This window comes from Trachypithecus francoisi, unplaced genomic scaffold (genome assembly GCF_009764315.1).
Source record: "Trachypithecus francoisi isolate TF-2019V2 unplaced genomic scaffold, Tfra_2.0 Lachesis_group11, whole genome shotgun sequence".
Lineage (NCBI taxonomy): Eukaryota > Metazoa > Chordata > Mammalia > Primates > Cercopithecidae > Trachypithecus > Trachypithecus francoisi.
The window spans coordinates 103,290,004-103,434,182 of NW_022681456.1; the positions used below are offsets into that span (position 1 = coordinate 103,290,004).

General features: G+C 39.6%; 1 protein-coding gene and 1 long non-coding RNA gene across 3 annotated transcripts; one reads left to right on the top strand and one right to left on the bottom strand.

The window, feature by feature from the left end:
• Nucleotides 1–21,919: 21,919 nt before the first annotated feature.
• PTHLH (parathyroid hormone like hormone) lies at nt 21,920–34,562 on the top strand. 2 transcript variants are annotated; one of them, XM_033222562.1, is made up of 4 exons: nt 21,920–22,257; nt 22,766–22,888; nt 28,869–29,291; nt 34,081–34,562. In XM_033222562.1, the coding sequence occupies exons 2-4, from the start codon at nt 22,788–22,790 to the stop codon at nt 34,088–34,090; spliced, it is 534 nt and encodes a 177-aa protein (XP_033078453.1). In that variant the 5' UTR covers nt 21,920–22,257; nt 22,766–22,787; the 3' UTR covers nt 34,091–34,562. The 2 variants fall into 2 exon arrangements, with proteins under 2 accessions (XP_033078453.1, XP_033078454.1); XM_033222563.1 differs by having other exon boundaries at nt 22,235–22,598.
• LOC117090347 lies at nt 33,967–94,485 on the bottom strand. The gene is made up of 3 exons (XR_004439978.1): nt 94,391–94,485; nt 52,231–52,328; nt 33,967–34,130 (listed from the first exon to the last, which is right to left on the bottom strand). It is a non-coding gene; the product is annotated as an uncharacterized LOC117090347 (long non-coding RNA).
• Between the last annotated feature and the right edge of the window lie 49,694 nt (nt 94,486–144,179).

The following is a 144,179-nucleotide window of genomic DNA, read 5'->3' on the forward strand; positions in this document are numbered from 1 at the left end:
GCTACTCAAGAGTCTGAAGCCAGAGGATCACTTGAACCCAGGAGTTTGAGGCTTCAGTGAGCTCTGATTGTGCCACTGCACTACAGCCTGGGTGACAGAGTGAAATCCCATATCAAAAAAAAAAAAATTGAAAATAAAGAGATCCTTATTTCAATTCTTTTGCATATATACCCAGAAATGGAATTCCTGGATCACATGGTAGTCCTATTCATAATTTTTTCAAGGAAACTGTATACAGTTTTCCACTGAGGCTGAACCCATTTTACATTCCCATCAATATTGCACAAGAGTTCCAATTTCTCCACGTCTTCACCAACATTTGTTATCTTTTTTATTTTTATAATAGTTATCCTAACAAGTGTGAGGTGGTACCTCACTGGTTTTGATTTGCATTTACCTGATGATCGGTGATGCTGAGTGCCCTGACTTATATTTCTTGGCCACTTGTATGTCTTCTGCGGAGAAATGTCTGTTCAAATCCACTGCCCATTATCAACATGAGATTATTTGTAGTTGGCTATTGAATTGTAGAAGGTCTTATATGTTAGGGATATTAACCCCTATCAGATATATAGTTTGCAAATATTTTTCTCCCATTCTGTAGGTTGCCTTTTCACTCTGTTGATTGTTTCCTTTGCAATGCAGATTATTTTTAGCTTGATATAGTGCCATTTGTCTGTTTTTGCTTTTGTTGCTTGTGCTTTTTGGTGTCATACCAAAGAAATATTGCTGAACCCAATGTCATGAAGCTTTTCTCCTCCATTTTCTTCTAGGAGTTATTCAGTAGTTTTAGGTATCACACTTAAATATTTAATTCCATTTTAATTGATTTTTGTATATGGTGTTTTTTGTGTGTTGTATAAGGGACCAATTTCATTCTTTTGCACATGGATATCCAGTTTTCCCAACAACATTTATTGAAGATACTATCCTTTCTGCATCATGTATTCTTGGAACCCTTGTCAAAGATCAGTTGACTGTGTATGCATGGGTTTATTTCTGAGCTCCCTAATCTGTTTGACTGGCATACATATCTGTCTTTATGCTGATACCATAATGTTTTAATTACCATAGCTTTTTGATATGTTTTACAATCAGGAATTGTGATCCCTCCAGCTTTGTTCGCCTTTCTTAAGATTGCTTTGGCTACTCAGGCTCTTTTGTGGTTTTATATGAAATTCAGGGTTGTTTTTCTATTTCTGTAAAAAGGTATTCTGGGATGTTGATAGGGATTGTATTAAATCTGTAGATCACTTTGGATATGAATATTTTAACTACATTAAGCCTTCCAATTCATGTATATGAGATGTCTTTCCATTTATTTGTGTTTGATGTCTTTCATCAGTTTAATTTCTTTCATCAAGAGGCTTTTAACCTCCTTGGTTAAGTTTATTGCTAAATATTTTACTATTTTTGATGCTTTTGCAAGTGCGATTTTAAAAATTTTCTCTTCAGTTTGTTGTTAGTGTATAGAAACACTACTGATTTTTGTATGTTGGTTTTGTATCCCAAAGCTTTGCTAAATGTGTTTATTAGTTCTAAAAGGGTTGTTTTGTGGAGTCTTTTTCTATATGTAAGATCATGTCCTCTGCAAACATATAATTTTACATCTTTTGTTCTGATTTGGATGCCTTTCATTTATTTTTCCTGCCTAATTGCTCTGGCTGGGGGTTCTAGTTGCATATTGAATAGGAGTTGGAAGAGTAGGCATCCTTGCCTAGTTCCTGATCTTAGAGGAAAAGCTTTCAGTTTTTCATCCTTTAATATAATGCTACCTGTGAGTTTTCACCTATGGCCTTTATTATGTTGTCTTCTATACATAGTTTGTTGAATTTTTTTTTTTTTTTTAAGACAGCATCTTTTTTTTTTTTTTTGAGGCGGAGTCTCGCTTTGTCGCCCGGACTGGAGTGCAGTGGCCGGATCTCAGCTCACTGCAAGCTCCGCCTCCCGGGTTTACGCCATTCTCCTGCCTCAGCTTCCCCAGTAGCTGGGACTACAGGCGCCCGCCACCTCGTCCAGCTAGTTTTTGTATTTTTAGTAGAGACGGGGTTTCACCGTGTTAGCCAGGATGGTCTCGATCTCCTGACCTCGTGATCCGCCCGTCTCGGCCTCCCAAAGTGCTGGGATTACAGGCTTGAGCCACCGCGCCCGGCCTAAGACAGCATCTTGTACTGTCACACAGGCTGGAGTGCAGTGGAGTGATCTCGGTTCACTGCAACCTCCGCCTCCTGGGTTCAAGCAATTCTCCTGCCTCAGCCTCCTGAGTAGCTGGGATTACAGGCATGCACCACCACACCTGGCTAATTTTTTTTTTTTTTTTTTTTTTTTTTTAGTAGAAACAGGGTTTCACCGTGTTGGCCAGGCTGGTCTTGAAATTCTGACCTCAAGTGATCTGCCCACCTCTGCCTCCCAAAGTGTTGCAATTACAGGTGTGAGACACCATGGCTGACTGAAAATTTTTATCATGAAAAGATTTTGAATTAAAAGATTTTTTCCTCCCAATTTGCAGTTGATGAAATTTGAACTCTCTTAGTGCCTCTTTACACATGAAAATAAAACCAAAACTTTAGTGCTCTTTTCACTACCCACAGTAACTGGTCACTGAGTGTTTAAGGAGAAAGAAAGAGAGCAAAATTTTCCATCTGTAACTAGAGAGAATCCGCCATAAACACAGTGAATTGAGGGGGAACAACTTTGCATAGCATAGATTTTTGCAAACTGGGAAACTATAGGGGAAAGCGTACCCATCAGTCACTCTACCTTGAGAGAAAGTGATTGTGATTGAGAAAACAGCCACAATACTTTGCAGCTCCTCCATCAAGAGGTGGAGTCTATTTCCTTACCTCTTGAATTTGGGCTGGTCATATGACTTATGGAGACCAACAGAATGTAGAGGAAGTTACAGTGTGAGAGTTCTGCACCGGGGCCTTAAAAGCAGACCTGATAGCTTTCAAACTGTTGGATGGTGAGAGGCATGTGGCCCAGTCACCTCCATCTTCCCAGCAAACAGTGAGACAACCACCAGACACATCCTCATTCACACACAGTCCACAGCTAAGTCACCAACTGACCCCACACACATGAGTGAGTCTAGCTACTTGTGTGTCTGCTTTATGTCAGCAGAGGCACCAAACTGACTTGTAGGTCATGAGCAATCATAAGTGGTTGTAGTATTAAGCCCTTATTTTTTGGATGCTTTGTCTACTGCAAAAGCTAACTGATGCAATAAGTGATTCTGGAAGCAAAATAATCAGGTGGCATAAAGTTAAGATACAATTTACAAATAGCAACAGCCATTGCAAGTAGCAGCAACACTAAAGAACAAAAAGACACTGTGCATGGCATAGAGACTGCCAATCACGTCAGCTTTTTATGTCATAGTCTCAGAGTTGGTAGTTGCTATCAACAGTATACTTTAAAAAGAATAAAATGCACACAATTAATTTTATGTACAGTGGCTTGTTTTTTGAAAGTACTAACAGAAAAAAAATCACAAAGCTCTAGCAGCATCAACCACTTGATTTATTGATAACAAAAACCTTGTGATTCACTCCTTCTCCCAGTGCAGCCTTTGTAGATAGCTAAGCTGGTAATGAGTATTTGAGCCAGTCCTTCTGCCTTATTGAAGTGACTGGATTTAGCTCTTTCAAGTTGAGATATAACCCTTTGCCTATATCCATTTCCCATCCCAGTGGAACTTCACCTACAGATTTTACACTTATAAAATAAGAATTATGGTTTGAAGGCCAAGAGGAGAAAAGAACAAAGAGAAAAGGAAGAAATTGTTATGACAACACTCACTCAATTAGTGAAGACTGGCATGCTTGAGCATGTGCCTTCCAACCTTTCTTCCAAACCTCAAACCACCTCAAATTCTCTTGCTAGAGGGTAGAAGAAAGGGTCAGGAAATGCATAAAGGATACAGCCCACATCCATACCAAATCCTACAATGACTGTTTTAGAAAATAATCACACAGTGTGAGCATTTCATTAAAAAGGAGCTGAGGTATCTAATTAAGCATATATTTTTTAGTACCTTAGAAAACATATTTGCAAAGGAAAACTCAGTTTAAAGGCAGATGCCTTCTAAGTTCCCAAAAGTATCGTTGAACCAATCCTGTTCTTGGTATGCTGTAGTCCATGGATTATCTAAGACTAAAGCAACCACAGAATCTTCTCCTCCCCATGCCTAAGGGTTCCATAAGACCCTTGGAATACACAAATTCCTAAGCCTGAAACCCTGCCACCATCTGGCTCCAGCAGACCTTTCCTACAATTCCCGTTAGTGTGTCACACTCCTTTCTTATCCTCAAACATAAGCGATGTTTTTCTGACTTCATGCTATTTTTTTCCACTAAAAACATCTTCCCTACTCATCTGTACTAGTTAAAAATGCCACCTAACCTTTGAAGCCCATGTCATATGTTATTTCTTTATTCTAGCATGCCTACCTTTCTACAGTTTGAGATAGTCTCATGTCATGAGTCTTATCTCCCCACCATAGAAATTACAAACCACATCCTCAGATTCCTTCATAGCTAGGAAGCAGTCATGTGACTGAGTCTAGTCAATCAGGAGTAGCCACTTGAGATACTGATTCAAAAAAGAGTGACAGAGAGTTGACTATGCTCAGAGGAAAGAATCTACTGGCAAGGATGGCATAAGAAGCATTTGGTTGTCAGTCATGGTGGCTCACACCTGTAATCCCAGCACTTTGGCAGACCAAGGCGGGTGGATTGGTTGTAAGGTCAGTAGTTCAAGACCAGCTTGGCCAACATGGTGAAACCCTACCTCTACTAAAAATACAAAAGATTAGCTGGGCTTGGTGGCAGGCACCTATAATCCCAGCTACTCAGGAGGCTGAGGCAGGAGAATTGCTTGAACCCAGGAGGTGGAGGTTGCAGTGAGCTGGTATCATGCCATTGCACTCCAGCCTGATCAAAAAGAGGGAAACTCCATCTCAAAAAAAAAAAAACAAAAAAAGCATCTGATTTTTGCTTGACAATGGAGTATGAGCTTCTAGTCACCATCTTTCATTGAATCTAAGATGTTATCAATATAGATGCAGCATTATTTCACATACCTCTAAAATTTTTTTTAATGATGCCAATGGAGCTATGATGCAATGTGGATTTTTTTTGTTTGGTTGGGTTTTTTTGTTTTGTTTGAGACAAAGTCTTGCTCTGCCACCCAGGCTGGAGTGCAGTGACACAATCATAGCTCATTATAGCCTCAACCTCTTGGGCTCAGGCGATCCTCTCGCCTCAGCTTCTCAAGCAGCTGGGACTGCAAGCATGTGCCACCACACTAGGCTAATTTTAAAATTTTTTTGTAGAGATGGACGCCTGCTGTGCTGCCCAGGCTGGTCTCAAACTACTAGGCTCAAGCAATCCTCCTGCCTCGGGCTCCCAAAGTGCTAAGATTATAGGCATGAGCAACCACGCCTGACCCAGTGTGTTCTAATAACTTGAAATTTTTATTTTTTTACTTATGGAAAAACTCTATTAAACATATAGGCATAAGTTTTCATCATAAAATGTATTGTTAACCAATACATTTTAATAACTTAACATTATTCACATTTGGAGTCTGGCTTTTCTGAATGACTTTCAGACTCAGAATCAACTGTATGCATGTTTTCACGTGCAATATCATCCATTGGGCCATCGAGACAGTTAGTGATATAGCATTTCTTAAGAGTGGTCCTCTATAATCTTTAGGAATTTCTTCTAAGCCACTAGAGCCAACTCTATGAGTTTTGGTGCACGTGAATAGGCAATTACAGCTCCCTCGTGACTGCCACTTGGCCAACAGCAATTGTGAGATGTGGCTTAATTTTAGAGAGGTTAATATGTTGGGGGGAAAAACGGTGTTCTAGAAAACAATGAAATACGCTCTGCCTTCCTTGGTGACTCCAAGGTGGTGGGTCACTTTCATTGCTATAACATGGCATAGTCCATCCAATGAAAAAAGTGGTTTGTAGTGCCTAAAAGACTATGAAGCTGAGGAAAAACCTCAACTCCTAGCCCACTGTCTTACAGTTTTTACCGGCCTAACACACAAGACTATAATACATATTCAAAGTACTTGACTCTGGCATTGCAACAAGCATTATCAGAGAGGAGGATTAAAAAACATAATTTTGGCTAATTTGGACTTTCACTGTGTCACAGTAGGGAAGGCATTTTAAAATGCAGATTTCTGCATACATCAACCTTCTCCAGCCTCCCAGACCAACCAACTCCAAGTCTTTCTCCAGGAAAACATCACTACTTCCATGGGATAAAGTGTGATATTTGGATACAGTGTGATAGTTGGAATTCTCCAACTCAAGGCATATCCTAGACTTCAATTAGGTCACCTTTGACATTTACCTCTGCTCAATTTCATGGTCTCTGAGTAAAAGATGAGCTTCAGGTATGAGCAAGGGTGAAGGTGGGTTCCACAACTAAACTCCAACTACAGAACAACAGCGACAGCTATGGAGTCTCCAGTTCCCTCACTAGGTAACTATCTGCTAGAAATGTCTTAGCTACAGATAATGAAACTCAACTCAAAGTGGCTTAATATTTATAACATTTATTATCTCTCATAACAAAATTTCATAGGTAAGTCAATCACCAGGCGTCACATAAATGAAGTCAAAACTCTGCTTCTCTAAGATCCTCCAGGGTCATCCTTCCTCTGAATGTTAGCTTCGTACTCAGGCAGAGAGCAAGATGGCTGCCACAGATCCAGGCGTCATATCTGGTACAACAGTGTCTACAGGAGGAAGAGCGGACGCTCCATGTTTCTCTGAGGAGCAAAGAAACTCTTCTCAGAATCTCTCAGCACTTCTCCAGCCAAGATTGTATTGAACAGAGTCGGATCACATACCTATGCTTATCAAATCACTGGTAAGGGGATAGGACCACCATAACTGGTTTAAACCAGCCAGGACTCTGGAATTGCCAGGGCTGAAAGTTGGAGCTGGGGCCTGCCCACCCCAAAGAATATCATCACATGGAGAAGTGGGGAATGCCTGAGCAAAATCAGGGTCCTGTTAGGAAGGAAGAAAGATGTGTCAGAAAAGATGTGAGGTAACCAACGGTATCTGCTAAGTAGGTAATCTCTCTAACTATGAACTTCTCTTAGGGATGGTACATTCTAATCATTATTGATAAAAGAATACTCATATTAACAGAGCTATGCCCCATCTTTAGGAATAAGTATTACTGTGCTGTTGCACACTGGGCTCTTTGCTTCTCTGTTGGAAGCACGGTACCATTGAAAGGAGCTGAAGGTTTTACCTGGCTTTTCTTTCTTACTGGAGAGATAACACTGCATATGATTGCATTTTGTATTCAATTTACTCCTCCCATAAGTATTTGATTTTACTCTGAGGAGTAGAAATGGAGGCCGTCATTATTTTATATAAGCCTAATTCCCACATGCACAAGTCTGTAAACCCTTCAAGGGAATGAAAAGAGGTTGTCTTTTTCACATTTATATAGCCTATAGAATTCAGTTCAATAAATAAATGATAAGCTGAATTATTAATCTCATTCATTCTTTCCAGGCCTAACATAAATCTTCATGACAGTGAGAATTAAGGCTCCAAGCTAGGTGCGGCTCACATCCAGCCCGTGTGCATTAGAGAAGATCCTTGGACTTTAAGATACTCTCCTCTCCACAATTACAATTAAAAATATCACCCAGATGCAGGGACTTTCAGGATGGAATTTATGCTGTTTATGGCCATGGAGTTGGCTGCACTGGGAAAAAAAATTACAGTCCCTAAGTCAGACAAGCATTATTTGGAAAAATTCAGACCTTGATCAGATCTTACCAATCCATGTCTTTTCAGCTTCTCCCATCTAGACGGGACCTCATTTCTAAGAATTAGTGGGCTGAAAAATCCTTTGGTAGGGTACGTCAAAACTTCAATATGTTCAGACAGATGTACACACAAATAGTAACTTTAAATGAAAGTCTCTATATGATTTGATATTTCTCCTCTTTCTTTTTGCTATCCTGTTGCCTTATTTAATCTCCCCAGTTAAGAGCTTTGGGTTTTTTCCCCCTTTCCTATGACACACTGTATTTGCTGACTATCCTGACTCATGCCCTTTGGTTCTGATTCCTCCACTGTTAATTCTTATCTCTCTATTCTGACCCCAGCCTCAAAGTTTGTTATGTCTGAGAAGTACTTAGATACCATGGTTACCCAAAGGGTCAAACTGATTCTCCCCAAAACTGAACATTGCTGACTCATGGGATGCCACAGGGATTGTAATAGCCACAGCGAAAATTGCTGTCCAAACAAAGATGCTTAGATAATAGCAGCTATTTTCAAAACCCTGTTACAAACCAATTCACTACCCTTTATTAAAAGATATTCAATATGGTATTCATGCTGAGAATCAGGTAGGATGGTATTTCCTGAACTGATTTACACAATACCAACATTTTTCAGGTAAAAGAAGGAAAATATTGGAAGAGTAAAAAGCCATACAAAAATCTTCAGTCTTAAGGTCATTTTCATTGTCTAATTGTCCCACTGTGTTACAAAATGCTAATCTGAATATCTGAAAAGTAATTTTTTTAAATTTCAATAGTTTTGGGAGTACAGGTGGTTTTTTGTTACATCGATATGTTCTTTACTGATGATTTCTCAGATTTGAGGGCATCCATCACCCAAGAAGTGTACACTGTACCTCGTATGTAGTCTTCTATCTCTCACCCATCTCCCATCCTTTCCCCCCAAGTCCCCAAAGTCCACTATATCATTCTATGCCTTTACGTCCTCATAGCTTAGTTCCCACTTATAGGTGAAAATATACGATCTTTGGTTTTTCATTCCTGAGTTACTTCACTTAGAATAATGGCCTCCAGCTCCATCCAAGTTTTTGCAAAAGACATGATTTCATCTCTTTTTATGGCTGAGTAGTGTTCCATGTTTTATATATACCTCATTTTCTTCATTCACTTGTTGGTTAGTATACACTATGGAGTGTACACTAATGCTATTCCCATTTAAATGTAAATAAAGTCAGATTCTAAGAAGTTTTGTGCCTTCTCTGAGTTTCTAAAACTAGCTGGTAAAAGGAAGAGCCAAGACTAAAATCTAACTTCTTGACTCACTCTTTCCACAGCCCACATTGCCAATATATATTCAAGACAAAAGGTAAATATAGTCCTCAGTTCCTAAACAAACTCAGCAAAAATTGGAAGCCAACAGGTTGCAATTCAGGTGTTTCTTCTTTATATAAAGCCTATGGCTTTGCCTTACAATCTGTTTTTCTTTGGTTCAGTATAACATGATGATAACGTTTCTTTGAGGAGCAACTGGAAGAACCTAATGAATGAGCAATATTCCCAAGGGGACTTGGAATGTACAATGTGCTGATGGTTAGCTGAGTGACAACAAGGAAGAGTCTCCTGAAGTTGTTAAAGCACTCAGTTTCCCCTTGATTTTCATTATTTGTACATGCGCTGAAGCCCTAATTATTTGAATCATCCTCTAAATCAAAAGTGTGACAGCTTGTTAAGCATAGGGTGGTCTGATGTCCCTTTTAAAAGCAACCCTTAAGGTCATTCTGCTCTATTATTTCCAGTTTATAAGATAAAAATAGTTTCCACTACCCTTGGCACTCTGCCAGAAATGTTGCCGACTTTTACTCTTCCAGCAACTTCTGTTAGAGCTTGAGATAGGCCCCATTCAAACAGTTTTCCTGCTAAAAACAAGACAGCAACTATGATTTCCAAGTTCTATCCAATGATGTGTTTCTAACAAACAATGCAATGTTGCTTGCGTTTGAGGTTTTATCTATTGGGGTATGTAACTAGCCTTTCTTGATAGGATAGGAAAAAACTCAATAATAAGGTCTGACACGTTCCCAGATGTCTGAAACCCCACTGAAAATTTAATATGTAGAATTATAAGAGATGGGAGTTGCAAATCTGATTTTTTAAGGTTTTTAACACAATTCTGCATTCTTCTGAACCAACATAGCAAATATATCAAGCTCATAACTCCATGGTGAACTGTAAGGGAATTATTCAGTGATTGTAAGGAAAATGTAGCACTTCATCACAGCTATCATAGGTCATCTGAGGGGAAAATGTGGCTTTAAAAAATTACTGAAAAATGCATTCCTAGGCTTTATTATAGAGTTGAATGTGGTAGTCAGGGAAAGGAGTGGGAAACTGACTCAGGTATGACACTATTCTGTCCAACTCATCTGCCATGACAAGAAAATGTATTTAACTTAGTGTAGGAAAAAAATACAAGTTCAACATACCAAAATTTTCGTTATTTCATGATTCAGCTATGATGATACCACCTAAAGGACAATAACCAGTCTTTCCTACTAGCAGGAATCTTTACTTGGGTGTGGTAAAATAACATTATCCACTTTGGCTACATGATCTGATCTTAGAGACTATTTTAATTGTGTTACAGTTTGGGAGGTAAAATAAATGAACACAGGAATGAAAATAAGACTTGCCTTTACAGTAAAAATTTTATTATGGTTAAAAACAATTTATTTCTGGGCAAGTCTAACTTATCACATAGAATTTTTAAAAGGTAATCATGTTTAACCTGACATTAGTTTCATATACCAGTAATCCTTTCGTTTATTGATATAATAAGTATGTAGTGATCATTAAGAAAATTTCCAACTCAGAGTAGAAATCTGTCTTATCAAAGAAATATGTATATATGTTTGTGTGCCAATATATGTATGTAGAGGAAAGGTATTTGCACCTTTTAACCTTCATTCATTCTTTTATTCTTTGAAAATATTTTTTGATTTCCTACCATATGCCAAGCATTGTTCTAAGTGCTAGAGATAAAACAGACAAAAATCTTAACCCTCACAAAATTAGCGTTTATTCCAATGGGAAGAGACAGACAATTTAAAAAGTGAAATACTTAGTATGACAAAATTCAAAGATTTCTAATAAAAAAAATTAGCCATATATTTAGTAAACAAGAATTTAAAAATTCACAGACTGCAAATTTTATATCAGTGTAACCCCAGAACCTAATATAGTGCTGGGCTGATAGGGATTCAAATATTTCAAAGAAATATTTGTTGAATGACTGAATGAACTAATGAACACACTTTATGGGCTCTGTAAATAGCCCTGACAGTGTATCTCAATTCCATGCCATATTTTCTTTTTGTACTTGCTTACTTTCAAAACAGATTTGAAGTAATTTGCAAATAGAAAGTAAAGAATGTGGCCCAAGCAATAAAAGAAGAAATATAGTCCTGCGTATGGCTTTTCCTTTGTATTTTAATAGAGGGCTTGAACATAGTAGGTAATCAATAGCTTAAGTGAAAGTTTATTTGATAGCAGCTTATCAAAGGATATGTACATATTTTCACATGACCTTTTAAAAAGTATGCTATTGCTGAGATGGGCAGGTCCAAATGTGATTTTAAAAGAAAAGGGAAAAAAACCTGACCCAATAAAGTACTTCTATGGGCACTAGAGTAATAATAGTCCAATACACATGGCTTTCTTTAAAGTTCCAAGAATAGAACTTAGTATAAAGTAGACTCTCAATAAATGTTGACATAACACCCTCAGATAAAGTTGATCCTTAGACTATTTCTGTAGCATGGTAGTAAGACTGTGTAATTAGCAGAAGAGAGGATGTTCTTTTTATTTTGCTCTGTATAGTTAAAGCATCCTATGGTGTGCTTCCCACCAGAGGAGTTCAGCATCTCAATAACCCTTGATGAAATAATGGCTCTTCTCAATCTCTTCATCTGAGTGCACAGCTTTCAGGAATCCACACAGGTGGGTGAGAGAAGATACCAGTTGCCTGGCTAGTCACATCAGTCACATCAAGGCTAATAATCCATGGATGTGCATCACACTAAAGAGGCAATGCAGTGTCAGGCAAAACTGAATCTCAGTCGCAGTTCCAGTAATTATTTAACCTAGTTAGAAAAAATCAAGACAGCAATATGTTGTAAATGAAATAATACTATTTTTAGGTCATCATAGTGCCAGATACATGAGCTCAATAATATCTGGAATTATTGCTGTTGAATGTGATAACATCTGGGATATTTTGGAGACTTGGTTTCTGAGCTATCAGCAGGAAGGAAATGTAGGAAAATCATATGATGGGATGAAAAACAGGCTACATGAGACTTGAAGTATCATCTAGACAGGATCTTTAGATAGAATAGTCATCTCAAAAGGTGGTAAGGTGTTACTTACACAGAGGAGAACAATTGAGAAGTTCTAGATGGTGAAAAATGATGTTACATAGGATGGCTTATAAGCTGGAGTCACACTGGTCTACATAAGCCCAGAGCAGCAGGGACTAAGTAAGGCTTGTATGACATTCTGCCCCTTCAACCCTAAGTGTCTGAAGAAATTCAAGAGATTGTTTTCAATGAGCAGCCAGTACAACTCGATTTCTTTTTTGAGAAAAGTCTTAATGTTAACATGGTTAGAAAGAAAAACACTTGCCCATGTCTTACAGGAACGGGAAATATGATGGGACAATTATGGAGGTTCTTCTCAGCAAGAAGCCCTTCCTTTAATTCATTCCTTCTTCCATTCTTCCCCTCCCCTCCCTTCCTTCCATCTTCCCTTCCTCTCCTTCCTTCTATTTTCTCTTTTCTTTCCTACCTCATTTTATAAGGGTCTAACATGGAGTGATTTCTTTGTTGTTATTTGTCACTGGATTCTGGATAAGACAGGTGCTGAAAAATGTTCAGGTTTTAGTTTGGTTGGATTAGACCTGATGTATTTTTCATTCTCCCTTTCCACATCTCATAATGTAAAAAAAAAAAAAAAAAAAAAAAAAAAAAAATTAAAAATGCGCATTCAGATGAAAAAATATATGGATCATCAAGACAAACTCTCCCATTGGAGAACAGGAAGCTGGACCTGTGATGACTGTGAATGAACTCTCTGAGAACCAAATGAAAATCACAGAAATAGAAACCAGATGTAGGCAATCATGAATCCAGGGCACTAATCTGCCTCCAGTTTATTTTTAGCAGAAATGTTACTGAAGTCTTTTCAGTACATAATTAATTTTCAAGGATTGCCATTAACCTCATAGTATGAGATGGGACAAGAAAACTTTTGCATGTAAGGTTTGAGTGGAAAATAATGATTTTTAAGTAGTTTGCTATGTGTTTGGTGGGGTTGGGTGTTCTACGGTTTTTAGTTTTCCCAGTTTGACCTAGGGGTAATGACTCTCCCAGCCGAACGTAATCCATCTTTAGATAATAGTGACTGTTTATATATTTAGGATGTGTCAACCTCCTCAAGGCTGGGAAGTATCAAGGCCTAATATAATATTTGGCTTTCATGTTCTGGGTGTGCAACAAGAGGACCAACAGTCTTGTTAGCTAAAATCAGCCCAAGGTATTAGAGTCTGGACATGAACTTGGCCTGCCCATGCCAGAGGGAATACAAGTACCTTCTTTCAGGCTCCGAATGAAATCATTAATTATGTCAGCAGTTCCAGCGATAGACCTGGAGACACTTTGCACTACTTAGCAAACAAGCTACCTTCTAAACTGTTTAGAAGTCTGGGGAAGATCTTAAAAATCTGTACTCACTGTACTTACACAGCCCTTTCCCTGCAAATCCTCAAACTTTCCTTGATCCTGTGTCTCTTTGGTTTTACCACACCGGGGTTGGAATGAGATGAGGGAAATAATGTGGTTGTGATGGCCAGACTGTGTATTATAGATCTGAAAGTACACCCTGGTGCACCTCGACAATGAAACTCTTTTTAAGACGTGGGCTTTTTGGAACCATATCAACCACACTGGAGTTCCTGCTCCATTTAAGGCCATCACGGGTCTTTTAAAGAGTAATTTAACTATTAGAGACATGGACATTTTTGCCTATTAAGAACAGCTTTACAAAGAATGTGACCTGTGTTTACAGGACAAAAACTTTTTTTTATCCTTTCCACAAAAAGCGGCTTCCTTTTTTTAACCATTAAAAGTACCTTGGCAATTCTCTGTGTAATTAACAGCTTAGCAGGATGGAAAGTAAAAGAGCAAAGTGCAACAGAATTGTGCTAAGGTCAGCTGAAAATTTTTTAAGCATTAAGTACTCCCACATAATAATTGATCTCAATATATCATGATGCAGCAAGGGACCACATTCATTCCCTCCACCTCCTTATTTATCAGTCTCTGGGAAGAGAAGCACGAATGAAGTGAGGAGAGAAATAGCTTCAGGAGAGCTCATAAAACCATGCATTCAGCACAGGGAGACATTTTTGAGGCTGAAAGGGACCCAGGATGCCCCCCAAATCTACCATGGCTTTTTTTTTTTTTTTTAATATGCCTTGGCAAAGTTTTCCAGCAACAGATCAAAAGGCTTCATATATGGCTTTTGGAAAAGATGTCTAAAATAATTAAAAATATACTTTCATCTCTCAAAAGTGAGGAGAACTGCAATTCAATTTGATTTCACAGATCTCTTCCGAAGACCTACTCTGGGCTCACAGCAGTGTTGGGCACATTGGGAAAGACATCAGAAGGCAACAAGAGACTAATGAGGTGCTTATTTGTTTGTTTGGGTTTTAGCTCATGATCCGTTTTACCAATTGGATGCTTTCCTTTTAAAAGCAAGGGGGGGAAAGGTCTAGCAGCTTTAACAGAGCTACTAGTAAAATGCTTTCTCCCTAACAAATGTGATGAATTTAATGGATCAAATAATGAGATCTTTAAAATCTAATAAGAAGCTGTTGGAGAAAACTTTCTTTAAAAAAAATAAATAAATAAGGAAACTGAAGAAAATTAGATTGAACTTTAAAGGGAAAACTTTCAATCATTATCACTATGGGAGACAGGAAAGTGTGAAGCCACAGAGAGTGTAAAAACAGAACAAAAAAGGACCCTAAGTTGTACAAGCAGATAAAGTATAAGAGAATTAAATCTATTAATATTATTATATATTTTTTTATTTCATAGAAAGGAGGTCTAAGAGATGCACAGGAGAAGGCCAGTTACCAAAGAGTTACAGAACAAAACTAAACTTCCACATTTCAAAATAATCATCATAATAAAATATGATGATGATGGTTTATTTCTTACTTTTCAAAAACTGGGTACACATTCAAATCTTATTTCCTTAATTTTTTTAAATAGAGAGAAGGAAAGTGACTTGGGAAAACATTTAAAAGAATTTATAGAAATATTTCATTTTCCCTACTGACGATTCTTATAGTTAGACCCAGAAGCTGAGAGAGGACAAAAAGCTATTAAAAATTATTGAATCATAATACTTTCTATTGAATATCAAATATTCTAAAAGTTATTTGTAAGTATGCCCACACACACCCTTTTTGTTAATTTGCCACACCACAATTAGAAAGAAGGTTAAAAGCAGCAATCTGATATCTTGTACAGAAATAAGTAAAAGATTCTCTTATGTATTGGATGTTAATTAAATATATTCCCATAAATAAAGGTGTGTAATACAAATGAGTTATAAATGTTTATAATATTTTGCAGTCTTCTGTATTATTTGAGGTAATTCGTTATTCAGTTGAAGATGAGATCTCTAATTGAGTTAAGCAAGGAGAAAATTGCCAGGATAAATTAAGAGACAAAAAAGTAAAATGTGGTGATAATTTAAAAGGCAAAGCATCCTTTGCCTTAAACATGTATAGAAGTTTACCTTTGTATATGTTTTTTCATAAGAATATGTCACAAGAACTAGGCAAAACTGTACCCACAAGGAAACTCCCATAGCAATTTGTTTTCTGCTTTGTTAGGAGTGGCGATCAGACACCCTGCTCAGGACAATGATGATTAATGAAGAAGTCGCCCCACTGAACAATATGCTACAAAGCGCTTCACTACCCCTAGAGAAGGAACTGGGCAATCTCGTGACAGCAGTTTCCCCACTCAATAAAAGCAGATGTTGGGGACATCCCACATGGTGCAAATGCAGCCTTCAGCTGGTGGATGCTTTTAAGAAACAGAAGCCTAAGAAGATCATTAACTGGCTTCTCTCTCTTTAGAGAACAGAACCTTAGCAAAAGAAAGGGAGGGAGGCTACTAAAATGGATGGACTTTTCTTAAAGCATGTGAAACTTCGCCTGAGTGGGCAAAGACACATTCAGGAAGGAACTAAAAGAAAACCCACAATTTGGAGTCGGGAGGTTTTTCCGTCTATCTCTGGAATTCAGCCTCTGTGCAAGAGCGCGTCCTGGAGTTGTGCAAACGGACACATCCAGCCTCGTGTCGGGCGCACACCGGCTGGGTTGCTGGCAGGCTCACGCTCCGGGGCGTTGCGGCCCCTGGGGTAGCGGGGGTCTGTGCCTCGCCAGGACGGCCCAAGCACGCACGTCAACGAGCCTTAACCACCATGGACAGCTCACTGGCTTCCCCCAGCCAGCTCCGCGCAATTTACAAACTCCATAGGAGCCACCAGCTAGGTTGATTTTTATGCCCTGGGGAGATGCCATGTGTTCCACGGTCCTCGGTCTACACCCCCACCCCCAGCACCGCGATCGCCAACTGTAACCACTGAGCAGTTATATATAGACAGAGCGGGCTTCGGGGATTAATAATCTTCTCCTTGCCCTCAATTCCGTCCTTTAAGGTGCCACCGGATTCCAGGAACCATACGGAGAGAGTTGGCAGACAGAACTTGTTCCACGTCCCTTCATATCCTCTCCTCTCCCGCGCCGCACCTCACCCGGCCTTGGCTTTGCAGATCGTGTTAAGTGAAATAAAACAGACGGGTCCCGGGGCTCCTGCAGCGCCGAGCTTTACCGGCGCAGGGGAGGCGCGCTGGGAGAGAGCGAGTCGGGGCTCCGGGAGGAAGGGAGTCGCCCCTCCACACCCCGATGTGGCCCGGGCAGGGCCAGGCCTGGGAGGGGGTACGTCTGCCTCACCCTTCTCTCCCCGCGCCCCCACGGGGAAGTTAGCGTCACCGTCTGCCTAGGGCTTATCTCATGTTTGAGTCATAAATTGACCTGGAGAGAGAGGGGAGGGGAGGGAGAGTCCTGCTCGGAGGAAGTTCGCGCGCTCCCTCAGACCCTATCCTTGGGTGTCGTGGTTCCCGAATCTTTCCCTCACCCTCAGCCAGATGCGGGGCTCTCCCGGGAGTGGTGGGGGCGCGCAGAATCGGAGACTCCGAGTACACTCGGGTTAGAAACCAAGCACTCAAGCCGGCGGGACAGGGCGAGACAGAACGCAAAGGCCTCAATAATACCGCTCCGGGCAAGAAGGATTCTGTGCGGCAGTCCGGAGTCCAGACTCAGGGACGGAAGCCCAAGGAGAACCTAGGGAAAATAGTAGCTAGATCCGCTCACGTGCTCCAAGACCCCCGAAGTTCCCATGGAGCCCAAGATCCCCAGGAGCCAAGCCTGCCCAGTCCCTGCGGATCAGCTTCGTAATGGGCGAACCAAGTTTATCGCAGGCGGTGGGGATGAGGACGCTGGGTGGGAGGAGGGGAGGGGAGGCTGAAAAAGATGATCCCGTTGCCCTAAGGCCTCTTCCAAGACCCTGGACCCCTGCCCTAAGAGACTCAGGCCTCCCCTTGCTGTAGTGCGAGCGCAAACACCAGGGCAGGAGACTCCAGAGAAGGAGCGCATAACTCGGCGTTTGCTCTCCTGAAGACTTATTTCTGACAAAAATTACAGAAAAGGTAGGCAGGGTCCAAAGACACCGTAATGACCAGCTCAAAGCCAAATAGACAGGACATCCAGTGTGGGTGTCTGGATAGGTATCCTTCCTGCCCGAGAGTTGAGACATCTCAGTCCGGGTGCTGCCCTGGGAAGGGACTTTGAGCTGGCCAGCGTGGCACGGGCAGAGAATGGTGTTAGGGAGGTAAAATGCTTCCGAGGGCAGTACCTTTTAGGTAGTCCCGGCTCAAAATTTAAGAAAGGACCATTCGGGTCATGTGGGGAACTGGACTGCTGCCAGGTGGGTCCTGTGACACTACCGGAGATTGGCTTCAGGTTGAGAGGTTGTCGCCTGAGCCAGGTGGAGCTTGGAACTCTCTCTGTGGTCTCGCACAAGTCCAGAGCTGCCTACTTTCAGGAGCCAAAAACTTGGCCAGCCAAGGGCAGGCATCTGACTGGCTGGCACCAGTCCAGGAGATCAGGACTCGCACACTGCACATTCATATTCTTTCCCTCTACTCTCTCTCTCTCGCTCTCTCTCTCTCTCACACACACACATACACACACACACACACGCACACACACACACACCTTCAGACTCTTCAGATATGTTTCAATTGTCAGGGGTTTGCGAGGTGCTCAAGTGCTTGAACTTGAAGAACCAGTCCTCAGGGACCCTAAAGACCTTTCCTAAAGACCTTCTCATCTCACATTGGTTTGGGCTCCTCCCAGGAAACTGCCTCATCTCAGGGCCTCTTGCTCCAGTTTGGGGGAAGCAGAACATTGCCCAGGAAGTAGGGAAGGGTGAGGAAAGGTGCGAGGCCCACTTTTCCCATGGGAGGATCCCATCAGCCTGATGTATATCTATACACTCCTCCCTGAGGCAGTTCCTCCAGATGTTAGCAGCCCGCCCTGTTCCTGGAGAAGTCTTATCCTCACCTAACTACAAAAAGATTTAATAAAGAAACACACTCTTTCTTTTGTTACTTGGGGTTTGAAGGCATTACATCGTTTTTTCTTTTTTGCTACCTTGAGGTCAGCTGGCAACAGCCTCCTCTCAAGTCTCGGTCCAGGCAAGCGATGAGAGCCACATTCTAATGGAATCCAGTGAGAACATTACTTGAGCTGATTATGCAACTTCTCTTTGTAAACATTGAAAAACGTTTGGAGAAGAGAAGGGATGAGTTTAGTTGTTTGGTTTCAGGGGATTTTAGAGATACAGCTTGGAGCTACAGATTGGTAAATGTTAAATCTGGATGCTTATTGGTAATAAGAAAATTCCCAAGCTCAGGTGCACTGTTTAAAGTGCTAAAGATTCGTATTTGATTTGTCATGTATATCTGTTTGCTGTTTGGGTTAAGGAGGAAAGAAGAAAAAAGGATTAAGAAGCTAAGCATAAATGCTAGTTTATTTTTTTCTAAGCTTTATGACAGGAAATATCCCTGGAGATATACATTAACTGGGTATTCAACTGAATTTAAGAGTAATACATTTAAACTTTTTTAAACCTCTTTTAAAATTGGATATACTGTAATAAACTGCCACTAGGGATGGAAGCATGGTGCTCACGGGCTAAGCATTTGTGTAGGTGTAGATCTTACAATGCTAAACATGGAAATACTTCGGATTAGAGGCAGGCCTTCCCATTTGCTAAGGTGCATTTACGTGACAGCAAGGCCTAAGCAAACATTTAGCTTCTATGGGCACTTGTTCTATTTCTAAGCCTTAGAAAAAATGTGTGGGGGGGGGCGGGGGGGAGGTAGGGGGTGCTCCTCCTGTGTCTCATTTGCAGTCATGCATCCTCTACATTATTATGATGGAGATTACTCAGTTATGTTAGGAGCTAGATTATGATGTCAGAAAATATCCTTTCCAAAACAGGCAAAAAGTCAGGATCCTGGGTATATATTGAGGAGAATTTCTACTGAAAGTAATAAACAGGGCAGCTTGGAAGAGGTACCTGCTTTCTAATAATTGCCTTTAGTGGGAACAGAAGTCTCCTTACAAGAAGATTTTAATTCATTTTAAGACTTAATTTTATGTTGTTTTTAAGAACAACAAAAAATATTTCTGGAAAAGACTGCTGAGAAGATTTCCCTGTTTCAGCCAGAAGAGCAGAGAGAAGACTGTAAATCAAGGAAAAGGTGAAGTAATAAATTAGGAGGGAACTTTGGTATTCTGAGTATATAAAGACTATTTATTTTTCCTGTGTCTATATTTTCTCTTTTTGTGAAGGAGAGGAAATTCTAAAAATATTTGATAGATGTTTTGCCATTAACACCAGAAAAGTGTGTGGGGAAAAAGAAAGGAGGGAAGGAGTTGGGGGTTAATTTTGTTTAATTAGTAGAAAAAGCAACATAAATCAAAGCAGTCTATCGATGCCAGTCCTTAATTTATAATGTTCTGAAAGTAAAGTGAATTTATTTACAACATAAGTGATTTGATAATTTCAGTCTGATTTTTGTTTTAACCTTCTGTTGGGAGAAGGGTTGACTTTTTAAAGCCTGGATAGTTTGAAACTTGGCTAGGTACTTTGGGCTTTTTATTGTGGAAGCAAATATTATCATTTCAATGTTAAACAACTTGCAAGTATTAAATGGCTCATTTGTGATTTACCTTTTTTTTTTTTTTTTTTTTTTTTTTACAGATTTCCCTCTTCAGACCTAACGATTACATTAGGGCTCCTGCATCTGCATCTTTTTGGAAGGATTCTTTTTATAAATCAGAAAGTGCTCGAGGTTCAAAGGTTGACATTTCTGAGTGCTGATACTTTGTCCTTTCATACTATCCAAAAAGGTCTAACATTTAGAAATCCTTACACATTCAAGGGAAGTTGTGGAAATTCCCAGAGAGAGTGTGTGTGTGCGCGTGTGTGTTTTGTTTTTGTTTTGTTTTGTTTTTTTCTTTGTTAGTGAGAGGAAGTCAAGTTTTTTAAGGTATGGGGTTTACAGTAATCAACCGAGGAAGACAGAAATTTCTAAGAAAAGATGCCCCCCACCCAGCATAAGCAGCAAACTTTAACTGCTAGCTAGCTGCAGCGAACCAGTGGGGAGCCCCGAAGAGCGAGGGTCTCGGTGAGAGGGCACTGTTTCTCCCACCCTGGGTAAAATATGTGGAGCATCACCCGGAAGGCCAGGCTTGATAAAGGCCACACTCCTTGAGTCATCTCAAGTCTCTAAATCACACTAGCCTTCTAGAAACTAATGAACCCTACCAGCAGGATTGCCTAGAAGACAAACATCCCTTGAATGGTTCCCAGTCACTCGCGCTCTTTTCACAAAGTTAGAGGAGCCCTGGGGCGCGTATCCACTCCCGCTGCAATCCTTTCCTAAATGATACTACCCAGTCATTCCGAGCAGTCTTTCTTCCCCGCCCATTAGCTTTGGAAAGAACCTCTGCTTTCCCGTCGCTTCTCCCAAGCAGAGCAGCACACAACCATAGTTCCGCTGCGTCTGTCCGCTGGCTGCAGTGACTCGGATACAATCTTCCTAGAATCTGTAATCAGGCACTTTTGAGGGGGAGGGGACAACCGGGTAGGGTATCAGAGAAAGGATGGGTTAGACTCCTGACCATGGGTGAAAAGGGCCGTGTGCGTGCCCCAGGAGTGTCGGTGCCCCTCTGCAATTCAAAAGGAGGATCTCTCCTGTGCGCGGGTTTTTTTGGACCGGCTCCAGCTGTCTACCAGCAGTTCTGAAACAGCAAAAAGTGCAGTTTAGATCTGAAGTCTGGAACCGTTTTTGCTCTTCTAAGCAAAAGATCTCCCTCTCTCTAGCCGATGCTCCCCACTCAGTTCATCCCGGGAATAAGCCAGGGAAGAAGGTTCTCATCCATCGCCCCGAGCTGCCAGGCGAGCTTCGGGCTCCTTAAATTCACAGGCCAACAGCCCGCGTCCTCTCCGCGCAGGCTCCCGGGCGCCCGTGGTCCCCGGCCCCGCTCCTTGGCCTCCTCCTCGTCGGTCCGCCCCTGGTGGTCTTGGCGCCCGCTAGTCCAGCCCGGCGCGCCGGGAACCGCCAGCTGCCCGGGGCCGTCCGCACGCCCTCGGGGATCTTGGCTCCCGGATCAGCCGCGCGGGCAGGAGCCGGTCGGGCCTGGAGGGAGCAAGCGGATCCGCCCACGCCCCCGGCCCGGGATGGCGCGACAGGGCCCGGGCTCCGGGGTGGGGCTCGGTAGAGCTCCGGACGGCTCCGGGGGCGGCAGCGCAGGAGGGGGGAGCTCCGCTGCTCGCGGTTCATTACCGGCTCGGGGCTCCCCTCCACTCGCTCGGGCGGCGCGGGGCCCGTTCGGGCCGCCCGTCGCCGCCCCCGCCCCCCGCGCGCCCGCCCGCGCCCTCGCTCGCCCCGCGCGCGTTCCTAGGGCGCCACCTCTTTGCGACTCTCTCACTTCTCCGGCAGGTTTGCCTCGGAGCGTGTGAACATTCCTCTGCTCGGCTTTCAACTCGCCTCCAACCTGCGCCGCCCGACCAGCATGTCTCCCCTCCCGTGAAGCGGGGCTGCCGCCGCCCTGCCGCTCCGGCTGCCGCTAACGACCCGCCCTCGCCGCCACCTGGCCCTCCTGATCGACGACACACGCTCTTGAAACTTGTTCTCAGGGTGTGTGGAATCAACTTTCCGGAAGCAACCAGCCCACCAGAGGAGGTAGACAGACAGCTATGTATATATATGTGGGTTTCGCTACAAGTGGCTCTGGAACCAAAGGGCCTGGTTCTCAAAGAAGCTGACTTCAGAGGGGGAAACTTTCTTCTTTTAGGAGGCGGTTAGCCCTGTCCCACGAACCCAGGAGAACTGCTGGCCAGATTAATTAGACATTGCTATGGGAGACGTGTAAACACATTACTTATCATTGATGCATATATAAAACCATTTCATTTTCGCTATTTCAGAGGAAGCGCCTCTGATTTGTTTCTTTTTTCCCTTTTTGCTCTTTCTGGCTGTGTGGTTTGGAGAAAGCACAGTTGGAGTAGCCGGTTGCTAAATAAGTAAGTGCTGAGAGCCTCCAGATAATTTTTTTTTTTCCTTTTCAACTTGGGAGATGCCCTTGATGTTGAAGAGGCTTTTTGAGACCGGGCTAAAAAGGGGAAGCGGAGTAGTGCGGGGAGATGGAGAGTCCAGACTGACACTCGGGTCCCTCTCCCTTCTGTTGCAGGTCCCGAGCGCGAGCGGAGACGATGCAGCGGAGACTGGTTCAGCAGTGGAGCGTCGCGGTGTTCCTGCTGAGCTACGCGGTGCCCTCCTGCGGGCGCTCGGTGGAGGGGCTCAGCCGCCGCCTGTAAGTGCCCCATCCTCCCCAAGGCGCCGGGTTCGGGAGGCCAGGGGGAGGGGCTGCCAAGCTGGGACGCTGCCGAGGGCTTGCAGCGGTCACCGATGCTCCTCGCCCGGGTTAGGGAGAGGGACCATCCCGGATACCTGCTAGGGCCTGAGTCCGGGTCCTCAAACCCGGCGGGAGAACTGGTTGATCTTCAAGGGGAGACAGGCAAGAGACAGATTTTATGTGTGTTTCCATAAGAGGGAGCGTTTCACCGAATCTCTTCTAGGGAAAGATCCTCTGCCTCTAGTGAGGAAAAAAAAAAAAAAGTTGGGGGTGGTTGTTACTGTCAGGACCCAGGAAGCTTCTGAAACTCCGAGGAAGCTGAGCGGTCCTGGGGACGTATGGTCTGCGCGCTTGTATACGTACTGAATGTGGGTGGCGGTTTGCGTGTGAAAAAGCAAAAGCCGTACATCTAATTTTATTATGAATGACATAATTTTACGCATATAAAATAGGACCATATTACATAATGAAAGCATATTATATAATAAAGTAGTAACAACTTTGCAGTGGCAAGACTCCAATGTTAGTATTGATACAGTTCAGGAACGCTAGAGTGCTTGGTTCCAAAATGAATTTTAGGTGTGGAAACTTTTTTTTTCTTGTAGTTATTGCTAACAGTTCTTTAATCCGGAGTCAAATATTTGCATTGTAGACTGAAAACTTGTATTTTGGCATTCTCACTTGGTGATTCTTTTAATGATAACTTCGACTTTGAAATAATCATACATCCAAGCACACCAGAGAAATATCACTATGTCGTGTGACTGAAAACTTGGAAGAGTGATAGAGTAACATGATCTTAATAATCTGTTGGACCTAGCAGTTCACTAATGTGTGTAACACCATATTTGGGTGATCTTTAAACTGCAGACTCAGTGTTCAGAATGGGAAGATTATAGAGTTCGAGAACTGAGAAGAAGAGTTTGACTCTGGAGAAAGAATTAAGGCAAATTTTTACACTAACAATAAAAATAGCAGCATCTAATATTTACTGTCAGGTTTATGGTGCCTCCTTGTAAATTCCCGAGGGTGTACAAAAAGGCAACTGTTTTATACGTGCTCATGGTCTATTACTATTAGAGAAGAAAATCCTTAAATGAAAAATACTTGAGACATGTCTGAACCTTGGCATCAAAATGAAAATCTATTATGAATCTCCTAAGGCAAATTGTGTAGAACATTATACCAAAGATAAAGCTGCATTGTATTCCTCAGATCAACTTTTTACCGATGTATTTCTGAAAATTGTCTTCAGACTTTTTGCTCATTTTGAGACTTGTGTTAAATTCCATAATTTAAAATTCATATATAAATAGAAATGGAGACTGAATTTTTAAAAGCATACTTAAATACTATATTTATTTGGTTAAGAAATACTACCTTGGAACAGAGCCAATTTTTTCTTCAACGTTGCTTAAGAATACCTGTTTTCTCTTTTGAGAAACAGCAAATGAGCCATGATTATATACACAACTATGGCATGAAAATACTGCTAAGTTGTCCTAAAGGCTATTTTTAACTCTTTCTTTGTTGCACCTTACAAAACACACATCAGAAACCATTTAGCAGCCAGTGACTGTTATAGTTTTGTTTGTGGGTGAAATATAATATTGTAGTTAAACACTCACACTCAGCAGATGGTTATAAAACTACCACAAAACATTCTCATAGTTAATGGGTAATAGATCATCACATTACAGGCATGGTTTTTCATGGAGGCTGAAATCATCAGTAGATGAAGATGTTTCATCAAATTATTATAGCCAAATGGAGTTTTTAAAAACAAGTCATTATTTTTGTCTTGCTGCCAAGTAACAGTAAATTTTGTGTGCTAGACAAAACATAAGTCTGCCATTATGCTAAATCAAGCTAGTTTCTGGAAAGAAATTTTAACATATAATCAAACCATATTACTCCCCAGTTTTCACACCAAGTATTAGGGAAACTGCTTTAGAAGTATAGATTTTTTTTAACTAGATGCTAACTTTTAAAGGAGAGGAAATTACTATAACAATAAGACTTCCTAAACCATGCAAAGGAGGCAGTTACAAATTGTGAGTCTTTTGAACCTGTTAATCCCAAAGATTTTAATTAATGGAACTGGAGCATGATCAAGTTGGATATTGGAAAGTGAGGCCTATGGATGTTCTTGTGCAGATGAACAAGGCTTTTGGCAGGTGGCTGTCTTTACGTTAAAGTTAGAGAGGGAACTCCAGCAGATTCAGAAACCTAAAACATCATTGGCTGATTTGCTTGGGAGCCAGACTGGGTCTATTCCACTTAATGAAAAGCATAACTTTCTGCTGAGTCATTTGGGTTGGAAGGACCTTCTGGTGAGTCATCTTAACTCTAACACCCTAACCCTGTCTCTTGCATGTACCACAGAACTTTTCTTCTCAAACACAGAGTCCGTCCTTAGAAGCCTAGCATCAGTACAAGCATACTGCTTCTTCCTGTGCTGGAAAGGGAATTTCCATCACTGTTTTTATGCCCTCTGTTCCTTGGTAGTTCCTCAGAAATTTAAGCTTCTTCCCTAAAAACTCCCTTGAAGTGATTTAAAAAAAGAGAGAGAGAAGAACTATGTTTCAGCCGAATTTAGAGTTATCTGTGATAAGCATTTCCCCCAAATTTTGCAATTTTTTTACAATAATCAAAGGAGAACATGATGCATAACATACCTGTTTTTCCATTTTGGAGCTTAGAAATGTATATGTCAGGTGAACCATCATGCTACATAATGTTTACAGGCAAATTGAGTAAAAGACTATTATTGAGGCCATATTTACAACCTAAATATTTTAGAGTTACCTAAATTGAAAACCACCTTAATTTGAATTTATTACTCACTACCTCTATATATCTAGTTTGTACTGATGACCTTATAGTCCTGATCCTCTAATGCAACTGCCTAGTGAGAGATTCATTCTTCACAATACTTCAATTGCAGAAGTTTTTGAAATACTAAGTAAAGTGTCTAACAACATTTCTGATTTAACATTTAAACAAACTTGTGTTTTCTAAAATACTAACAGTTTCCCCCAAAAGGCAGATGAAAAACTTTGTCCCTCATAAGCAATGTACTATTTTAAATTGAACAAAGTTGTGCCATATTGTAGGCTTTTTATAAAATAGAAGGATAGAATGATCACTGCATTTCCCAAGAGAACTATCCTGGGAAAATGCAGCTTGAGTTAGGAAGGCACTGTGACTCACAGTTGACAGGCTGGCCAAGATGACAAGCACATATGCCCATGAGAAGGGGCATGAGCAATGGTGGCTTAGTTAGAATAGACCAACCATTAAAAGTTTTGGCCTCAAGTTAAGCTAAAATGGGCTACACTTTATCCATTTGGAGAGCAATACAGAAGAGGAGGGCTTCTGCCAGGAACAGAGAAAAGAAATAAAAGTCCCCAAAACTATAAATTATCAGTGGTTAAGAACTTCTTTTTAACGTGACATTTTGCTAAAAGATACTTATTAAACTGCAGTGCTTATGAAATATGTCCTATTATTTTTAAAATGTTATTAAAGGATATAAATACCTTGTACCAAAGCCTCAAACTTGTAGATTCTTAAAAGTTTCCAGAATACTAACTATTGCCACAGAGTAAGTGAATTTTAATCTAGTCACATGTGGCACCTTCTAAAAGAAAGAGAGACTCCTTCATGCCTCATTTAAACCGGGCTCCTGTTACATTTATTTCCATTAAGTCATGTCTTTTTTGAATGAGCTACATGGCTTCAAGTCAGTCCACACACTAAAATACTAGAAGGTAGCTGACATTCTTGCTAGAAGGGCCAGAGAAATGATGGCTGTATTTTCATCTCTTACTCTTTTCTTCGACTCATTCATCCAGTGATAATCCAAACTCTTGTACTTCCTAATTTTGATGAAGAAAATGAACTTTTGGGGCAATAGGCTTGATCTTCAAGGAAACTGATAAATTTCTGTCCAATCTGCCCATTATTGTGGTGACTTGTTACTCTATGCCCCATGCATATACCCTGTACTCTCCTTACCATGTTCCCTAGCACAGGAACAGGCTGGGACTTCAGCTTCAGCTTCCGCTTTGACAGGAGAAAGGGTTGAGGAAATTGAAAAAGCAATCTTGGCTTTAGAATCAGAAGACCTAGTTTTTGGAGCCCTGGCTCTGCCAGTTCTCACCGTGTAGACTAGGGCAAGTCATTTAACCTCTCTGGACCACACTTTCCCCATGAATACAATGAATTACAATGGCAGTAATAATGCTATTTATTATTTTCGTATTTCTCTGAGGAGTTAAAGACATTGCACCAACAAAGGCAACAAAGGACCCAGACACCATTGTTTCAGGGAAGTAAGAGTACATGGGATGTAGCCCTGGGAAACACTTTCAGATGCTTTTGAGGATGGGCCAGTTTGGAGGACTATTCCAGTGGTAGAAATTGGAGTTAATGCAGAGTTGAAGCAGGCATGACATGACTGATTAATGGATGCAGTCCTTAAATATGGTTAATAATGACCGGGTGCCATGGCTCATGCCTGTAATCCCAGCACTTTGGGAGGCTGAGGTGGGTGGATCACAAGGTCAGGAGATTGAGACCATCACGGTGAAACCCCGTCTCTACTAAAAACACAAAAAAATTAACCAGGCATGGTGGTGGGCGCCTGTAGTCCCAGCTACTCAGGAGGCTGAGGCAGGAGAATGGCGTGAACCCGGGAGGTGGAGCTTACAGTGAACTGAGATCACACCACTGCACTCTAGGCTGGGTGACAGAGCGAGACTCCGTCTCAAAAAAAAAAAAAATAGATTAATTATATACATAAAACAATAAAAGAATACGTGATGGACATTTAAGCAAGAGTTTGGGTGTTATCTAAAAGGATTGATAGAGAATTAGTTTATTCTTTTTCACAATATTTTCATTAGAGTGTCATTTAAATAGAAAAATCCTTTATATTTTTTCCTAGAGAATTTTAAGACAAAGAGGACAAAGAGAGCAAGTAGAAAAGTGAACTTCTCAACTAAGTAGTAAGGATCATACTCTCTGAAGTTCTAAATTTAAAAAAAAAAAGAACATGAAGCACAGAAGAAATAGAATGAACTCATGTAAGCACACAAAGAAACCCATTTTAAGGAGACCACCCACTACTTTACAGAAAAATACACATACTCTCCCTCTCTCTCTCTCTCTCTCTCTCTCTCTCTCTCTCTCTCTCTCTCTCTGATAACTGACCTTCAAATATATGTTCTTGGTAGCCAGTAGTCTAAAATGTTAAAGTTCAGTCTGTGAATCAGATGGTTTCCTAGACAGGCTTCACTGCTCACTTCTCCTTCAGCCTTTGTTTGCTTTGACTCTTATGGCTTGCTGTTCTTTGAGATTCAATATTATTATTTTCTTAATGGGGCATGTGTGTGTGTGTGTGTGAGACAGAGACAGAGAGAGAGAGAGAGAGAGAGGAGAGAGAGAGAGAGAGAGAGAAACAAACAGAGAATACTCAGGTAAAAGCACCAGCTGCCTTTTATTTCCCAGGCTGGAACTTCTAGATTTATTTTCTCAGCAGAACTCTGAAAAATGTGAAGAGATACTCCGTGGTTTCTATTTCTGATCATAACTGAATCATAGTGTCTTAAATTGGGAAGGGAGTATAGAAATCACTGTCTCTGACCCCCTCCTTTTATACATTTGAAGCCCATGAGGCCCAAGAATGTTCATGATCCCACCAAGGTCACAACCTAGCGAGTGGCAGAACTGGGACCGGGAGCTGGAGGCTTTCAACTGCCAGCTCTTTCCTTCCCACTGGTTACCCTTCCCTGCGCAATGAGCTTGCTACCCATCCAGCTTGTGTCTTGCAGTGGACCAACCAGACAACTAAAGAGATCTACTCATGTCTTTGTTGTCTCTATCAACGAGTAAAATGTAACTGTTTTCTTCCCTCTACTATTTCCTTTCAAAGCAAAAGAGCTGTGTCTGAACATCAGCTCCTCCATGACAAGGGGAAGTCCATCCAAGATTTACGGCGACGATTCTTCCTTCACCATCTGATCGCAGAAATCCACACAGCTGAAATCAGAGCTACCTCGGAGGTGTCCCCTAACTCCAAGCCCTCTCCCAACACAAAGAACCACCCCGTGCGATTCGGGTCTGATGATGAGGGCAGATACCTAACTCAGGAAACCAACAAGGTGGAGACGTACAAAGAGCAGCCGCTCAAGACACCCGGGAAGAAAAAGAAAGGCAAGCCCGGGAAACGCAAGGAGCAGGAAAAGAAAAAACGGCGAACTCGCTCTGCCTGGTTAGACTCTGGAGTGACTGGGAGTGGGCTAGAAGGGGACCACCTGTCTGACACCTCCACAACGTCGCTGGAGCTCGATTCACGGTAACAGGCTTCTCTGGCCCGTAGCCTCAGCGGGGTGCTCTCAGCTGGGTTTTGGAGCCTCCCTTCTGCCTTGGCTTGTACAAACCTAGAATTTTCTCCCTTTCTGTATCTCTATCAGTTGTGCAGCAACTGATAGAGAATAAGTCAGAATATTGTCTGCCTTAAAGCAGTACCCCCTACCACACATACCCCTATCCTCCAGCACCATAGAGAGGCTTTAGAGCCCATTCCACCGTCACCCAACATCAATCCTTTACCACTCTACCAAGTCATTTCATATTCAAGCTTCAGAAGCTAGTGACCATCTTCATAATTTGCTGGAGAAGTGTGTTTCTTCCCCTTACCCTCACACTTTGGCAAACTTTCTTTAGTGTTTTTCATTTCTTAGGTTCTTTCACTTTAAGGGAGAATATAGAAGCATATTATCTACAAACACTGCAGAACAGCATAATGTCATAAACGATTCTGAGCCATTCACACTTTTTATTTAATTAAATGTATTTAATTAAATCTCAAATTTATTTTAATGTAAAGAACTTAAATTATGTTTTAAACACATGCTTTAAATTTGTTTAATTAAATTTAACTCTGGTTTCTACCAGCTCATAAAAAAATAAATGGTTTCTGAATGTTTAAGCATTAACTTACAAGGATATAGATTTTTCTCATGTATCTCTTTGTCCATTGGCAAGATGAAATAATTTTTCTAGGGTAATGCCATAGGAAAAATAAAACTTCACATTTATGTGGCTTGTTTATCCTTAGCTCACAGATCCAGGTAATAATGACACTCCTCGAGTTTGGGATCTAATAACTTAGGGCCAAGTCTTGGGTCTAAATTTATTGAAGTTCACAACCTAGGGCAAGTTATTCTGCCTTTCGAAGACTCACTTACATCTTCTGTGAAATGAAGATAATAACTGTACCAACCTCATAGAGTTTGGTGTCGACTAAATGAGATTATATGTGGATTAAATGTCTGTCATATAGTAAACACTCAATAAATCACAACATATTATTCTGGTGTTTTTAGAACTAGTTCTGATTGTACCGTCTACCTATCTATCATCTATCTATTTATATCTATCTATCTATCTGTCTATATATCTATCTATATCTACCTATCTATATATCTATCTATCTGTCTAGGGGGTATGTTTCTATGAGGCAAAAAGTGGGGCAAATATTAATCTCATTTTATAAAATAGAAAGCCAAGGCATTCCATGGCTAAAAGACCTGAGTAGTCCTTGGAATTGAAATAGGTAGCCCCAGAGCTAGATTTATCTCCCTATTTTCTGACACTTAGACTAGTGCTATGTTCGCCCTGCTTCTTTATCCATGCATTTCCATTGAATGGATTTTTTTTTTCTTTTCATTTTTCAGTACAGCACTTCTGTGGGGTTTGAAAAAAAAAAAAGGAAAACAACAGAAGAACACATCATATGCAACTAATGATCTCATTATTTAAAGAGTCCCCTGTTACTTCTTTAGTCATTTCCTTTGACTCTGCTACAGACAGGATTATAGGATGATGTTTCAAAGGGGAGCTTGAACCTATTCACCATTATTTCTCTCTTTAAGCTGGCAAACCCGTCATTAAATAGCACATAAAATAACAATCATATGGGATAAGTAGTACAGCTTCAGTAATCAATGGGCAATGACACTAGAAAAATCTTTAGCACAGTGAATAACCTATCCTGCAAACATCTAATGGATCTCTAAAGGGTAACAAACCCTATAAATTCTGGTTTACTGTACATATTTAGTGTATTTGAAGATAGGATCCTAACTGTATATGTTTATAACTAATGCAAGGACCCTACTTTATTGCCAAAACGTATTTCCTATTTTTATCCATTATCATATATATACATATATAAACATGTCATATATATATAAACATATATGTCATATAGTAAACACTCAATAAATTGCAGCATATTATTTTGGTGTTTTTAGACCTAGTTCTGATTGTACCATCTACCTATCTATCATCTATCTATTTATATCTATCTATCTATCTAGGGGGGTATGTTTCTATGAGGCAAAAAGTATATATATATGTAAGTTATAAAAACAGAGGTATAAATAACTTTTGATGGATTTTATTCATGTCAAATTTGCAATGTTCTTTAAGTATCTGGAAAATTGATGAAAATTAACACTCGTCAATTCTTATGGCTGGAACTACCCCTAAGTTAAAGTAGGTCTACTGAAAATTAGGCAGTGGCCTAATCAAATCCAGACCTAGGGCTGAAAGAAACGGGAGGTTTCTGCTTTTCCTTTCTCTTCCCTGTTTGTGAGGGACATTCATGGAAAGAACTGTTTGGCAGCCAAGTGTTGGCACTCTCCCAACATAATCCAACAGAGGTTCAGGGAAGAGTGAGGAAGTTTAGGAGTGTATTGATGAGAATGTATGGGGCCATGCAAATTTTGTAATCCAAATAAAATCTTTTCAGAATACCTATTTTAAAGTTTTATAAGTGACAAGTCTTTTATTAACATCCCCTCCTTAGTCTTTTTGCATTATTACATGATAAACCAAGAGGTCTGATGAGATGGCAAGCATGCACTTGACTATAATACATACAATATTTTGAAAAATAATACAGTACCTTTTTTTTTTTTTTGAGACAGAGTCTTGCTCTGTTGCCCAGGCTAGAGTGCAATGGTGCACTTGGCTCACTGCAATCTCTGCCTCCTGGGTTCAAGAGATTCTCCTGCCTTAACTTCCTGAGTAGCTGGGATTGCAGGTGCCCACCACCATGCTTGGCTAATTTTTGTATTTTTAGTAGAGATGGGTTTTCGCCATGTTGGCCAGGCTGGTCTTGAACTCTTGACCTCAGGTGATTCACCTGCCCCAAAGTGCTGGGATTACAGGTGTGAGCCACCACACCTGGCCAGTAATACAGCCTTCTTTTAGAAAAAAACTACTGAGATAAAATTGTCTATTTTCCTCTCACATAAACTGTTCAGTGAAAAATATATAGCTTTAAATTGAGGGGATTATATTTTAGAATTTCCAATGTTGCAAATGTGATATCCAGATACAGTGGGACTCATTTGTTATAAATCTATCATTTTGCCTTGGAAAATACTGATTTAGAAAAGTATTAAAAGTCCATAGTAAAAAGAGCTAGGAATGTAGAATGCTGTCATATGCACACACATGTAGTAAATATACACATATACTTTTAAGTCATGTTAGATGTTTTACTTGTCTATTCCAATACATGCCTTTGTTAAAGGAGAAATCAAAAGAAAGGAGAATGAGCAAACATCTGGGCAGGGCGAGATACACAGATTTTTCCTTGGTCCTTTAACTTATTTCTTTTTCTTTCTTTCTTTCTGAGGAAATAGTTGTTTAAAATCCTCTTCCTTCCCTCTTTGTTTGTGTTACTCTTAATCCCAATTCACAAAATACCATTTAGTACAAACACATTTAAAAATCAGTAGAGTATGCAGATTATTGAGTTTTGAGGTCTTTTTGGCTTTATTCATTTCATCTATCCACATCAATTCACCAATTAAAATTTTAATCTTAAACTCTTCTTTTCTTTGTTTGCAGTTGGGAGCGATTTTAACATTCCCACCAAAACCATTGGTGAAGAGGTCAATAACCTGACATTAAAACACTCTAAATGCTCAATTTGCTTTTTCTGTAAGCGGCACAGAAAACTCCAAAATTGTTAAGAATATACTGTTTTATAGGTCTTACATCCATATATGTCTGCCATGTAAAAACTCTGCAACAATTCTGGCTGTTAATTCAATGTCATAGCAAATCAAATTCCATTCTATAGTTGTTTTCTTGGGAACAAATACATAGACCACACAAAGAGAAGAGAAAGGGAAAGAGAAAAGCAGAGAAAATTCCACTAACCCACCTTAAAATACTGTCATTACAGTATTTAGACAGATTAGAAAAGTGTCAGCTCCAAGTAGTAGTTTTGGAATAATAAAACAGACATGGTAATAGGAAATATTGCTATTTTATACTTTTAAATTAATTTATTCTTAGTTATTCCCTCATTTACAGTAGACTTTCCCTATGCTAACAGAAAATCCATTCAAAAACCAACAGAGTGAGAGACAAATGATTCTACTTTAGTTTTGGCTTTGGAAACTATTATAAAACCCAATAATAGTTTCATTCATTAGTATTTAAAGACAGCTAAAGAAATGCCAAATATCATATCATCGACTAAGATGGATATCATTGTATCATCAACTCTATTTAAACTACACATCCTTCAATTGTTACCAAAGTCCCACACTTCCACTATCCTCACCACTGCCCACTATGCTGTGAGAGATTGGCCAAATGAGCACCTGAACAAAATAAACAAGCTTTGGATTGCCTAATTCAGGTGTCACTGGAAGAATAACTCCCAAGTGAATTGTATTTGATAATGGATGGTCCAACCTAACCTCATTTCCAAGTTCTCAAATTTGTCCCTTCTCTTCCCAAACTTGCCAGCTGGCAATCTTAGAAAATTTTTCCACAGTCTCCTTTTTTCTGACAGCATGATTGGAAATGCAGGCCCTTTTTCTTTCCGCACACATGGACTAAGTCGGGTTGAAGACCCTGCCTGTAACAGAGGTTATGGAGATCCAGGTGGATCCCGCAGGTACCTCTTGTAGGAGATATTTACAAGAAGTTCCCTGAATCTCTTTCCATTGTGATTTTGTGTTCCTTAGCTTATATCCTTTATATTTTATGTTTTCATTTGTAAAGAAAACTAACCTGTTTTCTCCTTTTCTTTCTCTTCTTTCTTTTTGCAGGAGGCATTGAAATTTTCAGCAGAGACCTTCCAAGGACATATTGCAGGATGCTGTAATAGTGAACATATGGAAAGTATTAGAAATATTTATTGTCTGTAAATACTGTAAATGCATTGGAATAAAACTGTCTCCCCCATTGCTCTATGAAACTGCACATTGGTCATTGTGAATATTTTTTTTTGCCAAGGCTAATCCAATTATTGTTATCACATTTACCATAATTTATTTTGTCAATTGATGTATTTATTTTGTAAATGTATCTTGGTGCTGCTGAATTTCTATATTTTTTGTAACATAATGCACTTTAGATATACATATCAAGTATGTTGATAAATGACACAATAAAGTGTCTCTATTTTGTGGTTGATTTTAATGAATGCCTAAATATAATTATCCAAATTGATTTCCTCTGTGCATGTAAAAATAGCAGTATTTTAAATTTGTAAAGAATGTCTAATAAAATATAATCTAATTACATCATGACTCGAGTGAATTCTATCCTTTAAGATTTTTAGTAGAAGGAACATATGTTTTTTTTAAAAAGCGATTTGAATATAATCTTGAACATAATTTGTTTATGTGGGTACACATTCCAACAATTCTACATTAGCTTTTAGTTAAAAACAACTTAAAATGTATTTTGTCCAATATTTCAGTTCAAGTCAACAGCATGGCTGAACTATCTAGATGTCATTTTATAAAGTACATTCAATTTGAAGTTCAGACAGGAGTGGGCAAAAAAGAAGCAGAAAGAAATCAGGAGAAAGGATTAAAGACATTAAGTCCAGAAGGTTGGCCAGAGCTGGAAAAAAGGGAAGGAGGCCAATCGGAGACTATAAGGTCATGGATAATTTTAACCAATGTAGAGTGTATTTAAGAGATTTTGCTCTTACTAGTAACAACAATATTAAGTATAAAAGAGCTACTTGAGAATACCGCCTATTAAGGTTCCTAACTGAAAGGAGAAAGACTCAAGTTTGGGAAATAAGTAACTGCTCAAAAAGCTCTCAAAGGTGAGTATTACTTTCCTGTGGTATCACAGTTCCTGGAATTCTAGTTCCAAACAGCTTGGTTGTGATGCCATGTGGAATCTCTTTTGTATTTTTTTTTTTTTTTTAACTTTTAAGTTCAGGTGTACATGTGCAGGTTTGTTACAGAGGTAAAGACATGTCATGGGGGTTGTACCAATTATTTCATCACCCAGGTATTAAGCCTAGTATCTGTTAGTTATTTTTCCTAATCCTCTCCCTCCTCTCACCCTCCCCTCCACTATCCAATAGGCCTCAATGTGTGTTGTTCCCCTCTATGTGTCCATGTGTTCTCATCATTTAGCTCCCACTTATAAGTGAGAACATGTGGTATTTGGTTTTCTGTTCCTTGTTAGTTTGCTAAGGATAATGGCCTCAGCTCCATCCAAGTCCCTGCAAAGGACATGATCTCATTCTTTTTCATGGCTGCGTAGTATTTCATGGTGTATATGTACCACATTTTCTTTATCTCTTCTATCATTGATGGGCATTTAGGCTGATTCTGTGTCTTTGCTACTGTCAATAGTGCTGCAGTGAACATATGCGTGCATGTGTCTTTATAATAGAACAATTTGTATTCCTTTGGGTATATACCCAGTAATAGGATTGCTGGGTCGAGTGGTATTTCAGTCTTCAGGTCTTTGAGGAACTGCCACACTGTCTTCCACAGTGGGTGATCTAATTTACACTCCCACCAACAGTGTATAAATGTTCCTTTTTCTCTACAACCTCGCCAGCATCTGTTATTTTTTGACTTTTGAATATCCTCCTAGTGGTTCCTCCCATTATGTTCAGATGAAAACGTGAACACGTTTCCTTCTACAGATCTGTTTTCTTTGCTGCCTGCAGCTTAGTGAAAAACAGAACAAAAAAACCTATGAATCAAGCAAGCCCATATTGAAGAAGTAGTCTATTAATGCCCATATCCTGTTAGATGTCTATTGGATGTTTGGGGGGTACATAAGAAGTAAATTGCCTTTAAGAGCCTTTTACTCCAGTGGGTAGATTGTTGCATATATATACATGAAACAACTAAATGCTAAAATGATCCAAAATCCTATGGATAGCTAAAAAAGGGGAAAAAACACATAAGGAGAGATTAGTATGCACTAGGTGTGAGTAGAATTATGTTTCTGGGAGTACTGTTCTAAGATTGAATTTATACTTTCACTTAGATCCCATAGTCTTCAAAATAGAACTGATTTGGCTATTTTTAAAAAAAAGAGTTTAAACCTACATTAGTAGGCAAATAAGAAAACTTGTGCTTGGCTTCACTTAAAAATTTGTTGGAAGTGGTTTTACAACTAAGCAATCTTTAGAAGTTTAAGGCCAATGCACTAAGCCTGCATAAAGCAAGAAGTTTGCGGTGCCTTAAAAACAGACATAGCCACATTTTGCAAAACTCCATGAAGCAGTTTTGAAACTCTACATCTTAAGTGACATTGCACCAAATCCTTATAAGTTGTTCGCATGAAAAATAAGTTTTTCTAATACTAACTTGGTAAATACTTAGTTATCAAGGCAAGAAAGCATCAAAGTCACCTTTAAGTGTATACCATCTTTAAGTTTTGCTTCACAAGTAGCCTGTTCCTGAAAAGGAAAGGAGGAAGAGGGAACTTGGAGATTTATAGTTATCAATTATTAGCAAAGCATTATTAATGCCATTGTTGCCCTTAATCATACCCTGGGCCCTCTGGCAGTGTTAAAGAGTAAAATCATAGGATAAGGGATGGAGTTGGGAGATGAAGGAGGCAAAAACATTTGGGGAAAAGAGTCATTTTATATGAAAGAAAAACTGAAATATGTAGTTTAAGGTAATAAGTATTTTAATGTAAATAAACTCCTAGCAAATTACACTCTTAGTGAATATAGCTTATCTTTGACTTAAGTACTGTTTATGAAACAGTAGCAATTTACACAAAGGCAAGTTGGACTAAATATTCTGGCATTAAGAAAATAAAACTTCTTTGGGAGGCTGAGACGGGCGGATCACGAGGTCAGGAGATCGAGACCATCCTAGCTAACACAGTGAAACCCCGTCTCTACTAAAAAAAATACAAAAAACTGGCTGGGCGAGGTGGCGGGTGCCTGTAGTCCCAGCTACTGGGGAGGCTGAGGCAGGAGAATGGCGTGAACCCAGGAGGCGGAGCTTGCAGTGAGCTGAGATCCAGCCACTGCACTCCAGCCTGGGCCACAGAGCAAGACTCTGTCTCAAAAAAAAAAAAAAAGAAAAGAAAAGAAAACACATACCACTACCTTCCTCATATTCTATTCAGACAGAAATTTGGTATTTACAGGTATTATAGAGGTCACCTCCAAAAGACAGGCAGTGACACTTAAGCGTGAAGGTCCTGTTCCTTTCCTCTGTACTTTCATAGCCATCATTGTAAAGCAAGTGCATTTTAAAGCATGTTGCTTATAATACAACTAACATATTTAGAGCTACATAAGTTATGAACCAAAATCAGTGTTGACATTATTGGTCCTGAAAATATTAAAGTCAATATTGACATCTCCCTTCCTTGTTACAAAAATTAGTTTGGAATGCAGGCAGTGTCAATCTGAAAAAGATGAAAAAAATCGGAAAAAGATGTCAATCTGAAAAAGATGAAGAAACTGACGATTTTCTTGGGAGAAAGTATAACTACAACCATGATGGCTAAAAATTTAGTTTTAATGTTTCATCATCTATTGTTAGTATAAGGACAAAAGGAGTCAAATCAATCATTTTAAAATTCCAAATGCTCTCTTTAATATACTATGTAATGAACCCAACAAGAACAAGAAGGTATTACTCCAATTTTATTGTCTGATCAATTCATCAAATAAATACTGAAATATGGCTTAATAGATAACCTCCATTACTTAAAGAACTCAAGTTATGGCCTTTTGTAAGAAATTCTGGGATATTTACACCATCACTGGGTATTAACCTTAGGATCATCTGGAACTGAATATTAGAGTATCTTACAGTTCAACTGCAATTTTCCCCGCTTTGGCCACAAAGCGTATGGAAAATAGGACCAGTTGTAGACAGAAACTATGTCTGCAGAGTGTTTGTCTTCTGTAAAGTGCTCACTTTGGTTGAGAGTTTCAGGTAGGAAGTGTTCCTAGCAGAGCAGAGCCATCACTCTTCCCTCAAATAAAGAGTAAAAGACATTCCAAGCACAAATGTTTGCCACATCCCTTCATGTCACAACACAACAGGTGTTAGGTACAAGATTGTTATGAAAGTTTCTATATATAGTTAGTAAAATGCTGCCATATGGTGAGGTAGTCCTGAAGATTCAGTTGAACATTTTAGGGAAAGCATTAAATACTAGTAGCTACAAGAGTACAAAGACTAAAGATATTGCTTCAGTTATCCTATCATGTGTCATAAGGTTAACTCCTTAAGAGAAGAACTATTCCTTTTACCTTGTCAGTGTTACTTCTCTAATGATCTTGTGACCTTTTCAAGGCAGGAGCCTTGTTTTATTCCATATATGCCATTAACACTAATTAACAACATCAGTACACAGCAGGTGCCCAATAAATATCTGTTGAACAAAATTTAAAAGTTCCTTCAGTTTCTGTATTAAACAACTGAAAAGCAGAGTTTTGCCCCCAAAATCTGCTGGAAATAGGAGATGGATCTGAGTTTTGAGTATTTCAGATTCCCATGGCACGCCCTTCTCTTACTCCAATAACAAGAAGTTTAGAGAATAAGTGCTCTAAGTTACCCACTGTTCACCAGAGTGTCCTTTGTTTTTCAGCCTCTGGTTGAGTGGGAACTTTTCCAGCCCTATAACTACAAGATGCAAGGGTTTGTGTTGAGTATACAGCAACTTCCCAGAGGAAGGGAGGAGAATTTAAAATATCAGGTTTTCTTCCTATGAATACACTGCACAGAAGTTACCCACAGGGCTCAGTTGTGCAAAAGAGGCACACTGCTATTTTGACAGAAGATTAATGTACACAGTTCCCAACCCAACAGCAGGATGAGAACACTCACATCTCTGTGTAAGTTCCTAATATGTTCATATTTACAAGTGCAAAGCACAAGGGGTACATTTTCAAATTGCATTTTAATTAAGCTTCGAAACATCTTCCAGAGTTTCCTTACATTTTCCTCCAAACACAAAGACATTTACAAATTGGAATAAACACAAAATGTGTCACCTCTAAAAAAATGGATTGTTTTAATGGTGACTACTCCCTGCCAAATCTACATTGCTTTGGGGTCTGAAGAGTAAAACAGTCCATCCATCTTTCATTTGAGTAAAGTAATTGATGGTCATAGCTCACTCAGTTGTCATTAAAAAGCTGCTGGGAAGGAGCTCTCATGAGTTCCATGTTCTACAAAATAAATGCAAAACAATAACAAACCATGCCACATTAAATTTGGTAACCCTATATGCACATTACTGTTTCTTCTATTCTTCAGGGGTTTTAGTGGAACCCTTCAGTCAATGTAGAATACAAAAGAATATATTAAAGAGATGTATCATGGTTCTCCACAGGTGGAAGAAACTGAGAGCCAGCAGGTTTTCTTAGAGAGAATAGTGTTTTCTTTATATGACATAGTAAGAGATTCTTCATTGTCATCTTCCTCAAGGATTAGAAATTGCATTTTAGAGCAACATCTTTTAACATTAGAATATTACATCAGAAAGAATAAATTAGTATAATACCTAGCCAACAAATAATAGAGCAAAGATTTAGTTTTCTAACCTGATTTATACTATACTGTATCTCATTTAATCCCTCCAAGCATCCTGTGAGAAAGATATTCTTTGTCTCCATTTTACAGATAATGCGACCTTGCCAGAGACAGATTAGACAACTTGCCCAAGATCATGCAGTTTGTAAGTGGCAGAGATGGGATTCACGGTAAGTTTCGCCTAACTTCAGAGCTTGTACTCTGTGCACCATAGCTTACAAATATTGCAGGAAAGCTTGGTTCAGAATAAATATCTTCTAGACAAAACTATTTTTGTCTTGCTGTTGGCAAATTCAGGGCAATCACAGGTCCAAGACAATCCTGTTTTGCTTCAGTCCTCTATTTCATCATTTTACCAGCTTCTGTCTTTCCAGGCATCTTGGAAGGCTGACTGCCACCTTAGATTCCACACAGCTCTAAAATGCTCTCTTGCTCACTCGCTCTCTTTTCCTCTCTCTTTCTCTCTCTCTCTCTCTCTCTCTCTCTGTCTCTCTCTCTCTCTCTCTCTCTCACACACACACACACACACACACACACACAGCCAAGAAGCCCAGGTGTTTGCCCAGGCCCATGAATGGGCAGCTGTTGCTTTAAAAGGAGTGTGGCAGAGGAAGGCGAGGAAGCGCTGGCTGGCAGGCGGGTGTGTAAAGGTATACAGAGAGCCACTTTCTGTAAGAAGGCGAAAGCAGATTTAAAATGGGACCACCTCAGAGATGAAATCCTTTCCCTCCTGTTACCTCTCAACCTGCTCCAAAACTCCAATATTCAGTTTTTCTGTGTCTCCCCCTCCCTCCCTGTTTCCCTGGGGTATGCTGATTTTCTATGTGAACACTTGGCACATTGCACGGCAGTTTTCCTCCTTCATTTAGCAGTCAGAAATAATTTCAGCAGTTCATGCTTTCTCCAGCTAACAGCAGTGTGTGCCCACTCCCTGTGCATTGCCCACACAGGGGCCAGTAACAAGCGTGTCATCATTTCTTTTCAATAGGTTTTCATCTCTAGATTGGCTTTTGGTGACTTATTTATTTTTAAATTACACAGAAAAGAGGAAAGAACAGTTTTCCACTGGGATAGACTTGATTAGGGAAGAAGAATGCCTTTCATCGTAGGAGGGCACCCTGGGGAGAATAGACCAAGCCTCATTTGAGTTTCAGCTTCTTTCCATTTAAAAATTGGTTTGCATAGGGGGTGAAGTTCAGACACCACCTTACAGAGGTGCTAGCTTGACTTGTTTTGAAAGCATTGTTGGCTCAAGCTGCTTGAGTTCTCCCCAGATTTCCCTTCAAGAGTCTGAAACTTCCAACCTTTTAAAAATCTGTTCTCTATTCTTTCATTTTCATAGCGCGCAATCCAGTTGTCAAGAAGCCTGCCCTGCTCAAAGCTGTCTTTCCATTTTACACTAAGTGAATCTTTTAAAGAGATGCAGTATATATATATATTTTATATATTTTATATATATATAAAAGTATATATTTTATGGCCCAAAGGAAACCACAGGTCTTAGGATAATGGCTGGATATACTTTATTGACTCTTTGAATGGGGGAAACAGAGATTTTTACCTTTTACTATGGTAAAGGACCATGTTCCTAAAATTGACTCCTTCTCATTACGGTTCTCCTTGTCCCACATTTTCCAAGAATCACACAGATTCATCTGCCCCAAGCAGTGAAGGCGACCCCGTGAATCTAAAGGCAGATGAAGTTCCCTCTGCTCCCACGGAGAACTACTATGCTGCTTGTCTAACTCTCTCCTGACATCACATGTGCCTGTGGTGTCACCATTTAAGAAGCAATTCGGAGGAGAAGTAATGTCAAAACAGTGCATGTTAAAGGATAGGCAGTCTTGATTCCACAGTTTGACTGTAGGGCCTGCAGTTCACAGACGGCTTGGTCATTCTGGACCTCGTACTGAAAATACAATTGCTGGCTGGGCGCAGTGCCTCACGCCTGTAATCCCAGCACTTTGAGAGGCTGCGGCCAGCGGATCACTTGAGGTCAAAAGTTTGAGACCAGACTGGCCAACATGGTGAAGTCCCGCCTCTACCAAAAAATACACACACAAAAAAAAAAAAAAAAAAAAAAAATGAGCCGGGCCTGGTAGTGCAGGCTTGTAGTCCCAGCTACTTGGGAGGCTGAGGAAGGAGAATCACTTGACCTCGGGAGGCAGAGGTTGCAGTGAGCCAAGATCTCACCACTGCACTCCAGCCCTGGTGACAGAGAGACTCTGTCTCAAAAAAAAAAAAAAAAAAAAAAAGAAAGAAAGAAAAAGAAAACATACACACACACACACACACACACACACACATATACACTTGCTTATTTTTTTTTCTTATTCCCTATACATTTTGAGCAGTTGTTTCCTATTAAGTTGATGTTTTTCCTTGAGGGTTGGCCCAGCAGCTGCTTATGGTATAATAAATATGTATCTCATTGGTTGGGAGTAACTAGATGCCCTGAAAAAAATTGTATTCGTTGGAGTTGTAAGTTCCATTTGCTGGCACACTCAGCATAGACTGAAGTTTAATGCAAATCCCAGTTCCTATCACCTTTTGCTGTTTACTGTTTTTTGTTGTTTGTTTGTTCGTTTTTTACTGTAATTACAATGTAGTTTACTGTAGTTATAATAGCAACAATTCCTCATGTTTGTTTAGTGTTACCATAGCCAACCACTACAGAAATAATATCTCTGTAGAATCAAAATTAACCTTGAGTAATCTATAATACAAATCCCCAAATCCAAGTTTCTAATGTTTTACATACATGCAATATATTTTGTAGCAATAAAATTACAGGGCTTTTCTGCTAGCTGAGAACTAAGAGCTGTAGAAATGGTTCAAGGCTATGTATGAGCAACATAAAGGTGGGGACACTTTTCTATTGCTCCAGAGGAAGTCCACATGGCAGGTGCACTATTCAACATTCATCTCACACACTTAATAAACATCTCTCATGTGTTAGGTCCAGAGAACACAGAGACAACTGAGGCGGAGACCCTATTTCCAGGAACCAATACATTACCTATGGTAACTGAATTTAGGTAAGCTTTCTGCTGGTACCACCTGGAATTACAAGGGGAAACATTTCTCTCTCAAATACTACATCCCTTGTTTAGTGAACACATGTTGTTTGTCTGCCTGGTGTAGGCAAAATATTTGTGCTTCCAGTTGAAAACTATGCAACTACACTCTAGAGGAAACCCCTCTGGGTTATCAGATTCTAACACTGTGGGAGGTATTTACAACTCTGTGACTTCTAGGTAACCGACAGGAATGGAAAATGATTTTTGTCTCTAATTTTTTCCTATTTGGTATAGGTTTGATTGATTTCTTTCACACCCACTCTGGAAAAAATAGTTTTGCCTCCATTTGGATGTTTATTTCAATATCCCTAAATCAGTTTCTTTTTGGAACGAGTTGTAATGTTAGTTTTATCATTGATTAGTGAATATAATAAATCTTTTATATATGCTCATTTACGTATCTGTATCAGTCATGATTTTACTTTTTTTCTTTCTTTCTTTTCCTTTTTCCTTTTTCTTTTTTTTTTTGAGACAAAGTCTTGCTCTGTTGCCCAGGGCAACGGTGCAATCTCAACTCACTGCAAACTCCACCTCCCAGGTTCAAACAATTCTCCTGTCTCAGCCTCCTGAGTAGCTGGGAATACAGGCACCCACCACCAAGCCTGGCTAATTTTTGTAGTTTTAGTAGAGATAGGGTTTCGCCATATTGGCCAGGCTGGTCTCAAACTCCTGACCTCCAGTGATCCGCCTGCCTCAGCCTCCCAAAGTGCTGGGATTACAGGTGTGAGCCATCATACTTGGCCCATGATTTTACCTTCTTTCTTTCTTTTTTTTTTTTGAGACACAGTTTCACTTTGTTGCCCAGGCTGGAGTACAGTGGCATGATCTCAGCTCACTGTAACCTCTGCCTCCTCGGTTCAAGTGATTCTCGTGCCTCAGCCTCCAGAGTAGCTGGGATTACAAGCACGTACCACCTTGCCCGGCTAATTTTTGTATTGTTAGTAGAGACAGGGTTTCGCCATGTTGACCAGGCTGGTCTCGAACTCCTGATCTCAGGTAATCTGCCCTCCTCAGCCTCCCAAAGTGCTGGGATTACAGACGTGAGCCACCACACCCAGCCCCCCATGATTTTACTTTTTTTAAAATTATATTTTATTAGCAGTATCTTCCCCTTGATAGATCCACTCTTTTTCTCTAAACAGTGTGTGTTTCAGGGATAGGAGAGTTAATGCAACCTTCCAATCCACAAAGTGGGAAATGACCCAAACTTGGTCAGAGAACTCCATTATCTTTAACCATAATGATGGTTCAGGGATGATCACGTAATCAAATTAGCCAATCAGAATTTTCCCTAGACTTTTCTGCTGAGCGTAATGAGAATGATGGTTCTGTTTCCTTCACAATCTTGAATTGTATGAAAAGTGTTTGCATTTTTCTTGTTCATCATCTCCCCAGCTGCTTGAAAGAGGCTGTCCAGGATAAGAGAGAAAGAAGCTGAGTTACAAAGAAAAGCAGAGACAAGAGAGAGGAAAAGATAATCCTGACACCATGGCTTATGCCCTGCATCCACCTTGTTTTAGTCAGTTCATGCTCCCATACCAAATTACCATATACTGAGCAGCTGAAACAATAAATATTTATTTCTTACAGTTCTGGAGGTTGGGAAGTCAGAAATCAGGGTGCCAGCGTGTTTGGATTCTGGTAAAGGCCCTCTTCCAGGTTACAGACAGCCAGCTTCACCTTGTATCCTCACATGGCAGAAAGAGGGCCAGCTCACTTTCCCACCTCTTCTTATAAGGGCATTTATCCCATTTATGAGGGCTTCATCCTCATGACCTAATTGCCTTCCAATGGCCCCACTTCCTAATACCATCACACTGGAGATTAGCGTTTCAACATATGAAAAAAGCAACAAAACATTCAGTCCATTGCTCACTCATTTCCTAAGGTTTTTAGTGATATGAGGAGGGCAGGGATGGGGGAGGAGCAATCACCTTTTTCACAACCTAGTTTGGTTGGGCTCTGTTACTTGGATCAAAGGGCTCTGAACAACACACCTGACTTCTGACTTTTTCTGACTTTCACTTCTTCACCAACAGCACCTATCTCCTTCAGAGAACGTCTGTGAGTGGTCAAGCTGCACTAACAGATCATTTTGAGACCACAGAGATAAGCAGGATACAGAGGGAACAACACACTATTCACATATGTTAAGACAGGTTTAAAGCATCAGGTAGTTTCTCCTGGGTTTCTTGTTACCACACTCCTTCCAAGGCTTCTCTGGCAGCTGCCCCCTGGGATCATAGTTCTTTTTTCATCATTCTGAACTACGACATCATCAAGCACTGTCCACCCCTCTCCCCAGCCCAACAAAATGGGCTGGGCACCCCACTTACATGCTCCCATAGCACACTACAGAATGGAATCAAGACCGAGAAATACAAGCCAACCATGAGCGCCTGTTCAGATCGATTCTCTTAGATGTTTGTATAGAGGAGAAGCCATACACTATGTGGGGAAGAGTAGAGAGGGAGCTCCTGAGGCAGCCAGCAATTAGTTTCTCTTCTGTGGCCTGTGAAAAGTTTCCCTCTAGCAGCAGATTTGAATCTCCAGGTCAGCAAAAGAAAAGCCCTGAAGATTACCAACCTCTGCCTCTTTAGAAAGGAATTTAATGATCCATTATTGCTATTCAAGCATGCTTCTTGGAGCTCTCCCCTGCTCGCCACCCTCCTCCAAAATGCTTATCAAAATAGTATAATTGTAACTCCCCTGAGTTTTAGAAACACAACTCACTCCATTCTGTGCATGTTCAGTCCACCCCATCAGTCTAGCTCCAGCTCTCTGTATTTTCCCTAGAGACTCTCTTTACACTGATGTTAATTACCTGCCTACTTGTTTATATCCTGATGGACTGTAAGCTTCACGAGAACTGTATCTTTTATTCCACCACCAGCACATAGCATACCCTGGCCAGGATCAAGTGCTCAGTAAGAATTTGTTGAATGGGTATGAATTGTTGCCTCTAGATTTTAAGCTTCCTAAAGTCAAGGGACTTATCTACCTCACCTGTTTTATTATAGTTTCATCACAGTGCTGCCTGATGTCTGATATTATATAGGTATGTATGTATGTATATAATCATTATTATTGTTATCCCTCTTGACATTCGCACAGAGTCTCTGACAAGCCACTATCCTGATTATGGGCACTTATCACCTGGGTTCTAGAAGCCACCTCCCTCAGTGTGCCCATGTGTTCACTCACCATTGCATTGAACTCACTCCACCCATTCAACAAGTATGGTTTACTTGTTTTCAAATAGATTATATAATATTTACTAGTATGTAAATTGTGTTTGTAGGACTACAATTTCCAGAGTTACTCCTTTTCTCTTTTTGTTTTCCTTGTTCATTATTTTGACCACATCCTCTCATGAACTTACATTGATTTCCTATTACACTTTGAATCAAACACAATTTTCTGAGTATTTCTTTCAAAGGCCTCTCCCAGCTTGACCCACCCTCTTTGTTTTCATCTCCTACTCTAACCTAGCCTTCACCTTCCACACCAACTAAATTTATTGTCATGTGGTTCCTTCCACTGGTTGTTCCTCTCCTGGCTGTGAGCCTTGGCTCAATTTTTTCCATATCTATGGAATAACAACCAAACCACAAGTTTCTCCTCTTTAAATCACAGCTCAGGGACCAGCTGCTCCAAGAAGTTTTTCCCCACCCATCTTCCAATCCATCAGATCATCACTGACCCAGACTTCTACCACCACATAACCTTGAAATGACTAAATTTATAAGTATGGTGTGGCTATAGTCCAATTTCTGGCTTACGTCAATACCAAAGGCCTAATATCAGTATCAATCAATGTTAAATTTGGAAATAACCGAAAGAAATGTCCAATATAGTTATTAAATCAGCATTGTAAAATTTAGTATATTTGAGTGAAGAAATTAGGTACATTTCATTTGAGTTTAATGAATGTATTCCCTGCCTTGTTCTACAAGGGATTTGAGAGATATTGCAATAAGAACAAAAAATTGTTACAATGACAATTAAAAATAAATATCAGGATCAAGGAAAAGGTGGATGGAATAAAATAGCAAGATTATGGAGAAAATTGGAATGTAAATATTAGGCCATAACTCCATGGTTATTAAAGTCAAACTGCCCATTTGCTTCTGATCTTCTTGGCACTAAGATTATTAATTACTAAGCCCTATTTTTTTTTTTTTTTTTTTTTTTGAGACGGAGTCTCGCTCTGTCACCCAGGCTGGAGTGCTGTGGCCGGATCTCAGCTCACTGCAAGCTCCACCTCCCTGGTTCACGCCATTCTCCTGCCTCAGCCTTTCCAGTAGCTGGGACTACAGGCGCCGCCACCACGCCCGGCTAGTTTTTTGTAGTTTTTTTTAGTAGAGACGGGGTTTCACCATGTTAGCCAGGATGGTCTCGATCTCCTGACCTCGTGATCCACCCGTCTCGGCCTCCCAAAGTGCTGGGATTACAGGCTTGAGCCACCGCGCCCGGCCACTAAGCCCTATTTTTTAACTCAATTTTTAAAATTAATTTATCCTCTTTGAGTGATGTGAAAATTATCAGGTGATTGGTACTTTTTGGAGTTGATGCAGTAGTATAACACCGATTGGTGTTTCCAAAACTGTTTTGTATAAAGCATAGTTACAAAAGACATAGCATAGAAAGGGGTTCCTGTGTTCAGCTTGAAAGGCTTTGAGCTATCATGAAGAAAATAACCCCATTTTACTTTATTAAAGTCATTATTTCTCAAACTAATTTGAACCCAACCCCCCAAACTTTTCCCCACATAATACCTGTCAACACTCTATGGAAGTAGCTTTCTAGTGGCTCACTTAGGAAAAAGTTTTTAGTGTTGGACAATAATAAAGAAATCAGAACCAAAACACCTTAAGATGCTTCCATTTGTAACATTTTATTTACTTACGTATTTATTTATTTTTGAGACAGAATCTCACTCTGTCACCCAGGCTAGAATGCAGCAGCGTGATGTCAGCTCACTGCAACCTCCATCTCCTGGGTTCAAGTGAGTCTCCTGCCTCAACCTCCTAGGTAGCTGGGATTACAGGTGCCCGCCACCACGCCTAGCTAATTTTTGTCTTTTTAGTACAGACAGGGTTTCACCATGTTGGCCAGGCTGGTCTCAAACTCCTGACCTCCCGTGATCCAACCGCCTCAGCCTCCCCAAAGTGTTGGGATTACAAGCTTGAGCCATCGTGCCCGGCCTGTAACATTTTATTTCTTAAGCTGAGTAGTGGATATACAGATATTCATTGTACACTTCCATATATTTCTTGATGTGTTCAATGTGTTTCCTAACTACAATAACAAAAGCAAAATAACATCAACGACAAAATCATCCCCCTCGTAGAACTCTAGGTCCCAGCAGCTTGCGCAGAGCACTGAGCAGACTGAACAGGTGCTAACTTTAACTGTGTAATGGCCTTGATCGTGTGCCTTATTTACTATTTGGAATAATATTATTAGTGACAATAACAGCAGCAGATGCTGACTGAGTACTTACTATGCGCCAAGCAATCTTCTCAAGGGTCTACTTCGGTTAGTTCATTTAATCCTTATAGCACCTCCCCGCATCAGTACTAGTATTATGCTCATTTTACACATGAGGAAGGTGAAGCATAACAAGGTGAAGTAATTTGCTGCAGGAAAGGGTAGCGTTGGGATGTGAGTCCCAGCAGTTGGACTCCTGAATCTGCCTATTTCACTACTGCCCTATACAGTTTAAATCCTATTTTATGTGGGGTGGTCAAGGAAGACTTTCCTGAAGTCTGAGCAAAGGCCTGAAGGAAGCAAGGGAAAGAGGCATGTAGGGAATAGTAATCCAGGCAGAAGGAAGGTCAAGCTGACATCCATGAGGTAGGTGTGTGCTTGGTTAGTCTCAAGAACTCTCTGACATATGCAACCCTGCAGAATCAAAGCCCTTCCTCTCTCTCCCTCCAGAATCCATTTTGTGTTCATTTATCTGTTATTTTTAGTTCCTTCAACACGCCTTTCAATCTCCCACCTCTAGAACTCTTCCTCCCTGAACACTCCTCCCTGGCTTTCCATGTGCTTTCCTTTGTCAAACTAACTTCTCTGGGCCTTATCTTACTCACATCTTCCATTATGTCTTCTTTGAACTCACTGTTTCTCATGTAGTGAGCCCCATAGCTCTGTGCTTTTCCTCCCAATAGCTAACATTTATTAGGTTCCCCCTCCGGCCCCCACCACCACGAGTCAGGATTATGTTAAGAATTTGGCTGGCATCATAGCATGTCAATCCTATAACAACCCAAATATAATAGGTTTTGTTAGTGCCTCCATTTTCTAGCTAAGAAATCTGAGGCTTAGAAGGTCAAGCAACTCACCAAGGTTACATAGCAAGAGCCTGAGTCCAGATAATGCCAAAGTCCCTGTTCTAAGCATTCTGCCCTATTACCTGTCCAGCATTTACCACACTCTTCTGTGATTGTATGTTCACATAGCTGTCACCCACTAAACTCCTTGAGACAAGGACTGTGTCATGTTCCCTAGTGTCTGCAATGGTTTCTGCCACATAAATTGAATAAGCATGTGCTGAATCAATGAAAGGAACACAGCAGCTCTCTACATGAGCAGAGTATCCCTGTTCTCAGCATCACCAAATCTGGGTGAGAACACTTAGATCTGAGGCTTCATTCTGATGTTGAGCAGCTGTGCCTGCACCATTCACACCCTCTTTCTTCAGCCAAACCACACTATGTATTTCAGATTCTGCATTTCTGCTTACTCCATATTCTCCATCCATCAAGCTTCTCCGGACCAGCCTCAATCTTTGATAAGAGGCTGATATACTGGCCGGATGCAGTGGTCCACACCTGTAATCCCATCACTTTAGGATATTAAGGCAGATGAATCACTTGAGTTCAGGAGTTCGAGACCAGCCTGGGTAACATAGTGAGACTTCACCTCTACAAAAAATACAAAAATTAGCCAGGAACAATGGTGCACACCTGTGGTCCTAGCTACTCAGGAGGCTGAGGGGCAAAGATCACTTGAGCCTGGAAGGTCAAGACTGTAGTGAGCTGAGATTGTGTCACCGCACTCCAGCTTGTGTGACAAAGTGAGAAAGAAGCCTGTCTCCATAAAAAAACAAGAGGCTAATATACTGACTCAGAGATATACCGATTGTCCAGGACAGTCTCTCCAATAATCCAGAACTTTGCCAACATACCACCTTGAAGAACACTCCATAGACAATTCCTCATTCGCCACTCCTACTCTGAGCTATTCCCTGCATCTCTCTGATTTTTGTACCATATATTGTTTGGTATCTAAACAACATACCATATATTGTTTGGATCTAATTTGTACCATATTTTTTTAACTTCTGGTACATAATATCACAAAAGATTCCTCAGTTTTTCTATTTTTCCAATCATACAATGTGGTGGACAATAATCAATTATTTAAAGAACCTTAAATGGTATTTAAAAGGTTTGTTTATCAAAATGATTTTTAAATTTTAATTTAAAATGCTAATTCAAGAGTTATTAAAGTTTTACCTAGCACTGATGTATGAGAAGTGGTTTTAAATATTGTAGAGTATGAATAGTTTTTAGATATGTAATATTTGGATTTGAATTTTTCTTATGTCTTTTTAATTAAAACTTTATAGTATAAGCAATCATGCTCTGGGTCAAACTCATTTTGTTTCTATTCTGAACACTGTAGAATCCATATCTAAGGAAGAACAGGCTGTGAGATGCATATGTGATAGTAATTTCTTCAAAACAACAACTAAATAACAAAATAACACTAAGGAAACATTTCTAGAAATAGATCATTACACACACACACACACACACACACATTTTAAAGAAATCCCACCATGCCTGGTGCAGCGGCTCACACCTGTAATCCCAGCACTTTGGGAGGCCAAGGAGGGCAGACCACGAAGTCAGGAACTCATGACCAGCCTGGCCAACATGGTGAAACCCCATCTCTACTAAAAATACAAAAATTAACTGGGCGTGGTGGCACATGCCTGTAGTCCTAGCTACTCAGGAGGCTGAGGCAGAAGAATTGCTTGAACCTGGGAGCAGAGGTTGCAGTGAGCCGAGATCATACCACTGCACTCCAGCCTGGGTGACAGAACGAGACTCTGTCCCAAAAAAAAAAAAAAAAAGAAAGAAAGAAAGAAATCACACCACTGATCTGGTGAAAGATATTAGAGTACTATGATGCTGTGATAATTAGAGAGCTTTTTCACTAGCATAGATTCTTTTCATTTGCAATATTGCCTGAGAGTAAGAATTGCTTATGTACTGAGCACTGTCAAGTGCATTGTGTGCATTATTTCATCAACTTTTTCAAAACCCCTATGAGCTAGGTACCGTGTTTGTCTCATTTTGCAGATGGTTCAAAGAACATGTGCCCAGAAAGGTCATGTCAGAATTGGAAGCAGGTAATCTGAGTCCAGAGCCTCTGCCTTTCCTAAAATACAGATTAATCCATAAATTCAGGTATCATTAGGGAATTTTAAAAGTTGAAAATGTTGCTACATAGTCTTTACAATTGATAAATAGGAAAAAGAAAGAAGGAAAAAAACAGCTGCATAAGGTAAGATTTTGAAAATTCTTACATTAATTTAATAGGTATGGTCTACTTGTCTTCTGGAAAAAAGTAGTATTTACCATTAGTTATAAAATAGTTCTAAATTATGGGAAATAATACTTGCTTCATGCCATATTATTTAAAACATTCATTAGCAAGCACCACAGATTTTCTTATATTAAAATATTATTTTTTCTCAATGTCAACATATACCACTTTTGAGCCTAAGGACTATTTGATCATCTACTTTGAGAAGTTTCTCGTTGCAAAATAACAGGTTGGCAAAGAAAATACTGAATTTGCCAACTTAAAAATGTTAGTCATGATATTTATGTCTAAAGCTCATCATTCGTTTTGTAAAACCTCTAGTGTCTTTTCATTATTATTAAATATTGAATTTTTCTAAAAACGCAAACCAACAGAACTTTTGGTATGAGTTATGCCATGTTAATATAAAATTTCCAGAGTTTCGAAAGTTTTTTTTTTTTTTTTTTTAATTTAAACCACATAAAACAGAGCTGGAAGACATTTTAAAAGGTCACAAGGTTCATCCTCAACCACTTGCAATCAAGACTAGTATCTAAGAGACACATTTTAAGATTATTTACTAAAATAATTTCAATCATATTCATAAACTGTGCTCTGATTATTTGACATGAAACAACGTGTTACTGGCATACTCTTCAATTCAGCTGACAGCCTGGGAGTGACCACGAGGTGGCAGCACAGGAGACACTCAGCCTTGAATTCAACTTGTACTCACCTGACTGGAGGAGTAAGCCGGAGAAAGGTAGGTATAGAAGACGCAACACTCTCCTTTCTCTTAGAACTTCCAGATTGTGTGGCTTTGCTGGCCACTCCCTTTATGAGTTAGAGGAGACAAAAAAAAGAATTACTTTTTTAATGGAGGAAAACATCACCCATAAGCTCATTCCTTTTCGTGTTTTCTTTCGTCGGCGTGTTTTTGCATAGTTGTATTACATATAATTTTCTGTTCTAATCTATTTTACACTGTTTTTGTTTTCCTGCTTTAAAATTTCAATGGATGGTTGGGCAGTGTTTCAGGCCTGTAATCCCAACATTTTGGGAAGCCAAGGCAGAAGATCTCTTGAGGCCAGGAGTTCAAGACTGGCCTGGGCAACATAGCAAGACCTCATCTCTACAAAAATTTTAAAAATTAGCCAGGGGCAGTGGCATGTGCCTGTAGTCCTAGCTACTCAGGAGATGGAGGCAGGAGAATCACTTGAGCCTAGGAGTTCCAGGATGCAGAGAGCTATGATTGCGCCACTGCACTCCAGCTTGGGCAACAGAGCAAGACCCTGTCTTAAACTTTTTCAAAAACTGTCAATGGTTTCTCCCTGCTCTTCCCAAATGGCCCTTGATAGTCCCTCTGGCCTTTTCTTTTCCGAAGTGGTCTCCCTCCAGACCACAGGACATGGCACAGTGAAACACGATCAATTCATATTTATTGAAGCTTTAATTTTAAAAAAATTATTGTGGCAAAAAAGTGAAGTTTTCTCTCTGAGCTATTTTAAGAGTGCAGTTTAGTAGTGTTAGGTATATTCACATTGTTCTACAGCAGATCTCCAGAACTGTTTCGCCATGCAAATCTGAAAGTCTATACCCATCAAACAATTCCCCTTTTCCCCCACTACACCCACCAGTCCCTGGTAACCACCATTCTACTTTGTTTCTGTGATTTTGACTACTTTAAATACCTCATATAAGTAGAAGGATACAGTACTTGTCTTTTTGTTACTGGTTTTTTCACATAATATTATCAGGGTTTATCTATATTATAGTATGTGACAGATTTTTATTCCTTTTTAAGGCTGAGTAATATTCCATTTTATGGATGTACTATGTTTTGCTTATTCATCCATCCATTCATGGACATTCGGGTTGCTTCTATCTCTTGGCTACTGTGAATAATGCTGCTATAAACATGGATGGGCAAGTATCTCTTTGAGATCCCTCATTTAGCTTTTTTGGGTGTATATTCAGAAGTGGGATTGCTGGACCATATGGTACTTCTATTTTTAATTTTTTTAGGAAGCTCCATACTGTTTTCCATAGAGTTACATCATTTTACATTTCCCACCAACAGTGCACAAGGGTTCCATTTCTCTTCATTCTTACCAATCTTGTTACTTTTGGGGTTTTGTTTCTTTGTCTGTTTGTTGAAACAGGATCTCATGACATTACCCAGGCTGGTCCCAAACTCCTAGCCTCAAGCTATCTTCTTCCTACCTTTGCATCCCAAAGAGCTGGGATTACAGGCATAAGTCACCGTACCTGGCCTACTTTTGTTTCTGTTTTTGTTTTTTCATAGTAGCCATCCTAACAAGTATGAGGTACTATCTCATTGTGGTTTTGATTTGCATTTCTCTGATTAGTAATATTGAGCATTTTTTCATATGTCTGTATGTCTTCTTTAGACAAATGTCTATTCAAGTCCTTCGTCCTTTTAAAAATCAGCTTGTCTTTTTGTTGTTACGTTATACAAGTTTTTAATATTTCTAGATATTAACACCTTATAGATATAAGATTTGCAAATATTTTCTCCCATTCTGTAAGTTACCTTTTCACTCTGTTCATTGTGCCCTTTGATGCACATAAATACCAATTTTTTTTAAAGAAATGACTTGACGTTCACAATTATCATTCTTTGCGGCAGCCACATCACACTTCCGCTCAGTAAATAGTCACATCATAGTTTAGTTAACCATTCCTCTGTTATAAAACATTTCCTATTCTGGATAATGCCATTAAAATAGTTTTGTACATATAATATTTTTTAATGGTTATTTTCTTAGAATGTATTTCCAGAAGTAAAATCACTGGATCAAATAATATGAACATTTGATAGTTTTTGATACTTGCTAAATTTCTTTCTTATTAATTTCCATGACCAACTGTAATATTCAAACAGTCACTATTTATTGAACTCTTAGAATAAACTGAGTGCATAGAATGTGTCAAGGACTCAGCTAGATCCTTATTATTTTTCTCACATCAATGCTGCAAAGTAGGAAACATCACCATATTATGGCTAATAATATAGATTTAGAGAGATTGTCTTAGTTACCAAGATCACACAGCTTGTAAGTGACAGAATTATCGTTTGATTTTAATTCTGCCTAATTCCAAACACAGTATGAATCTTTTCATGATACTACATTGCTTGTCTATGTTTGAGAATACACCACTTTTACCTTTTCTTCACTCCAGTTTTGAGAATTGTAATGTTTGCTAATTCAATCAAAGAAAAATAGATAATTACTATTTTAAAATAATGCCTTTGATTACAAGAACGGACGAATATTTTTCCGCATTTTGTTTACTCTACCCTTTATTGTCTCCCTCCCCAACACCAAATGGATATTTCCTGTCTCTGCACAACAGTATAGCACATAGCCTTTTCACAACATAGGTTATTCCACAACTTTTATCCTGCCTTGAATTGTGCAACTTTCTCTCTCTTTTTTTTTTGTATCTTCTGCTTTATTTTCATTTTTATATCTTATCAAATAATTTAACTTTTTCTAGAGTAAAGATATTCACCTTTTGTCCAACATATTTGCTGCAATATGTTCTCTGCCAATTTGTTATTTTCCTTTTTATTATTGTTTTCCTATTTATATCAAATAGTTCTTAATTTTTATACATCTAGCTTGATGTTGATCATTTACTTGGTGATTTCTTCTATTGCTGCTTTGCAAAGAAGTTTATTCTAGCTCCACTAATAAATGTCTGATTAATATTTCTACTTTCTTGTTAGTTTTTCTGTTTAAAACCAATTCTACTATTTAATATGTAATCCCTCTAAAATGTATTTTGAATCATAATATAAATGTAAAGGTATTACTTTTTCTAAATTGTAAAGCAGATAGCCCCAATACCATTAATAAGCTTCCCTTTCCTCACTATTCTGTAATGCCTTAATCATATATTGAAGTCATTTACATGAACTAATTAATTTTTTAAATAACTGTGATATAATTAAAGTGTACAATTCAGTGGCTTTAGTATATTCACAGAGTTATGCAACTATCACCACTACTTACTTCCAGAATATTTTCATTACCCCAAAAAGAAACCACACATCTCTTAGCAGTCACTCCCCATTATCCCCTTCTCCCAGGCTCTGGCAACCACTAATCTACTTTCTGTCTTTATAAATTTGCCTATTCTGGACATTTCATGCAAATGGAATCATTCAATGTGTGACCCCTTGAGATTGTTTCTTTTCTTTTCTTTTTTTTTTTCACTTATTTTCTTTCTTTCTCTTCAGGTTCATTCATGTTGCAGCATACATTAATACTTCATTGCATTTAATGGCCACATAATGTTCCAATGTATAGATATACCACATCTTGTTTATTACAAATGCGTGGGTTGTTTCCACTTTTTAGCTATTATGAATAATGCAGCTATGAACATTGCTGTGAAAGGTTTTGTGTGGTATATATGTTTTTTCTCTTGGTTTTATACCTAGGAGCACAATATCTGGTCATGTAGTAACTGTTTAACTATTCGAAGAACTTCCACACTGTATTCCAAAGCTGCATCATTTTACATCCCTACCAACAATGTACAAAGCTTCCAATTTCTCTACATCCTCATCAACACTTGTCTTACTGTCTCCTCGGTTATAGCCCTGCAAGTGAGCACAAAGTGGTATCTTGTTGTGTTTTTGTTTTGTTTTGCTTTGCTTTTTGATAGTAAACGATGTTTAACATCTTTTCATGTTCTTACTGGCGTTTTGCATGTCTTCCTTGGAGAAATATCTATGCAAATCCTTTGCTCATTTTAAAATTTGGTTTTGTTTTTATACTTGAGTTGTAAGAGTTAGTTATATATTCTAGGGATAAGTCCCTCATCAGAGCTATGATTTGCTGATATTTTCTCCCATTCTGTGAGTCAGCTTTTCTCTTTGTTTTTTGTTTTTTTGTTTTTTTGGAGACGGAGTCTCGCTCTGTCGCCCAGGCTGGAGTGCAGTGGCCGGATCTCGGCTCACTGCAAGCTCCGCCTCCCGGGTTCACGCCATTCTCCTGCCTCAGCCTCCCCAGTAGCTGGGACTACAGGCGCCCGCCACCTCGCCCAGCTAGTTTTTTGCATTTTTTAGTAGACACGGGGTTTCACTGTGTTAGCCAGGATGGTCTCGATCTCCTGACCTCGTGATCCACCCGTCTCGGCCTCCCAAAGTGCTGGGATTACAGGCTTGAGCCAGCGCGCCCGGCCTTCACTTTGTTAATGATGTCCTTTAGAGCACAAGTGTTTACTTTGTGTGTGTGTGTTTGGCGCGGGGGGTTTCAGCATTTCCCACGAATATTCTATTGCATACTAGTTCCATTGGACGTAACTAGCTATTGAGCAAACAAAGCTTCTGTGGTTGAACAAGTTGGTTTATGCTGTATTTCTTTATCATTGGACTTCTTAGAACCTTTAATATGTGCTTCATGTGAGCATCATAATCTCCAAGAGAGAATCTGAGAACACAGTATTCCCAAACTTACTCGACCACAGAACTTTTTTTAATAGACTTTATTTTTAAAAGAAGTTTTAGGTCCACAGCAAAATTGAGGGTGAGATGCAGAGATTTCCCATATCCCACCTGTCCCACACGTGCACAACCTTCCCCATTATCAGCATCCCCCACCAGAGTGAACCATTCATTACAATTGATGAGTCCACATTAGCACATCATCATCACACAAAGTCCATACCTTACATTAGGGTTCACTCTTGGTATTGTACGTTCTTAAGTTTGGACATATTTGTAATATATTCCCCCATTACAGCATCACAGAGAGTAGTTTTATTGCCCTAAAAAATCCTCTGTGCTCCATCTACTCATTCTTCCCTCCCTATTAAACCCTGGCACACATGAGTCTTTTTACTGTGTCTACGGTTTTGCCTTTTCCAGGATGTCACATAGTTGGAATCATGCAGTATGTAGCCTTTTCAGGTTGGCTCCTTTCACTTAGTAATATGCATTTCAGTTTCCTCTGTGCATTTTCAGGGCTTGATAACTTATTTTTAACACTGAATCATATTCCATTGTAAGGATGTCCCACAGTTTATATATCCATTCACCTAATGAAGGACATCTTGGTTGCTTCCAAGTTTTGACAATTGTAAATAAAGCTGCTAGAAACATTTGTGTGCAGGGCCTTGTGTGGGCATAAGTTCTGAACTCATTTGTGAATACCAGGAGCATCTGCTGAATCATATGGTGAGAGTATGTTTAGTTTTGTAAGAAACTGTCAAACTGTGTTCCAAAGTGACTATACATTGCTGTACCAGCAATAAGTGAAAATTCCTGTTGCTCTGCATTCTCACCAGCATTTGGTGTAGTCATTGTTCTGGTCTTTGGCCATTCTAATAGATGTGTAGTAGTATCTCTTTGTTGTTTTAATGTGCCTCTCCCTGATGACATATGATACGGACATCTTTTTGCATGCTTGCGTGACATTTGTATGTCTTCTTTGGTGAGATGTCTGTTAAGGTCTTTGGCCTACTTTTAATAGAGTTTTTGCATTCTCATTATTGAGTTTTAAGAGTTCTTTGTACATTTTAGATAGCAGTCCTTGACCTGATATGTCTCTAGCAAATATTTTCTCCCAGTCTCTGGCTTGTCTTTTCAATCCCTTGATCTGTGATCTAAGACAATTTTATCTGTTGCTTTCCAATCTGTATACCTTTTCTCTCCTTTTCAGTTGGGGATGCGGAGAGGGGTTCTTATTGCATTAGCTAGAACTCCCAGTACAATGTTTAAAAGCAGTGATGAAGTAAGATTTTCTTTTTATTTTTACAAAGAACTGTATGTGTGTGTGTGTGTGTCTGTATTTTAGATGGAGTTTCACTCTTATTGCCCAGTCTAGAGTGCAATGGCATGATCTCGGCTCACTGCAACGTCTGCCTCCTGGATTCAAGCGATTCTCCTGCCTCAGTCTCCTGAGTAGCTGGGATTACAGGCATGCGCCACCACACCCAGCTAATTTTGTATTTTTAGTAGAGATGGGCTTTCTCCATGTTGGCCAGGCTGGTCTCGAACTCCTGACCTCAGGTGATCCACTCACCTCTGCCTCCCAAAGTGCTGGGATTACAGGCGTGAGCCACCGCACTCAGCCAAAAATAATATATATTTAGTTTTTGTGCTTTTGGTGTCATTTTAACAAACTATTGCCTGATCTAAGTTAACAAAGATTATGCCAATGTTTTCTTTAAGGGATTTGTAATTTCAGTTCTTACGTGTAGGTTTAAGATCTATTTTGAGTTCATTTTTTATGTGGTGTGAGGAACAGCTCCAACTTTATTCTTTTGCATGTTGACACAACACTATTTGTTTTTAAAAAAATATTACTTCCCTATTGAACTGTTTCTCCACTGACTTCTGAGCCATTTGTTTGTTCCAGTGATTCTCATGTTCTTTAAGGTCCATGATGTCTTAATTATGTTTGCTTTAAAGTCTGTTTTAACACCTGGAAAAGCTAATCTTCCCTTATTAAATACTTCTGCACCACCACTCACCCCTATACTCAGAATATTCCTTTTGATTCTCACCTACTTATTATTTGAGATCAGTAGTTTTCAAACTTGCCTTCCCAGAAAACAAATTCAAAGCATAAGGTCCATTGCTTGAATTTCTACTTATCAATCATTTCCTTCCTCCTTGAATTGTTGTTAATGCTGTATGTATTTTTCTCAATCAACAGTTCTCCTTGAATAGAACAGGTATTACTTCCACTTAAAGAAGTAAATAAAAGTTTAAAAACAGATACACAGCACAAAGAAGTTAAATTCTGTGACTTGACTAAATTCACTCAACTAGATAGTGGTAAAGACACTTGAACATCCCAATTTCTATTAAGTTTGCTGTTGAGAATTTTTCCACTTAAATCTGAATACTTTTGATATAACAATGTGGATTTTAAGGAAAATTGAAACTTGTGTCAATTGATCTAATCCTATATTTTCTCCATAATAGTTTATTATATATCTTCCCAAAGATGAACAATTTGATGTTCTTGCCTTGTCAAAGCAGCTACAACTTAAAAAAGGCCATTAGCTGTTGGCTAATTGTGGTTTTAGTTTTAACTGACAAGAAATACTCCCAAGGAGTGAACAGTGTGATAAACCACAGTGGTGGGAAGAGATACACCGTTTAGGGAAAGCAATATTTTTATTACTCTCCTAATACACATTATAGTTACTAAAGCTCAACAAATTCTTTGGGGGTGGGGAGATACACCAAATATAGACTGAGAAGACATTAGAGTGAACATGTATTTAGCATCTCCCAAAAAGTAAAAGTGGGAAACACTATTTTGGAGAATAATGTTGCATATTTCTCCAGCACTGTGTCCACATAAGCTCTGAAAGGTGTTACATAAATTTATACTATTTGCTGAGAATTCAGCAATGCAACCTGCTGCCTTTCAAATATACAGATCCTTCTCCTACCACCAAAAAAACCACCTGTGCACAGTCTAGATCAGCACTTTCCATAGAAATAAAATATGAACCACACATAAAATATTTTCCATTTAAAAAATGTAGCCACATTTTGAAAAACTAAACAGAAGCAGGCAAAATTAATTTTCATATATATTAGTTAATCCACTTTATCTAAAATATTATGATTTCAACACACAATGATTATAAAATTTATTGATTTTACATTCCTTTTTCATACTACATTTCTGAAACTCTGTGTCCCACCTCACACTTCCAGGACATCTCAATTTGGACTAGCCACATTTCCAGCTTTCTGTAGCCACATGTGGTTCGTGGTTGCCATATTGAACAGTGCAGGTGGAGGCCTCAGGAATCTTCTAGGCCAAGGAGCCACAGTAAGAGGGAAGGCAAGGGAACGAGAGGAGAAAAGGTGAAAACTGATAGAGGAAACAAACGGAGGGAGAGGAGGAGAAATGAATGAGAAAATAAGGCAAACGTAAATGAAAGGACAGAAAGAGGGTAAATACTTTCTGAACACTTGCTATGTGCCAGCCATTGAGTGTATTAGGAAATGCTTAGATGCTTCTTGGCTTCTTGGCAACAACCTTTAGCATCTTCTGGGTCCTTAAGTAAGAAAGTCACATTTGAAGTGGGCCACTATTACTAGTGATGTTTCGGTAAGTTAGAAAAGTCCTTCAACACTAAGTCATGGAAAAACATTATCTGGTTGACATGCCTGTAGAATGCAGACTAATCACACTTTTTTTCTAGCACGGAAAGTAAACCACTGAGAAGGCTGTGTCTGAGAGAACAAGAATCCTCAAAGTAAACATAAATGATCCTTTTATTCATTCATTTAAAAACATGCATTGACTGTCTAGTATGTAGGGGCACACAGGCATGAGATGGGAGCCTAACAGAACTTATGGTCTAGCCAGAAAGACAAATATTAATCAAATAATTGTGGAAATATTTATAGTGGCATAGCATGATAAATAACAGGAAGACAAAGTTCAAGGTGCAGTGAGAGCTTATAGAAAGGGCGCGGTGGCTCAAGCCTGTAATCCCAGCACTTTGGGAGGCTGAGATGGGCGGATCACGAGGTCAGGAGATCGAGACCATCCTGGCTAACACGGTGAAACCCCGTCTCTACTAAAAAATACAAAAAACTAGCCGGGCGAGGTGGCGGGCGCCTGTAGTCCCAGCTACTGGGGAGGCTGAGGCAGGAGAATGGCGTGAACCCGGGAGGCGGAGCTTGCAGTGAGCTGAGATCCGGCCACTGCACTCCAGCCTGGGCGACAGAGCGAGACTCCGTCTCAAAAAAAAAAAAAAAGAAAGGGAGTCTAACCTAATCTTGCAGGGTAGGGTGGCGGTGCCAAAGAAGGTTTTCCTGAAGAATTAGAGTTTGAGTCAAGATCTATAGAATAAAAGAGGAATTCACAGAAGAAAGAGGAGAAAGGCGAGTCTGCATGGCCTTCTCTCTCGTGGGAAGTGGGTGGTCTCCTTTCTGGTGGTGGTGTCCTGGGCCTTCTGTGTCTCACTGCATCCAGGAGGCTCAGCTACTGCATCTTGACTCTAGGAGGAAGGTCTAGGGAAGGGGGATCGTCAGCACTCAGTAGAGGGGCTCAGTAAATGTCACTTTCCTTCCCCACAAAGTGGAAATCTCACAGCTGCCCCTCTTCTTTCCTGACTCTGAAACTTAGAAAGTCCTCTGTGACTTTCTAAGGCCATTATCTCCAGTAACGATGGAAACACAGATAGTTGCAATGCAACCCATCTCAAACCTCATGTTGCAGGCCTCCTTCTACACCTCCCATAGAGAAAGACAAGGGGGAGGCCTAGTGTACAAGCAGCAGGATGGTGAACATTGATGGCTGACTCTTGCAGTGTGCACACCGCCTCAGACTGGCCTCATCTGACATGGTGTCTATTTTACATGTGGCCAGATACTTTAGAGGCAGACATATGACTAGCTTTGGATCTATTAGAGGTGAGGAAAGGCCTGCTGAGAGATACTTGGCAAGTATTTCTTGGTTTTACAAAGAAGACACTGGAAGATATGATTCTGTTTCTGCCTCTGATGTGGTGATGTCTGGATGCACTGCCTGAAACTGTTAGAGCCATCTTGCGACTATGAGCAGCTTCAGCTTCCAGATAAGGCCAGTGCTGTCTACAGGAGAGAATGAGCTAGGACCAAGGGTGGAAGGTCAGTGAAGATGGACATTTTGCCCCAACTTCATTCTTCTTCTACTTTGTCTCTAATAAACAGATCCTTTTATACAGAGCTAAGTGTTACATGCCCATGTGGTCAGACAGGCTTGGGAGAAACTGTTTCTTACACTTTTTTTCTCTTTGCAAACACCAAGACATCATCTTGGCACAATACCAGGCATCCCCTCAGAGGATTTCTAGGGTGATAACATTTGTAAGGGGATGTGGATGAAAAGGGAGAATGAAGGAGAAAAAGGAAAAGAGAACCCTACCTGTGATTTTAGGGAGTAGGAGAATTCTTGCCCACTCTGAATTTGTAGATAAGGAACAGATATAAATTGGGCATATATAGGTACACTGGACTTTCATACAGACTGTTTATTTTAAGTGTGCATAATCATGGAGCTTCTTCCCCTATTCAAGTAGAGGTAAGAGGCCAGGTCTGCCCTAGGTTTAGATCTAAGGAACTTTGTCTGATCTTGGGAGCAGGCTGGATTGACCTTGGATGTGAAGCACAAAGAAAATAGTAACTGAATTTTTTTCTTTAGGTGACAACGGTCCAGAAAGCAAGAGAAACTCCAAAGCATCAACACCAAAATGGAAATCAAGATAAGAATCCAAAGCAGAAGGTGGCACAAGCAAGGACGCAGCAGAAGGGGCAGAGCCCAGAGGCCACAGTGTGTCATGGGAGAGGCCTCTGGCTGAGCCTGTGAGGAAAGGGCTGAGAAAGGGTCTAACACCAGGTCTCAACTCTAGTTTAATGGATGATATGTGAATTGCTGGCAAAAATGTTAAGTATTAGTATTTTATTAATAGATTTTATATATTCACCAAAAAACTTAGTAATAGTCCCAACACATCTGCCAGTCATATACTTTAAATGCCTCACATAGATGGATGGCAATGAACTGAGCAGACCAAAATTTTCCGTCCTAATTTAACTCAGGCCTGGCATCTGGATAGGGTCTATGTAGAGCATTAGCGCATTATAAACCTATGTTGTTTTTGCCTGTTCCCTCAACTGGAGCCATGCTCTTTACATCCCATCCAACTTTGAAACATGGAGGCCCTTTCCTTTCTCAGACCACCCCAGTCCCAGTGGAACAAGCTGAAGCACTCCAACTCAATGGAACCACTGCTTTAAACGACTCTCAAGACACTACTCATAATAAGCCTGGAGTTCTTTGAGGTACTTTATTCCTTTCTCTCAGAGATATTTATATGTGCTCTTTTTACTTTTGCAAACTTTTCTGTAAACATCACTTAACTCTTTTTTACTTTATTTAAGCATTTGAAAATTCACGTTCATGTACATCTTCAGATACTCTCTCTTTGGGGGACCATGAAAAGCCCTGTCACCTTGGTTACCAAGATCACAAGTGGCCTGTAATTATTGTACAGTGATGTTCTTGGCAAGGGCCAAGCCATTAAAAACCAGCTGTCTCATAAAATGCAAGCTCTCTGCCATCCCTGGAAACTTCTTTGAGGATGTCTAAGAAATATTATCATCATTTAAACCTACAGTAGGTTTGGTGTATCTACCAAAGGGAAAGGACTGGGTCTGCCCTCCGGCCATCATAAAACCAACACATACGTTTCCAAACATAAAAGAATGAGAAAAAATTAATGCTCTGTGTATAACATTCTTAGCTTTCCTTTTGGGTGGCTATTTTTAATTGAATGTTAACGTTTGGTTTCTATAATGGGTGAAGGACTAAAGGTAGGGAGTGAGGAGGAAAGAAGAAAAGAAAGAAAAGTGATGTGGTACCAGAACAAGGAGAATATTAAAGGCAAGGCAGAATGGCTGAAGGCTGAAGGATGAGGGATGAAGATAAATCAGGGTTTCAAGTCTTGGCTTTGACATTCACTCGCTGGGCAACTCAGTTACTCAACTCTTTAAGCTTGTTTCCTCAATTGTAAATGGGAATGATACTCAAACCTAACTCACGGGGTTGTTGGGGGGGAACTAATGAAAACCATGCAGGTAAAGCAATTAACTAAATAATTCCTAGCACACAGTGAATGATCAGTAAGTGATCCAGATTATCATCACAATAGTAGTGGTGCCGAGATTAAACAGAATAAAATAAAATCAACGCTACGTTCATTCTATTCATTTCATTCCTGCAATACTACATGTTGATTTTGTCTCTTTGGTGTTCATGGAGAGATATGGTAGTAGAAATTGGGTGGATAGAAAAGTGCATTCAGGAAGCGCTGTGTTTCAACCATGTTCTCAAAAAATTCATATGTTGAAATCCGTATCCCTGTGTGATGGTGTTATGAGGTGGGACTTTTAGGAGGTGATTAGGTCATGAGAGTGGAGCCCTCATCAACAGGATGAGTATCCAAATAAAAGAGACCCCAGAGAGCTCCCTCATCCCTTCCACCATGTGAGGACACAGTGAGAAGACAGTCAACAATGGATCAGTAAGCAGGCCCCCACCAGACACCAAATTTGTCAGCACTTTGACCTTGGACTTTCCAGCTTCCAGAATGGTGAGAAATACATGTCTGTTGTTTGTAAGTCACTTGATCTATGGTAGTTTTTATAGCAGCCTGAATAGACTAAGACAAAGAACAAACTCACAAGGTCATGCAACAAGTGCCATGGGAGCCACACCACACCTTCCAGGAATAGATCATGGCAAAAGGATAATTGTAAGAACATATCTCTTGGCAATCACTTTTCTAGAATATTTAATTCGAGCTGTCATCCTCCTTTCTGTGAAATAGAAGTAAAAGTAATTCACAGACTTGTTTTCCATTTGACAAATCTCCATCTCTAACAGCATCACCTCTCTCAATCTCCATCTCATCCGTCTCAACAGCTGGGACCAATTGGGGTCCAGGGTCACTATTCTGGAGGTAGGGTTCTTTGGTATGTGTGCAGTTCCTGAGTTGCTGCTTGGCTGCAATTTATCCTCCCTTCAGGAGATGGAATTGCAGCACACACACCCCATCCAGATGAACTTCCATTGCCCCTGACCTTGGCTACCCCCTGTCTTGTGGGAAACTGTCTGAACAAAACTGGAATAGGAAAGGATGGGGAGGGGTGAGAAAGCTAAAAGAGAATCTTGATCCTTTTCCAGGAACCCTGCAATTTTCAAGCAAGGGCAAATTCTGAGTACATTTTATTCAGATATCAACAATTGTAGCAGTGACTTTCTGGCCTTTGAGAATGAGCTCTCACTCTTCTTTCTATAAAATAAAAGTAATTTACAAACTTGTTTTTTGACAATATTGTATTGTCTTAACTAAGGAAAAACAGTTTACAGCACCTCACTCAGCAAGTCTCAGAACCATGAGCCTACCTGAGTGTGAACATCCTGTTTAAGTTAACCAAAGCAATTGGTATCTTCTGTTTGAGTTACAGTTACCTACAAACATTCTCACTCTTCTTTTCAAGGTGTTTTTTTTTTTTTTCTGGCAGCACTAGTTGTCTATTGAGAAACCTAAATGAATAGAGATAAGCTAGATTCAGCTGAGTGCTGGGAAGGTGGTATGGCAACAGTCCACAAGTGCTGCTCAGTTAGACTTCAATTCACATATCACACCCAAGTATGTGTAGAACGGGATCCACAAAGATGCTTTTATTAAATTCTACCATAAGAGAGAGTAGCATAATCATCATCTTTACAGGAAAAAGTAAAATATGTTTCTGTGTATTATAAAAATGCTGTATAGTATATATAAACCTGTCTCAAATATTACAATATATACTGAAATACATTTTAGAATATACCTAGAATGTAAGCTTCATGAGCCACGAATGTGTCCATTTGTTTATAGTAGGTGTTCAACAAATGCTTATTGAATGAAAGCATAAACATATAATACATTATTTCATTTGATCCTCAAGGCAATCCTATGACTTAGGAATGAGGAGTAATACTGCTGCCAGCATGCTGTGGCTGAAGGACTTCAAGTGACTTGGCCAAGGTCACCTAGCTGGTGAGCAGCAGAGTCAGACTGAAGTCTAGGTTACATGACTTCTCATTCCATGCTTTATTGTAAATAGATCTAACTTCTAGCATGTGAAGAAAACAAACTGCTTGTTTTCTTCTTCACCAAATAACGTCACTGAGCTAACTTCATTTCACCATCTGTACCTTATTTTTTTGAGCCAAGTTCATTCAGAGCCTGGGATTGAAAGTATTACTATCCAATTCTTTAGGCCGTTTTCATTCTTCTTTGCTTCTGAGCCAATTCACAGCCCTTTAGGATCCCCTACCACTTTCCCCTTCATCCTTCCACTTTCTTCTTTCCTCTTCTTTGTTTTTGTTTGTCTGTCTTCCCTTTTCCTCTATCAACTGAAGCAATTACTAAACAAAAGACAATAAATACACTCTCCTTGGTGTAGAAGAGTGAAGTACCCTTTGGAATTCTTTCTCCCGCTTCAGGCCCTTCATATATCTTCCTGGTAAGCAACACCGAAAAGAGATGAAAGGCAAAAGTTCCATTTATAGAAAAGGAGGTAAAGCTTAACTAATACAGCAGCTGCTACAAACACAACAGACGTGTACACGCACATGCACATGTGCGCGCACACATACACACACAAACACATATCCTCCTTAATCCTTTAAACGCCTTGATCTTGGGAGAGAGGTTTGGATTTTGAGCAAATCTTTAGCCTTCCATTTCTTTCTTCTTTCCACCAAATACGAGGAACACTGGATAATGTGTCCAGGCAGTGGCTTTTTAATTAACCACTGGTTATTTTAAAAAATAAAAATAAAAAAGCAGCAGCCCATGTGATATATCCACATACCCACTCAGAAGATAAAGAGCCAATGGACAAGATTGAGGATTTTCTTGAAAACAATTTTTTATTTTAGGGGAGAGCATCAATGTCTCTAAAAGTCATGGTGTTCGTGGCTATGAATGTCCACTTAGTATTTAGCTTGTTCAGTTTCTTCCTTCCAGATCCTCCTGGCCAAATTTATTGCCCATGGCTGAAGAAAGGATTTTTTTTCCCCATGAAACTTGTTTTGGCTTGAAGTAAAGTTCAAATAATATTTACCAAGATTATTAAAAAACTCTAAAACTTTTTTCTTCTTCAGCATTCAGAGATGGAATGTCAGAGAGTGTTGACATTAATTTTTAAATTAATATTTTTGGAAGAATTTTCTTTAATAAAAGATCAAATGATTCCCACAATGTTGGAAACAGGCCACTGATTAGTATCAATGCTTGTCAATGACGAAGTTCAGAACTGCATGCAAGCTCGCTGGTGGGTTTGCACTCAATGGAAATACAAATTATCTTCTTAAGGAGAATTTTTGGATTTTCATTCTAGCTCATCTTCGGCTCTAGGGCTGAAGTGCTGACCTCAAAAACATCTTTGCTGCTAGCAGAGGAAAGATAGTTTCTTTACTGAAGTATATAGTCCACATAAATTCTCTACTGCCATATGCCAAAGTATTCTGTAACTGCCTCCAGGCGATGAGGAAAGGCTACAAAATTAGAGATGGCCTTGACCTTTCCAATCTTTCCTTGTTTCAACATCTAGCTAAGGCAGAGGGCAGAAAAGAAGAGAAGGAGCTTCATTCAAAAAGACACGATTTATGGTTGAAGCTCTACTACTCAACTGTGTGGCCCAATTAATTTAATAATACCTCCCTCTCAGAGTGATTGTATTGGTATTCCTCCATGAAACTTACGCTCTTCTAAAATATTCTCTTACATTATTTACATATTTAATTTGGTTAATTGTCTGTACACCTCCCCTATTCTTTGCAATGTAAGCACCATGCCAAGTACAGGTGGCTGGTGCCCACAGTCCCAGCGACTCAGAAGGCTAGGAGTTCAAGGCCAGCCTGGGCAACATAGCAAGATCCTGTCTCTTGAAAAAAAAGTAAACAACAAAAAAGAATTCCATATGGGAATTACTCACTGCTGTATCCTACCCTACAAATAGTAAGTACACAGCCACCATTTACTGAGTGTTGAATAGATGAAACTGAAGCCTTCGGCACAGGGCTGGTGTGTGACACCTTCTCCTCTGAGCATACCAGTGACCAGTGACCTCACTCCTGTCATTGTGAGGTACATAAATTAGACGGAAACCTTCTAAAGGACTTGTTTTTTCTCTGCCTTCCTTGCTGTCCTGCTTTTTGTCACAGTAAACTCGATGAAGAACTTTGCTTTCTCTTCCTTCTCTCCTTAATAGTCACATCTCCTGCAGCTAGTCACTCCGCCAAAGGTTCTGAGTCAGGATCGAGCCATCCTGGGAAGAGGGTGAGCTAAACGGATAGCTTGCCAAACCAAGTGGCCTGCACTGACCTGAGTTCCCCTCTCTTTACTTTATATTTAGTTTTTTTTTTTTCTCTAAAAAGCAATATTCTCAGTTTCTCATGATTAAATAAGGAGTTTCCTTTGTCATTCCTAAAGCTTGGTCCTGTATCTAGGTACAGAGAGCATCTGCCTTGACTGGTTTGAGACATTAGCCTCTATCACACAACAAGCAGCCAGGGACACTGATTCTCCAAGTGACCAGGCTCCGGGAGTGCCCATAAAGTTTAATACCCCAGGCACGAGACCAGATAGCTCCTATGTTTACCAGAGTAGAGCTGGGGTGACTAAGAATGGAAACAAAGCAAACCATCAGAGGACATATGGTTCTCAGATATTCACAAGTCCCAAAGGTCAAAATCTTTTCTTCATTCCTGAAATCAGCTTTTTTCTTTTTTAATTCTAAAGACCCCAACTTTATCTCATAGTGGGAGAAACCAGAGGCCTATCTTGCTTCTCTCTTTTCAAGATGATCATAAGCTTTGGAGATCGCCAGATCTAGGCTGGAATCCGACTGTCTACTGGTAGACCTTGTGAAAAGTAGTTTCCTCATGCACAATGAGATAACAACGCTGATCTCGTAGGATTATTATGACAATTTCATGACTCCATGCTTGTAATGCACCTGGTACAATGCCTGGTACACATTAAACATTCAGTAACTGTTAATTTTCTTCTCCCATTCTTATTTACCTGGACTGGCTCTCTCATTAATTATGTAAACCTGAATAACTTATTTAATTTCCCCAAGTCTCAGGATCCTCAGTTCTCAAATGGGATAATTCTTACCTCATAGGTGACAGGTAATGAGAAAATATTACTGTGCCAGCTACAGAGTCAAGAACATCACAGATCCTCAATAACCAGTGGCTGAACTTATCATTATCCACCATTTATTAGCCACCCATTTTATGTCACAACCAAAGAATTCACCCGTTTGGCACTTTAAATATATGACCTTGTTATTTAATCTTCAAAACAACCCTCCCTGAGAGGTAGGTATGTTTATATTTATATGAAAAATGAGAAAACAGAGACCCAAAAAGTTAAACGACCTGGTCAGGATTACACAAATAGTTAGTGTCACCTCTGGCATTGGAACTTACATCTCCCTGGCTTCAAAGTCTGTGTTCTTCTCTACGAGTGTGCTATAGTGACTATATAGATTATAAATGAGCAGTATTATCATCATCTTTATTATCTGTCCTTTCTCTCCATCCATCTTTTCCTAAATTAGACCTACTCCATCCAACCCATCTGTTCCCTGTGTTCAACCACATTACCCAAGTAGTCTGTGCTCTAATGGCTCACAGGTCCTAGAACACCAAGTCCTCATGAGTTTGAGGCTAGAGCACAGGGCATAGGTTGCATTGCAACTGTTTCCCTCTTAGCTTTCCATCTTCCTTGTGAATACACGTTCTGTACAGCTTTGGAATATGTAATAGCAGAAGAACATTCAGAAGCCAAATAGCCATCTTCTAAATGCCTACAGAATGGTCAAGAAATGCAGACACCTGCAAAAGTCTGCAGGAGGTAAAAGGAATATAAATAAAGTTATAGCAAACTGTACTCATAGAGGAAAGTATCAGCTGGAGGGAGAAGGGAGATAAATGACAGAATAAAAAATACCCACGGTTGGCCAGGAGAGTCAGGGTAATGCTGCTAGGGAACAGCAGGGTGTGGCACATAGTAGGTACTCAATAAAAAGAGTTGAATGCATAGAAGTACAAACCATTTTAATTAGATTAATTAATGAGCTCTGATTTTTTAAATTGCATATATAATCCTGAAGCCCATGGTATGATGGTCAGATCCTGGGTGTGCCCCGCCTTGAACTCTCCCTATTCAGACATTATCAGCCTTTCCCTGAGTCCTCAAAGTTAACAGGCAGTGGCTCCTCTGGCCACGATCCCACTGTTGAAGGGACCTCAGAAATCATTTATCTTCGTGTTTGGCATCCTGGTCTGTTTGCTCCAGAGTTTCTAGGTCAAAAGTGCTGCATAAGATCTAGAAAGAGAGGAAGGAAGTAATCACCATCCCAGAGAGGGAGGCTGGCTGCCAGAACCTTCACTTGGCTCTAGCTCCACCCCGGTCATTAAGCCATGTCAGCCTCTTTACCCTGTTCCCACCTGCAGGCTCTGGCAGACTGTTCCAGGTGCTGCATTTTGTCTTGGCAAGAGGCACATATGAGGCTTCTTGGCTGAGGTACTTGTCTTGGTTTCAAGACATCCCTGCTGCTGGTTCCTGCTGTCTTGTTCCTGACCCTCTCTCCCCACTCCATTTAGCCTTCACCTCATGAACCCAGAGTTTCCTGGCTTCTGCCTAAGTCCTGGCTCCAGGTTCTATCATGCTTGCCAAATTCTGGGCACTTCCAAATCCAGCCAAGTGCCTTGTCTGGCCCTGAGCTTTCCTCCCAGGCTTCCCCTGGCTCTTCTAGTCTTGATTCTCAATCTCTGACTCATTGCCTCTCAGTCCTTGATAGCTCTGGTTTAATACCCACTCACCAAGCAGCCAAGAGCTTGCATATGCCCTGCAGTGATATTTTGTAAGAAATCTAGCGTCATGACCTTTCTTATTATACTTAGGATTAGCCTAAAGGTGATGCTAAGAGTTTCTGTTGTGGTTAAAAGGAAAAAAAAAGGCAGGGGAAGCATATCCCCAGACCTTGAGGTCTTTCTAGGGAAAGCCTTCCCATCATCTCTCCTCCCCTTCCTTCCTCTTAAAGAAACTGTCATTTTAGAGCAACCAGGCATAAGAATTTAGGACAAAATCCATTGGCACCATCTTTCAGGCCTCCAGACTGCATCACCACGACCTCCACAATCACCATCAATAATTTCAATGTTTTTAATGTGACTTTTATTCACTCTCTTGATACATATTTACTAATTCTTTTATTCATTTAACATAGATTCTTAATGTTTCAAAATATGTAACTCATGGCATAAAATCATTTGTTTAAAAAGAACATTTCATTGACGAACAACAGAAATTGTTACTGAACTAATGCTTGATTGAAATTGGGAAATACCAATATCCAGATATATGAGCACTTCCGAAAAGCGACACAGGCATTCCACCTAACAGAGTGAAAAGCGCACCGTATACTCCATGCTAGGACACAGCTTAGCTGTAGAGAAGTGCTTCCCAGACGTTTTAATGTCCCGAAACACCTAGAAAATGGCAATATTATGAAGTATATTGGAGTAAATATAGAAGGCTACTTGCAGCAGGATGTAATTGTCAAGGCATTCAGCTTCTCCAAACCCTGGCCAGACACCTCAAGGGCTGAGGGTGTCAATATCTCAGCACATCTGTAACCCATTTGTGGCCCATCAGAGGCTTATGGCACACTGGTAAGCTCCGACTGACCATGATCATCTTTCATTCAAATAGTTTGAGTCCCTACAAATATTTTGAGTGACTGTGACAGCCACTGTTCTAGGAACTTGGGATGCATCACTAAGCAAACCAGAGAAAGATCCCTGCCCCCATGAGCGTTTAATCTAATGGGAGGAAACATCATAAACATGTGTTAAGCACAGTAAATGAGTAGGTGCTGTGGCCGTTAGAAGGGATAAGTGTTACGGAACAAAGACTCAGAATGGGGCAAGGAGACTGGAAGTGGGGAGGACAGGGCAGATTTGTTGCTGGATTAAATAGGATGCTCACGGTAGGCCTCATTGAGAAAGTGCTCAAAGAGGGTGAGGATATTAGCCAACTGGACATCTGAAGCAAGAGCATTCTCCGCAGTGGGAACGGCCAAAGCAAAGATGCTGAGGTGGGAAGAGTGTGCAGGGGACCCAGAAACAGCGAGGAAGCCAGGCTTGCGAGAGATAAGAGTATGGCAGGGAGAAGCAGTGCCCAGGTCACAGAGGCAACAAAAGGCCTCTGCTTTCTGATGGAAAGTATTCTTGGTCTCACACAGCAGATCCCAAAAAGGCAGGCTCCGGGCTACCCTCTCCCTGCTGTCATTCCTGTTAGGACACTAGAAGAAACTATGGAATGGGTGATTTGTTTGTAATAAAAGAGGGGCAAGAAGGAAAGCAGCAAAGCATGCAGGACTTAGAAACTGGGACCATCTTACCTAGCCGAATGCATATATTAAAGTCATTTTATGGTGGAGGTTGCCTGACTCCAGGCATCAAGGAGGAGGTGGCTGTTACCCTCACCCACTCTGTGATGAGGTTGACTCATCCACTAATAATGCCCCACCCAACCCTGTGACGGATCTTCTCGGGTCCCTGAGGTGCCAGGTCCACTGGATAAGGGGACTCCTGGCATGGCAGGAGCAGGTGGACAGTTATATCACGTACAGAAGGGAACAGGAACCAAGGCTGAGGTGTCCCGACACAACTGGAAGGAAATCCCATGCAGCAAGCTACCATTTCTGAGCTTCTGCTCCCTGAGCCTAAGCTTCATGTTCTTCAGTAGAAGGACACATGCCTTCAGAATTATGACTGGAAGTCAATGGTTTACTTTATTGAAAGGTGAAAATGAACTTCACCTTACATACTTTTCTGCTGTTGACTCTAGTGTTCTGTCCTAAGAACAGGAACAATTCTCCAGCTCAGTGTTCAGCCACCCAGAGTCATAGTTCTCTCGTCCTTAAGGAAAGAGAGAGTGTTGAAAAAGGGGGGACGGGGCACAGGAGATTTCCTCCCCAGTGGGCAACCAAGTGTTAGATCATGAAATCGGGTCAGGTTTCTGTCACTCGATTCAGAGGAGCCAAACGTCTCTGAGCAGCGAGTCATCACAAGAATGCAACATTCATTTCTGCCCCGGGCCTGGTGTCTCACTGTCTGCAGCATCTAGGAAGGAGGCACGATGCTTACAGCATTTATATTTTCCATGCTGTGGTGAGTTTGGAAACTTCACCCAGCTCAAGACAGAATAAATTTACTCCAGCACAAATCTCTTGATCATTTCTCCTTCAAATGTGGGAAAACAGCACTGAGAAGGTGGAAAGTGTGGAGCACATCATAAATCTAGGGACACAGGAACTCAGAAAGCTGCATGAGGCACATAAAGGAAGCACTGTGCTTTAATATTATTTTCTGTTTAAAATCGACATGTGTGGTTTCAGACAAAGGCCTTTTAGTGTGGAGGAGAGAAGGTTCAGTGTTTCTCCTTTTGAAAAGCAGAGGAGTGTCTGGGAGAGACAGTGAAGAGATGTGCTCTGGGGTAGATTCTGAAGGAAACTAAAAATAAAACGACAGTACTTTCGAATAACTGCCCTTAGGAAATACAACCACGTAGCCGGCTTCCCAGGATGTGAGCATGTGTCTTCGCGTGCCAGTGATTTCTGTCTCAGTGTGTTACATTTGAATGGGAACAGGTGTTTATTGATGAAACCCCCAAGTTCAGTCCACGAAGCAGAGATTAACTATCACTGAAAATGTCCCTCTCCCTGTGGATCCCTCTCTTCAGCATAGGAGAGAAGAACAGAGCCCCACATTTTCTTTGAAATGTTTGTCTTTGAATATTTTGTTATGCGAAGTTCCAGAGGTGTGGTGGATCAGAGCCAGACTGCCCCAAATTGCCTGGATTTGAATACTTACTCGGCTGCATATGGTAACACCTGTGCAGTCTTAAGGAAGTGGATTAATTTCACTATGCCTCAGTTTTCTCCTCTGTAAAATGAAGTTGAGTAGAATGCCCACCACTTTGGGTTCCTGCTGGGATTAAATTAGTTAATATGTGAAAAACCCTTGGCATCTCCGGACTTATAGGGCTATCTCATGTTTGCTATTCTTATCCAATTCATTCTCTTCAGTAGCCTGGCCTTGAACACTAATCCTAGCATCTTGGCTTTTTATTTTTAGAAAAGGAGGAACAACGTTCTCAACAAACCTCAGCAAAATGATAAAAATGGACATAGTTTGAATCTTCTTCGTCCTCACTGGAATCTACTTATTTCTCAACTCTGGCGGCCACTTTGGGTTTTGCTCCTCAGCCTCCATCATCTCCCCTTTTGGTCATAGCACCCTGATTTTGTTTTGGGGAACTCCCCTCTGCTCTTGGATATCTACTGCTCAGGCTCCCCTTCAGTGGGCCCAGTTCTAGACAACCCCAAGCAAGTCCCAACCTCTCACCAGTGGAAGGGTGGGCCTGTGAGCCAAGCTTGGCTCATCATATTCTCTCTGACTGGAATTTGTATCTTGAGCAGAAAGGATCAAAGATTGGGGGAAATACTGACAGTACTTTTATCAGGCTGCAGTGCCCCAAGGAGCGTGTGCCTAAGTTCCCACTGTCCTGACACCCAGAGCTGCCCCTGTTCTTAGCCCATCCAGGACTCCCATCTTTAGCGTTTCCATTGAGTTCTACAGATCCTTTTAATAAACTCCTTTCCCCTGTGTTAGTCAGAGTGTGTCTCTTTTGTCACAACCAAAGACCCTAACTGAGGTAACTCGTTTCCTTATTTAGATTATCGTGGTCTTTAAGCATTTGCATTCATAAAATTCTGCAAACACAACAACAAACACAGTTTGTTGTTGGTGATGATGATTGGGAATTCTAAGTAGCTGGAAAACAAACTACAAATAAATAAATACTCCTGTTTCTTTTAGCCATGCAGAGATTTTTCATTCCTTTTTATTTTTTATTGACCTATACTAATTTTACATATTTATGGGGCACATAGTGATGTTTGGACATATATAATGTATAGTGAGCAGATCAGGGTAATTATCATATGCATCATCTCAAATATTTATCATTTCTTTGTGTTGGGAACATTCCATTTTCTTCTAGGTATTTGAAGGCATAAATTACTGTTAACTACAGTCATCTTACAGTGATATAGAATCCTAGAACTTATTCCTCCTATCTAGCTGTAATTTTGTATCTTTTAACAAACCTCTCCCTATCTCCTCCCCTCCCCCAAGGCCTTTCCAGCCTCTAGATTCCTCTCTCTGTTCTACTCTGTACTTCTGTTAGATTAACTTTTTTTTTTTTTTTTTTTTTTTTTTTTGAGGTGGAGTCTTTCTCTGTCACCCATGCTGGAGTGCAGTGGTGATCTCAGCTCACTGCAACCTCCACCTCCCAGGTTCAAGTGATTCTCTTGCCTCAGCCTCCCGAGTAGCTAGGATTACAGGCACGTGCCACTATACCTGGCTAATTTTGTATTTGTAGTAGAGACGGGGTTTCACCATGTTGGCCAGGCTGGTCTCGAACTCCTGACCTCAAGTGATCCACCTGCCTAGGCCTCCCAAAGTGCTGGAATTACAGATGTGAGTCACTGTGCCCACCCTGAGATTAACTTTTTTAGCTCCTGCATATGAGTGAGAGCGTGTGATGTTTAACTTTCAGTTCCTAGCTTATTTCACTAAATATAATGTCCTCCAGTTCCATCCATGATGCCATGAATGACAATATTTCATTCTTTTATATGGCTGAATAGTACTCCATTGTGGATATACCATATTATCTTTATCTATTCATCTCTTGTTGGACACCTAGGTTGATTCCATATCTTGGCTATTGTGAATAATGCTAAAATAAACATTGGGGTACAGATATCTCTTTGATACACTGACCTTTTTTCCTTTGGATAAATGCCCAGCAGTGGGACTGCTGGATCATGTGGTAGTTCTATTTGTAGTTTTTCAAGAAACCTCCATACTGTTCTTCATAGTAGCAAAGAGAACGGGGCCAGAGTCTCATCAACAGTAAATAAGAGTTCCTTTTCCTCTGCATCCTCTCCAACATTTGTTATTTTTTGTCAATTTTGATAATACCCATCATAACTGGGGTGAGATAACTTATTGTGGTTTTCATTTGCATTTCCCTGATGATTGGTGATATTGAACATTCTTTTCATGTATCTATTGGCCTATTTTTTAATCAGGTTTGGTTTTTTGCTGTTGACATGTTTGAGATCCTTGTATATTCTGGATATCAGATGAATGGTTTGCAAATATTTTTTCCCATTCTGCAGGATGTCTTTTCACTCTTGGTTGTTTCTTTTGCTGTCCAGAAGCTTTTTAGCTTAAGATAATCCCATTTGCCTATTTTTGCTTTTGATGCCTGTGCTTTGGGGGTTTTATCCATAAAATCTTTGCCCAAACCAATATCCTGAAGCATTTCCCCTATGTTTTCTTCTAGTAGTTTCATGGTTTCAGGTCTTACATTTAAGTCTTTAATTCATTTGGAGTTGGTTTTTGTATATGGCAAGAGGTAGGGGGTCTCTCTTCACTTTTCTGCATATCGATATCCAGTTTTACCAGCACCATTTATTGAAGAGGCTGTCCTTTTATCCATGAAATTTCTTGGCGTCCCTGTCAAAAATTAGTTGGATGTAGATCCATGGATTAATTCCTAGGTTCTTTATTCTTTTCCATTCTTCTATGTGTCTATTTTTATGCCAGTACCATGCTGTTTGAGTTATTACAGCTTTGTAGTATACTTTGAATTCTGGTAGTGTGATGCCTCTGGTTCTGTTATTTTTGCTCAGGATTGCTTTGGCTATTCAGACTCTTTTGTGTTTCATATGAATTTTAAGGTTTTAAAAATATTTCTGTGAAAATGTCATTGGTATTTTGATAGGGATTGCATTGAATCTAGATTGTTTTGAGTAGTACATGCACAGATTTTTTAAAGCTGACAGGTATTAGGAGGCCATGAAGGTCAAAGAAGGTAGACATGTTCGAGAGATAATGAGCTACCCCGGACTCTAGAAGTAGTGATGTTGTAAGCAGAGAAGACCTAAGAGCATGTTGTGGGCAAAAATGAGAAAAAGGTATTAAGGCAAGTACTTGGTAAGAAGAGTTTGGAGAAAGCATAATACAGCAGCAACCAGAAAGAAGAAGGAAGAGAAGGAAAGGTAGAAAGGATAAGTAATGAAGAGGACGGTCAAGGGTGAAAATGGGAACAGTGAGGGCAATTGTTAAAATACAAATGCCACTGGGTGGGAAACTCAGCACTGTTATTTACCTCTCAGTGTTTCCAAGAGTCCAGCAGTCCTTTACCTGCCAGGAAGCTTTGTTAGGAGAGTGGGTGAAGAAAGCACTTTTGACAGTGAGGAGGCATGTGGAATGAAAGAGAAAGGAAGGGAGCCCAAAGCATATTATTTGACTTCACATTTTGGCTTTCGGCCAGGCTTATAGGTAAGTGATGCATGGCGTGGAAAAAGATGATGTGACAAGAGAATGTGGGTAAAAGAAGAAAAGTGAAAAAAAAGGAAAATGGCAGAAAGAAGTAGAAAGAACAGAAGTAGGAAAAGAAGTATGAGAGTGGCAATAGCACCACCGAGGAACCAGACCATGCCTGTTCACAAAGTACTGCTTGGCCCACTGCTGGGTGAGAGAGCCACTTTTAGAAGGATGGAGCCACTCATTGCCATGCTGTGAAGAGAACAAACCTCCCCATTAATGACTGACCAAGTATCTGTAATAATGGCGGCAGTGAAATATTAGCAATGCTTGGTTCAGTGGAGATTTCTAGAGCACTAGCATTAATATTCTGCTTTTACTCTACTTAGCACTGTCTAAAATCTTAATGCTTCAGAAAACCCACGAGACCTTTGGATTTTCTCCTGGCCCACCAATAGGTTCTCTCAACTTATCTTGGCATAACATCTGAGACAAGGACCCAAAGTGAAGGTTAGAAGAAAAGTAGCCATGCAAACAGCAAGAAACACAGCAAGATTAATTAGAGGACGCAGGGCCCACATCCCATTTTGGTAGGAATTTGGTCCAAATAGGGAGGGCCAAATTGGGCCCCAGGGAGGCCAAAGCTGCCAAGGAACAGATGTTCTTTTATCCTTTCAGTGTGAAGACAAGTCCACCACGTGGAATGACATGAAGCCTGGGCAATGTGGTGTATTTTTTTCAGTTATTAATGATATACGCAAAACCAGTTAATCATGCCATTTGAAACTGTTGTGTCAATTACAAACTTAATTTAATCTTTTTTTTAAAAAATTCTTTTCCATATCCCACACACATAAAAACTCTTCCTACTGAATCACAATAGCAGAACAGGGCTCAAGGTAATATTGTTGGCAGCTAGTACGATTCACTTCACTTCCTAACAATGGTAAGGTGCTTTAGTGCAGGTACTAAGACAGAAGTTAGAAACAGCACAGTCTGTAAATACGCTATATGTATGAATTTTTATCCTAAAAAATAACATGTGGAAGTTAATGCTCTGTGGGTTTTTATCATTTGTCACATAATAATTGTACATATTTATGGATACAGAATGATATTTCCATGAATATATACAATTTGTGATGATCAAATAACGGTAATTAGTATATCCATCATATCAAGCATTTATTATTTGTGTTGAAAACATTCAAATCCTCTCTTCTAGCTTTTAGAGAATATACAGTAGAGTTGACCATGTTAACCCCACAGTGCTAGAGGGCACTAGAACATATTCCTCCCATCTAGCCATCACTTTGCAACTGTCCCCCAACCTTGCTCTGTGCCCTCCTCCCCCTACACTTCCCAGCCTCTAGTGACCACAACTCTGCCCTCTATTTCTGTGAGTGTTCTGTTATTTTTAACTTGGCTTTCTTTATCACCGGTTCTGAAACTGGATATACAAATATTTTGTTACCAAGAACAAAAATTATTTTCTGTTCACGGCACACATAAAAGCTATTTTTCTCTTCAAAGGGGAAAAAAGTTACCACGTGTTGAAAAGGAAGGGAAAAAAGCAGCAACAGCTACACTCTAGAACATGAAATACAGCTGGACGGCTACAACCACCCCAAGTGCCTTCTGTCTAATTTCACAAGAGGCTTCTCAGAAGGATGTACGTCTTTTTCATCCTTAAGATGCCCACAACACTTTCTCAGGAATCTAAGAGGATTTTTAATAACTCTTTACTTCCTAGGGCATTTGTCCTTCATTCAAACCAAAATTCATCTCTATTTTTTCCTACTCTCTTCTCTGTGAAATTAGGACAGAAATATCCCTCTAATTAATTACATTTTATGTAAAAAGAATCTTATTCAGACCAGCAGCAACCCTTATTCATAGAAATCTCATCTGAGATGCCTTATTAACTGCAGATTTGTTTCCTAAATTATTTTTTAAATTGTATTTTTTCTACATTTTTAATTAGAAAAAAGTCAAAATATACTGAAGTAGGGAGGACAGTATAATGGAGCTCATGTACCAATCACCCAACTTCAACCATGATCAATTCATATTTTAGTTAGAGTCCCACTCCTCCCCACATCCTTCCCAGTATTATTTTATTTAAAGTAAATCCATTTCACTAGTAAATATTGCAGCCTCTATTGCTAAAAGATAAGAACTTATTTTTAAAACGTAACCATAATAAAATCATCACACCTAAAGGAAAACAAAAAGTAATTATTTGATGTTTTCAACAGCCCCCACCCCCACCACACACACACACACACACACACACACACACACACACACACACACCCCATTGGTGATACAGGCTGTGCTTCATTGCCCAGCAATTCCTTCATGACTGAAGGGCTGATGCCTCAGCGGCTGGCTGTGCTACTGGCTGACAGTCCTCAGCTTCTGAGCCTTTTCCCTCAAGGTCATGCGCCTTTTCCTGGGGCAGTCCACATTCAGTGACTGCCTGACACATGGTTAAAGGTCCATACCCTAACTTGGCACTCCACTGAGGAGACAACTAGGCCTCAGTGTTTCCAGTGGGGTCCATCAGCAGAGGACATGTGGCAACTGCATTTTAGTCCAACTTCTCCGTCTGTCCAATCCTGCTGCCTCCCATCCACCACCCGCAGGTGTTGATCCCAGGAGCACTCCCCAGTAAATGTCCTGCGTGTCAATCTTTGTCTCAGAGTCTACTTTCCAGAGATGCGAACCTGCAATAGCATTCAATTTTCTACTTGTCTCATAATGTCGTAAATAACTTGCCTGTTCATTGTGGTGTTAATAGATTGTTTACTTGAATTAGGAACTAAAGAAAGTCCTAATTTGGAACCGTGCAACTGGTTGGTACATCTTTTAGGTACCAATTTACAGGAAGGGTAGGATCCCCCTCCGCCTCTCTTTTTTCTCCTTGCAATTGAGTCCTCTGCACTTACAAGATAAAAAAAAATTAAGAAAGAAAAGTTTTTGAGGTTTAAAGTTACAGTTTTCTTTAAAATTATAATATCTATGATGAAAAACATTTGTTCCTTAAAATGAGGGACTGGTTTTCATTTTCACAGATGTCAGTTACAACTGAATATCTCCAAACTACCATTATGAAAAGCTACAAACTGTAATCAGTCAAGATGGACAGGGTCTCAACACCATACAAGCTTCTGGGATGGGGTGGTCTGGGGTATGGGAAGATATATAAGAAACAATTCAAGGCAGTAAATTGCTTTATGGTAAGTTCAGTACCTATGCCTCTAAATACAGAATACTTTAAGTGAGATTGAGCTAACCCTTTAGAGAGAGAGCAGGTTGCAAAGAGCTTAAGAGAAAACAACTGCCACAGCTTTCATCCATATTGTCCTTCAAAGGGAGAGCTTAATTTTTTCTATTGTATATTTCTCCTGTATAATTCAATAACATTTAAGTACTCAGTATATGCTGCAACACGAGATATTTTCTAGATCTTGCAAAGAATAAAATAGACACTTCTTCCCCAACTAATGAAGTTGTTAATATATATATATTCAATTCTCAGAAATGTCTTATCAAAACATATTATCCTAAAAATATCCCCTTGTACCTTTAATTTTAAAAGTCGGCTATTGGTTCATACACAGGTCCTTTCATAAACCTAAGGTTTCCAACAGTGAAAAAAAAATCTGTTATTGGTACTAGAGTATTTGCTATAATGTATTTTCTTTTTTGCTTGACAGTTAACATATCATGACTGACAGATCTTGCTATTTGGCCTTTCCAAATCATTGACACTCCTTCTTTAAAGGGATTGCTTATCTATCCTTGTAAATGATTATTTTTATTTTTTTCTGAATATAACTTGAGGAATTGTTCTCAGAATATCTAAGTCAAATTCCCTCTCTGTCTCCTAGAATTTAATAACTATGTTAATCACATGATTGAACATCAAAGTGCTAAATGACATAGTCTCTTGGTGCAAGCAGCACTATATGGCATGAAGAAATGGCAGGTATAATCTTTTTTTTTTTTTTTTTTGAGACGGAGTCTCGCTCTGTCACCCAGGCTGGAGTACTGTGGCCAGATCTCAGCTCACTGCAAGCTCCGCCTCCCAGGTTTATGCCATTCTCCTGCCTCAGCCTCCCAGGTAGCTGGGACTACAGGCGCCGCCACCTCGCCCGGCTATTTTTTTGTATTTTTTATTAGAGACGGGGTTTCACTGTGTTAGCCAGGATGGTCTTGATCTCCTGACCTCGTGATCCACCCATCTCGGCCTCCCAAAGTGCTGGGATTACAGGCTAGAGCCACCGCACCCGGCCAGACAGGTATAATCTAAAGATGGATTTTCTCTCATGCGAAAAACAGCCTAAAAGTTTGAAGGAATGTTATAAATCATCTAATATCATTCTTATCTAATGAAGGAATCTTATATATAGTATGACCGACAATTGATAAATACTTTGATTCATTCATGTATTCAACCATTCACTCATTGAACAAATATTGGTCATCTACTGTGTGTGAAACATTATGCTAATTGCTGGGGTAAGATGATGCGTAAAAACAGACAAGGTTCATTTCTTTCTGGAGATTATAGTCTAGAGGTGGAGGGAGAGACAAAAATGTAAAACTGCGACAAGTACTGTAAAGGAAAGGTATCCGGGGCTATGAAAACCTAAAATGGGAAGGTTTGACTCAGTCAAGGAGGTTGAAGAGGGCTTCTCTGAGAAAATAGTGCGAGAGATGAGATCTGAAAGAAGAGTAAAAATTGACTGTGGTGAAGAGGGAAGGAAAATGTGTTCCAAGAATAGGAAACTACATGTGCAAAGGCCCTGTGGCAAGTGTTCTTAAAAGGCACGGTGGCTCATGCCTGTAATCCCAGCACTTTGGGAGGCCAAGGCAGGCAGATCACGAGGTCAGGAGATCGAGACCATTCTGGCTAACACAGTGAAACCCCGTCTCCACTAAAAACACAAAAAAATTAGCCAGGCATGGTGGGGGGCGCCTGTAGTCCCAGCTACTCAGGAGGCTGAGGCAGGAGAATGGTGTGAACCTGGGAGGCGGAGCTTGCAGTGAACCAAGATCGCGCCACTGCACTCCAGCCTGGGCAACAGAGTGAGAATCTGCCTCAAAAAAAAAAAAAAAAAAAGGAAAAGGAAAAGTAACTGTGATTGGTGTAGAAAAAGCAAGGGGATGAGGCACGACTGAAACATTCCATGCTGTGTTAAGGCAGTGAAGAAACACCTAGGAAGTTTAAGAAGGGATATGGTGTGACCAGATTTCCAATAGAAAACTCACTCCGGCTACTGTGTAGCGACCAGACGGGTAGAGTAAAACTAGCTAGGAGTTACATAGGAGTCCAGGAAGAAGGTGATGATAGTTTGAACTAAGGTAACGATGGCAAAGTTGGAGAAGAAGTGAACAGAAGTAAAAGGTGGGTGTGTGGGAGGTAAAACTGACAGGGCTTCCTGAGGGACTGGATATAACGCCTGGCTAATTTTGTATTTTTAGTAGAGACGGGATTTCTCCATGATGGTCAGACTGGTCTCAAACTCCTGACCTCAGGTGATCCACCCTCCTCAGCCTCCCAAAATGCTGGGATTACAGGCGTGAGCCACCACGCCCAGCAAGGCAATGTATTTTTACTTTAGTTAATGGTGGTGTTGGCAGAAGTGGTGATGGTATTGATGGTGGTAGGAACAGCAGTTTTGTTATATCCTGTCTTTTCATTCTCCTCTAGAAAATATCTTCCTTGGCTGGGTGTGGTGGCTCATGCCCATAATCCCAGCACTTTGGGAGGCTTTGGCAGGTGGATCACTTGAGGCCAGCTTGGCCAACATGGCAAAAACGTCATCTCTACTAAAAATACAAAAACTAGGTGGGCATGGTGGGGCACACCTGTAATCCTAGTTACTCAGGAGGCTGAGGCACAAGAATCACTTGAACCTGGGGGGCGGAGGTTGCAGTGACTGAGATCGCACCACTGTACTCCAGCTCGGGTGACAGAGTGAGACTCCGTCTCAAAAAAAACAAAAAGTTAAAAGAAAGAAGATATCTTCCTGTTATCCTTAGCCTCCCTAGAACAACTACCCTACCTCTCCTGCTATTTTCACTCAAGCCCAAACATGTAAGTATATTAATATTGCCTCTTTCCAACTCTCAGATCCTATTCACACCACTACCATCCAACCTCAACTACAGTGGAGCATGCTTTTGCCAAGCTGCTCTTCCTAATTTTCAATCCACTGGACACTTTACAACTCTTACTCAGCTACAGTTGATATCCCAAATGCCATCTTCTTAAAATGGTTTTCTCCCTTGGATTCTTTCCCTGTCTCCTCCTCTGATTCCTCCCACTCTGTCTTCCCTTTATATTGGCATTCCCCAACATTTATCCCTAGACCAATTTTCTTCTCTCTATACACTAACCCTGGGCAATATTACCCACTCTTATCTTCCTATATGCTCTTGATATCCAAATATAATACATAGCTCCAGTTCTGATCACTCCCCAGAATTATTCTGTCTACTATCAATGAGCAAGTGGACAAAACACAGGAACATTACAAAGCATCACCTTTTCCTCCCCCTGCTCCAACATGCACACACACACACACACACACACACACACACACGATTCTTTTCTTATATTCTCTCTTGGTGAGTAGAGCCAATTGCAGTCATTTTCTCAATAAATATCTGTTGAATGTTACCAAGTCCTTGCACACATCTAGCCAATGATGAAAGCTAGAAACGTCAGAATCCCAATTCCTCTCTCCTCTTATTCCTCAGATCTAATGGTTTATCAGGTCCTATACATTCTATCCCGGAAACACATTTCCAACAACTGATCTCTCTCTCCACCCCTTCCACTACGGAATTAGCTGAGAGTCTCACTGCATTGCAACCACCTCCTAAACTATATCCTAGTCATCAGTCTCTTCCATTCCAGTCCATGTTCCATGTGGCCACCAGAATAAGCATGACAGTATAATTTAATCACATTACTTCCTTATAGAAAAACCTCCACTGACTCTCTTGCTTGCCAGATTCCATAATATTGCTTTAAAAAGTGATTTACAATTGAAATGCAAATGCGGTCTAATTTTGTTTTACTCCTCTACTCTGAAAGCCTGAATTGCTCCTCATCATTGCCTGGCATATGCTACACCTGGTCAGTTTTCTACACAACTCATGCCATGGACTGAGCATTTGTGTTCCCCACAAAATTCATATTTTGAACTCCTAAACCCAAGGGGATTGTACTAGGAGGTGGGGCATTTGGTAGGTAATTAGGTCATGAGGATGGAGCTCTAAGAAATGGAAATAGTCCCCTTATAAAAGGGACTCCAAAGAGCTCTCTCACCCACTTTTGCCATGTGAGTTCACAGCAAGAAGATGGCTTTCTATGAGCCAGGAAGGGAACCCTTGCCAACCTCTGAATCTGCCAGTGCCTTGAACTTGGACCTCCCAGACTCCCGAACTGTGAGAAATAAATGCGTATGCTTAGGCCACCCAGTTCACAGTATTGTTATATAGCCTGAACTAACTAAGACGATTCACATTATAAACCCTAGCTCCAGGATTACCTTCTCTGGGAAGCGTTTACCAATTCTTCAGGTAACAAGCCTCTGATTGTTTTTCATTGTCCCAGAATTTTTTCTTTTTTTTTCAAACTCATATCTTAGCACTTAAGATTTATTATAATTATTTATTGATATTTTAGTCTGTCACACTAGACTATGATTTCCTTGCGTATAGGGGTCTTGTTTATTTATCTTTGTACTTTCACTGCCTAGCACAGGACATGGCATATTGCAGGCAATCGATAAACATTTGCTGAATAAACAAAACAAGGAGTTAAAAAGTAACTGCATGGAAGAGAAAACATCATGCCCAAGGCACAGAAAAGTGTGTTGCTCTTTGGGTATGTCCAGCAGCACAGTATGACTGGTGCTTGTAACAGTTGAGAAAGGATGTAAGAAAAGAGTTTGGAAAAGTAGGTTGGAGCCAAATTGTGAATTGTATATCAAGCTGAACTTATATTTTATCCCATAGGTTATTAAGAAGCTATGAGGAATCAGCCTTTAATTTTTAGTTTGGAATTCTTACGGTACGATTTTTATGGGTTTATAGTTTGAAATTCCGGCTGTATGATTTCTATCAGTTAGACTTTGGTAGCTGACAACAGAAATCACTCTAACTAAGAAGAAAGGAATTTATGCTACAATATCAGGTATGTAGTTCACAAAAACATTGGAAGGGTTGGAAGAGCAGACTACGCAGAGGATCTAGGAGAACCTCCCAGTCCCCAGAATCACAAGACGCCCCTTGGTAAACAATGTTACCCCCACCTTGTGCTGAAAGTTGCCAAGTAAGGAAGCTTCTGCCATAGTCTGCACCAACAAAAATGGGTGCCTTGCTTAACTCAGTTCTGAATTCATGTTTCATACAACTACATCTGATTGATGGAACCTAAGTTACATTTGAAAACCTCACTGTAAGAGGATCTGGGAAATGTAATTTGTGGCTTCCAGACTCTATGATTCTAGAATGAGGTTGGAATGGATGATAAGTGAGGCAATCCACTGTATCAACCACAGTTCTTATGTTTCTAAGTATGTATTTTATTTGGGGTCAATGAGAGCTCTTTACTTCCTATACTGCAGATGTTGTATTAGTCATTTATTGCTGCAATAATGCCAGGTAACAAACCCAAATATCTTAGTGGCTTATAGCAAAAGACATCTGCCTTCTTACGCTCAGTACTGCAGGTCAGCTGGGTGACTCTGACTCAGGCTGCAGTTGGGCTCTTTCTAGTCTATCCCACAAATCTTCACTGTGAGGCCTAGGCTGAAGGGGGAATAGCACAGAGAGTGTGCTTTTCTCATGACAGATTCCAAGAGTGCAAAAGAAACGCTACACCTCATGAAAAACATAAGAAGCTCCCTATTATAAAAGCAGCAAAATATCTTGGAGATTCATTCCTGAATGCTAGAGAAGTAAAACAGTGCCCCCCACCCAATATAGAAGAGGGGAACTGATAAACACAAACTGTCTTCACAATCATACCAACCCTTTGATACTAGAATGTAGCAAACTAAAATGAGATGTAGACTGAGTCACAGGCTTCGAATCTTGTGAGAAAAGAAGCTAGGAGAGGAACAGGTACATGTTTTTTGAATAATTTCATGCTTCTTGCATCATCCTTGTTTATTTCCCTCTTGTCCTCCCCATTTATTCATATAATAAACAAGTATTAACCATCTAGTATGTACCATATGGTAGGCTAAATGCCTCGGAGTCAACAATAAGAAAGACAGTGAAATGCCTTTGCAAACATTATAAAAGTGAAAGAGATCTGACCTGGCCCACCCCAACTCTTGCCTTTAGCTTTCAAGCTGCCTTAATCATTCCTGGGCTTAGGCTGAGCTAACTTAGTTTATAGTTTAAATGATATTGGGCCTTCCCCAATACTCAATTGTCTTTGTAAAGCTAATGAAAGGCCATCAGGCTAGGGAAAGAGAGGGATCTGAGTTCTGCTAAGATATAGACATAAATTGTCAGACATTCCTGCAGATAATACCGGTATTGTAGGTTGGCCTTTAAAATACCTTTTCAGGATTTTTACATGTCTGCCAATCCTGCTCTTGTGACCTCACTCAGAAGTGATTCAACACAAGAGGACATCTTTGACCCCCTTATGAGTTCATCTCCACCCCAATGAATCAGCAGCAAGCCTAGCCACCCCCATCTTTTCCCTCAAACTGACTTTGAAAAACCCCTAACCTACAAGCTTTGGGGGAGATGATTTGAGTACCAACTCGATCTCGCACATGGAATGGTCAGCCTCGTGTCTGTTAAACTCTTTATTTACTGTAATGCTGTGGTATTTATTTTTGCAGCAGGCAGGAAGAACCCCTTGGGTGGTTACAATAGACGTAGATCCCTGGAGTACAGAAGCCAATTCAGTTAAGTAACTAGGTATTAATAATTAAAATAGTGTGGTGTAAGCCAAAAATAAAAGTATAGGCCCCCCAAACAACTGGATGGACCCCTCATCTTGGCCAAGGGGATTCCAAAGAAACCTGAAAAACTAGTTCAAGCCATGATGGAAAAGGAGGTATTGGACATGCCTCATTATAGCTTTTTCCTTGGAGGTTGAGGCAAAACTGATCAGCATTAACACCAAAACAAAAATCATAAGAATGATAAAACAGACTCTTTGTGGCAGTAAGATACCCAGCTCCAACCTGACTTTGGTATAGCACTGCATGACAGATAACAGGCCCTCAAGGAAATCAAAGTAGGTTACCCCAAAATATATTTGTTTGACATACTTTGAAATGCCCTGCAAAACTGTCTTGTAGGGGAATTTGCATTCTGTAGACTCTTCTTCCCCTTCTAGGTATTTCCCACATCCAGTAGGTATGAAGAGTCTGAAACCTTTTAAGATCTGATGAGAGACATTTACTTACCATCTGTTCTCTCTGAAGCCTGCTACTTAGAGGCTTCCTCTACATAACAAGAGCCTTGGCTTCTGCAGCTCTCCTTCACTCAAGCATTTCTTTCTGCTGATGTCAACTCTTCAGGCAAAGTTTAATTCTTTCAACCAACCGTTCATCAGAAAATCTTTAAATCACCCATGACCCGGAAGCTACCACACCCACCCTTCAAGATGTCATGCCTTTCTGTGCCAAACCAATGTATACCTTACATGTATTGATTTATGTCTTTGCCTGTAACTTCTGTCTCCCTGAAACGTAGAAAATCAAGCTGTAACCCAACCACCTCAGGCACATGTTCTCAAGACCTCTTGGGACTGTGCCCTGGGTCATGGTCACTCATATTTGGCTCAGAATAAACCTCTTTACATATTTTACAAAGTTTGGCTTTTTGATCAGTAAGTGCCAAGGAATGGAGAGGAACAAGTTTATGGAAGAAGCACCCCGTCCAGACTGAAAAGATGAGTGATAATTAACCAGAAAAAGAAAGAATATTTCAGGTAGCAGGAAAGCTATGTGGGAAACCCAGGGGCATGGAAAGAGAAGAGAGCCTGGTGTTTGAGACACTCTCTGAGCCCCCCATAGATGGAGAGGAGAATGTGACTGTGAAGGCTGACATGTAAGCCAGGGCCAGGTCACAAAAGGCCTAGTAAGGGTTTAAGAGCAAAGAGCTAGAAAGTTTTCACTTTGTTCCTTAATAGTTAGGCGGGTATTTTTGAAAGAGAAGATTTTGTAGGGCATGATGAGGAGCTTTGAGTGTGAATAGTAGTGGTGGCCGTGTCAGTCAGAGTGGCCCAGAAGGAGGGAGTGAAGACGACTTGGTGAGCTAAGTTGGGGGTGTCTCTCCTTCTGGTGCCTTCAAGCAAATGTCCTCAAAGAGATCAAGGTGAGGTGTGCCCTCTCCTCCCCACAGTTGGGAGGTATATCAAGATCACCCTGTGGATTTTGAAACCACCTTTGCAAAAATTATAATTGAGGAAATTATGACAGTGAAAGAGATCAGACCTAACCAACTCTATCTCGCTTCTAACCTTTAAGCTGGGCGTAGGCCAAACTAACTTTGGGAAGAAATTCAGTTCATGGTTTGACTCTGAAACAAAATTGATAATAGCCCTTTCCCAAAAAGACACCCAACTTGCCTTGGACTAATCTGACTTTGCAGGACTAACATGTTAGATATAAGATTAGAAATTATGGTTTACAGGTCACACAGCCACTGGCTCCAAGAGTCTGAACCTCCCCAAATTGCTCCTGGGGATAACATCACTATTGTAAAATCTAAGATCAGTGCTTGAGCTATTTTGCAGACCCTGCACTGGATGGATCAGCTGACACCACCCAGACCTGTAATCTGGCTCAACAAGTTCTGCCATCCCACTCAGGAACAGAAGTCAGCAAGAAAAATTCACTTCAACCCCCTAGGATTCCATCTCCAACCTGACCAATCTGCACTCCCCACTTCCTGAGCCCCTACCCGCCAGATTATCCTTAAAAATTCCAACTCCAAATGCTCATGTAGACTACTTTTGAGTAATAATAAAACTCCTGTCTCCCACACAGCTAGCTCTGCATGAGTTACTCTTTTTCTGTTACAATTCCCATCTTGGTAAATCAGCTGTGTCTAGTCAGCAGGCAAAGTGAACCCATTGGGCAGTTACAAATTTTACAAACACACCACACTAGTTTTACCACCTTTTCCTCTCTCCCTTTTCCCCCAACCATCCATAGCTATGAGCAAGTCACTTTCTCAGGTGTATCAAGGTAGAAGAACAGGTAAAGAAATACTGCCTTAGAGGTTAAGAAGCAGCCAAAAAATTCTGAGATACTTGCAAACATGAGTGTATCTTCAAGTATGGTTGGATACTTGGCCAGATTTGTATTTTAGAAAACATCTCTACTTCTTAGGGAAGGAAAAAATAGGTTGATGCTCTTGACTAAATGTTTATGTTTTCTTAAAACTAATGTGTTGATATCCTAACCTCCAAAGTGATAGTATTAAGAGGTACAGCCTTTGAGAGGTGATTAAGTCATGAGGGTGAAGCCCTCATTAATGGGATTAGTGCCCTTATAAAAAACAATATAAACCACAAATAACTCCCTTTCCCTTCTATCACATCAGGACATACCAAAAAGATGAAAAGACAGCCATCTACAAACCAAGAAGTAAGCCCTCACCAGATACCAAATCTGCTGGCATCTATATCTTAGATTCGCAGCCTCTAGAACTGTGAAAAAATTATTTTCTGTTGTTTATAAGCTATTGAGTATATGGCATTTTGTTACAGAAGCCCCAAAGGACTACAACATTTGGTACGGTGAGTTAGGATGCCAGTGCAATAATTACCCCAAATAAGAGATGATGAGGCCTGTATTAAGGTGGTGGCTGTAGGGATAAAAAAGAGGGCCAGGTTGCGCAGACATTTCCAAGGTGACATTAAATCTGAGAGTAAGAAGAAGGAGGTAAGGCAGACCCTGAGACTCTGGCTTGGGCAGAAGGAACTCTGTTCTGGGTTCTCCTTGGGGTCCTCTCAGTCAGTGCTGCTGCCCCACCTCCTGAACCCAAGAATGCCCGACTCCTCCTGTAACACTAGGGCCAAAAGAGATAGCCAACTTCTGAATTGCCCCTGCATACCAATACTTAAAAGTTTTGAAATTCTTTCTGAAATAACTTTTGCCAGACAGTTTTCAGGTCACCCACAAAAATCTATATGGGCAATATTCACTGGGATGCCCCTGGCTAAATCACCTTACCAGTGACTTTGAGACACTGTAGATCTCTTAAACCACATATGTAGAGATTTAAATAACCATCTTACAACATGAAAGAGAGATCTACTGTACAATTTTGTGCCTAGGGTAGGTCAGTCAAATTATTACTGGCTCTAATTATCACCCCCATAGCTGCTAAATTCTTTACCTGCAGCAGAGTAGAACTCCAGAGGTGAGAAATTCTTTCCTTCCTTTGAAAATGCCAAGGAAAAAACCCAAAGGAGTGACTTCCAGTACGAACCTTAGAAATCAAATCAAACCTACACTGTACACAAAGACAGGACAGGCAGAGGGAAAAGCACAGCAAACATGGAAAATAACTTACTGGAAAGTCAAAGGTCTAATGTTGAGTTTAGTTCTAAATTACCTCCTACTGTGACTTGGGTGTGTAAATTCGGGAGCTGTAGCACTTCAAAGCAGCAAATAGTGAATAGAAGAAGAAAGAAGAGTAAAAAAGAAGTTGAGAGTAGGCAGTCCTTATGGTATTTTATATTTTATACTCATTCATGCTGAATTAAGATGTGAACAGGGAAAGTTATGTTATCAATCAGAACTTGGAGAAACACGATGAATAGCAGTGAGGCAGTGAGGACTTGGCATAGGGAAGATCAGATCCCATGGAAGGACTCTTCAGCAGAGAGAGAAAGCTACTTTGATGATTGCCACTATCTTTTACTTTTTTATTTTTTTCCCCTATCATCTATAATGACATGAGCCATTGTCTTTTAAAGAAAGATTTAACTCCGTAATGGCAGGGTTTTCCCCACCTCTTTTGTGAATTACCTACCTCACCAAACACTTCACCCTCTCCCACCAAACTCATCGTCTGAAAGTTTCATTCACATCAGTCTCATGCTGAAAGTTTCATTCACATCAGTCTCATGGGAGACAGCAGTTTCACTAAGAAAATATACAAGGTCAACAGATTCCCAGGCTAACCAGACAGCATTCATTTTCAACTAACATCATCCATTGTCCTCCAGGTGAAATCAGTTTTTAGCATCAGGATTCTGACTTCCTTCTCCATTAATCCCCATCCCCACTTATGCCTGCAGTAGCCTCATAAGATGATTTGGAGAATCAAGTTCAATATGAAGAGGAACATTTGAAAAATAATTAAAAACCAAAATTTCTGAGCTCACACCTCCAAACTCCTGAAATGTGATGATTTCTCAGGAGGCCTAGCTCAAAACTGAAGCAAAAGGTAAAGGAAAGAGAAAAGGAGGAAAAAACTGGAATGTTCATTCACAAGGCGAAAAATTAGGGGTACACATGGTTACATGAATCCAGGTCTATATCAAAGATTAATCTTTTAACTCTGTGAATGCTTTAATAGGAACTAAAGCTTTACCTACATGGGACAAATGACCCTAATTCTCCCTCCTAGTGTGCTTGTATTTCTATAAGAAATTCAATTTTTTTTCTATTTTGTGAGCATTTAAACATCTGTCTAGAAGCCAGGCAGAGAATAATATAGTAGAGGATCAAAGTATGAAAACTGACACCCTGGAGAATTCTCTATGGGGGAAGGTAATGATGTCATAGGTTGTGTGGGAGCAAATTTCCCTTGGCTGCTGTGCCCACCATCATGACAGACTTAAAGCAGAATCTCCATGCTGACTACCAAAGCCATCTGAGCCACATGAGATGCAGGTCAGCATGTGCCAATTTCATAACTGGGTTTAAAATTAGGGTTACAGTTAGGTAATTTCTTCTAACTTTTGCAGTGGGAGAAGAAGCCCTTAAATCCACTGATATGCCATGTAACTACATTTATCATAATGATCCAGGGTTTCTTTTATAATTATGTTCCAAGGATTCAAATCCAGAACTGTGAATAATTAACCAAAGTAATTATATATTCTTACTTCCATATCGCAAGACTGAACAGAAATAGAACCGAGTTCGTGATGTTGAGATACGGATGTAACAAAGGATGATGGATATTCTGTCCTGGCTGCATGTTAATGTCAGCAATGGAGAACGGCAACCCACTTAAAGGGACACAAAAGAGAGCTGGGACATGGGTTTGGAAGTCATAGAACCTGATTCCACCTTTTACTCCCTATGTGGCCTCGGGGAAGTTACCAAAGCCTTCAAAAGTTCAGTTTCTTCATTTGTCACAGTTAAGGTATCATGATTTACTTTATGTGGGTTTGAGAGATAACAAAATCTAATAATCCATGTGAAAGCCATAGTTGCTGGGCTGTGGTCTGTGCCCAGGATTAGTTACCATGACGGTTTCAGTCAGGGTGCTGGCAGGAAACAGTAGGTCAATTTGAGGAGATTCTAATCAAGGGACTTTTTACCAAGGCAATGGAGCAGGGTTTAGGGAACGCTTGGGGGATTGTGCAGAACCTTGGGGCCAGTAATGACCGCCCTGTTATAGCCCCCCAGCCTGGAGGAAGCTAAAGAGGGAAGACTGTGCCAAGAAGGCTAACAGGAGCTGCAATTCCTTCCAAGAAAGATGCCTGAGGACAAACACCCCAACCTCACTCTCCTCTCTCCTTCCAGTCTCCTCCAGGTGCATGAAGGCCAGAGAATACAAAAGCCCTTCCTCATAGTCTATGTAGTTCAGCCTCTTGGGTTTCAGACCAGTGTGAAGAAGGGCGGAAGAGCATGTAGAAGATATTAGCACAGATACAGATTTTTGAGGCTATACTGTTAAATAACCAAGCTCGGTCATTTACTGAGTGCCTAAGATAGTGTCCAGCACATGACGTGTGCTCAAGGAATGTATTTTTATTTTTAGCTATTTTTTATTTTGTCATTGTATTTTAGATCCAGGGGCTACAATGTGCTGATTTGTTATGTAGAGATACTGTCTTATGGTGATGTTTGGGCTTTTGGTGAACCCATCACCCAAACAGTGAATATTGTACCCAATAGGTAATTTTCCAACCCTCACCTCCCTCCCATCTTTCCCTCTGTTTCGAGCCCCTAGTATCTATTTTTTTTCCATCTTTATGACCATTTGTACCATTGTTTAGCTCCCACCTATAAGTGAGAATATGCAATATTTGATTTTCTGTTTCTGAGTTAGTTCACTTAGGTTAAATGGCCTCAGCTCCATCCATGTTGCTGCAAAGGATGTGATTTCATTCTTTTTTTATGGCTGATAGTATTGCGTGGGGTATATGTACCACATTTTCTTTATCCAGTCCACCATTGATGAACACTTAGGTTGATTCTTTGACTTTGCTACGGTGAATAGTGCTGCCATGAACATATGAGTGCAGGTGTCTTTTTTTCTCGGAGAAATATGGGATTATGTAAATGCAGGTATCTTTTGTTAAAACAATTCCTTTTCCTTTGGGCAGATACCTAGTAGTGGGATTGCTGGGCAGATGGAAGTTCTATTTTTAGTTCTTTGAGTAATCTCCTTACTGTTTTTCATAGGGAAAAAAATCTCTGTACTGGTTTTCAATGTGAACTACTTCACATTCCCACCAACAGTATATAAATGTTCCCTTTTCTCTGCATCTTCACCAACATCAGTTATTTTTTGACTATTTAATAGTAGCCATTCTGACTGGTGTGAGATGGCATCTCACTGCAGTTTTAATTTGCATTAAAAATCTTTTTTAATGGTTATATAAATTACCTTATGAGTCAGATTCCAGTTCCTTTATGGATATTCTGCCTTTTCCAGAACATGTATGACAAGTAAATCATTCATGGGGTCAAGCCATCGTAGGGTATCTAGAATCAGGAAGCAACGTATTTCAGACAGGGCCGTGCAGAGAGGCAGAGGATGAATTCCTCCCCTGCCCCAACACACACACACACACACACACACACACACAGCTGACAGTGTTGACAAAGCCTTGGTTGTGTTTTCAGCCTCTCGAGCCATAACATGCATAGATGAAGAGTCATCATGGTTACAACATCTGAGCAAGCGACTGAAAATCCAAGCCTACGCATTCAGCTCACATTTTCCTTTGTGAGAACATGAAGGGAGAAGTTGCTGCTGACTTCAGAGTCAATGCTGACAGACGATTTCACATGAAAAAACAACACCCATGTAATACTATAGCTCAGTTTGGGGGCTGCTGGAGTTGACACATCATTCAAGGAGATAAACAAGTCTGCCAGCTGTCATACCATGTGGCATAGCCAGGGACTTTGAGCCAGTCAAAAACAAAGCCCTGCACAAAGAGGCCTAGGCTTACTTGGAAATTTATTTGAATTCTACGTGTACATTAGTCCGTGATTTAAATCGTTTTGTAAAGTCGTGTCATAGAATGCAACTTTGGGAAGGGGGAGAGAGTGGAGATAAATATGAAGATGCTACAAATGATTTTACAAATAGACCATCCTGGTAATGTGTAGCACAAACCGCTGGAAGTCAGGGGTGAGGAATTGTCCCTGTCAATTTAACCACCTTCTAATATCACCAGAGCTATCCAAAAATCTCCATGGGAAGAACTCTTCTTAAATTTTAGAAGGAGAAAAATTGAAATGGAAAAGAAAAATTTAGATGTTATCATCTATGAATCAGGTACCATAATCAGTCAATATAATCTCTGCAAGCAAATGACTACTATGGAAGGAATCATATTTTTGAATGTCCTCAGCCTCTATGCTTTAATGATAACCAAAAAATTATCAATATTGTGCTATTTAACAGCATAACGACTATTGGATTTGGACTGTAAAGGCTCTCTTGCGCTAATATTTTTTAATCTATCACCTGGACCTCTTGTGACTGCATACTCTTTGAAAGGAGGAGGAGGAAATGAATACTTCCAATATTTGCCTTCATAGTCTCCCTTTACTGGTCACCTTTGCACTCATCTAAAGTGCTTCCTCAGAAAATTTCTAAAAGAAAAATAATGATTTCACACTAATATTACAAAAAAACACAAGATTTACTTTTTGTTAGTAAATTTTCAATTTTAGAAGAGTTTTAGGTTTAGAGAAAAGTTGCTCAGAGAGTACAGTGGGTTCCCTTCTGCCCTGGAGCCAGTTTCCTTGTGTTAAGCTCATATGGGTGACACATTTGTCACAACTGATGAACCAATTTTGATGCATTGTTATTAACTAAAGTCCAAACCTTATCTGGATTTCAAGGCTTACTCTATTAAAAGAACTTTTCCCATTGGAAACAGAGTACTACAACTCTGGGAAGGTGGGGGAATCAATATTTACCTTAACGGGTATGGATTTTGACCTCAACTGCTCATTTTATCTGACCCCGTCACCATAGCATTTTTCTACCAATTCAAAACATCTCAGGGACAGTAGACCAAAGGACAGAGCCCCAGTCTGGAGAAACGTGTTCATGGAGAAATATGTCTCAGCCTTAATTCTGTTCTGCCTCAGAAGAGCCACTCAACTTTTCTTTGAGCCTAAGTTCTATTTCCTACAAAATGAAGAAATCATATTATTAATAGGTGATTTCTGAAACTCCTTACAGCCTGAAATTCTGTGATTCTAGAATATCTGAAAACATCTTAATGTTTATGTGGCAAAGGTTTACATATAGGGTTAGAAGATTGTAATTCTGACTTTGTCACAGACTTTTAAACCAGATTTGGGGTTTCTTTTTTTTTTTTGAGCCTCACTCTGCCTCCAGACTGGAGTGCAGTGGCACAATCTCAACTCACTGCCCTCTCTGCCTCCTGGGTTCAAGCAATTCTCCTGCCTCAGCCTCCCTAGTAGCTGGCATGACAGGCATGCACCACCACGCCCAGCTAATTATTTTGTATTTTTAGTAAAGACAAGGTTTCACCATGTTGGCCAGGATGGTCTCAATCACCTGACCTCTTGCTCCGCCTGCCTCGGCCTCCCAAAGAGCTGAGATTATAGCCGGGGGGGTTCTCAATATTAAAACTTGCCTAGAAGAAGTTAATAATGCCAAAATGTCTGTTAATGAGCATCATATACACAAATATTTTCACTTAAAGAATGTGGGCCAGGTGCGGTGGTTCACACCTATAACCCAGCACTTTGGGAGGCTGAGGTGGGTGGATCACTTGAGGTCAGGAGTTCGAGACCAGCCTGGACAACATGGTGAAACCCTATCTCTACTAAAATACAAAACTTAGCTGGGCATGGTGGTGCATGTCTGTAGTCCCAGCTACTCGGGAGGCTGAGGCACGAGAATTGCTTGAACCCGGGAGGCGGAGGCTACCATGAGCTGAGATAGTGCCACTGCACTCCAGCCTGGGTGACAGAGTGAGACCTTGTCTCAAAAAAAAGAAAAAAAAAGAATGTGGCTAAAATTTACAAAATTTACAGGGACAGTCATTCAATATTGACTTTAACATTGTCCCACTCTCTTATGGTCTTCTAAAGACTTCTTATACCATTTCATTTCTTCTCATAAGTAACCCAGAATAAAATCTAATGTTGATATTTTGTATCCTTTTCTTTAAAGAAGAAAAATAGACTACAAATTCTAGTAAACAAGTTAGTGTAAATTATTCAGCATCAATACAAAAGTGCGAAAGCATCACACCAGGATTTTACTTGGAATATAAAAGTCACGTTTTTATGCCTAACTACAGACGAAGTACCAACATCTTATTGATTCAAGAGTAAAGAACTTTTATAAAGGTTTAAGGCATATTCGGCACGTACAAAATGTCTTAACACCCAGCAGATGACATCATTACAAAACTAGGAAACTTGAGGGCAAAACAGAAGAAACAACATTTTCACTAACTTAAAGAAAATGTTATATTCGGTTTTCATAAAAAATTTAATGAGCATGTTTATGAAAGTAGAGGTCATATAGAGGTCATATAGTAGAGGTCATTTCATGTCACTGTCCAGAAAAAGGAGCTTGTGACAGTTGAAAGGGAAAATCCCCAGTTCTTTCAAGGCCTCTTCTATGTTCTTAAGGGGAATTATGCATTTGAATTTTTTTTTTTTTTTTTTTTTTTTTTTTGAGACAGAGTCTTGCTTCGTTGCCCAGGCTGGAGTGCAGTGGTGCAATCTTGGCTCACTTTAGCCTCTGCCTCCCAGGTTCCAGCAATTCTCCTGCCTCAGCCTCTTGGGTAGCTGGGATTATAGGCTCCCACCACCACACCCAGCTAATTTTTGTATTTTTAGTAGAGACGGGGTGTCACCATGTTGGCCAGGCTGGTCTCGAACTCCTGACCTAACGTGATCTGCCCACCTTGGCCTCCCAAAGTGTTGGGATTACAGGTGTGAGCCACCACACCTGGCCACATTTGAAAATTTTTAAGTGGTATTCACTGACTATGGAAATGAAAACATTTTTTCTCTGAGTGAACTCTTTGATGACATCTCCTTCCTCAAAAAAATTTTAAATATTTGTGTGTGTGTGCACATGTGCAAAATATGTATAAAATATACTATTCACATTATGTATATATGTGTATAATATATATCATGTGTAATATACACAATATATAATATATTCACACATAAGATGTACATTTGTATATATACACATATATGTGTAACTTTTTCTCACGAACAAACTCAAATGTATTCCTAACTCCACAGCACAGCCATATCAGGATGTACTACTTAATTTCACCTGCCCCATGCAAGCAAATCCAGTAAACAATACACAAAGAACATTTTTTAAAAGCCCAGTAATAACCATAATGCATAGTCTTATTTGTTCTATTTATTTTTCAAAATGTTTTCCAGTTTTATAGCCTGACCATCTGGGAGGACCACTGAATGAAAAAAGAAAAATTTGTGTATTTTGGAAACAGATCTAGGTTCTATTATTTACTAGTTGTATGACATTGGATATGGAATTTTACCTAAAACATGAGGACAATAAATCCTTTCCCAGGTTGCTGAAAAGGCTAAATATGATCATGTCAAATGCCTGAGCGTCCAGTGCAAGAATGGAGATCTATGTTTTCATTACTGTTTCCCACTTTATTTAATTAGTGATGCAGACACTACCGGGGACTGGCAGAGTATCTCACGGTATTCTTACTTATCCCTCTTCACTACTATTTATCTTTGTGTTAGTCTACAAACGCTCCACAGAAAACAGAGAAAAAACAAAGAATTCACAACTATATCTCAATATAACACCAAGACTTCCTTTTAAAGAAGTGTTTCCTCTGGAGACAAGGCAGAAGTTGTAAACAAATACTAAATGTTATTTTACTTTGTTATAATCATTGATTACTATTTGTCTTGTGTAAGAAAAGCTGCAGATCTGCAATTGCAATGTAATAAGTTGTATGTTGAATTACATTTGTTTAAGTAGCAAAGTCACAACTTTGAAACACAACACCTGAGGTCCAGAGATTTTAAAAATAAATTCAAGAAAAATAAGAATTTAACTTACAAACGACTTTTCATAATAAGGGTCCATGAAATAGCATGAAAAGTCGGTATCCACAGACATTCCAAAACTTTTTATTTTATGAAATTTCTCCAAATCAACTTTTAAATAAAGTAACAAAAATAACTGATCAGAAGACCTTTTTTATTTTAAGCAATTAGTTTCAAAATGGCCAAAAGAAAAAGAGACAAAAGTAAACTAAGCAATAAATAAGAAAAACGTTTTAAAAATGTCTTATTGTTTCTCCACATCCTCTCCATATGACCCAGCCATCCCACTACTGGGTATATACCCAAAGGATTATAAATTACTCTACTACAAAGACACATGCACACGTATGTTTATTGCGGCACTATTCACAATAGCAAAGACTTGGAATCAACCCAAATGTCCATCTGTGACAGACTGGATTAAGAAAATGTGGCACATATACACCATGGAATACTATGCAGCCATCAAAAAGGATGAGTTTGCGTCATTTGTAGGGACATGGATGCAGCTGGAAACCATCATTCTTAGCAAACTATCACAAGAAGAGAAAACCAAACACCGCATGTTCTCACTCATAGGTGGGAACTGAACAATGAGATCACTTGGACTCGGGAAGGGGAACATCACACACTGGGGCCTATCATGGGGAGGGGGGAGGAGGGAGGGATTGCATTGGGGAGTTATACATGATATGAACGTCATGCACATGTACCCTAGAACTTAAAGTATAATTAAAAAAAAAAAAAAATGTCTTATTGTTATTGAGAGCTTCCATAACAGACTAGATCTGACCTTGAAGATAGGTCTTTTGAAATTACCCAATCAGTGGGAAAGAAAAGCATAAGGATGAAAAAGAATGAAGACAGCCTATAGGAATTTTGGGACAGCATTAATGAACAAACATTTGCATTATGAGACATCTAGAAGATACAAAAATAGGGACAGAAAACTTATTTAATAAAATAATTGCTGAAAGCTTCCCAACTCTCGGAAGACGTATGGACATCCAGACACACGAAGCTCAAAGATCCCCAAAGTCATCCCCACTGAGGCACATTATAATTAAACAGTCAAAAGTCAAAAACAGAGAATTTTAAAAGCAGCAAAAGAAAAGCACCAAGTGACATATAAAAGAATGACCATAGATTATCAGCAGATACGTCAGCAGAAACCTTGTAGACCAGAAAAGAATGGGATGACATGTTGAAAGTGTGTAAGCAAAACTGTCTGCAAAAATACTATACCCAACAAAGCTGTTCTTCAGAGATGAAGGCCAGTCTTTCCCAAACAAGCAAAAGTGGAAGAAAGTCATCACCAGCAGACCTGCCCTACAAGAGATGCTCAAGGAAGTTTTTCAGGTAGAAATGAAAAGACAGTAATTACCAATGTGAAAACACATGAAAGTATAAAATTCACCGGTAAAGGTAAATATAAGCAAACTCAGAATATCCCTACACTGTTATGGTGCTCTGTAAATCATATATCTATCTAGTACAAAGGTTAAAAGTCAAAACAGTAAAAAAAAAAAAAAAAAAAAAGCTACAATAAATGGTTAAGAAATCCACAATATAAAAAATGTAAATTGCAACATCAAAATACAATTTGTGGAAAAAGAGGGTAAATGTTTTGAGTTTTTGTGCGTGACTAAAGTTAAGCTGTTATCAATATAAAATGGTCCATTATAACTATAACATTTTATAAGCCTCATGAAAACCACAAAGCACAAAAAGATAGTAAATACACAAATGATAAAGAGAAATTAATCAAAACTAACTGTTAAAGAGAATCACCAACTCACAAAGATAAACAAGAGAGGAAGAAAGAAACAAAGGATTCTAAAATAACCAGAAAGCAGGTGGGGTGCGGTGGCTCACGCCTGTCATCCCAGCACTTTGGAGGACCAAGGCAGGTGAGTCATGAGGTCAGGAGGTAGAAACCATCCTGGCTAACACGGTGAAGCCCCGTCTCTACTAAAAATACAAAAAATTAGCCAAGCATGGTGGCACATGCCTGTAGTCTCAGCTACCCAGAGGCTGAGACAGGAAAATCTCCTGAATCTCTTGAACCTGGGAGGCGGAGTTTGCAGTGAGCCAAGATTGAGCCTCTGCACTCCAGCCTGGGCGACAGAGTGAGACTCTGTCTCAAAATAAATAAATAAATAAATATAATAACCAGAAGACAATTAACAAAATGATAGTAGTAAGTCCTTACCCATCAACAATTAATTTGAAAGTAAATTAATTAAATTCTCCAATAAAAAACATAAAGTGGATAAATTTAAAAAACAAGATCCAACTATATCCTGCCTACACAAGACATAGGTATACTGAAAGTAAAGGGATGGAAGGAGTTATTCCACTCAAGTGGTAACCAAAAGAGAGCAGGGGTAGCTATAACTATATCAGATGAAATAGAGAGTCAAAAACTGTCACAAGAGACAGAAAATGTCATTACTTAATAATAAAAGGTATAATTTATGAAGAATACATAACTATTGTGAATATATATGCACCCAACATCAGAATACCTAACTATATAAATCAAATAATAATGGACATGAAGGGAGAAATAGATGGCATTACAATAATAGCAGGGGACTTCACCACACCACTTTCAACAATGGACAGATCAACTAGACAGAAAATTAACGAGGAAATGCTGAAATTGAACTGCACATTAGATAAAATGCACCTAACAGATATACACAGAACTTTCCATCCGACAGCAGAATACACACTCTTTTCCAGCACACAGGTACACAGGGAACATTTTCCTGGATAGACCATATGGTAGGCCACAAAACAAGTCTTAACACATTTAGAAAAATCAAAATCATATCAAATCTTTTTTCTGATCACAATGGTATGTAACTGGAAATTAATAAGAGAGGGAACTTTAGAAACTATAGAAATACATGGAAATTAAACAATATATTTTTGAACAACCATGGGTTAACTAAAGGAGAGAAATTAAAAGAGAAATTTAAAAATTTCTAGAGACAACTGAAAATAGAAATATAACATACCAAAGCCTGTGGAATATGACAAAGGCAGTACTCAGAAGAAAATTAATAGCAATAAACACCTATTTCAATACAGAAGAAAGAGCTCAAGTAACCCAATGTTGCACCCCAAGGAACTAAAAAAAAACAAACAAACTAAACTCAGAATTAAAAGAAATGAAATAGTAAAGATCATAGCATAAATCAACAAAAATAGACAAAAAATACAAAAATCAACCAAATGAAGGATTGGGGTTTTGAAAATATAAACAAAATCAACACGCTTTAGCCAGAAAGAAAAAAGACTCAAATAAAATCAGAGATGAACAAGGAGATATTACAACTGATGCCACAGAAATACAAAGAATTACAAGAAAATATTACGAACAACTACACACCAGGGAGTCCTAGCTGTATAACAACTCACTGCCACAAGAACTAATCCAGGGTATCCAATCTTTTGGCTTTCCTGGGCCACATGGGAAGAAGAAGAATTGTCTTGGGCCACACACAAAATACCCTAACACCAACAATAGCTGATGAGCTATACCAACAATAGCTGATCAGAAAAAAAAAAAAAAAAAAAAAAACTATAATATTTTAAGAAAGTTTACGAATTTGTGTTGGCCCACATTCCAAGCCATCTGGGCCGCATGTGGCACATGGGCTGTGTGTTGGACAAGCTTGAACTGATTTATTCCTTGATGAACCAATCTAGTCTCCTGAAAGTGAGGACTCAGTACTATAAGAATAGCACCAAGGCATTCAGGAGGAATCCACCCCCATAATCAAACACCTCCCACTGGGCTCTACCACCTCCCAAAATCACCACACTGGGAATCAAATTTCAATACGAGATTTGATGGAGATAGACCACATCCAAACCATAGCAATCAGTAATCATCACGGAAATACAAATTCAAACCACCATGAAATATCACCTCACTCCAGTTAGAATGACTCTTCTCAAAAAGACAAAAGATACCAAGTGTTGCTGAGGATGTGGAGAAAAGGGAAACCTTACACACACTTTGTGGGGATGTAAATTAGTACAGCCATTATGGAAAACAGTATGAAGTTTCCTTAAAAAATTAAAAATAGAACTATCATATAATCTATCAATCCCACTATTTGATGTACATTTAAAGGAAATGAAACATCACCTCATTAAGAAATTTGTACTCACATGTTCCTTGTAGCATTATTCATGATATCCAAGACAAGGAAGCAACCTAAGTGTCCATCAAGGGAGGAATAGGCAAAGAAAACGTGGTACATATAAACAATACAGTATATTCAGTCATTAAAAAAAGTGGAATTCTGTCATTTGCAAAAACATCCATCAACCTGTAGGACATTATGTTAAACGAAACAAGCTCGACACAGAAAGACAAATACTGTATGATCTCACTCATATGTGGAATCTAAAAAATTTTATCTCACAGGAGTAGAGAGTAGAATGGTAGTCACCATAGGCTGGGTAAGAAAGTAGGAGATGGGGATAGGTTGGTCAACAGATACAAAGTTATACTTAGATGGAAAGAATAATTCTGGTGTTCTATTGCACAACAGGGTGACTATAGTGGAGTGACAACAGTTAACAAGAATATATTTTGTATTTAAAAAGAGCTAGAAGAGAGGATTTTGAATGTTCTCACTGCAAAGAAATAATAAATGCTTGAGTCAATGGATTTGCTAATTATCCTAATTTGATCATTATGCAATATATATATGCATATATGTATCAAAACATCACATTATATTCTATAAATATGTACAATTACTATGTCAATGAAAACTTTAAAGACATTGTTATTGTTAAAAAAAAAAAAAAGCAAGTAAAAATTAAACCATACAGGAAAACAAAAAGAAATCGAAACAAATCTAAAATGTCAACACCCGGATCTAACCATTGTTAACATTTTGATGAACATCTTCATAGCTAAATCTCTATATATTTAGAAGATATATTTAACTTCTTATATATAAGAAGTTTTTAAAATATTCTCATCAGTGAGATCACACTATTTATACTGTCACTTGCCATTTCCACTTACCATGTCTGAGACATTTTTCAAGGTCACTAAATACAGATCTTTAACAATAGTTTAACACCTCATAGTATTTCACTGTAGCTTATTTAATGTGATTTATATAACTAAGTCATTTTTGTTGGAAACTTTTTAGCTTCCCCCATTTTTGCTATAAAAATAATACTGCAATTATTATGTTAAATGTTATATACATTTAACACTTTGGTACATATTTCCAAAAAGACATGTTATAAAATCACACCAATTTACTCTTAAGTATTGGAGAAGGATTCAATCAACAGCCACATACAAGAGTTTTGGGGTTTTTTAAAGTGCATGAGAGTGTTGGATTTGTAGGATGAAGGATGGAGTAATAAGGTTTCATAGAGCAATACAAAAGGTTTAACTTGCTCATTTTTTTTTAATAAAATGGGCTCTTGCTATGTTGCCCAGATTAGTTGCAAACTCCTGGCCTCAAGTGATCCTCTTGCTTCAGCCTCCCAGAGTGCTGGGATTACAGGTGTGAGCCACCATACTCAGCCTCCATTTCTTGCATATTTTTAAAATGCTCAGAGGTCCCAAATAGCTTTTAATTTCTTACTCTTAATATGTTGACAATTAACTATTATAAGATATCCCATTTTTAGCACTAAAAATAAAAACTAAGATGAAAATAGAAACTTGAAAAAAATACTGAATTTTTTACATCTTAAAAAAAATCTATCATTATTATCCTCAGAGAGATAAAAGATTTAACATCCATGATGAAAGAACAAGATCATCTTTTAACAAAATATATTGAGAAGAGAAAGAAATAGAGACATCAGAGAGGAAGAGACTAGCAATAAAATAATTGCAGAAAATCTCCCAGGAGAGACAGACATCAACTTGAAGATTAAACAGATTTATCAAATGCCCAGCAGAGTAGGTAAAATAATCTATACCAATGTACATCATGGTAAGATTTTAGAACACCAAGAACAAAGATAAGTTTTTAAAGTATTCTGGCGATTTTTAAAAAGGAACACCTACAAAGAACCAGGAAGCAGAAAAAGCTCTGCATTTTTAATAGCAACGCTGATACTATCAGACATTGGAGTAATACCTCCAAAAGTCTGAAGGAAAGTAATTTCAGCCCATAGTTCTACATCCAGCCAAATTGCCAATCAACTAGAAATGTAGAAAAAAGAATACTTTCAGATGTAATAATTCAAAAATGTTATTTTCCTATCATTTTTCTCAGGATCCAGTACTGGAAAGGCAAGGGGAATTTCTAGAATGGTGATAATGGTTGAAGTGGATCCCAGAATGAGTGTTGTCTATCAGGCACACATTAGAGCAGGATGGAAATTTTGTGGCCATAAAGAGAGCACACCTGTGTAGCTACTGTTTCTGCCAGACCAAGAAAAACCCAAAAAGTATGGTGACTATAGCTGGAATTCAGTGATAACTACATGACTGAGACTGATTAGTAAAACAATAAAGTATGTCCTTAAAAATGATTACACAGAAACCTCCTACCTCTCTAAACTGACATCTTTCTAAATGCCTTATGATCGCCATATATCAACACAGAAGAGAAGATAGGTCTGTTTAAATAAGAATTCTACTACATTTATACACATATTTATAAATGCTGAGTTTATCTCTGGGTCAATATTAAATAAGTTGTCTTTAACAATGTTTGTTCTAAGCGGAGATCTGGGTCAATAAGGCAAAGAGGATGACAAATAATTACTTTTCACTTTTTTCTTTTTCTTTTTTTTTTTTTTTTTCTTTTCTTTTCGAGACAGGGTCTGGCTCTGTCACCCAGGCTAGAGTGCAGTGGTGCGATCTTGGCTCACTGCAGCCTCAACCTCCCACTAGGCTCAAGCAATCCTCCCACCTCAGCCTCCCAAGTAGCCAGGACTACAGGTACATGCCACTACATCTGGCTAATTTTTGTATTTTTTTGTAGAGTTGTGGTCTTGCCAGCCTGGTCTTGCCCAGGCTGGTCTCGAACTCCTGGGCTCAAGCAATCTGCCCCCACTTGGCCTCCCATAGTGCTGGGATTACAGGCATGAGCCACCAGACCTGACCTACTTTTCACATTTACTCTTTTATTTTCCTGAATTTTGTACCATGAACATCTATTAACTTTTAAAACAATGTTACAACAAAGTATTTTGTGTTTGTATACTTCAAAATAAGAGGCAGAACCACGCTTACATCAGTATTTGCCATCAAGTAAAAAAAAGCTTAAAATTCCTACTTTCTAATTTATTATGTAGCATTTTTACTATGTATTAACCAATGCATTAAAAAACAAGAGAAATAATTATCATTATTTACAGAAAAAAATGATTCTAAATTTAGAAAACCAAAAGAAACCAAAAGCTATTGGAAACCATGAGAAAATTTAGTAAGAGTAAGGTGGCTGATTATAAAATTAACATGCAATAATCCATAGCTTTATTAACAAGTATATTTTATTATATCTTATTTTACAGAAGCAACTTATATATTCTCCTTTAAAAGTATGAAATAAGAATATATCTGATAAAAAAGTTAATTTTTTTCTACTCCCCCAATCCTCATCACAGTCTTATAACCTAGATTCTATTATAATCCCCATTTTATAGATAAAGACCTAAGTAGAAATAACAAAATTATGGAAGTATTAGATAAAAACATAGCTGAATCTATCTTTAACACATGAGTAAAGTAAAAGCCTTTCAAAGCATGTCACAAATTTTAGAAGCCATAAGAAAGAGTGGTAAATTTTATTACCAGAAATTAAAATTTTCTGTATAAACATGCTATAAAAAATCCAAAATACAAATTACAAACCGAGAAAAGTATTTGTAACATTAATGACAAAAGAATAATGTCCTTTATATACAGAGAATGCTTACAAAACACACAAAAGGCAAATAACCCAATAGAAAAATGAGCAAAGAAATGATGAAACCTGAAGCAGAAGTAAAAAGACCAAAACAACACACATACATACACACAATGCCCAGTCAGAATCATAATTACAGGATACAAATCAGATGAATGAAATACTATTTTTTATCCAACAGATTGGCAAAGATTAAGCATTTGATGAAAGCTAATGTTGGCAAAAGTTTGGAGAAACTGATATGCCCACATACTACTAGTTGAATATAACTGATACAACATTTTGAAGGGTGGTTTGGCAATACAAGACAAAAACTGTATATGCGTCTACTCTATGACTCATCTATACTACTTCTAGGAATTTTCCCTAAGGCGGCTATCACACAAAGGCATAAAAATATAGCTGCAAGGATGTTCATAGAAAAATTGAACAAAAACTCCAAACAACCTTAATATTCTCAGCACTAAACTGATTAAGTACAGTATGCTATATCCATACAATGAAATATTTTGTACCCTTTAAAATTTTAAGTATATGTGTATACAGAACTATGCAAAGATGTCCAAGTTATAGATTAACTGAATAAAGTAAGTCATAAAATAATACATGTATTGTCTCAAGAGAGTGAATATGTGTATGTGTATACACACACATGCATGCACACATACTTACATATGCACAAAAAATCCTGGAAAGATACACAAAAAATGTCAAGAATACTTCTAAACATGGAATTGGAAATCAAGAGGATAAGGCAAGAGATTTACTACTTTTACTATTTATTTTGTGCCCCTCTGTGCTGCTTGATTTTGCTACCTTCTGTCTTTGTGCATAAAATCTTAAATCTATGGAGAAAGGAAGAAAGGAAAGAGTTTGAATGTTTTGCAGGATACAGTTTTGCAACAGAAGAGCAATTGTATGTACCTTTGTACTCCAGATCATCACTATTGCCAGACATGCTTCAGCTTTGAAATAAATAATACTAGAAATCCCACCTGCAGGTAACTTATCTAAGATTACATTTGCCACTAAACCATCCATTAAGATGCAAAAATAAATTGCATGAGCTAGTTTGGGCTAATTTCAGAGAGAGGTAGATAGTAAATCATTTCTGTACTCACAATTTTTCTGACCAATATTCAATTTTCATTATTTGATAGTCTGGCACTCTGGGACTTCATGAAGTACTTGTCTAAATGTAAGTATATAGATACTTCTTGATTTAAAAAACAACAAAAACCTTCCTGGCCTCAAGTACTCTTTGCAAAGGTTGAATGTTCCCAAACATGGGTAAAATAATACAAGTCTGTATAAAATCAAACTTCTGATTTGGAGGAGTGATGTCACTAAGATGGTGTGGTAAGAGATACCATCCTTCCACTCTCCACAACCAACCAAATATAGATGGCTATCCACAGATCAAACTAGCCCTGAAAGGGCTCAAGGGCCCATTAAATAACCTACAGCAACATAGTGGAGGAAAAAAATGGAGAATATCCAAATAGGAAGGATTGCTAGTGAGACTGGCATAGCTGAGATGACAGGAAACAGCTGGGAACAAAGAAGGGTAGAAGCTATCAATATCATCCATGTGGATGGAACAGCCTGCTGTAGAGAACATTGGTTCTCTCCCAGCAGCCTGCTGTAGAGAACATTGGTATCTTTTGCTACTGAGGTAATCAACAGCCATTCCTGTTGGGTAACCCCAGAGAGTGAGACTTGGCTGCACATCCCTACCTGCCTCAAGAAGCAGTGCTGTTGAACCAGGAAAAGAGCTGCCACCTCTCCTGAACTTGTGTGTGCCCTGACCCCCAAGCCTTGACATCCCCATGAGTGCCCACATTCCAGACCTGGGCTTTACGGTTTCACTGTGCCTGCCCACATCTCGGAACCCAGAGCCATTACCATAGAAAACTTGTTCACACTTTGGGCCCTGAAGCCAAGGTCTCTCTGAGCATGTCCATGCTCCAGGTACAAGCTTAGCCACTATAGAGACCCAGATCCCACCTTAACCCCAGAGCTACTATAACTCTACACACACCTGTGCTCCCATTCACAGCTACCTGGTTGCTACACAAACCTCCTTACAGTTACTAACATGGCAGTGGGAATGTCTGCCCCTAAGCAACAGTGCTACTGCTGCCCTAGATAACAGAGCCATAGGCCCTCCACACATGATCATGCTTCAGGCCTCAGCTCATCAGACATGAGTGCTACCTATCAGAAACTAGAGCCACCTTCATTTCAAATGAGCACATAAGGCCAGTGCCAAAACTGATTCCCTCAGGCACAGCTTCCCCAGTGGGAGAAAGAGATCAACAGAACCACAGCAGCCATCACCACCAAAAAACCCAATGACTCTCACCGCCACTGCAGACACCCACAGCGTTGGCCAGTATGGATCCCTCCAATCTTTTTCTTTTTTTTTTTTTTTTTTTTTTTTTTTTTTTTTTTTTGAGGCGGAGTCTCGCTCTGTCGCCCAGGCTGGAGTGCAGTGGCCGGATCTCAGCTCACTGCAAGCTCCGCCTCCCGGGTTTACGCCATTCTCCTGCCTCAGCCTCCCGAGTAGCTGGGACTACAGGCGCCCGCCACCTCGCCCGGCTAGTTTTTGTATTTTTAGTAGAGACGGGGTTTCACCGTGTTAGCCAGGAGGGTCCCCTCCAATCTTTTTCAATGTCAACCTCAGCTGAGAGAACTGCACAGAAACCATATGGCTATACCCTCACTGGTGCCAGAACTGCTGCACTCTCTACCAGGCAAGTGTCCTTGCACCTCCATCCTCACAGAAGATGGTCCCACAGTGAAACTAACCCATAAAGTCTGCAAGAGGTAACTGACTGCTTCACTAAATATACAGACATCAATGTAATCCAACAAGAAACACGAAAAATTGATGAGGTATAACACTACCAAAAGAACACAATGATTTCCCAACAGTTAACCTCAAAGAAATGAAGATATATAAAGTACCTGACTAATTCAAAATTTTTTTTTTTTTTTTTGAGATGGAGTCTTGCTCTGTCACCCAGGCTGGAGTGCAGTGGCACCATCTTGGCTCACTGCAACCTCTGCCTCCTGGTTTCAAGCAATTCTCCTGCCTCAGCCTCCTGAGTTTCTAGGATTACAGGTGCCTACCACCATACCCTGCTTTTTTTTTTTTGTATTTTTAATAGAGAAGGGGTTTCACCATGTTAGCCAGGCTGATCTCAAACTCCTGACCTCAAGTGATCCACTTGCCTCGGCCTCCCAAAGTGCTGGGATTACAGGCATGAACCACTGCACCTGGCCAAAATAATTATTTTTAAAGAAGCTCAGCAAGCTTTAAGAAAATGCAAAGAAACAATTTAACAAAATCAGAAAAGCAGTAACTAATGAAAATTAGTACAATTAATGCAATGAAATTTAGCTTCGGAATTTCTATTTTTAAAAGGCTGGGCTCAGTGGCTCATGTCTATAATTCCACCACTTTGGGAGGCTGAGGTGGGAAGATTGTTTGAGGCCAGGAGTTTAAGACCAGCCTGGGTAACATGGTGCAATGCTGTGTCTCCAAAAAAAAAAAAAAAAATGTAAATAGCCGGGTATGGTGGTGCAGACCTGTAGACCCAGCTACTCAGAAAGCTGATGTGGAAGAATTGCTTGAGCCCAGGAATCTTAGGCTGTAGTGAGCTATAATTGTACCACTGGGCTCCAGGCTAGGCAACAGAGTGAGACCCTGTTTTAAAATAAATAAATAAAAAGTAAATTGTGACATCAGATTCTAAATGCTAAAATCATTTAGCATGGGGAGGAGGAGTACAAGTATAAGGTTTTTTGTATGATCAAAGGCAAGTTGCTATCAGCTTAAAATAGTCTTTTATAACTATAAGACATTTTATGTAAGCTTCATGGTAACCACAAAGCAAAAACCAATAAAAGATACACAAAAGGTAAAAAGAAAGAAATCAAAGCATACCACTAGAGAAAATTATTTAATCATGAAGGAGAGCAGCAAAAGAGGAAAAAAGAAACAAAGGATATACAAAACAACCAGAAAACAATTAGCAAAATGGCAGTAGTAAGTCCTTACCTATCAATTATTATCTTAAATATAAATGGATAAAATTATTGAATCAAAAGACTGGATTAATTTTTTAAAAAAGACTCAACTATATGCTGCTTATAAGAGACTCACTTCACTTCACATTTAATGACACAAATAGACTAGATGTGGTGACTCACCTGTAATCCCAGAATTTTGGGAGGCCCAGGTAGGAGGATCTCTTGAGGCCACGAGTTTGAGACCAACCTGGACAAAATAGCAAGACCCCATCTTTCAAAATAAAAATAAAAAACAGCCAGGCATGGTGCCATGCAATTATAGTCCCAGCTACACAAGAGACTAAGGTATAGGAGGATCACTTGAGCCCAGGAGTTTGAAGCTGTAGGGATAGGGAGCTATGACCACACCACTGCATTCCAACCTGGGTGACAGAGCAAGACCTTGTTTTTTGTTGTTTTGTTTTTTGTTTATGTTCAGTCAGTTCCTAGACTGAACATAAATGTGTGGAAAATTTTTCATGCAAGTAGAAACCAAAAGAGAGCACAGATACATATGCTTACATCAGGTAAAATAGACTTTAAGTCAAAAGTGTAAAAATAGACAAAGATGGATATTATATAATGACAAAAGGATTAATTCATCAAGACGATATAACAATTATATATGCACTCAACATCAGAGCACCTAAATATATAAAGCAAAAGTTAATAGATCTGAGGAGAGAGATAGACTGCAATACAATAATAGTAGGGGTCTTTAATACTCCACTTTTAACAATGGACATTAGATAGAAAACCAGTAAGAAAACATTGGACTTCAGCTACACATTAGACCACATGGACCTAACATTCAGACAGAGAACATTTCATCCACTATGAGCAGAATATACATTCTTCTCAAGTTCACACAGAACATTCTCCAGGATAGGTCATATGTTAGGCCACAAAACAATGCTTTAAAAATCTAAGAAGATTAAAATTATATTAAGTATTTTTTCTGACCACAGTGGTATAAAACTAGGAGTCAATAATAAATGGAATTTTAGAAAATTCACCAATATGTGAAAATTAAACAACATACTTCTAAACTACGAAGGGGTCAAAGAAGAAATTACAAGAAAACTTTTAAAATATCTTGAGACAATGGGGCGGAGCAAGATGGCCGAATAGGAACAGCTCCAGTCTCCAACTCCCAGCGCGAGTAACACAGAAGACCGGTGATTTCTGCATTTTCAACTGAGGTACTGGGGTCATCTCGCTAGGGAGTGCCGGACAATAGGTGCTGGTCAGCTGCTGCAGCCTGACCAGCGTGAGCTGAAGCAGGGCGAGGCATCGCCTCACCTGGAAGCGCAAGGGGGAAGGAAATCCGTTTTCCTAGCCAGGGGAACTGAGACACATAACACCTGGAAAATCGCGTAACTCCCACCTCAATACTGCGCTTTAAGGAAACAGGCACACCAGGAGAATATATCCCACACCTGGCCGGGAGGGTCCCACGCCCACGGAGCCTCCCTCACTGCTAACACAGCCGTCTGCGGCGATCTATCCGCAAGGCAGCAGCGAGGCTGGGGGAGGGGCGCCCGCCATTGCTGAGGCTTAAGTAGGTAAACAAAGCCGCTGGGAAGCTCGAACTGGGTGGAGCTCACAGCAGCTCAAGGAAACCTGCCTGTCTCTGTAGACTCCACCTCTGGGGACAGCCCACAGCTGAGGTCCAATAGGGAAAGCAGCGGGGGCGGTGCAGAGGCAAACGACTCTGTCTGACAGCTTTGGGGAGAGCCGTGGATCTCCCAACGCGGAGGTTGAGATCCGAGAACGGACAGACTGCCTGCTCAGGTGGGTCCCTGACCCCTGAGTAGCCTAGCTGGGAGACATCCCCCACTAGGGGCAGTCTGACACCCCACACCTCACAGGGTGGAGTCATCCCTGAGAGGAAACTTCCAAAGGAAGAATCAGACAGGTACACTCGCTGCTCAGCAATATTCTATCTTTGGCAACCTCTGCTGCTGATACCCAGGCAAACAGGGTCTGGAGTGGACCTCAAGCAATCTCCAACAGACCAACAGACAGTCCTTCTGACTGTCAGACGGAAAACTATCAAACAGGAAGGACACCTATACCAAAACCCCATCAGTATGTCACCATCATCAAAGACCAGAGACAGATAAAACCACAAAGATGGGGAAAAAGCAGGGCAGAAAAGCTGGAAATTCAAAAAATAAGAGCGCATCTCCCCCTGCAAAGGAGCGCAGCCCATCGCCAGCAACGGATCAAAGCTGGTCAGAGAATGACTTTGACGAGATGAGAGAAGAAGGCTTCAGTCCATCAAACTTCTCAGAGCTAAAGGAGGAATTACGTACCCAGCGCAAAGAAACTAAAAATCTTGAAAAAAAAGTGGAAGAATTGACAGCTAGACTAATTAATGCAGAGAAGATCATAAACGAAATGACAGAGATGAAAACCATGACACGAGAAATACGTGACAAATGCACAAGCTTCAGTAACCGACTCGATCAACTGGAAGAAAGAGTATCAGCGATTGAGGATCAAATGAATGAAATGAAGCGAGAAGAGAAAACCAAAAGAAAAAAGAAGAAAAAGAAATGAACAAAGCCTGCAAGAAGTATGGGATTATGTAAAAAGACCAAATCTACGTCTGATTGGGGTGCCTGAAAGTGAGGGGGAAAATGGAACCAAGTTGGAAAACACTCTTCAGGATATCATCCAGGAGAACTTCCCCAACCTAGTAGGGCAGGCCAACATTCAAATTCAGGAAATACAGAGAACGCCACAAAGATACTCCTCCAGAAGAGCAACTCCAAGACACATAATTGCCAGATTCACCAAAGTTGAAATGAAGGAAAAAATCTTAAGGGCAGCCAGAGAGAAAGGTCGGGTTACCCACAAAGGGAAGCCCATCAGACTAACAGCAGATCTCTCGGCAGAAACTCTACAAGCCAGAAGAGAGTGGGGGCCAATATTCAACGTTCTTAAAGAAAAGAATTTTAAACCCAGAATTTCATATCCAGCCAAACTAAGTTTCATCAGTGAAGGAGAAATAAAATCCTTTACAGATAAGCAAATGCTTAGAGATTTTGTCACCACCAGGCCTGCCTTACAAGAGACCCTGAAGGAAGCCCTAAACATGGAAAGGAACAACCGGTACCAGCCATTGCAAAAACATGCCAAAATGTAAAGACCATCGAGGCTAGGAAGAAACTGCATCAACTAATGAGCAAAATAACCAGTTAATATCATAATGACAGGATCAAGTTCAAACATAACAATATTAACCTTAAATGTAAATGGACTAAATGCTCCAATTAAAAGACACAGACTGGCAAACTGGATAAAGAGTCAAGACCCATCAGTCTGCTGTATTCAGGAGACCCATCTCACATGCAGAGACATACATAGGCTCAAAATAAAGGGATGGAGAAAGATCTACCAAGCAAATGGAGAACAAAAAAAAGCAGGGGTTGCAATCCTAGTCTCTGATAAAACAGACTTTAAACCATCAAAGATCAAAAGAGACAAAGAAGGCCATTACATAATGGTAAAGGGATCAATTCAACAGGAAGAGCTAACTCTCCTAAATATATATGCACCCAATACAGGAGCACCCAGATTCATAAAGCAAGTCCTTAGAGACCTACAAAGAGACTTAGACTCCCATACAATAATAATGGGAGATTTCAACACTCCACTGTCAACATTAGACAGATCAACGAGACAGAAAGTTAACAAGGATATCCAGGAATTGAACTCATCTCTGCACCAAGCGGACCTAATAGACATCTATAGAACTCTCCACCCCAAATCAACAGAATATACATTCTTCTCAGCACCACATCGCACTTATTCCAAAATTGACCACATAATTGGAAGTAAAGCACTCCTCAGCAAATGTACAAGAACAGAAATTATAACAAACTGTCTCTCAGACCACAGTGCAATCAAACTAGAACTCAGGACTAAGAAACTCAATCAAAAACGCTCAACTACATGGAAACTGAATAACCTGCTCCTGAATGACTACTGGGTACATAACGAAATGAAAGCAGAAATAAAGATGTTCTTTGAAACCAATGAGAACAAAGATACAACATACCAGAATCTCTGGGACACATTTAAAGCAGTGTGTAGAGGGAAATTTATAGCACTAAATGCCCACAAGAGAAAGCAGGAAAGATCTAAAATTGACACTTAACATCACAATTAAAAGAACTAGAGAGGCAAGAGCAAACACATTCAAAAGCTAGCAGAAGGCAAGAAATAACTAAGATCAGAGCAGAACTGAAGGAGATAGAGTCACAAAAAACCCTCCAAAAAATCAATGAATCCAGGAGTTGGTTTTTTGAAAAGATCAACAAAATTGACAGACCGCTAGCAAGACTAATAAAGAAGAAAAGAGAGAGGAATCAAATAGATGCAATAAAAAATGATAAAGGGGATATCACCACCGACCCCACAGAAATACAAACAACCATCAGAGAATACTATAAATGCCTCTACGCAAATCGACTAGAAAATCTAGAAGAAATGGATAATTTCCTGGACACTTACACTCTCCCAAGACTGAACCAGGAAGAAGTTGAATCCCTGAATAGACCAATAACAGGCTCTGAAATTGAGGCAACAATTAATAGCCTACCCACGAAAAAAAGTCCAGGACCAGATGGATTCACAGCTGAATTCTACCAGAGGTACAAGGAGGAGCTGGTACCATTCCTTCTGAAACTATTCCAATCAATAGAAAAAGAGGGAATCCTCCCTAACTCATTTTATGAGGCCAACATCATCCTGATACCAAAGCCTGGCAGAGACACAACAAAAAAAGAGAATTTTAGACCAATATCCCTGATGAACATCGATGCAAAAATTCTCAATAAAATACTGGCAAACCGGATTCAGCAGCACATCAAAAAGCTTATCCACCATGATCAAGTGGGCTTCATCCCTGGGATGCAAGGCTGGTTCAACATTCGCAAATCAATAAACGTAATCCAGCATATAAACAGAACCAAAGACAAGAACCACATGATTATCTCAATAGATGCAGAAAAGGCTTTTGACAAAATTCAACAGCCCTTTATGCTAAAAACGCTCAATAAATTCGGTATTGATGGAACGTACCTCAAAATAATAAGAGCTATTTACGACAAACCACAGCTAATATCATACTGAATGGGCAAAAACTGGAAAAATTCCCTTTGAAAACTGGCACAAGACAGGGATGCCCTCTCTCACCACTCCTATTCAACATAGTGTTGGAAGTTCTGGCTAGGGCAATCAGGCAAGAGAAAGAAATCAAGGGTATCCAGTTAGGAAAAGAAGAAGTCAAATTGTCCCTGTTTGCAGATGACATGATTGTATATTTAGAAAAACCATCGTCTCAGCCCAAAATCTCCTTAAGCTGATAAGCAACTTCAGCAAAGTCTCAGGATACAAAATTAATGTGCAAAAATCCCAAGCATTCTTATACACCAGCAACAGACAAGCAGAGAGCCAAGTCAGGAATGAACTTCCATTCACAATTGCTTCAAAGAGAATAAAATACCTAGGAATCCAGCTTACAAGGGATGTAAAGGACCTCTTCAAGGAGAACTACAAACCACTGCTCAGTGAAATCAAAGAGGACACAAACAAATGGAAGAACATACCATGCTCATGGATAGGAAGAATCAATATCGTGAAAATGGCCATACTGCCCAAGGTTATTTATAGATTCAATGCCATCCCCATCAAGCTACCAATGAGTTTCTTCACAGAATTGGAAAAAACTGCTTTAAAGTTCATATGGAACCAAAAAAGAGCCCGCATTGCCAAGACAATCCTAGGTCAAAAGGACAAAGCTGGAGGCGTCACGCTACCTGACTTCAAACTATACTACAAGGCTACAGTAACCAAAACAGCATGGTACTGGTACCACAACAGAGAAATAGACCAGTGGAACAGAACAGAGTCCTCAGAAATAATACCACACATCTACAGCCATCTGATCTTTGACAAACCTGACAAAAACAAGAAATGGGGAAAGGATTCCCTATTTAATAAATGGTGCTGGGAAAATTGGCTAGCCACAAGTAGAAAGCTGAAACTGGATCCTTTCCTTACCCCTTATACGAAAATTAATTCAAGATGGATTAGAGACTTAAATGTTAGACCTAATACCATAAAAACCCTAGAAGAAAATCTAGGTAGTACCATTCAGGACATAGGCATGGGCAAGGACTTCATGTCTAAAACACCAAAAGCAACGGCAGCAAAAGCCAAAATTGACACATGGGATCTCATTAAACTAAAGAGCTTTTGCACAGCAAAAGAAACTACCATCAGAGTGAACAGGCAACCTACAGAATGGGAGAAAATTTTTGCAACCTACTCATCTGACAAAGGGCTAATATCCAGAATCTACAAAGAACTCAAACAAATATACAAGAAAAAAAAACAAACAACCCCATCAAAAAGTGGGGAAAGGATATGAACAGACATTTCTCAAAAGAAGACATCCATACAGCCAACAGACACATGAAAAAATGCTCGTCATCACTCGCCATCAGAGAAATGCAAATCAAAACACAATGAGATACCATCTCACACCAGTTAGAATGGCAATCATTAAGAAGTCAGGAAACAATAGATGTTGGAGAGGATGTGGAGAAATAGGAACACTTTTACACTGTTGGTGGGATTGTAAACTAGTTCAACCATTATGGAAAACAGTATGGCGATTCCTCAAGGATCTAGAACTAGATGTACCATATGACCCAGCCATCCCACTACTGGGTATATACCCAAAGGATTATAAATTACTCTACTACAAAGACACATGCACACGTTGTTTATTGCGGCACTATTCACAATAGCAAAGACTTGGAATCAACCCAAATGTCCATCTGTGACAGACTGGATTAAGAAAATGTGGCACATATACACCATGGAATACTATGCAGCCATCAAAAAGGATGAGTTTGCGTCCTTTGTAGGGACATGGATGCAGCTGGAAACCATCATTCTTAGCAAACTATCACAAGAAGAGAAAACCAAACACCGCATGTTCTCACTCATAGGTGGGAACTGAACAATGAGATCACTTGGACTCGGGAAGGGGAACATCACACACTGGGGCCTATCATGGGGAGGGGGGAGGAGGGAGGGATTGCATTGGGGAGTTATACATGATATAAACGTTATGCACATGTACCCTAGAACTTAAAGTATAATAAAAAATAAAAAAAGAAAAAAAAAATATCTTGAGACAAAAATGGAAACACAACAAAACTATGGGATGCAGCAAAAGTAGTTCTAAGAGGGAAGTTTATAGCAATAAATTCTTACATCACAAAAAAGAAGAAAGATCCCAAATAAACAATCTAATATTACACCTCAAAGAACTAGAAAAGGACGAACAAACTAAGCCCAAAGTTGATAGAAGGAAGTAATAAAAAGAGCAAAAATAAATTAAAAAGAGACTAGAAAAACAGTAAATGAAATGAGTGGTTTTTTGAAAAGATAAAATCAACAAACCTTTAGCCAGACTAAAAAAAAGGAGAAGACTCAAATGAATAAAATTAAAAACAAATGAGGAGACATTACAACTAATACCACAGAATTACAAAGGATCATAAGAGACTGTTATGAACAATTACATGCCAAAAAATTGGAAAACCTAAAAGAAATAGATACATTCCTAGACACATAGAACCTGCCAAGACAGAATCGTGAATACAAAACTTGAACAGAAAAATAATGAGTAAATAGATTGAATCAGTAAATAAAAAGTTTCCTATCAAAGAAAAGTCCAGGACCTGATGCCATCATTGCTGTATTTTTTATTTATTTATTTTTTTGAGACGGAGTCTCGCTCTGTTGTTCAGGCAAGAATGCAATTGCACCATCTGGGCTCACTGCAACCTCCGCCTTCCAGGTTCAAGTGACTCTCCTGCCTCAGCCTCCCAAGTAGTTGGGATTACAGACGTCTGCCACCATGCCAAGCTAATTTTTGCATTTTTAGTAGAGACGGGGTTTCACAAGTTTGGCCAGGCTGGTCTCGAACTCCTGACCTCAGGCGATCCACCCGTCTTGGCCTCCCAAAGTGCTAGGATTTCAGACGTGAGCCACCGTGCCCAGCCTCTATCAAACATTTGAAGAACTAAAGTCAATCCTTCTCAAACTCTTCCAAAATTTGAAGAGGGAAAACTTCCAAACTCATTTTATGAGGCCAGCATTACCCTGATATCAAAACCAGAGAGGACAATACAGTAAAAGAAAATTACAGGCTAATATCTCTGATGAACAGAGATATAAAAATTTTCAACAAAAGATTAACAACCTGAATGAAATAGCATGTTAAAAAAATTCATATACCATGATCAAGTGGAATTCATCACTAGGATGCAAAGACAGTTCAACATAGGCAAATCCATAAAGGTGACACACCTCATTCACATTATGTGAATGAAGGACAAAAGCCATATAATCATCTTAACAGATGCAGAAAGGCATTCAAAAAAATTCAGCACCTTTTCATGTAAATACTCCAAATAAATTAGGTATAGAAGAAGTATACCTCGACATAATAAAGGCCATAAATGACAAGCCCATAGTTAACATTATACTCAATGGTGAAAAGTTGAAAGCTTTTTTATCTAATATCAGGAATCCAAGACAGGAATGCTCATTCTCAACACCTGTCTTCAGCATAGTACTGGAAGTTCTAACCAGAACAATTAGTCAAGAGAAAGCAATAAAAAGTATTTGAAGCAGGAACGAAGAAGTTGAATTGTCTTTCTTTGCAGACGACATTATATAAATATATATATATATATATATATAATCTGTCTTTGCAGATGACGTTTTATATATACATATGTCTCTCTTTGCAAATTACATGATATATATATGAACCCTAAAGACTACAAAAAATAAAAACTGCTAGAAATAATAAACAAATTAATTCAAGTTACAGGATACAAAATTGACATACAAAAATTAGTAGCATTTCTATACATAAACTACCCAAAAAAGAAATCAAAACAATTTTGTTCACAATAGCTACAAAAAATTAAATATTTAGGGACAAATTTTTACTAAGGAGATGAAAGACGTATACAGTGAAAACTATAAAATATTGAAGGAAATTAAAGAAGACACAAGTAAAGAGAAAGATATTCTGTGTTCATGAATTAAAATAATATTGTTAGAATATCCATACTACCCAAAGTGATTTACAGATTCAATGCAGTATCTATCAAAATTGCATGAAATTTTTCACAGAAATAGAAAAAAACCCTAATATTCAGATGAAACCATAAAAAAAAAACTGGCCAAAGCAAGCAGAAAGAACAAAGCTGGAGGCATCATACTATGTGATTTGAAAATCTAAAAACTACAGTAATCAAAACAGGATGGTACTAGCATTAAAACAAACACATAATAGAACAGAATAGGCATCCCAGAAATAAATCCACAAATATATAGTGAGTTGATACAACAAAAATGCTAAAAATACACAAGGACAGTCTCTTGAATAAATGGTGCTGGGAAAACTGGATATCCACATGCAAAAGAATGAAATTAGATACTCATCTCACACAGTATACAAAAAAAATCAATTCAAAATGGATTAAAGACTTAAATATATGACCTGAAAATGTAAAACTACTAAAAGAAAACATAGGGGAAAAGTTCCATACCATTGGTGTGGGCAAAGATTTTTTGAATATGACCCCAAAAGCATAGGCAACAAAAGCAAAAATAGGATTGCATCACACTAAATCTCTTGCACAGCAAAGGAAACAGTCAACAGAGTGAAGAGACAACATACAAAATGGGAAAATACATTGGCAAATTATACATCTGCTAAGGGATCAATAGCCAAAACATTTAAGGGACTCACACAACTCAATAGTTAGAAAACTACTCAATGAAAAATGGGCAACAACCTGAATAGATACTTCTCAAAAAAAAAAGACATAGAAATGGCCAATAGGTATATGGGAAAATTCTCAATATCAATAATCATCAGGGAAATACAAATTAAAACCACAATAAGATATCCTCTCACACATGTTAGATTGGCCATGATGGCAAAGACAAAAGATAACAAACATTGGTAAGGATCTGGAGTAATATAATAGGAACCCTTGTACACTATTGGTAGGAATGTATATTAGTATGGCCAATACAGAAAACAATATGGAAGTTCCTCAAAAAATCAGAAATAGAACTACCATATAATCCAGCAATCCCACTATGGAGTATATATCAAAAAAATATATAAGCAGTGTATTAAAGAGGTATCTGCACTCCTATATTCATTGTAGCATTATTCACAATAGCCAAGATACAAAATTAATCTAAGTTTCCACCAATGAATAAATGGATATACAGAAAATGTGGTATATAAACACAATGAAAAACTATTAGGCCTTTAAAAAGAAGGAAATCCTGTCATTCATGTCCACTTGAATGAACTTGGAGGACAGTGAAGTAAGTCAGACACAGAAAGACAAACACCACACGATCTCATTTATATGTGGAATATAAAAAAGTTGAACTCAGAAACAGAAAGTAAAATGGTGATTACCGGAGGCTAGCAGGTAGGGAAATTCAGGAGATGTTGGTTAATGGACACGAAATTTCAGTTAGGCAGGAGAAATAAGTTCAAGACTTATTATATGGTAACTACAGTTAATAACAATATACGGTATACTTGAAAATTGCTAAAAGAGAAGATTAAGTGTTCTCACCACACACACAAAATGATATGCTCAATAGCTTTAGACATTCCACAAAGTATACACATATCAAAACACCACATTGTATCCCATAAATATTTACTTTTACTTATCAAAAATAAATGCAATTTTTATACCCAAAAACCCTAATTTTCATAGCTAACTATAACTCCTCTAACTGTATATCTGATATCTAAGCATATGAAGCTCCTTTGTATTCTTTATGAAGAATTTCACACACCACAGCAAGTTCGATCTCTAATTTTTTTTCTGTTATCCAGCCCCAGTCACGAGCTTCTCTGAGATAATTCATAGAGGATTGACGGAAGAATATTTCTCTGGTCAATTTATCTAAATTCCATCTTTTTGTTTTGTTTTATTCGAGACAGAGTCTCCCTCGGTCGCCCAGGCTGGAGTGCAATGGCACGATCTCGGCTCACTGCAAGCTCTGCCTCCCGGATTCACACCATTCTCCTGCCTCAGCCTCCTGAGTAGCTGGGACTACAGGCACCCGCCACCACGCCCGGCTAATTTTTTTTTTTCTTTTTTTCTTTTCTTTGGTAATTTTAGTAGAGTCAGAGTTTCACTGTGTTAGCCAGGATGGTCTGGATCTCCTGACCTCGTGATCCATCCGCCTCAGCCTCCCAAAGTGCTGGGATTACAGGCATGAGCCACCACACCCGGCCTATCTAAACTCCATCTCTATGCAAAGTTCAATCATGGTTTTACCTGTAATATGGGCCCAGTTGCTTCCAGAGCATGGTAGACAAGAGACACACTGCCCAAATCCTCCTTCAATGAAGGCCTTGTTGCCCAGCTGCTGGGAGAACTATCAGCAGACAGCCTCCTGCTGTTAACTTTTCAGGGATTGTCACAGCCCCAGACCAGAGTCTGGTCCAATGTCACCGCCTTTCAAGAGCAGTCCACAACAATGACCAATTGAGGAGTGGGATAAAGTCCTGGCCATTCTCCAAAAACCATTTTAACTCTAGAACTTAAGGTGGTTGACTGTTGTCACTGGCCCTGCCCTCAGTTTGACTTCTCCCTCAGCTCAATCCCACTTTCATCCCCTCCTGTCCACAGATGCTGATCTCAAGGACACACCCAATAAACATTCTCAGCACTACTCTCAGCACTACTCTCAGCACTACACTGTCTCAGGTTCTGCTTCCTGGAGAACCCAAATTGTGTCACAGGGAATCAATTAGGCATTATCCCTTGGGCTTTTAATCGATACCCAGTACAAAAAAGGGTCAAAAATGCTTCTGTCATTTTTTTAACTCATTGATGAACCACGGCAGTTTTCTCAAGGCAAGATAGACAGGGGCAAGACTAGCATCTAAGAGGATAAACTCTGGCAGGAGGGTTTCTGTAAAGAGACCTAGAACCTCTCATAGTTCAGGCAAATAAACAGTCACCATAAGGAGCCAAGAATAGAAACATATCTAACAAGCTATATTCCCCAGGGATGACAACTACGGGGCAGAAATCCATGGGGATGTCAGCTCAAAGGTAATAGGGTCCATGAAGAGCTAGAATTCTGGAACTGGGCTGTAGGTCTAGAGTGGGGAAAAGCAAAAGTAAGACAAGGCCTGGACTCAGGATAGATTTAGATTTGGAAGAGTAACTAGGGTGCCAATGTAGGAACTCAGAAAGACTGGAAAATGGAGAAGGCCAATTATACTACTGAGACAGGACTCAGATATATCAACACAGGTACCAAGCAAGGGCACACAAAGCAAGTGGAAGCTGGGACACAAGCCCCATGCACACTGGGGCACTGCATCCGTGATTGGAAAACACAAAGAGCCTGATTCTACACTTATTGGATAGCGATGTTGTTAGGAGTCAAGTTTCAGTGCCTGGGCCATAGTAAGCACTAAAAAAAAAACATGTTTCTCTTTTTGCTCAGTTTCCAGGAAACTTAAAACCAAGCTGATGCGCAAAAGACAGAGGCTGTTCCTTTCTCTCATCTAACTTCATACTCCCTCCCCTACCACCTTTTCAATTGCTTTAATTTTATTCTCTTCTTGTTTAATTGTAACTTGCATCAAATTCTTTTGAAGAATATAATTAGGAAAATAAGTAAAAGCAAACAAAATTTTACATATAGTAAAGAAAAAAATATCTCTTTATTGGAGAAATTTCCCATCCCTAGGACATCATTAAGGATTTTTGTAGTTAATATGCTTTCCATAACTTAAGCATAAGTTAGCTTTTAAATTTTATTCTTTTGTTTATTCATTTATGCATTCAAAAACACTGTTGACCTATCAAAACCCCAAAGTTTCCTAAAGAAATAGAAAAATTCATCCTACAATTCATATAGAATCTCAAAGGGACTCCAAATAACCAAAACAATCCTGAAAAAGAATGAAGTTAGAGGTCTCACACTTCCAAACTCATTTACTACAAAGCTTTTCAAAACTTACTACAAAGTTACCAAACAACATGGTACTGACATAAAGACAGACATATAGACCAATGGAAGAGAATTGAGACCCAGAAATAAACCCACATGACGTGACCAAATGATTTTTGACAGAGGTGCCAAGATCATTAAATTTAGTCTTTCCAATAAATGGTACTTGGAAAACTAGGTATCCCCATTCAGAAGAATAATATTGAAGCCTTACCTTATACCATATATAAAAATTAAGTCAAAATGAATCAGACTTAGATGCAAGACGTAAAACTACCAGACTCTGAGAAGAAAACATAGGGGGAAACCTTCATGACATTGAATTTCACAGTGATTTCTCATGTATGACACCAAAAGCATAAACAACAAAAGAAAAATAAATTGGATACTTCAGAATTTAAAACTTCTGTGCATCAAAAGACACAATCATCAGAGCAAAAAGTCAACCCATGGAATGGGAGAAAATATTTGCAAATCATATATTTGATAAAGGGTTTATATTCAGAATATATAAAGAACTCCCACAACTCAATGATAAAAGGAGACAATTTAAAAATGAGCAAAGGGTGTGAACAGCTATTTCTCCAAGGAAGACATACAAATTATCAGTAATTACATGAAAAGATACTCAAAATGATGAATAATCAGGAAAATGCAAATCAAAACCACTGAGATACCACTTCACATCCATTTGGATGGCTATTACAACACAAACACACACACACAAAGAGAGAGAGAGAGAAAATAACAAGTGTTAAAAAGAATATAGAGAAATTAGAATTCCTGTGCACTGCTGGTACATATATAAAATGGTACAGCTGCTATGGAAAACAGCGTGATAGTTCCTCAAAGAAATAAAAATAAAATAGTCTTGTCCAGGAATTCCACTCTAGGTATATATCCAAAAGAATTGAAAGCAGCAACTCAAATAGATATTTGCACATCCATGTTCACAGCCAGGTTATTCAGAACTGCCAAAAGATAAAAGTAACCCAAGTGATATAGTTTGAATCTGTGCCCCCACCCAAATCCCATGTTGAGATGTAATCCCCAGTGTTCAAGGTGGGGCCTGGTGGGAGGTGATTGGGTCATGGGGTTGGTTTCTAATGGTTTAGCACCATCCCCCTTGGTGCTGGTGTCGTGATAGTGAGATCTGGTTATTTGAAAGTGTGTGGCACCTTCCCAACTCTCTTTCTTTCCCCACTCCAGCCATGTAAGATGAGCCTCTTTCCCATTCACCTTCCACCATGATTGTAAGTTTCCTGAAGCCTCCTGCTTCAGGAACCTGCTCTGCTTCCTGTACAGCCTGCAGAACCATGAACCAATTAAACCTGTCTCAGATATTTTTTATAGCAATGCAAGAAAGGACTAAATGTGGTAGATACATATAATGGAATGTTATTCATCCTTAAAAAGGAGGGAAATTCTGACACATCCTACAATATGCATGAACTTTGAGGACCTTTTATTAAGGGAAATAAGCTGGTCACAAAAGCACAAATGCCATATGATTTAATGCATATGAGATACCTACAGCAGTCAAATTCAGAAAGACAGATGTAGAATGGTGGTTGCCAGGGACTGGGGGAAGGGAGACTGGGGAGTTACTGTTTAATAAGTATAGAGCTTCAGCTTTACAAGATGAAAAATTCTGTAGATGGATGGTGATGATGGTTGCAGAACAATGCGAATGTACCTAATGCCACTGAACTGTACACTTGAAAATGGAAAAGTGATCATTTTTATATTATATATATTCCCACAATTTAAAAAACACACACACACACATCACTGAGTACCCAAACATTCCCAGCCCTGTACAAGACTCTGGGAAACAAAAACACCCTCAGATAACTCACAGTATCGTGGGAGGAAAAGTGATAAATTATCACAAAACAGTAGGCACCATGATGGAAGTATTTGCAAATGTTTTGGTAGCCCAAGGAAGAGAGGAGGAGTCAAGAACTGAGTGTCTTATATGGATTTCATTTTATAAAACTAGCTATGGCCTGAATATATTTGTTGATTCCTTTAAAAAAAAAAAAAACTTACTGAGTGGCTACTTTCGACCAGACATTTTTGCATGGAAATTATAGTTTGTGTGAACAAAAATAACCAAAAGCTAGATCTGCCTTTAGGGACCAGAGATTTCACTCCTTAATCTAGATTGGGAAACAATTACATATTTCAGAATTTAAGATAAAGCTATTTCTCATAGGATCTCCTGGAGGTAGGAACAAGCTTCAAAAAAATTCTTCTGGCAACATAATTGCCTGGATTTTATGATCCAAGAAATAAAACTGACTGCTCTTTAATTCACAATCTTTTCTTCCCCTAAGAACAGGGTCAACTGATTATTTACTTTAAAGTTCACCTGTTCTACAACAAACCAGTCAGTTTTATAAATCAGTGTTTCTTCGGCATTAGTGTGCATTCAAGGTCTGGGGTTCTTTACAAATTTCCAGTGCTGATTTCAAGGGGTCTGGGCAGGACTGAAAATTCTGCTTTTCTAACAAACTCCCAGGTGAGGTCATGTTGCTGGTCCCTGGAATACACTTTGAGCAGTAAGGTCATGGATAGCAATTGCACTTATGTCCCCTTCCATCTCTTGCAATCACAGCTCTACACACATGGAATATATGAAGCTGTGATTTCAAGTACTTCTGTGCTAGTTAAAACTGGTACTGCTCTATCCAACAACACTAAGTACAAAATCTTACCGCTTTTGTCAAAGTAAAAAATGTTTCCAGGAAAAAAGAAAAGAGCCTTTTAAGTTTGGATGAACCTTTATTTCTAATTATATGGCTTTCAAAAAGAAAGCCTTAAGGGTAGGATTAGTTTTATATTCATCAACTGCTTCCACTCAAGGAAAATTACGGGTTGCCTGAGTTTGACAGGTACTTAATTGTACCATAACAAAAAAAGGGCTTGATTTTCCCCCCAGTCCACTATAATTAAATCCTTGCATATTCCTCAGCTTGTGAAGGGTTGCATGGGAAAGCCGAATTTTTTAATGTTGGAGGTTTTTTATAAGTTTAATTAATAAAATGAATCAAATCATTTTGTTTGGAAATAAACATATCAGCCCCCGGATGAGAAAAAATCGATGCATGGATACAAAAAGTAGTGCTTTTTAACTTTTATAATTTGCATAATTTCAGCTCTGCCTAATTTGCCACTTTTTGTTTGCCCTGGCTTGTTAAATGAGCAAAAGTTATTACATCTTAACAGATTGATCCACTCTTGTCAAAACCTTATTCAACGCAGGCCTTCCCAGAAAGAGAGGAGTCCTTCCTGGAAGGTTATTTAGTAGTTTCAAGAAAATATCATATGCCCCAAGACCACATCTATACTTCAAAAATCAAGGATTGTCTATGAAACATACAGTTTTCATTGTTTTTCTGATTATAAATCTTTAAATCTTTGCATCAAGCCTGAGAACTGCAGTGAGTAAAAACACATTCATAATCTTGCTTCCACAAACTACAAAAAGATCATTATCTATTGTACTTAGTTTTTCCACTTTGAGGGGTGAAACGGAAATTCAGAGGCCAATTCTCTATCATTAAGTTGTACTTTTTCTTCCATTATTTCATAATATTTTGGTCAAACCATCATCAGAAGCACCATCCAATCCAACACAGGTTTCAATTCAGGCCTGTAGACGTAGCTGAGATCAAGGTATCAAGATTCACAAGTGGCATTAATCCAGTCTCACATTTTCCCCTAAAACAAATCTGGTGCCAGAAAAGCCCACAAGATATGTAGCAAATTCCTCTGTGACCACAGATCTTCTCACTAACTCTCCTTGTTAATCCTTGAAAACTCTTTGGATGGTCAGCCGGCAGAGATAGCACAATATATGTATCCAGCTGGCTAACAGATGACTTACAATTGTGATCGTCTCTTATTTTTCTTCCTGTGACTTTAATTGAAATGATACTTTTATCAAAGTCTGTCATTGCTTTCTGACAATCCATGTGAATAATGATATCGTCCAGGATATTGAAGGAAACAGGCCAACCCAAAAGGAAATGGGATGCAAGCTGGAAGGAATCTGATCAGGATTCTAAACACCATCACCTCCGCCTCTTCGCTTGCTGCCTGTCTCTCGGGTTTCTATGAGAATCTCTCTTCTAGGCTTAGAGAAACCCAGGCAAGAAGCAGAACAGGTTGAAAACATGACACAATGAAAATAGAGTGGAACAAATTATCTTTGGTGGCCCACAGATTGGATGGACTATAGTGTGTGACCCTGAGAAGCCCTTGAGGGAACCAAAATATTTCCATCGAAAGTCTCCTTACATCTTCTCTCCTTCCCACTGGCTCTCTGAAGTGCTGGAGCCAGGCCATGGCATCAGAAGGGCAGGCTTCTAACCTCCTTCTGCCTACAGTCATCCTAAGAGCCACTCTTTTCCTGAAGAAAATGCAGGTGCTGACAAACTCCTCTTGTCATCCCATCGTAACGTAGCAAACCAGTAGCCTGCCTCAGAGCTTCAAGGCGGATCTTCCTTCTTGCCTGTGCATAATCAATAATCATTTCTCAAAAATAGTTGTTGCTTTCTTAACTCATGAAAATCAAAAAGTACAGCCCCAAGATCCATTTTCCCCTAAGATGTTATTCAATGTTACTTAAGAATGTTACTTAACATTCTTAACACCTTTACTTTTCATTGTACCATCTTTCTCCCTGTAGGTATAGACATCTCCAGAAATATTTTCTCCCTCTCTCTTAAAAGTCCAGGAAAGGTTTTTCAAACGTTAACCAGGAGCTAGCTGTACACATCCTCTCTCTTCCATCAACCTAGTAAAAGTTATGATTCAACAAGGGATGTCTTCCTAGTCTGGCGTTTACAATTTCTTACATTAGTTATACTAATAAAAACAACAAACAGTTTTCTTATGTGTAAAGAATTCCCTAAAAGAGACCATCCCTCAGTACAAAGAGAGGGGTTTTTCCATTGCAAGGTTATTTTCTTGAAACATTTAACTGGACTCGAGGCGCAGACCTTCCAGAGTCGTGGGCCTCTCAAGGCTCCCTGCTTCACTCCTGCCATCCAGAGCTTTTGCATCCGTCGCCGCCGTCCTCCTGCTGGCACTGGAGACCGCAGCCTCGGCTTGCTCCCAGGCCTGTCAACACTGCTCCCAGTAACTGCCAGAGAAGCCATATGGTCTCTCCACACCCGCCCCTTGGGGCCAACCTTATTATCTCCTCAACCTACCCACAGCAGCCCTGAGCAGGAAAGGAGAGGAAGACCAAGTTTGGGGCCTGCGCATGAGGTTGTTCCTATTTTTCTGCTATTGAAACTGCCAGAGAAAAAAGAAAGAGAAAGAGAGAAAGATGAGAGAAGTTGTATTCGAAGAACACTTGGCAAAAAGACACACAGATTGCTATGAATGAGGCTTAACCCATTTGTAATTCAGTTACTGGGTTAGATCAATTCAGTTCCACACTCTCATGTCAGAAATGCCTAGCAAACGTTTCCTAATTCTAATAGTTTTGTCTACAAAATAATTTCTATCTTTAGACATTAAACAGCCCTTTAAATCTATTGTACCTCTTTTTTTTCTTTTCTTTTTTCTTTTTATTTTTTATTATTTTTTTTTTAAGACGGAATCTCTCTCTATCACCCAGGCTGGAGTGTACTAGTGTGATCTCAGCTCACTGCAACCTCCACCTCCTGGATTGAAGTGATTCTCATGCCTCAGCCTCCCAAGTAGCTGGAATTACAGGCTTACAGCACCACACCCAGCTAATTTCTGTGTTTTAGTAGAGACAGAGTGTCACAGTGTTGGCCAAGCTGGTCTCGAACTCCTGACCACAAGTGATCCGCCCACCTTGGCCTCCCAAAGTGCTGAACAGGCATAACCCAACGCACCTGGCCTATTGTACCTTCTTCAAAAGTCTACAGCCTAGAGGAGAAGGGCTGCATACAATTTGGAAATATTTCTGGAATTTGCTATTCAAAGGTGGTATAGTAAGGTAACTTTTTAAGTTAAAGAGAAAAATGTTACCTGGGCAAAATGTTGCCAGAGTTTTTTAAACCGTTATAATTTTCCTATTTCAAAAACGTGTTCTGTACAATTTTTTTTACAAACATCCTTAAACAGGGCATTCAGCTCAGATTCAGAAAGTAGGTTTTCACAGGAACCAAACTCCATCTGAAAGGCTGCTATTGAATATCAGTCTAGTCATCCAGTTACTCTTATTTTTATTCAAATGCATACTTAGTTGTGGTCCTTAGCTATCAAAATTTAATTTTGAAAAGAGATACTTACACCATGTACTAAAAGACAAATTTTAGATTCGAAATTATTTTTATGAGAGAATAATCACATGAAAGTCCGGATGTCTGACCAGACCACTGCTTTGGGATTTGATCTGGACTAATATTTCACCCTACTCCTCATCATCCACCCCACTCAACACCTCATACACTGAGAAGTCCTTTGAAAAATGCTGTGTTGAAGGGACTTTTCCAAAATGCTGAGAGACCACAAACTATATCTGGTTGGCCAGTCTGTTCCCCATACTCACTGGGCTTCATTAGGAAAAGATGCCAGAAATAGCTTTCCTACAGGATTTCCAGTGAAGAAACCACAAGAATGCTCTTTCTCATGGTATGGCAACTGTGCAACAATATGGCGTCATCTGGAAAATTACAGTCTTGGAGACAAATATTTTTCCCCTCTCCAATGATTTAAAATAGACAGGGTGTCGCCCAAAAATTATGCTTTCCTCTCTCCAAGATGGAGGATTCTTCTTGGAAAGCTCCCCTTGGGGACAACAACCTTTGCTATTAGAACCCCTTAAACGTAAACACTCACATACAAAACTCCTTGGACAGTCCTCCTTCAAGGATTTTGGAAACTACTCAAAGCATGTCCATTGAAAAGAAGGCATATTAGAATATAGCACTAGATAACAATTCCTTTTTTTACTTGACAGCAATGCATACTTACAATGAACTTTCCATAGAGCTTAAATTTGTATTTTAGGAGAAGTATCAGCTTTATTTTAACAGTTATTATTTTTGTAACACTTATTTTGGATACATCTCTACAAAAAAAGAATACTGATCCTCAAAGAACTAGTAATCTAATTAGAAGACCTTATTAAATACAGGACATTTTTAAGGATTAAGAACATATGAAGAAAATTCCAAAAGTGTAAATAGTGAGTTTTATAAAAGCATTGTTACCTGATTCATAGCCATATTCCCTGTACCTACTTAGTATGGACACATAATAGACACTCCCTAAACATTTATAGGAAGAAGAAACAGAAGGGGACAGTAGAGTAGAGGGAGGGCCAAAGACAGGATAAAGGTTCAGGGTGGCAGAGCTCAACATGGTGGCAAAGGAAGCTTCCTTAACCTAGGGCTCAAGAGCTTTATTAATCAGAAAAACTATCCCAGTCATTTGCCTTACTGAAGAAAGAGCTCCACCCTGCTTACTGAAATGGGGCTGTTTTTTCTCTGTGATAGCAAATAAGACTGTGGGCTCCCAAGAGAACCCACCACCCAGTCAGGCTCCCACTCCCAAGACATTATCTATTTCTGTTTCTTCCAACACAGCATTGAATTACCCCACAACTACACATGACTATCCAAAGTCCTCCTCGATTTTGATTGTGTTTATATAGTTAGACAAAGTTTTAATGTTTAAAAGTTTATAAATAAGTAATAAACATCCCAAGAGGAGTTTGCTTTCTATTTTGTTTTTAGGAAAGAGAGATTCTTACTTCTAAAAGAGTGAGTTCATAGGAAGGGATTTATTTCTAATTTTTAGCCTCTTAGCTACCAATTGCTTCCTGTACTTCTTGGAACTCTTTAATCTCTCACCCCAATGGCTGAGGATTTATTGAATTCCCTCAAGCAAAAACGCAGATGCCAAGCTGATTGGAACAAGTGCAACACCAGCTCACCCACAAGTAGAGGCAAGTGATTATACAGATAGGCAACTTGAGTCCAGTCCCTCTGCAATGTGACACACACACAATCCACAAGTCACTTTGGCTTCAGAGGGTTCTCTGTGTGGAAATTGCCTGCTTGTCTTCAGAGTCAATACATCGTCTTGGCGGTTTTCCCAAATGCCATCTGAAATCTCCAGAGAATGACTACATGGATGGCTCTGAAATGGCACCGTCTCAAGACTTTAGATTGACATCAGTCCAGGGGGAAATGAAAGTTGTTTAATGACCAAAAACAAAAAACAAACAAACAAAAAAAATCAACTGACCTAAAATACATTTTCTGGCAAAAATTTATCTTTTACAAAGTAGGCTAAGGATGATAACAGGGTGGGGAAAGATGGAATCAGCAGTTAAGTGGATATCCATCTGTCACTTAGCCTTCATTACATAGCATTAGACACCAGCGTCTGGCCAGCTTGGCACTCCGTCTTCCCACATCACCCCACTGGCAAGATGCTTCCCCAAGGCCGATGGCCTCTGGCCACACCACTTTGGCCTGTGGTTCCATCAAATCTTACAAACTGTAAAGGGGCCGGACAGTACTTGGATGAGATCAGGGGTCAATTTGGACTGGATTCAGGCCTGGTTCAACAAGGTTTTACACAACTTACTCCTCCATTTCCCTCCCACCCCCACCCCCATCCCCTAAGCTCTTTACTTTTTCACTCTTACAGTCTTTGAATTTTCAGCAGCCTTTTTTCCCCCCAGATCCAGATGAGCTTATGGTTTCCTAAATTCTTCTCACCCTTACCATTCCCAAAGTCTTCCTTCCTCTGCCATTCCAATGTTTCCTCTCTTGTTGCACTTACATTTCTTTAAAACCAATATGATTGGCTGCAAGCAAAATAAACAGATACAGCTAACAGAATCATAAATCACCAAGTTGGAGAGTGAGATCCTTCCCAATTCGGGAAACCATCTCCCGGTTGGTTTCAGAGAAGGAGATAGAGGAAGAGAGCCTCAGTTTCACTTAAATGTGAAACTGTTCTCCTATCAAATCCTCTGGGACTAAATAGAAAGTGTGTTAGACAGATCAGATATTCAGACTGAGCATCAATACAGTGAATCAAAATCTTCTTCCCTGTTTGCACTTTATTTAATAAATATGAAAAACAAATGCAACTCACACTTCCTGAAGTTATGAAGAAAGAATGAAAATGATTCCATGTGTTTGGGCACATAATGATAGCCACACACCAAGGCTCACAAAAGCCGTTTTCCAGCAAAAGTACGTTGTGAATTTTAACTTTCCTCCTAGAAGATAGAACTGCCACACACACACGCACACCAAACATGTGCACAAATACAGACACACACACACACCATTCCAATTCCACAATACCAACCACAGAAAATGGTGGTATTGCAAATCCACCCAACTCTGCAAGCCACACCCAATCAGTCATCAACTTCTGGTGATTATATCTGCTAAATATTTCTCATATCTGTATTTTTCTGCTTATTTCTACCACCTTTGGGTAGTTCAAGGATTATCAAACTCTTTCTGTAAAGGGCCAGATAATAAATATTTGAGGCATTGTGGGCCAGAGTTTTGCTGCAATTTCTCAACTATGCCATAGCTGTGCAAAAGCATCTATAGACAATAAGCAAACAAACAGGCAGCAACTGTGCCCTGTTTGATGTCTTATCCCCAGACCTTGGCCCAGACAGCATATGTAGTAGGGGCTCCAGAAAATCGATTGACCCAAACTGTGAACAATTGTTACCCGGTGGTGATTAGTGAAGATTTTATATACCTTTATATCATTTGGAGGTATTTTTAATGAGCAAATTTCTTTTTTAATCAGAAAAAAAATAGATGTGCATTAATGTTTAAATTAATATAGAAATAAATTAAGGTACAATATGCATTTTAAGGCACAGAACTGGATTCATATTAAAGGTACTGGTAAACAAAATAAGTTGAAATTAATAAGCTATCTATATCAGACAGAAAGAAGTGCTACAAATATGAAAATGTCTAGTAAATGCAATCATGAAGCAACAACTTTCTGGATCCTGCCTTCAAGGTATCTTCAATCACTATAAGTTACATAAAAAGGAATTTAGGTTTTCACCTGATACACGCAGAATCTTGAGTAGAGTTCGTACTTAGTAACTTACAGAAAAAGCTCTATAAACATTAAATAATGACAAATCAAAAAAAGTCAAACTCATAGAAGCAGAGATTGGAATGGTAGTTGCCAGAGGCAGGAGGTAGGGAAAACAGGAAGGTATTAGTCAAAGGGTACAAAGTTTCAGTTACACAAGATGAGTAAGTCCTAGAGATCTACTGTACAGCATAGTACCTATAGTTAGCTATACTGTACTGCCTACTTAAACATTTGCTAAGAGTATAGATCTGAATAAATAAGAGTGGGAGGAAACTTTGGAGGTGATGGGTATATATGACATAGATTGTGGTAATGGTGTCCTGGGTATGTGCTTATCTTCACCCTCAAACTGTATACATTAATTATGCACAGCTCTTTGCATTTAAAAAAAATGAACAATTCTAACCCCCCCAACAACAAAAAAAAATCAAATGAAATGAAGTAAAATAAAAGTTGAAGTTTTTCCCCTCCAAGGCAAAAGCTGTTATTGAATAGTTTACCTTCAGGCCACTAATACTGCTACTCCTTCTAAATAACCCAGGATTATCCTTTACAGTCTGTCCACACTGGTAGGAAAATAGAAAGTACTTATTCTGGGAGCTTGATTATACTCCCACCAAATCATTTGTATACAAGGAGATGTTTTTATTCTAGTGGGATGAGCCACTTTCTCTTCTTTCCCTAGTTCTTTTGATCCTGCTCATTGTTTTCATCTTCTCATTATTCTTAGTTAATTGATTTTCCAATCTGTTTTTCCTAGAAACACATTTAAGAGGCGTTTACACCAAGTCAGAGCATTTAATGGTTCTCTCGCGGACCACACCCAAAACCACTACCACCCCATAAAATGTTGCTTCCATTACCTTCTCACCATTCAGGCTTTTTCTCAACTTTGTCACTTATTCTGTTTTGGTCTTTCACTCTAGGCAAATCTCTGTTTTTCATCTCGTTTGCGTGTACATAGATTTTCCCCTGACTTCTTGGCCTCTTCTAATGGACAGCTCACTAAGAAGTTGGCCTCGTCTTTGTCTCCTTCCTAAGATGCTGCTTCTTGGATTAACCCCCTTGATTCCACACACAACAACCTATGGTCAAGAAACATCCTGGGCTTAGGCCAGAGTTCTCAGTAGGAACCCATTTTGTCCCACAGGAACCTTGATTTCCTCTGGTCTAAGAGAAATGATAAGATCATTTAGAAAAATCAGTCTTCTGGCTGGGCGTGGTGGCTCATGCCTGTAATCCCAGCACTTTGGGAGGCCGAGACGGGCGGATCACGAGGTCAGGAGATCGAGACCATCCTGGCTAACACGGTGAAACCTCGTCTCTACTAAAAATACAAAAAAAAAAAAAAAAACTAGCCGGGCGAGGTGGCGGGCGCCTGTAGTCCCAGCTACTCGGGAGGCTGAGGCAGGAGAATGGTGTGAACCCGGGAGGCGGAGCTTGCAGTGAGCTGAGATCTGGCCACTGCACTCCAGCCCCGGTGACAGAGCGAGACTCCACCTCAAAAAAAAAGAAAGAAAGAAAAATCAGTCTTCTAAGATGTTACTAAATTATGTCATCTAGGTTCAAATATATCCCCAGAGACTATGTTTGTCACTGAATGACCAGTGCAACTCAGAAACACTCATAACTCAGGATTTAGTCCAGCTGCAGTGGCTCACACCTATAATCCTAGCACTTTGGAAGGCTGAAGAAGAAGAATCACTTCAGGCCAGGAGTTCGAGGACAGCCTGAGCAAAATACTGGGACTCCACGTCTACAAAAAAAACAGTATTTAAAAAATCAACATTCAGGATTTTAATTTGATAAAAGATCTGACATACTTTTAGGATTTAAGTGAATATAAAACAAGGAAGAGAATTCAGTGCCTCTCAAGCCCATCTCAGAGGGACCTATCTCATTCCAGGTTCAACTTGGGAATTGGATTTTGATTGGGGTTAGGCTGTGTGTTTGATCTTTTTTAAAAAAAATCAAACTGGCCTTGGAAAGTAGCAGAGATTGAGTTTTTTTCTCTTAGGAAGACCCATGAATCCTTCCAATCATTTTGTAATCCAACATGTAAGTTGCTTAGTATTTATTGAGTACATGTTTGTTACGTGTTATCGTTCCAGATTGTTCCACTCTCTTGTCTGGTAAACACAATATAGTAAGAAGCCAGGCCAGATTGGGCAAACTTTACCCTTCAATGATGTAAGCCATGAGCTAGGGAGAGGACAGGAGGAACTTGAAGACAAAACTTCAATGTGTTCCTGGATAATAAAAGCACCTAAGAAGGCCTTGCGGGGAGAGGCTCAAATCCTCATTAGATGTCCTGGTCTAAATTGCCTTTGCCAGCTCCCTCAGCCCCAACCCTTCCATCTGTCTGAGCTGGAGGTGGTCTTGGATTCTGCTCTACAAGGAGCTGTAGGGAAAATAAAATAGAGATGGTTAACAACACTTGAATGTTCAACACACAACCCCTTTTTAAGAAATAGAAGTTCAAAATCTGGGGCCTTCCAGCTGGGCTGAGTACAGCTGTTGTACCCTGAGTCCATGCCATCCCTTTGAAACAAAAAACAAAGCAGCAGTAATAAAAATAAAATTTGTACTTAAAAAAAATGTTGGTCCCTTCCCACTCATGTTTATGTATAAACCAAACACCAGCAAAACAAACTGGTGGTTAAACTGGCATTTTAGTTATGAGCCATTGCATTAACTAAACAAGCTATGGGACACCCACAGGCATCTCTTATTTTTATGGTGCCGCATGGCAGAAAGGCCCAGGTAGGTGTCCAGGTACCCTACTGCTCACAGAGAGGCCTGGACCTTCACTATGTCCACAGAAATTCATCTTCATAAAAATCATAAGAAAATTTAGAAGCTTCAGGAGGAGAAACCCCTTCTAAGCTCAGGCTTCTTAACTTTTTTGGAGAGAAAAAGAAACTCCGAAACATGACTTTATGACAAGATTGAAGCTATTTTAAACTATTGGTTCCCACTCTGATCACTTAACTCAGTTAATTCTGTCTCTTACAGGAGATATAAATGGGTTGATGTCTGTCTGAAAACCTGTTCTTTCTCAAGCTGCCTTTGTTTTTGCGGGCTGCTGGATAAGGGGATTTCCTAACTGACTTAGGAAAATGTAGCTCAAGCTGATGAAACCATGTTCTACTTGTTATTAGGCCCAGAGTGCTGGAGAGAGTGTGACAACCAACAGCTGTCCACAGCTGTCCTTTGAAAAACAGCTTCTTGAAATTAAATGCAGCAGCTGCAAGCGCCTGGCCAGCAGCATTCTGGGAAGTCACCTGTGTCAAGGCAGAGACAAGAAGAGCCGAAAAGATGAGTGCTCAGGGGAAGTGAATCTGTGGTTTTGACTGGCGTAACCAGTCCCATTTGGGTTAAGAAGTCAATGGAAAAATGATCCTTCCTCAGTTACTTTTATTTTGTTTTTGTTAAAATTTCTTTTGGAAAAATTAAACATCTGGACCTCTTTATGGAAATTGTTGTTATGGTCTCCGGAAAAAAAAAATTACTTTTTTTTTTTCACGAGTTTGAATCAATTTGGCCAGGGAAGGCCTGGGGACATAGAAAGCCCCAACACAGGATGATTGCTTCTCTAGCCTTCAAAGATTCTGAAAATAAACCTTCTGCGGAGTACATTCTGGGGCATTGGACTAACAAAGCAATTGTTCCAGTCTTGAGAGGCAAGATTTAACGGTTGTGTCTAACAGGAAGGCTTGGTTGTACCCAGCAAAGACACGAGCCCCTCTTTCCTGGACGGGAAAATTCCCACTTTAGTTTGAAGTTGGTTGTTTGTGTTGCTAAGTTGCTGGCATAATATATTTTTTTTTCCTGCAGTCGATGTTTCATATTTGAGAATGGGAGAAGAAAACAATATATTTGTGCATTTTTCAATCCATATCTTTCTCTGGTGAAGTACATTTTGTAAAGGAGATATATTTAAGGAGGATTTTGTAACCTCTCACCACCATTATTGTTGGGAAAAGATTGTGGGAGGAAGTGGCTTTTCTTACCCTCTATGTGTGCTATACTCTTTCATCCTGAGTTCTGAGTTTAAGGAAAAGGAGACACCTTTTTAAACCCTTCTAATGGGAAGTGCAACATCTTCTTTAATCCAGGCAGACGTTCTTGATCCCAATCAGATCTGAAGTCCCCACCACTCTTGCAGGCTGATTTTGGAGCTCATTTTGTGAACTGAAGTCATCATTCCTCAACCCAGACCTAAAGGGAAGCCGTCACAAGGAAGCTCCGTGAAGACAGGAAATGTGTTCATGCTTCTGCATTCTCCTCCCACTCCAGTGCTTTATGCACAGTAAATACTCAATAAAGCTTAATCTAAAACACACAAGTTTAACTCGCTTTGGGTAATCACATGCACAGAACTTTTTCCATGGAATCTTATCATTTCATTTTTGTTTTTTCAACTAGTCCCTGAAACAAGCGGCTGGAGCTCCAAACACCTGTATTTTTCCTCTCGAAAGTTCTCCATCAGTCAACTTGAAATCATATAGATTAACAAAAGGCTTAATACCATCTGTGACCAAAAGTTCTTATTTGCCTATGATCTTTCTATTCAATTTCATTTTTTAAATGTTCTGTTTGTAAGTGTATCCTATTGAAATGCCAATATTCCTGGGGAAAATGTCATATTAATAATATCAATAGTCACCCTGGAAATGGAGATTGGTTGAAAGATGGTTAAGAACAAGTCACTATGGGAAGGAACGCAGTGGGGGTAACAACAAAAATGGAGCAGCAGGGAGGGGCCCTGGTGCAAGAGAACAGGGAGAAGGCCACTTGAAGGGGAAACAGGATGGTTTCTAAATCCCAGTTTCATGTAATTTACACTTTACATAACTGACAGCTGTGCTAGAAGTCAGTCCTGCTCTTACCCACAGGGGATACATAAGGAACACTTTGAACTCCTTAGAAGGAAAGATTTTTAGTGAATACAAAATATGATTATCATTACATCTGCTTCCTAGAATAGAAGAGGGACTTTCTATCCAGGTGTCTGTTATCCCTTGGTGTCTCTTGAGTTAAGGGGACTCACTGAAAATTCCATGTTTGTTTTGAGAGATTATAGAAGGGTAGCATTGAGAGAAGACGGCAGAGGGTAAAACAAAGAATATGGCAGCAGATGCAGAAGGATATGAGCAGTTTATACATTTCAAATCGTTCACCCTCAAGAGACTGGGGAGAACAAGAAGGCTGTCTTAGTTCAGATTCTCCCAGAAGCAGATCCTGAGACAGGGATTTAAGTGTTAAGTGATTTACTGGGGATGTAATTCCAAGAAGTACCACTGGGGGAATGGGAAGACAACAGGAAGCCCAGAAAGCCACAGTAGTTTATCACTGTGAGCAACCGACAGCCAATCCTGCTGAGTAACTCTGGGAGAGGGTAGAATATGCCTCCAAGTCATTCCACATGAGGAAGAATATCCATCCTCCAGCACTCACCCTGCCTACCTAAGGGCTGCTCCCACAGACATTCACTCCCTGACACTTCTGGCCTGCCCTACTTGTGGAATGAGAGGCAGAGAGTCACAGGTGCTTGATGGAGATGCATACTGGAACAGTTAATGTTGATGAGATGTGACAAGAGGTAGTGGGTGTATGGAAATCCAGAGCCAATTGGACTGACCACAGAGGTCATGAGAAGGCCCTGTAGGCACCTACAGCATAATATACAAAGTCCTAACCAATAAATGCTCCATGTCAGGATAGGGTCTTCCGATTTGTATTCCAATATTCCTATTTTTTCCCTCTCCTTGAGACTCTCCTCTATGTTCTTAGCTTCACCCAACACTGCAACAATGACTCCCAAATTGGCTCCTTTTGTCTGTACTTCTCTGCTGAATCCTTGTTTCATTTTTCTATCTGCTTAGTGAGCATCTCCACCTGGATAAGAGCATCTCAAACTCAGCATACTCAAACTCTCTTCTCTCAAAAACCCATTTCTTCTCTTTTCCTTTCTAACTCAATTAATGGCATCACCGTCCATCTATGCACTCAAGAAATTTTGAAGTCATCTTGATTCTTCACTGCTTTGTTCCCTTCAATCCAGTCATCAACTCCTGGACAGCCTATCTCCTAAATATCTTTTAATTCGCTCCAGCTTTTCTGTCACTGTGTTTTTTTGTCATCATCATTTGTCACCTAAACTACTGCAACATCCTCCTAACTGGCCTCCATCTCCATTTTCTATCTCTCTGCAGTCTATCCTTTACACTACTACCAAAAGATAATTTAAGAACCCTGAACTGATTACACTTACCTTTGTTTAAATTATTCAGTGAGTTTTCTTTGCCTTCAGGACAAAGCCCAGACTTCTTAATAATTATGGAAGGCTGTCCAGGCACAGTGGCTCACACCTGTAGTACCAGCACATAGGAGACTGAGGTAGAAGGATCCTTTGAGCCCAGGAGTTCAACACCAGCTTGGGCAACATAGCGAAACCTTGTCTGTACAAAAAATTAAAAAATTAGCCAAGTGTGGTGGTACATGCCTGTAGTCCCAGCTACTTGGGAGGCAGAGCTGGGGGGATCACTAGAGGCCATGAGTTGCATGGGACTCATGCAGGGACTCTGATTGCACTACCGCATTGCAGCCTGGGCAACAGAGCAAGACCTTGTGTCAAAAATATTATTATCATTATTATTATTATTATTATTATTATTATTGAAGGCTCCTGACAATCTGGTTCTAATCTACCTATCATCATCTAATCTATCTAATCTATTCTAATCTATCATCATCTTTTTCTTTGTCTCTCCTTTGAGTCAAGGTTCTTAATTGCAAGTAATATAAATCAACACTACATGATTTAAGAAGCAAAGTAATTTACTGAAACTATCTTGGGGAGCTCACCAAAACTCTGTGAAGACTGAAGAGCCAGCCTCAGAAGACAGGTGGAGACAAAGGGAGGCTGGAAGCCGGAACTGTAGGCAAACCATGTTACCAAAACAGTTCACCTCTTCCAGTCACCTCTTCTAGCAAATGCTAGATGCTGCAGCTGGCACCCAACACAGCTTTGAGCACTAGGCACTGCTGCTTGGTCCTCTAGCACTATAACAAGCTGGATATTGCTGTCATCACTGCCACCTCCAAAATGAATTCTCTACCACCATTCCTATTTGCACCCATATTCAGTATCTTCTGAGTGAATGTGACTGACTGGCAGCCATTGTGAGGCCACATTACTGTTCCCTGACTGCCACAGTGTCCAGAGAAACAAGTAGGTGGCTTTCTCAGCCTTGCACTGGGAGGTGGCCTCAGCTTCCCACCAAGGTTCATGAGAAAACAGAAAATGAGTCTGTATACTAGGCAACTGCTAAAAAATGATGATTATAGCTAGAAGCATCACACTGTTTGACTTCAAACTATACTACAAGGCTACAGTAATCTAAACAGCATGGTACTGGTACAAAAACAGGCACATACACCAATGGTACACAATAAAGTACTCACTAATAAAACTGCACATCTACAACCATCTGATCTTTGACAAACCTGACAAAAACAAGCAATGGGGAAAGGATTCCCCATTTAATAAATGGTGCTGGGAGAACTGGCTAGTCGTATGCAGAAAATTGAAACTAGAACCCTTCCTTGCACCTTATACAATTCTAGACAGATTAAATGCAAAACCGAAAACTATAAAAACTCTAGAAGAAAATCTAGGCAATACCATTCAGGACATAGACATGGGCAAAAAAATCATGACAAAAACACCAAAAGCAGTTGTGACAAAAGCAAAAACTGACAAATGGAATCTAATTAAACTAAAGAGCTTTACACAGCAAAAGAAACTCTCATCAGTGCAAACAGATAACCTATGGAATGGGAGAAAATTTTTGTAATCTAACCATCTGACAAAGGTCTGATATCCAGAATCTACAGGGAATTTAAGCAAATTTACAAGAAATAAAAGAAAACACTAAAAAGTGGGCAAAAGACATGAACAGACACTTCTCAAAAGAAGGCATACATGCAGCCAACAAACATATGATGAAAGAAAGCTCAACATCATTGATCATTAGAGAAATGCAAATCAAAACCACAATGAGATACCATCTCACACCAGTCAGAATGGAAATTATTAAAATGTCAAGAAACAACAGATGCTGGCAAGGTTTTGGAGAGAGAGGAACACTTTTACACTCTTGGTAGCAATGTAAATTAGTCCAACCATTGTGGAAGATGGTGTGGTGATTCCTCAAAGATTTAGAGCAAGAAATACCATTTGACCTAGCAATTCCATTACTGAATATATACTCAAAGAATTATAAGTCATTCTATTATAAAGATACATGTTAATGTATGTTCATTGCAGCACTATTCACAATAGCAAAGACATGGAATCAACCCAAATGCCATCAATGATAGACTTGATAAAGAAAATGTGATATATATATACCACGGAACACTATGCAACCATAAAAAGGAACAAGATCATGTCGTTTGCAGGGACATGGATGAAGCTGGAAATCATTATCCTCAGCAACCTAATGCAGTAACAGAAAACCAAACACCACATGTTTTCATTAATAAGTGGGAGCTGAACAATGAGAACACATGGACACAGGGAGGGGAACAAGACACTCTGGGGCCTGTTGGGGGAGGTTGGTGGGGGAAAGCATCAGGAAAAATAGCTAATGCATGCTGGGCTTAATACCTAGGTGATGAGTTGATAGGTGCAGCAAACCACCATGGCACACATTTACCTATGTAGCAAACCTGCACATCCTGTACATATACCCCAGAAAATAAAATAAGAAAGAAAAGATACTTCAAAAAATGACCATTGTGAAAGGAAATATTTTTTCTCATTCTTAAACTTCAAAAAAATAAGTGTTTCCACCTAATACAATATAACTATGTCTATATACACACACAAATAAATTCAGTCTCTCTGTAAAGAGAGACAACCTAAGGTCACATTAGCATAGATATTGTTTAAGGTCTAAACAAAATGAGTAGATGAGGGGGACATAAGGATAAGTGGTTTCTAGCAAATTAATCCTTTAGATGTGAGAGTTATTTGAAAGAACACTCTAATCAGAAAATGAAGAACATTCTAATCAGAAAGAACACTCTAACCAGAAAATGCAGGAGGAGCTTCTTTGAATGATATATTTTCTATTGTTGCTGTAACAGATTACCAAAAATTTGGCTTCTTAAAGCAACACAAGTTTATTGTTTTACATTTCTTTATGCAGTATAAAAGTTCAACATGGATCTCATTGAGCTAAAATTAAGGTGTTGGTAGGGCTGTGCTACCTTCTGTGAGCTCTAGGGGAGAATCTGTGTCCTCGCCTTTTCCAGCTTCTAGAAGCTGCTGTCATTTCCTAGCTGTGTACCCACTTCCTCCATCTTCGAAGCCAGCAATGTTGCATCTCTTTGACCTATCTTCCATAGTCAGATCTCCCTCTGGCTATAGCAGGGAAAGGTTCATTGCTTTTAGGGATTCACATGACTAGATTGGGCCCACATGGATAATCCAGGATGGTCTCTCTATCTCAAGGTCCTTAACCCTAATCACATTTGCAAAGTATCTTTTCCTTTGTAAGCGAACGTATTTATAGGTTCCAGGAATTAGAACATGAGCAACTTAGGGATATTTTATCTACCACAGCTGGCAAGTGAAACTCAGGTGAGGTTATATATTCAACATACCCTGAATTATCCTTTCAATTCTCTGGATCTCATTCTTTCCCAATGCACATCTTTACTATCAAATAAGAGATCCCACAAGGTTGCAAATTCAATTGATGTAATTTAGCAACACACAGGATAAAACTGTTTGGTTTGGCCAGGTGTGGTGGCTCATGTCTATAATCTCAGCACTTCGGCAGGCTGAGGCGGGCAGATCACTTGAGGTCAGGAGTTTGAGACCACAATGGG

What these genes read in the sequence shown, in the direction of transcription:
- PTHLH (XM_033222562.1), top strand. Translation starts at nt 22,788, where the DNA reads ATGCAGCGGAGACTGGTTCAGCAGTGGAGCGTCGCGGTGTTCCTGCTG. An exon ending in GAGGGGCTCAGCCGCCGCCT is followed by an intron (nt 22,889 to 28,868) that starts GTAAGTGCCCCA and finishes TTCCTTTCAAAG; the next exon opens with CAAAAGAGCTGTGTCTGAAC.